The 144,179-nt window shown below is 27.3% G+C and overlaps 4 protein-coding genes across 6 annotated transcripts in view; 3 read left to right on the top strand and 1 right to left on the bottom strand.

Moving 5' to 3' along the window:
• Positions 1-46,961, top strand: part of LOC112598838 (LIM/homeobox protein Awh) — a 52,885-nt gene extending 5,924 nt beyond the window's left edge. The window contains exons 2-7 of the mRNA XM_025345471.1: positions 8,925-9,026; positions 24,244-24,425; positions 40,277-40,494; positions 44,739-44,993; positions 45,764-45,901; positions 46,010-46,961. Of these exons, the coding sequence (XP_025201256.1) occupies positions 8,925-9,026; positions 24,244-24,425; positions 40,277-40,494; positions 44,739-44,993; positions 45,764-45,901; positions 46,010-46,092 (978 nt within the window). The 3' untranslated portion in view covers positions 46,093-46,961. The remainder of the gene's footprint in view (positions 1-8,924; positions 9,027-24,243; positions 24,426-40,276; positions 40,495-44,738; positions 44,994-45,763; positions 45,902-46,009) is intronic.
• An 11,391-nt stretch (positions 46,962-58,352) lies between these two features.
• On the top strand, positions 58,353-67,336 carry LOC112598850 (protein zer-1 homolog). Its single transcript, XM_025345490.1, has 10 exons — positions 58,353-59,703; positions 59,783-59,922; positions 59,983-60,134; positions 60,214-60,416; positions 60,487-60,664; positions 65,884-66,045; positions 66,099-66,260; positions 66,328-66,477; positions 66,537-66,789; positions 67,023-67,336. Exons 1-10 carry the CDS (start codon positions 58,931-58,933, stop codon positions 67,202-67,204), a joined length of 2,355 nt encoding a protein of 784 aa, XP_025201275.1. The 5' UTR covers positions 58,353-58,930; the 3' UTR covers positions 67,205-67,336.
• Positions 67,337-73,801: 6,465 nt separating this feature from the next.
• Positions 73,802-96,100, top strand: LOC112598813 (protein artichoke-like). 3 transcript variants are annotated; one of them, XM_025345441.1, is made up of 10 exons: positions 73,802-74,093; positions 74,357-74,484; positions 88,380-88,917; positions 91,544-91,712; positions 93,106-93,239; positions 93,720-93,981; positions 94,336-94,566; positions 94,679-94,897; positions 95,016-95,214; positions 95,837-96,100. In XM_025345441.1, the coding sequence occupies exons 3-10, from the start codon at positions 88,568-88,570 to the stop codon at positions 96,004-96,006; spliced, it is 1,734 nt and encodes a 577-aa protein (XP_025201226.1). In that variant the 5' UTR covers positions 73,802-74,093; positions 74,357-74,484; positions 88,380-88,567; the 3' UTR covers positions 96,007-96,100. The 3 variants fall into 3 exon arrangements, with proteins under 3 accessions (XP_025201226.1, XP_025201224.1, XP_025201225.1); XM_025345439.1 differs by having other exon boundaries at positions 73,802-74,484; XM_025345440.1 differs by having other exon boundaries at positions 73,802-74,484; positions 88,354-88,917.
• Positions 96,101-115,462: 19,362 nt separating this feature from the next.
• On the bottom strand, positions 115,463-137,448 carry LOC112598851 (LIM/homeobox protein Lhx9). Its single transcript, XM_025345491.1, has 5 exons — positions 136,836-137,448; positions 129,532-129,784; positions 125,981-126,369; positions 116,172-116,446; positions 115,463-116,062 (listed from the first exon to the last, which is right to left on the bottom strand). Exons 2-5 carry the CDS (start codon positions 129,762-129,764, stop codon positions 115,889-115,891), a joined length of 1,071 nt encoding a protein of 356 aa, XP_025201276.1. The 5' UTR covers positions 129,765-129,784; positions 136,836-137,448; the 3' UTR covers positions 115,463-115,888.
• Positions 137,449-144,179: the final 6,731 nt, after the last annotated feature.

The following is a 144,179-nucleotide window of genomic DNA, read 5'->3' as shown; positions in this document are numbered from 1 at the left end:
AAATTATAAATTTATAGTAGTGTACCTGAATATTTTTATTTTTTTTTTATCATATACTATAAACTACATGAACATTTAGTGTGTTATAAGTCATATAAATTTATAAAACATATTTAAAATGTAGGCTTATTTGGACATATTTGATATTATATAATATAGTAAATAAGTAACTAATACCAGTATGCCTGTATTAAATAATAATATACATATCGATATAGTTCTAAAATTGCAGTTTCATATTGACGAAACCGTATCGGTTATACAAATATAATGTACATTGCGTTAAAGTATCAATTTATATTAGACGCGAGTCTTAGTGAAAGTTTGAAACATACTATTATAATGTCCATGTATTCGGGCAGCGTAGTGTATTTTGAAAATCTAATATATATTACAACAACGCGATACGCGCCATTACGTCTGCGCAGCGGTCTACATGCGTGATTTTAATACACGAGCTCGATGTACTGGCTATTACCTGACATTATAAAATATATACTATTGTCTATTATACTATATATATATATATATATATAAAGCTATACTTGAAGGCGCCTTGGGATTATATGCATTATTATGTTGTGTGCATATATATACGTTTGTACGGGTTATTATTTTTTATTACGGTACCTGTAAGAGCATAATGTGTATTGCATCCGACGAAACGCGTATATTTGATATATTATCATTATTATTATTATTATTATTATTATTATTCGGATTTTCATACTTCACCGGACTTCGTCGTTATGTTACTCGTCCGTACTACTACATTATATATAGATATATGTATAAACGTGTAAGCGGTAACAGTTATAAGTATACATATTATATCGTACACACAACGCGATGTATACACACACCAGTGTACGTACTCGTATGTACAATTGGGTATTGTACAGGACGCGCGCACTTGTTTGGGCGTGTGTGGTCGGCGTCTGTCCTTTTGTCCTGTACTATATTATTTATATTATAGATGTATACACCTATATAGTCCTCCAGCACAATCCGAAAAAAAAAGAAATTTCCAGCTTATAAAATATATTATTTAGTTCGGGTTATCATACAGGTAGTGTTCATTAATTTTCCATTTGCGGCATCGTCGTCTTTGGAGTGATGCCGATGTAAAAATACACTATATATATATATTATACATTTCTATCACTACTGATACTACTAAACTATTAGTTATTACTATACAACTATACTACTACTAAACTATTAGTTATTACTATACAACTATACTACTACTATAACTATTATTACTACTACGCTACTACTACTACTACTACTACTACTACTACTACTACTACTACTACTACTACTACTACTACTACTACTACTACTACTATTACTAATATTACTACTACTATTATTATTATTATTACTACTATAATACTACATACAGCATATATATATATATATATAATATGTATATAATATAGAATTATGCTGTGTAATTTGTGTTGCACAGATGGATGTTACTTATTAAATATAATAAAATATATTGAATATACTTATATACAATGTTTTTTTTTTAACATCGAACGTATACAGTACTCGTATTATAATCTTTTCAAAGGTATTGACAATTTTAAGTTTTTTAATTTTAAAAATATATATAATTTTTATAATGTCTAGTTATCGTTATTTTTGGTAATTTTGATGATGAAATAACTAATTCTACTTCAGTTTTTTAAATAGCAGATTATAATATATTTTATGATTTGATAATCTGAAATACGAAAATAACAATATTAAATTTCGAATATTAACGAATATTGTTTTCGTGATTATTAAAATAATATCCATTGGAAGTTTGAACGAGTGGAATAGTATTAAGTTCACCAAAATATTTTTTTGAAGTACTTACCCCTCATCACACTTTAGCAACTTTACATAATACCTAATTTGAATTTTAAACTAAAAGCACACTGCGTTCTAATATTCAATAATCTATATTTATTTATTAATATGTACAAAGTATAATATGCATTTTCGACTCAATTTTTCATCATTATTCATTTCGTAACTATTGCGGTACTGTAATGAAATAAGTGGTGTCGAAACTTGCAGTTAAAAGTACCTATATTATATTTGTCAGCGTGTTTGGTGTGCACATACATCGAGATAGAAAATATTTAGTTGGATAAATTATATTATTGATTATACTGAAAGTAACGTAGAAAATTTGATTTTATGTACAAATATACCTATATAAATTATATGTCATATAATAATGATTCAGACGAAATATGCGTTTATCAAATACACACATATGTTATATACTTACGCTGCGACAAAGGGCCGTCGCATTGGCGTCGACCCAGAGGGGGAAGAAATTGTGTTTTATTTCGCGGGGTGAGATTTTACGGGGCGTTTTTCGATTCCTCCCATTTTTTTTTAAACGGTCGAGTCTGTTTTATAAGTTTCTAAATATATAGAGATACATATTTAGTGGAAAATGTTGTACACGCAGCAAAAGCACAACGTTATTGCGTAGATATATATCATATAACAGTGTCATACTCGTATATACTATATAAATACATTTTTTACGAATTTTCATTTTGCAAAGTATTTTAACTTGATCACATAAAAACACGAGGTGTTAAAAATTACATACAACATAAGTTTTGTAAATAGTGCAATTTTCGCAGATGATTGATTATTGATTTTTAAACTGTAAAAAATATACATTATAGGTATATTGCAGCAGTCCTATATTTTTTATGTATATGTAATATGTGGTCAACGTTCATAACATTTGAATATTATTGTTTTTGTAGGTATTACTAATATAAAAACGCGTATCCATACTAATATTTTCTAATTATTTGCATTCCTCATATCACACAAACACATATCGACAGCGACTATCGAATGCAAATCATTATATAATAGGTAGTTATATAAATGTTTCAATGTTTAGTAATTAATTATCTTTATTTGATTATTATACTGTATTTATATTCTCACACACTGTGGCAGTAAAGATGTGATTTGTAATCGTCACACAAACTTTATACGCATAGGTACATAATATTATAATATATTGTATAATATAATATTATTAAATATAACATACACACATCAATAATTTTAAGTTATTATTGTATTTTATTTACATAATATTAATATGTGATTTTGTATGTATACGAGTATAATATTATACATTTATTTTTTAACCTCTTTTATATATTTTATATAAACATAGAATAGATATATTTTACTAGGGTGGCGTATTGTGCGAAACAGTTCCCACTCGTTCTCGGTTTCTAAAGATTTTTTTTTCTCTATGTGTATTTTACTATTTTAATCTATTTATCGTATGATTCTTACGTTGTATTATTCCATTAAATCTCACTTTGGTGGCTTGATATATATTTGATATGGACAAATAACGTGTTTAATATTCTTTTCTTGTTTTGTTTTGAGTAAATTAAAATTTAAAACCTATAATTTATAAAGCTATAAATGAACAATTCTAAAAATTAATAAACTATAATAAAATAGTAACAAAAAATACTTGTACCTACTAATAAAAAATAAATAAATAAATGATCACGTTTTACAGACAAACTATGTTATAATAATTTAATAGATTATTAATCTTATTTAATAAAATATGTTTCCAGACATTTTTCAACAGTTATTAGTAAATTTAATAGGTACCTAGGTATTTGAAATATATTAAATTTTTTCTTCAAATTATTGAAATTTCAATCATGTTTTATTTTAACATACTTAAATATGTATGTATAAGTATAAAAAAGGGCATTTATTCGTATATTTACATATTGATGGTAGGTATAATAAAGGCATCTTTAAATTAAATTTCTATGTTTTATTTTACGCAATTCTAATAAAATGCACTTCAAAGCTGGATAGATAATACAATACGTAAATAATATAAAATACGCTCTAAGCTTATAGATTAGTCATAGATAGACATAATTTGAATTCCAATAAAAATGATATAATTTGATTAATTTATATTATATTTTAAAGGTTTCTGGCTTAGGTATTTTTGATGGGCATACGTGAATATTACATGATAGTAATGGTTGTGTCAAACGATTAATTCTATTTGGGGTGGTATAGGTGATTATAGGCACACACAGTCTAATACAGTCTAATCATCCGTTTCGGTTGAATCAATACTAAAGCAGACACACGTGATGTAGCTAAACTGAAAACACGAGCGTTTAACAGTCGTCTGAAACCTAGCAGCAGTATATCATAATATCATTATATACCTTTATGCGAATCATTAACGAAAGACTGATTTGCCGATTTTAAAGTACCTACGCGTAGGGCAGTTTTTAGCGTTTATACAACAATTTTAGTTATTTGTTGAGAGAGAACACGCTATATTAAAAAAGTATAGAAGTATTAATACATAGGCAATACTAATTTAGTACAAAAATATTTCCTTCGTATCGCGTATTCGCTCGGGCGTATCGTGTACGGATTTGTCAACCTCCCCGCGAAACCAACGCGTCCGCGTGTACCCATTTATATTACGGCGTTTCGTTGACTTCGTTTTACAAGCTGTATATTAGATATATTGTACACACACACACACACATATATATATATATTCAATATTATCATAAGCATTTTGTGCGCGCATCATTATTATTCCGGTTGATAAGCCCCCGGGATGCGTGCGATTACAATAAAACATACACAGTACACGCTCACACTCACATCTAACCTATGTGTTTGTGTATACAGGATGACATGGTTGTTCAACGGACCGTGGAGTGTGTGCAATAGTCGCGTGTGTGTTGTGTGCGTTGAAGGGCAGATGTTTAATCCTCTCGCTCTGTCGGCGGTGGTTACAATATCACGTGTGCCATCGGCGGTGGTGTCCTCGTCGTGAAATCGGTATATACTCATACACACACACACACACACACATATATATATATGTTTATTGTATGTGTGTTTGTGTGTGTGTGTGTATAATAATGAATGGATCCCGCGATCCACGACGGTGGCAGCAGAAGCGATACTTTGCGGCTGCTGCGGACGCCGCCGTAGCGTCTATACACACGGAGGAGAACTGAGAAAAAAAAAAAAAAAAAGAAAAAAGAAAAAAAAAAACGAAAACGAAAAAAATTTATTATTATCGTGTTTTACAAACGGTCCAACAACGCTCATATCATTATACACATAATAGCATTTTATAAACGTACAAAATGTTTAAAATGTATGTATGCGAGTACGAGTGTGTGTGTGTGTGTGTGTGTGTGTGTGTGTGTGTGTGTGTGTGTGTGTGTGTGTGTGTGTGTGTGTGTGTATGTGTGTGTGAGTCGGGTAGGCGTTATAGCTCGAAGATGTGCTGCAGCGTACGCGATATACATATATATCGTATGTATGTGTTCGTGTGACACTGCGCGTGTGATGTGTGTGCGTGTATGATATATATGCATACGTATTACACAGTTACATACTTATAAATACCTGTGGCCGGTGCGCATGTTATTATACATATTATAACCGCGTGACTCCTGTTCTACACGTCTTTAATGTGTTTGTAAGTATATGTGTGAGCGTGTTTGTGTACGCCGCTATACGTACATACGCCTGCACCGACCCGAGTGCACGATACGACGTGTATTATATACAGGATGTTCGCGCGTCGCTTTTCCGATATTTTGAGTCTTTGAACACGCGGCCGTGAAAAACGCCATAGCCATTACTCTGGATCTCCGGACGTTTGCCGTTTTATCATTCAATATACATATAAAACGCGTGGAATAGAATTTCAGTAATAAACTTTTTTTTTTCCATATATCTATTCCCACGCGTGTTTATAGATATTTCATTGTTTTTACAGCATCGTGACTACGATCCTCGTATAAAGAGATTTTAATGACCGTTCATGTCTTAACTATATCGGTCGATTATAATTTATACCTACACAAGATGGCCAGAGCGTGCGTAAAAAACTGACAATGCCACTGTGAAAAAATTTTCTTTCGACATTAGTATTAGGTATACTATTTATTAATGCGTACTACAATTATTAGTTGATTCTATTCATCAACTGTTTTGTATATCGAGTGTACTTGTTTTTTCCCCCTTTTTAGTAATTTTTTTTTTTAAATTTAATTTTATTGTCTGAAAGAATTTCCGTTACATAAGGATATTTTTAACGTCACCGATGTGTTTTTTTATAAAGCAAGTATATTTTAAAGATTAATTCTTTATAATTTTATTTATATTCTTTCGTATCAAATGAAACCGAAAATTTTTCTTTAACATATTGAAGTATTATAATATAATATTTTTGGTTGCAAAGTAGCTAACTGAAAATTTAAGTAATACAATATACAAACATTTGTTTGGATATTTTTCATAGGATAGATTGGTCGCAGGCATGTGGCATTTTTTGATGTTTTTTTTTAATAAATCGTTTTAGTGTCAACGGCGTGCGAACCAATCTCGTTTGAACACCCTGTATAATATATGTATAATATTTATAATATGTATAATATGGCCGGTCCAATTCACCCAGGCGTCCGCGACGTTATTAATATTATTTACTGGGCGAACCGGTGTAGATTTTATTTATCGATGTCACCTTCTCGCCCGCGGCCGCCGTTTCTTTGCGGCTTTTAAACTGCGTCTGTAATGCGCCCGGCCCGGCCCGTGTGTTCGGAAGGAGGGAAAAAATAAGTGTAATAAAAATTGTATATTTAAAAATATTCAAAGTACGCTAATAAGTCATGCTGCGTTTGGAATATATGGTACCGGTTGTCCACTGCAAGTCCCCGACGAAATATTGCCCACATCCTCTGCTTTTGTGCTATCACACGTTGCCGACGACGATTTTATTTATTATTATTTTTTTCTACTTAATTTTTTTTTTTTTTTTTGAATTTCCTGTTTATGCGAAATAAGCATTTTAGTTAGTCCCCAGCTCTTCACTAACCTCCCCTCTCCTATCACCCCGTTCACTCAGCTCTACCACTCGAAACTCAAGTCGTTCTATCGCGTTATTTTTATAATTGAATTTAATCCCAAATAGTGTTACTACCGTATTCCGGTATTCGACCAGGTTAAACGCGTAATAACTAATAATAATATAAATATATCTCATGTTATGTACTAAATACACGCTTACTCATCCAAAACCCATATAAAACTATATTATAATAGGTACGTCTACACCACCAGTATCTCGTAACATAATATAGGACAAATCACGTGTGAAAATCCGTAAATATTGTCGTGACTGGTTGCTACGTCTGGTTGTGTTGCAGTGTTTATAGGTATATTATAATATTATATTTTATACGTTTGCGTCGAAAACGATTACGTAGACTTTCAAGGCTCCACCTATGCTGTAGCTCGGCAAATCTGAAAATATATGAGAAAATAAAAACACACATTCACAGTAGACATGTATACGAATGTGCGTGCTGTATAACAGATAAAGTAAAACAGTAGTAGTACTAGTAGCTGCAGTAAAATATTTAATAGACATCATTTTAACAGCTATAAAAAAAAAAATATATCTTTAACACATTAAATTTAAATGTTTCGATTATATTGAAGTGTTTATGTACATGAATAGTGTTTTGCACCTAGTTTATGATTTTTCGCCTCATTAATTTTAATATTGAAGACATTTTTTTACCTATCTAAATATTATATACACCTAACATCTCTTAATTAAATGAGACGTTTAGTAAATATATTTTTGCATAATCGTAAATATCTCTATGATTATAATATATGCAGGCAGTGTATCTATGTTTTGTTTTGAAATGCATAAATTCATTGTATCTATACGACTATATATTATCATTTCATTTTTATAATGCGTATATAAGAAGAAATACCTACTACCTACTTTTTTTAATATCGAGCTATTAATAATTATATGTAATAGTAGACTGCACGTATACAACTGAGTGAGTTTTTAATATTTGTCTATTCTAAAAATATATATAATATATACAGTCAGTTATAAGCTAATGGTTCTAAAAAAAAATAAAAAAAATATATACAGTCGTACAGACGTATAGTGTTCAGTTTACATACTATTATTTGTGTAATAAAAATAAAAATATTTGATAACTGATCATATAGAATTGAAAAATACTATTAAAAACATAACTAGGATAAAAACACTTATATATGTATATTTTGAATTTTGTTTTATTGCATTTAAGTATTATAAACATTTTCAATGTTAACAGTTAACAATATTAACATTATCACGTGTAACTATAGACGGGTAGGTACTATACAATTCACGTGGGATATTGAACATCGCATATGAGATTAAGAAAATGCATACATATATAGCCGTATAAAAAATATTTTACTAAATTTGTAAACAGTAATGGAAAGTTTTGATAAATTGATTTAGCTGGTGAAAGGCGTGAAAAATCACTGACGTTAATGTGTGTTAAGTCGATCTGTATTTGGTATCGACAGATCTAAAGATGTCAATCGTTTGTTAGTCTAATATGAATGGTCTATATTTAATGTTTACTTTGTTCAGGCAAAACACATAACGTACAATATATTATTATAATTTTTATAGGTTTAGAAGAGTTTTGGGTCTCGCTAAAAACTAGCAGTCGTTAAAAATTTACGGCCACGCAACTTAAAATGTATAACATTTATGTATGCGCGTGGAGATTTCGACTATGATTTTATTATAATAATACTTAAGTATGATATAGTTGCGCGTATTATGTAACAATAAAATAAGTATCACATATTAAGTGATATATAAATATATAATATCCACGAGAATGTAATACGCGTGCATTTGCTGTATATTTGTGTCCAATATTGATATACTTATAATTATATGTTCCCTAAAGTCCGTATATATATACATATATATATATATATATATATATATATTGTCAATAACTTAATTATGATTGCAGGAGAAAACTGCAGACAAGTCAAGACATTTAGCGGAAGATGCTTTATGCGAGAACAAAAGCTTACACTTTCGTGAAAAGTACGAATTCGTCCAATATGTCAAGGTACGCGTAATTTGAACCGGTATATTTTACCGTTACATGAACGAATAATACTGTCCTCGATGTAAAAATAAATTATAATGTACACACACATACATATAAATATACGAGGCGAGGATGTATATAAAATAGGCTTATAAGGCCTATATTTTATGTGATGTAGTATGTTTATTGTTTATACATTTCTCAAATTTATATATTTCAATATACATATATTAATATATGTGAGTAGGTACACTACAATTTTTTAAAGTGTTTAAAATAATGCATAGTTGTGTATTTTTAATGCAAACGTAAATTAAAACTAATAAGTAATAAATGATTTAATTTTAATTATTGTTTAGAATAATTAATTAACTGTAATTTGAAATTGAATTACAAATAATTAAAGGTGAAATAATTGCAATTATTCGAAGGATCGAGGATGGTTAAATAGTGATGTTTTTGTATTTAAAAAAATCTAGTTAATGGGGAAAAATAATATTTGCGCTTCGATAGTAGACTATTAAAATACCTACTTGAAAATATAGGAGAATTTATTGGCCCATTCTTAAATTACAGCATTATCAATAATTTTATTGTAGATTAAAAATTTATATCTAAGTGAAGTAACCATAATAGGCAAGGAATTTTTTCAGTTTTAAACGAGTATTAATTGGTGACGAAATATGTAGGTATTTTAAAAATGTATTTGTCGTCCCTGATATCATAACAGCGTGCTTCTGCACTGAATGGGTATATTAAATAATTTATTCATAAAATATATATTTATGTGACTGATAATCAAAATTGTCGATATAGTGAGCTAAGTATACAATACAAATCACCGTTATCATGCTGTTGTGATCTGTACTCTGTTGACTATATATACAATGTACGCGTGTCATGCTGTAAATATAATAATTACGGTACATTACTGTTATTATTTTTTCAATTTAATCGATTGCTATACAGCGTGTTTACGTGTAATAATTCGTCAATATTCTACAATATAACTTGAAAAATAAAACGAATCCCACGATCGTATAATATTTAAGTTTATATAAAGTAGGCACACACACAATATATGTACGACATATCGTAAATGTAGATCGTAAGTACACGATAATATACATTATATTATTTATATATATATATAAACATATGGATGTATAGAAATCTCGGGATGTCTATAATAATTCATTCGGATATGTCATCGCCGCCCTCCCCCAGAGAGACCGCCGCCGCCGCCGCCACTGCCACTGCCGCCGTCGTATTAAAGCGGTTAGCTAGTAATTATTCCGCGTCTTTGACTTTGATCGTATATACTCATATATTATATTAATATATTATTACATATCGAAAGACGTATGTGTGCAGCCGCGACATTATATTGTACTCGTTACATATATACGCATGTGTGTGTTTGTAATAATATATAATAGAATATAATATAGTAATATATACAATACTTGCGTGAATATATACATAAACTGCAGCAATATATTTAAGTATAAACGCCGGAACAACGTCGCCCCGCCGCCATCTGCTCGTCCGCATTATTGGAGGTGTATTATATTAAAATATGGGTTATATATACATGTATGTGTAGTGTGTAAAATTTGTATGCCAAAAAAAATATAATAATCGAATAAACACAAAAACGACGACGGCGACGAGTCGAGTCAAGTCAGCAGCAGTCCTTATGCGCCTATATTATATTATACATGTTTTCGGGTCTTAACTGATCGCTGCGGTCCATTGTCACGTGTATTTGTAACGTCCTTTGTAGTATATATATATATATATATATATGTATACATAATAATGGGAATCGTATACACAGAAGTACGCTCGCGAATTCTCGGGATGCTGTACAATAATATAATGTATACTATTATGTATATACATTTTTTTTCTCAAAAAAAAAAAGTCAAAAAGCCACTCGTCCCGGCGCCCTCCCGGGCCGCAGCTGATGTCCGAATCGTATTTTTATTTGGTATTATACGTTTTTAATGCACTCGCCACCGCGAAGTACGCGCGCGCGAACGCGTGTGTGTATATAGCGGTGCAAGACACAATACGCACGCCCCCTATTCCGCCCATATGAATTGTATAATATAATATATGTACACGATAATAGTAATACGTGCACAATGATGATGCAATGGTAATAGTCTGCGGTCTATACATGTATATATGTACACACGTGTATATATTATTATAAGAGTTGGAGCGAGAGAGAGTGAGAGAGAGAAAAAAAAACTTACATATTATTATTATATTATACGCACAACAATCGTTTGCCAAAACACACACCCTCTTGACTGCGAGCGCGTCGCGCCCGCGTGTTTAATATTATTATCGGGGTGGGCTTATATTATATACATATACGCATACGTATGTATATTTTGTCCGACACAGTTTGTAATTTAATAAAATCCGTAACGTACGTTACCTAAACCGAACCGTTGAACGAATGACTCGTAGAATAAATGTATACTCGATACATGTCCCGTATATATATATATATATATATATATATTTGCGGTTTTGGCGTGTCTACACAACGACTACACGAGGTCAACGCATATATTATTATTCTATTATGAAATATCACTATATATATGCGTGTGCAATGACGCGAGGGGTGTCCCGATGTATGCACTTGGGGGTAGTTTCACACATTTCGAGTGTACCCACACGATGTTAATAGTCACTGTTTAACCAAATACTATTAAATATTATTATTATATATTACATTTACCCGTATGGCCTTAAATCTACTATACACATGCATTACTATAATATTGTGTATATTATCAATACCTTCCTGATATATGCTTGCTGTTTATATAATAATATGTTAGTATCGACTATCTGTGTTTGGGAAATTATTTAAAAAAAATAATAAATTAATAAGATCACGTTATATGCCATACAGTCTAATCGTAATATTATTCTTTTGGTTTATCTGTAGCGCGAGTGTTATATATGAAATTTTACTAGCTCCTTAACATCGAACTATATATATTACGTATTTAAATATAGTAACTCAACTATTATCGGATAAACTTTATAGAGAAATTAGCTTAATAGACTATATCTTCAATTTCTCGTATCGTACTTTATTTCTTCAATAATTACACAACTTACTATACTCAGGTACTAAATATTATATTATTTTGATATTGATAATTTAACTACATATTATTACATGTATATTTAACTATCTATATGTCTTAAGAATTAAATTAAATTAAATTTTATTTGTCCAACACGAATATTTACAGCTCTTGGTACAAAATCTAGACTATTACGATTTACTGAAGTTGTTGTTTTTTCTATTTTATTATCCAATTATAATTTAATAACTTATTGTATTATAAATAAAATATTATTATTTATAAGTATTAAATTAATTATATCAGTATTTATGAAAAATATATTTTATATATATATATATATATATATAAATAAACAAGTTTATAAATTGAATTATTGGTTTAGTGGTAGCTATACTGTCCCCGGTGGGTGTTCTCTAATTTCAGAATTTTTTTATTAATTAGTTATAGAAAACGTTATATCTTATATGAACTACTTATTTACTATTTTTATAGATGGTTTTCGGGTGAACGGTATAACTTGCTTATAGACTTATTTACAAATGCTACTGTACACGCTGACGCTGAAGTTTTAACAGCAGCAATCACAGTAGCACATAAAATACACCGTAACAGCTAGACACTGACGTTCAACATACTTAGCACATATATGTACACATACGTTTACTTATTTATATATTTCATGACTTAATTAATTATTAAAAAATTATTAATACCTTTAATTTATATATTTATTCATAAAATAGTTTTAAACATTTTGATTTTTAACTTAATCATCATATTCAGAGTTCAAAACACATTAAAGTCATTCAAATTCTAGTGGAACGACGTTTCATTATAATAAGTCATAGAAAAATATAATATGTTCTCTGTACTCTGTCCACTGTACAACAAGATAGCATACCATAGATAGATAAAAATTGGTTCTTCTTCTATTTTATTTTGGCGTTTATTGGCATGTTCTTTTATTAAACAGAGTATAGATAAAAGAGCGATATAGCTTATCGTTAAAAATTTTAAAATTAGGTTAAATAGGAACTAATCAATCATAAAATTTTCTCATAAATCTTCAAATCTAAAACCCACTTACTTTATATTAATTTTAAAACGTAAATTTTTTTTTTTAATGTAAAATAAATTATTTATACATTTATTTAAATAAAAAAACTGCAAAAAAAATTATCGTTAGCTAATAGTACTCATTACAATAATTACATAACAATTTAATATATTTTTTTACATGTACTTAATAATAATAATTTATTTAATTTTCTTTGTGATTATAAGTAATTTTTTCATTTTGAGTGGTAAGAATATCACAATAAATTTAAAATAAAGTTTAATACTCGAATTAAACTCTTTTATAAACCTGCTAAAATTTTCAATGTTTATAAATAATAATACATCTGTTTAGTAAATTAAAAATAGTGTTTAATTTAATTTTATACTAAATGTGTGACTTTTGGATGTAATTTAATAAGCTTAATGGTTGTTTTAATTTATTGTTTATTTGTTTTACTCTTAATCCCTATAGAGAACTTTCCGATGGGTATATATATAATATAATCGTACTATATAATATATGAACATATTATTATATTCCACGAATAATGTACATTATTTTACTATAGGTATAAATTGTATTCTGGTGCTATGTACTCGTATTACTTATTACATATTAATAATCTGTAATATATTTCGTCGATCCAGATACAAAGATACGCCTATTGTATCATACATACTGCTATTTTTTATTTAAACGTATAATATACTGAATGTGTAGTCTGGAAGATATGAACAAAACAACTCATTTACTTTGTAACTTAAATCATTAAATCTTCTAGGTAGGAACATGATAGGAAACTGTGCATAAAAAAACGACCGATAATATATGTTAAGTACACACGCGGTTCCGGTTTGGCGTATTTTAATAATATATGTTTAAGTAATAATAAACTAATACCTATGATATTATATATTTATAAAGTGTGACGAGCATGTGATGGGCGTCGTCCTTGGGTAACGACGAAGACAATGACGGCCATATTGTTTAAATGGTGGGATAAATTGAGCGTATGTGTGCGTATGTAGAGAAAAAAGAAATGAAAAGGAGGGTAGAGACAAAAAGCGGAAAAAAGTACGGTTGAAGAGGACCGGTGTGAAAACAACGATAATTTGTTGCCGGTGAAAAGGCAACTGTTTGGTCGTCAGTGGCGGTGGCGCGACGATTGGACGGGGAGGAAGGACGTGGCGGCGGCGACCTGTCACCCGGACCAACGTACCGTGACACTGCTGCGGCTGCAACCTAGAGGACAGGACGCGAGAGCTAGATAAAGAGAGAAAGAGAAAGAATGAGTAAGAGAGGAGTGGACCCGTGAAAGGGGAAAAATGCTTCTCACATGTGTGGTAGTCGCTTTCCCCCCTCAGAGAAGTATATATTATTATATTATTGTGTTATTATTTTATCATCGTCGAAACGCGACAGTGGCGACTGCACGTATTTCTCACATACAGGAAAAAACGTATTTTTGTTAGACTCTCGACTATAGTAAATTTTACCATTGTACTCAGAAATTTTTTATCGTGAACCAAAGAATATCTTAGGAAATATAAGAAGTTTAAAGAAAAAATACTAATAAATTATAATTTTAGGAAGATACTAAAAATATATAGAATAGTATATTATCCAAAAACTAAAATAAAAAAAACAATTTTAAATTATTAGTGTTTTTTAAGATATTGAAGTATTTTGCTTGATTTTAATAAAAGGAAATCACTATTTTTCTTTGAACTTATCGCAAAAAATACCGATAGTATAGATAGGAAGTAAAGCACCAATAATAGCTAATAATAGTGAATTCATAAATCATTCAGTTAATATTGAGTTTAAATTAACTTATACAATATCATGTGGTTTAAACTCCTAAAAACATGTGTGCTGATACGATATGATTTAAAATTTAATTAGTTATTAGATATATACATATTAGAATATATATATTATATGTATATAATATGTGTATTTCATAGTGTATTTTTTTCTAATAAGTAATAACCCAAATTTCTATATCTAAGGTCATTTGGCTGAGAAATTTTATGTTTCATATATATTCATCAAAACCTCGTTTAACTATATAATAGGTACCTATAAACATTATATACAATTATATATACATAATTCATATATTAATATACTTAGTACTTAAAATATATTATATATATATACATAATAGTAACGATAACTAGTCATGTATACGCTTTATTTCTTTTGTTTTAATTTATGTAAAGTATACTGCACAGTCAATTGCATATATTCAATTTTTTTTATAGTATTTTTTTTTTCAAATGAATAAATAGTTGTATGTAAATCTCAAAACTATTAAAATGAATTTACCTCGCTTATTTAATAAACGAGTTCTTGTGTGAGTAACTTGTATAATTTTGTAGTTTAACTTAAATACTATTATATGCATTCAACGTACTGAATTGTCAAAAAGGAACTTAGGATTTTTAACTATGATTATGTTATATTATAAATAAGTACTTACTTTTATTTTTTTATATATTACATAAAACTAACTTAATTTTCAGTTATTGATGTAGCAATTAATTTTTTGTTGGAATGCATTATGTATTACTTACCTATATTAGTGTTGCGTTTTATTAAATATTTTAATTTTAATTTTTCAAACTATTTGAATTATACACTGTAGGTATTGTTTTGTTATTCATAGATTATAAGTCATATTTATCTTTTAATTATTCTACGCATTAATTTCAAAAATTAAATATACACTAAGTTAAAATTAATGTAGGTAATATTGCAGTACCTATATAGTATAAAAAATCTTATGGATTTTGTAAGTCAATTAAATATAAACAACGCGAACTTATTAACTAATTAGGTACCTACAAATAAAATGTTTTATGTACCTATTTTATTATGTTACGATATCTTAAAATATATTATTAATATCAATATAAACATTACTAACAGTAACTCGATTTGCGTATCGATCATAAATCAAAAATTGATGTGGTCGATGTACTATGATCATCTAAAATCTAAATGATTTCAAATATTGAGTAAGAGAATACATTTTAGGCACCTAACTATAGAAAAACGTATTATACCTGTATTGGGACGTTAGGTATAACTATAGCTATCATCGTGTATTATTATTATTATTGTGTTTGCGGAAGAAAATATATAGTATTTTACGTATTATACGAGACGAACGAAGTGATATCTGTCGGCAATAAACGATAACGTATTGTAAAGACGCATATATTATTATGATTTCCACTGTGGCTTATAAACAATTTCACAGTTAAATTCGATTTTACGACCCGCGTCATCGCGGCCGGTCACCACTGCCCAATTATGAATCAAAAACGGGCTCGCGCGCATACGCATACACTCACACACGCGCATATATATGTATAGTGCAGACCATATTATTGTCATCCTCCTCACATAACATAAATGTTCACATATTTATAATACGCATAATATACATGTGTTTATCTCTTCGCGTTAAGTGTAATAACTTTTAATGTACGACGAAAACATAAAGAATGAATGAACGCACATTTCGACGACGGTTGGATCAACAGATAACCGGTTCGACCACCTTTTTCTCGTTCAAAATATGTTTTATATATTACAATAAACGATCTTCTAAACCGTCTTCGGCAGCCGTTTAAATTCGATATCGAATGTCGCGCAATGCCATGAATTAAATGATATTTACTTTGTCTCGTGCAAAATGTGATTAACCACGAATTTATGGCGTGATTTAGCGTTAAAAAATGTGTCTCAGAAGGGGAGGATGCTCGAGCAAAGATTTAGTTTCACCAAAAGTTTTTATTTACCCGCTAAAAATATAATTTCATTATATCTACAATTACGGCACAGATGAATTCTTATAACAGCTGTATTGGAGCTTACGAAAATGCAAATAACTATACCATCATTGACTGGATTAATGCCATTCCTCTTCTCCTACTTATTTTGGTCCACTTCGAAAACTGCCCACTTAAAACTAAAAAATAATAGAACATTTTATTTTATTCGAATGTTAAGACATACTTCTATACCTCAAGTCCCGCACACAGATTAGTATCTTATATTAAAGGTATTGGTACCTAATGAATGGAACGAAACACGTTAATGCGGTGGATTACGAGCTACTGTTTTACTGTATTCGTTTCCGAATAAAACATATATTGTGATGTGGATTTTTATTTTCTATTTTTATAGTAGTCGATATTAACGAAATTAAAAAAAACTGTTTTAGATCGATGAATAGATATTGACATTATTATTTACTTTACCTTGATGTCTGCGCCTGCACGAAAACCGCATATATTATTATATAGGTTTTTTATATGGATCTATTAAACCATTTTAATGTCGACGCGTCAAAGTACATAGAATAAATATTAAAACTATCTATATATATAGCGAAAGTATATGTTTTAAAGATAAAAAAAATATAAGCTTATTAGTTATTATTTATCTGTTCATTCTAGAATTTGTTAATATTGAAAACTATAGTACATTCATATAAATTTAGGTACCTATAGATATGTTTGTTTTAAATAAATGATAAGTATTAAATAATTAAGTTATTTTTTCACTATATCTTTATAATATATATATATATACGTTATTATTATTATTTCCATTATGTTACATTTTATGCGATTTTGGTGGTCTGTGGTGGAATCCATACACCAGGGGTCACCAACTAATTTCTATGGGGGTCCGTTTTGAAACTTACCAAACTTTACGCGGTCCAAACAGTTTTAATGACTTTTGCACACGTTAATAATCAAATTGTATTATATACACGTTAATAAATAGTAGGTAAATACATTTTTTAAATTTGTATTTATATATATTTATTTATTCATATTAAATTCATTTATTAATATAAAATGAAAACGCGCTCGCGGTCCGTAAAAAAAGTACTCAAGGTCCGTATCCGGACCGTGGTCCGCCAGTTGGTGACCCCTGCCATACACTATAATTATTACATACCTAAATTTAAAAATAAAATTGCCATATAAAAATAATTATAACCAACAACAAAAATCTTTTATTATAAAATCATAAGAATATACGATAAATCTACAAATGACACACACGTGGTACGTCGAATAAGCTTTGAAGTATAAAACTTCCTTATATAGATAGGTATATAATATTTAAAATAAAAATCAATGTTTTTATTTTTTATTTGCAAAATTATTATCCATATTATTTAGTAGGCATAATAATTCATACATTTATATGAATTGTTATATTTAAAGAAATTTTATTATCTCTAAGTTTAACCTAGATTTAGGGGTCTGATGGTATTTCAAATTCAAAGCGCAATTGGCATTTTTACTTCTACTTTTGCTTAACTTTTTGTTTGGGTAAGGTAGATTTCTATCAGTATAGAAAATTAGCTAGGTGACATAAATTTATTAATCAGGGGACTCGAGGTCTATGTTAAATTATCGTCCATTTACTAGTTTAATTCTGATTGGTAAATTATTTGAAAAAATGCAGTAATAAGCGCAGATTTGAATTACACCTAATCAACATAAGTGATTACACTCACCACTTTTTTTTAAATATTTTAATCAAAATCTTGTTTTAATCAACCGACTTAAATTTACTTTTATTTTCTGATAACGTAAAATTATTTTATTTTGTCAAATTTGAAAATTATACTATTTCGCTTATTACAATAACCGTTAAATAAGCCATTATAGTTTGGGCATTCTATAGTTGGTATTAAATTGACTATCTAAAACTGTAAAGTTATATCATTTCTCAGAAACTGCTTCATTTTCCTATATGATTATTTTATTAATAACGTAGTAATTCATAAAATAAATCATTATTCAGATATTATTCTTAGTACCTCACATTGACTGTATAGTAGGTTTAACATTCCGACTTTTAAGGTTTATTTTTATAAGATTCAACATCCAGGGTCAGTATTATGACCAAACAATATCTGTCGATATTATACTCATCTTTAGTGCGCTCAGAGGTAGATAAGTGGTATAGTCCTCATGCACTGCTTATGTATAACAAAATTCAAATTGAATGTGTTCAAAATTGATTTTTGATAATAGTTTTCTGATCTATAGGTATTGAACAAACACCATAAATAATAGTGTATTTCAATGGCAATTATTTTATTTACGCTTATTAAAAGAAGAGTTATGATTAATATCATACTTTTAAATGGTTTAATTTTGGGGCTCGGTTGATTTATAATTCAGTATATAAGATTTCGAATTCTTAAAATAACCTGATTATTAAAACCATATTACTTTGTTTATTATTTAGATAACATAACCCACTATAAGAAGAGCTATATGTACTTAATTAAATAGTCTAAACATAATTAATAAGCCTTGGTTATACATTTTTTCATATTAATTATAGTAGCATTAGGTACATTAAATAATATTTTTTTAGTTTATTTTATATTTTTTTTAAACGTGAGGGAGAGAGAGTTTAAATACAAATCGTTATGCGTTTCTTCTATAGCGACCGCACAACATACATTGCGCTACATACCTGCCTCGATATAATGTGACGTGTTAATATTGTTTTATACACAGAATCCGCGGGGGTCCAATACGTACCTAATGGTTTTATATATATTATATATTATATTATCATGTTTATTTTTTCCGTTTGTTTTACATATCGAAGTCACTAAACAGAATGCTAATATACTTATTAATGTAATTATGTAACCTACCTGTACAATGACGGTGTCTGAGTGAAAAAATAATACAACAGTAAGTCGTACCTATATTATCTATATACATATATATGTATATTATTATTATTACCTTTAAATAATTATTTAAATATACACGTGCGGACTTTGCGGTAATTTGTTTTCGTTTTTATGGATAGGCGCGCGTTATCTCGAGCCCGATCAAAATGTAGCGCCTGCACTCGTGATATGTAGGTATATGACAGACGTGAATATATACTTAATATAATAATATGCCACGCGTGTAAATAATTGAAACACCGCAGCTGGATCATCGAAAAAACTTGAACGGATAAAATAGTGTTATAAGTCTCGGCGAATATACGTATATTGTATATAATACACACGTCTCGTGACTACGGGACGTCGTCGTGCCACCCCCTTTCCCCAAATTTATGGATTTTATGCCCCTCGTTCTATCATCGTTTATTATATATTATTAGGTTTTTTTTATTTTCGTTTATATACTTTGTATCAAAAATCTGTCTGTCTAATATTCAATATGCTAACCATAACAGTCTAATAGCACATTCGTATACGCGATAAACGTCGACCGCATATGCATATTGATCATACGTCATATATAATACAGGTAAAACAAAGTTGTTCTAAACCGTATTGCATAGTGATTATTGTATAATATATGACGTTGATATAGCCGTACACGTATATTATACTAATACAAGTTTGGATTTTAAATCTCCGATAAAATTCAATATTTATTTGTGCGCGCTGAACGTTTGAATTATTGTTAACATTTGTTTGACATGATAATGTTTTGATGCGAGCAAACAAATTGAATATTTTTCCTAGAGTTTTTTTTTTTTTTTTTTATTAAACAAACTCTAAAACAAATGTCTTATTTTCAAGTTTGATGTTTTAATTATAATGCAGTAGGTATATACATTATACATATTTAATGTATACCACTTAAATCAGATTTTTATAACAAAACATTTGTTTTTTTATCAAGCACTAACAAATATAATATAACATTATGATTTATATGTTTAATTATAAAAAGTAAATACACGCGTTAATTGCAGTTAATTCGATCATTTTATTTTGATTACCTATATCAACGTATTCGGTAATGACTTCAAAATTATGGCCATTAAATGTTTGTGTTTATTTAGGTTTCATACATTCATCCTTTGTGGGTCGTAAAAAATATGATAGCAGCAGCAGTGATCTATCAACACAATCGTCAATAATAATCGATGTTTATATAAATATGGATATTTGATATTTTAATGATGGTTAATAGATGAGAAAAGGAGTCAATAATCAATAATTGAAAAAAAAATGTTTTTTAAAAATGTTTAAAATTTTAATAAAAATCAGTTAATTATGTAAATAAATTCATAGGTACATTAGGTACTTCTCAAAGAAGCAAACTCTACAGATTCTTTTTAATATTGTAAGCTGATAAAATAATAATATTTTATTTATTAGTGTGTATACACTATCAAGGGCGCCCATATGGGAGGGCAAGGGAGGGACATTTCCCCCCTGGAAAATGTTGAAAAATTGTTTACACAAGATCTACAATGAGTGAAGACTGAAAATAGATTTGATGGATTATGTATGATAAGCGTACATAGGAAAAAATTGATGATAAAATGAATGAATATATAGAATAAGTAATAAATATATTTGGTGTTAAAAAAAGAAATTTACAATTTTTATTTGTAAATTAATATTTTAATAAATTTATGTTATTAATTAAATGAAAATTCAATAAATAATTTTTATGGGTAATTGGTTAAATAATTATTATTTCATAATTTTCCAGTTTGATATATAAAATATAATAGTATAATGTTTAATTGTAAACCCCTTCCTATCTCGTGGACATAATTAAAATTTTTCTCCCCCCCCCCTTGAGAATTTTTCTATGGGCGCCCTTGTATACTATACGTATTACACAAATCAACATGCAAAATTTTTAAATCAGTTCTTGCGACTTATTAGAAAAAATATCAAGTATTTAATATGTAATTTAATTGAAAATTATATCATTTTAAACAAAGTTCCAAAGTAAGATAAAAAAAGTGATAAATTACATGAAATAAAATTCGAGCATTTTTCTTGTGAAAAAGTGTTCTCTAGTTAAATTTATTTTTTATATTTCACCGAGTGTATAGAGATAATATTTTCGATTCATAAAAAACTTTAAAATTTTCATGAAAAAGTCGATTTACTAAAGTGCGTTACGACACACAAAATTGCAAGTTTCCCTATACAGCTTTTAAATAAATAGATGCGTGATAGTAGGTATGCGTCATACCGTATTATAATACTCTATTTATGGGAACACCACTGAATTGTATGGGCCTTATTATTATAATCGACGTGCGTCTGTCGATTTATTATCGGACAAACGCGAAATCGTAAATAATAACCTGTGTGACTATATCCATTTATACACACGATTATAGGTAGGTACGCTCACCGATGAGATGCATTGCTCGGTAGTTACGAATAGTTTAACCACCCGCCGATTTATATATTAATATATACATAATATGCATAATAATATAATAAAATTACGCGCGTATCATATATATATGCGTATTAAAAAAAAAAGCTATTTATATTATTATTATACGAACGTCCAATACCAATAACTATACCGTGACATCACAGTTTGTACTAAAAAACACCAGGGGGGGGGAGCATATATAATAATTATTATATTATTCAGCGTACATATAATATAAATATATATATACTCTATATCGGTAATCTGAGTATCCTACACCAACTTAACACCATAAATGCGCATAGTATATTATAATCTTTTTCTCATTATATTATAATTATATTATGGTCTACCGTTTTTCTCGATTATCATAATTATATTGCGTACTATTACTATATTTGTATAAGATTTTTTAATCGATTATATGACGACGTCACAGCAATACAATAATTTTATTAAATTCTGTCAATTCAAGATATCCTATTGTAAATTGTAATACTACCAAGCTTTATAAGTATACATATAATTACGCGAGTGTAACATGATATCGATACGAAAGTTTGTTTTCTTTTTAATCTTCAATAGCAGTTTATGGATATAAATTGATTACTGTTTGGATGAAATATCTATATTTCGATAAAAATTTGTGTTAGAAATTGATTTGTATAAGTAATATGCAATAGTCTCTGTCGGGCTTATTTTGAGACCAAATTATTTTAAGTTCATTAACTGAATCAGTTCTCAAGGCGGAAGATCCAAGAACAAACTGATATACACAAATTAAAGTCAGTTATTTATTAATAAATATTCATAATTAAATATTTATTTATTTGTGTATTTAAAATATATATATATATTTCTATTTATTATCATATATAAAAAAAGACACGAAAATTGATAATTACAAATAAAGAACACAAATAGGTATTTATTTTTCAAAAATGTTGTTTTGTAATGACTTCGCAATTATATGAAAAAAAAAAATATTTTTAAAAACCATTAATTTTTGAAGTTGAAAGTTGAAAAACAATTAGAATCGTAAAAATTCAAAAATTTAAAAATGTGGAAATACGCCTTCAAAAATACTTGTTGACGTCATTAACTAATAAAGTGAATCTATATTATAATAAACGTATTTTTTCCTATGTATTTGTATACATGTAAATCGGGATCATACAAAAATCTTGTTTAAATTAAATAGGCAAATGATTTAATAATTAGTACCAATAGATTAAACAGTGATAGCTTTACTTATAATTTATTATATATTAATGATAAGCTTATAAGCAATAAGAATATTATCGAATAAAAACACAGTTCGAAAATATATTAGGTATTTTATAACAGGAGTAAGAAACTGGGGGCTGGAGAGCCTTTTTTATTTGGCCCGTGCCACATTTTCAAATTACATCATATTACAATTTTAAAGTTAAAATTTCACATTATAAACAAAATAAATACAATTAAAATGTATAATTTAAATGACCCATTTTTTTTTCTGCTTATTATATTCTGGCCTGCTAGATTTTAATTTTTTGAAAATTGGCTCTCTAGTAATTCTAGTAATTTTGAGTTGTGCGTAGGCGCATGGCCCATCCTTACTTTATAATGATTAAAATATTTTGTCTGGAAAAAAATATATTAATAAATATTAATGGATTGTTTAATTATGAATTAGATAATAATAATGCAGTTGTAGTATTAATATTTTTAAAAGAGTAATAATAAAATACTTGTTATTTAAACGGTTCATTGTATTATTATTTTATCACAATATTGCAATTTAATTAAATATTCTATACAAATAAGTCATATGTTATGTTTGTTTGTTTTAGACTGAATCGTTGCAGTGTCGAGGATGCTCAGATCCAATTACGGATAGATTTTTATTGAAGGTTTCTGACAAAATTTGGCATGTGTCTTGTTTAAGATGCTGTGTGTGCAATTTGGTATTAGAAGATGAACCGTCGTGTTTTATTAAAGATGATTCAATTTATTGCCGACAGGACTATGCCAGGTAAATTATTTTGTAGAATTTTACACAGTTTAATAAGTTTATAAAACAAAACACTATGCAATATAACGTGTAAATAGTATAGGTATATATTATAATAATATTATAGGTACTGTGTTTGATCGTTATTAAGATTATATAATAGAATAATAAATCATATTATTTGATAAATATCGTATATTATTATACACATGTTCTATAGATACTCTTCATATTAAACTTAAGTTAAAAACAGTCAAAATGATTTAACGTTTGAATAAATTCTTTTTAAACTTTAAATATGCAGTTGAAAATATAAGAAATTTTAATAAATACTATACCTACGTAAATGCTATATCGAGTAGCCCAACTGGTTAAGTTAGGTAAAGTACAGTGAAAATAATTTATAGATTATAATTAAAATATGATAATCGGGGTGTTATATTATTTTAAGAATAATAAATTAAAATATTAAAACTCATAAAAGTATCATTTACTATAGTTTTAATTATATTAGCACGTGAATTGTATACTTTTTTTTACAATCATCTAAGCTATACGTAAAAATTAACATTTATAACTTCATTTGAAAAACTGTACTTGCACACGGTAAATACTGAACACACATATTTTACCGTATATGAGCGAAATTATATGTTATTATTATTTTCCTATGCTCATTTACTGTTCATATTTAACAAAGAGTGTAACTCCTCTTCTGTCGAGAACCGAATGTATAATTTCCCTAATGCAATGTAAACCCAACCATAATTCATTAATGAGCACAATTAGAGGTCTGAAACTGGTGAACAATTCAAATAATAACAATAATATATATATATAAAAAAAAGAACACTTCTGCAATTATTTATTTATTGAAATCAACACCGGTGTGGCCAAACGATCGGTTACACTACGCCTTATTGTCACTCGGAGACATGACGAAAAAAAAAGGTAGAAAAATATATTATATTAAATAAAAGTGTTTATTGGTGTGTTTTGATGTACCTATTGTAAAGCGATTTCGAGAGGTCGCGGCGCGAGAATATTATATTATGGGAGCCGCGTGTTTATCATTAACGCCTCTTTACAAACAATTATTATTGGCCAAAGTGTGAAGAAGGTGTCCATATACATCTCGTATACACGCTGTTGACATTATTGTTTATTTAAAAATTTATGACCCCCGCAGAAGTGGCCGAATTTTCAACCTGACTCGGGTAAATATACCTGTATGCACACTGTGCATACAGGTTTAAAAAAAAAAGATTGTTTTTATTTTATTTTCTCTGTCGCTCAGTGATTTATAGAAGGCCTCGCGAGAAGACAGAAGCGGCCGGTCGTATAAATCATAAAATTAGACGTGTTTCGAAGATACCCGTTGAAGACACCGTGGCACAATGCCTCGCACCTGTTAATGTGACACTGTGACTTCTGTAGGCCAAGACGATTTTTTTTTTTATATTCCGCCGCCACCCCCGCGTGTAGCGTTGTGTAGCATGTATATAATCTTGTATATTATTTAACCGAAACTAATATCGCAAGGGCTTTATATATGGTGTCGCTTATTTGTCTCTAGATTTTGTATGGTGTTTTATTATTATTTTATATTTTCTTTTTTGTGAGGTAGAGGAAGATAAATATTTGTCAGTAAAAAGAAAAAAATAATAATACACAAAAAATAACCTTATGGTACAAAATTCCGGCTCAAAACTCGTGTAGTAAAATATTATTTAAAGATTTTCAATGATTATTAATACTAAAAAAATGATTAAGCTTATAATTAATTATATATTATTTTAGATGTGCGCGTGTGTTAATATACAAACGAATTTATGCTTAATACGAATGAATATTAGAAGATAACTTTTATAGTTTTAAAACGCTGCATTGACAATATTAAAATTTAAAATTATGTTTAAATCTCGTGAGTATATTATATTTTTGTGTATTATATTATTTTGTTCTCTCGTAATATGATATTATGTCTCATAAAATATCGTTAAAGAATGGTTGGAAAAGTTTCGTTCGATCCATTAAAACGGCTTACGATGATTTTCTGTAGTCTATAATACCACATTACCATTGTATAATATAATATAACGATATGTAGTTTGAGTTATTAACAAATTTACTATTAACAACGTTTTCCGCTACCTACATGAAACTTAAGCTGACTGCCAATATTGTCACAATATCGGCGTCTACCCACGCGCTTGGATTTTAAAACTGATATTTAAAAAAAAAAACAAACAAATAAAACAAAAACATTAAACAAAAAACCCAGAAGAACTTGAAAACTCGCTCGTTATATGCGCGTATATAAAAAAAAAACTACACGGGGCCCAATTAAACGGCACGTACCGTCCAATAAATCTGCCAGTCGATATGGCGTACGACAACGGAATTAATTTCTACCTACGCCAGTGGTGGTCTTCTGCAGTAGGTTTGTCTTTTACTTTATTATTATTACACGGTTGTTAGTGTTTAAACGAAAAACTCGAGAATAATATAATCTACTATATAATATAATAAAGCGTTAGTGTATCGTCAAATGTTATCTACACAAAAAATTGGGCATAACTTATAAATTATAATATATTACACATAATATTCATATCTGTTAAAAACGCTATAAGTTGTTATACTTCAAATCGGTATTTAAATACTATTATTTTTTATTTGTTTACAAGAACTCTTCAGAATCGAGATTTGTTAGGGTATTTTGTGTACGTACAAATTTTTATACATATATTTTTTTAATTTAGTCTTTTAGTCTTATTGTTAACAAATCTAGAATATAATAAGTTAGTTGGCTTATGTAAAAATAGTTGTACTATAGTTTTTAAATTTAATTTATATATATATATTTAAATAATAAAACAAGAAGATAAGAATCTCAGGTATGTTTTGAATAATTTTACTCAACGTAATTGAAACGTAAAAATAAATTTAAATACTTAACAGTTCATAAGTATGGATATTGGATAGTATAGGTTTTGTTGGGAAATTTTAGTTCAAATTTTCATTAACATAATATACTCGATGAAAATCATGTAATTTGTTTTATTATAATATATGTATTTGAGTTTATTTTATATCGACTGGTTAGCCAAGATAAAAACATATTTAAACATAATTATTTTTCATTATTTTAACCAATATTTTTTATTTAAAAAATATAGTTCATTTAGGTGTTTTGATAATATTTAAAATCTTGAATCTGTTTTAGAATTATTTTTAAAATAATAATGACATTGGTATATATGACTTGTACACACAGTGTATTATAATGAAGATTGTTAATTTATATATAGAATAAAATAAGAAACATTTGTGAGTTCCTATTACTAATATGTTTTAATAATTATTCAATAATTTTAATACCACTTTTCATATCACTAGTCATTGTTGACATTAAGACGATACAATAATATGTAACTATTTACGTAAAATGTGCGTGTAATTGTATGATTTGTAAGCATGATATTATAAACGTATTAGTAATAGTGCAGTATTGCTTTGGATATGGGATTAGTTTCGATTGGTTTACAAGGTGCTAGTTAGACAACACGATATGGGACTTTCATAGCGAAAAAAGTCATTTTTCTGGGAATATATAGGTAGTCTTGTTGCAGATAAAAAATCGGTTTCGATAATTCTTCGGTGTTGATGACCTCAAACATGTAACGCTTCGGGGTCAAACCTCCGCGTGTTTCGATCAATACGAATTATTACATTAATAATAATAATGATGGTGAAAAAAAAAATAAAAAATAAAAAAAAATTGATCGTAATATTGGTCGATGGCCGCAAGGTCGAGTAGTTCACACTTGTATGGAACGTAGAAAACACATCGCGGTCGGTGTCCCTGGAGAGGAGAGGAGATGACAAATGATTCCTCAAACGTCCGATCGTACAATAAAGAAAACAAAATAGAAAAAAAAAAACAAAATAAAATAAAATAAAAATATACCGAGAACATGCCTACTCATCCGGAGTGTTTATATTATTTGTACAAAGGTTACACACACGTGAGGTATATATATTTTATTGTAATACGCGCGAGAGAAATCAAAACCCACTACACACGCACACACACATACCACCACTACTACATAAGATATATATTATTATATAGAAGGGTTATATTATTATTATATGTATATAGGTATAGCGTAATGTGTTGGTAGTTGGTGATATATACTGCGCGCGCGACTAATAAGATTGATTTATCCGGACCATTTTTTTACTGTCAATATTATACATATAGTTACCTGCCTGCTGCAAATACGTAAACGTTTCTTTTTATATATTATAATATTATATGTATTGTTAATACGTTTTTTATATTTATTATCGACCCGATAAAGTCTCTGAACTCAAACTCGCCCGTGTCGATGACATTACCACTATTATACCACTATATAAAGATATTCCTTTAAGGTACCTAACACGATTATCTAAGATACTATCGATAAGATAACTGTGGTACTTACTAACTTCATGGTCTCATCAAACAAAATATGTCAACATATCCTATTTGCTAGGTTAGGAAAAAAATTAATCACATTTCTATGCCTAATATATAATATGTATTATTATTATAATGTCAAATACTCCTGTAATATAAGTGTGTCTTATCGATTTAAACCATCAACAAAGAATTTTTATTGAAAATATACAAAAAAATTAATAATTATTGGTGCAATAAAACATTTTGCTTGAAAACGTAAATACACAAAATTGTTTTCATTGATAGTATGTTGTAATAACCACGTTTGATAGAGTAAACCTTATCAAATTCTTAAACCATACATATTATACATAGTATATTACTCTAAAACATATTCAATAAATTATGGTACAATTTATCAATTAAAAAGATATTTATCATACAATCAATAAAGTTTATCTACTCACTGCTATTAGGAATTCATTTTGTAAATAAAGTTCTGTAACGCTTACCCGGAATAAGGCTATTTAATCATTAATTTTTTAATTATTCATTTTATTTTAAATAAGTTTTGGGTGTTGTATTGTAATTATATTAGGTATTGTCTTCATATAGTGAACATAATAATCAAGTTTAAAACCGGTTTAACAGCTATATTATGGTAAATTGGCATTCCAATTTTTATTTGAAAATGTTTATCTATGTATATATTATTTAAACTTTGTTTGTGCTATGCATAAGTTATGCACAGTGGCTGTAATGTACCTAATATACTTATTTTTAGATACACTTTATCATTTATTACAGTTTTATAAGCACTCTGCAATGATTTACAATATATTTCTAACATTAACAAACAAACGATTTTTATTTAAAATTTTCCATTTTATTTTGTCGACTTTTTATTCAATTTTCAAGTTGTATTCACCTATATTTAAATTAATTTGTAATAAAAAATTATTTTTATGTATATAAGTAGGTTTATTTAATAACATAATAAGTACTTGCACAGATTTTTTTTTTTTTTTTTTGATTAATTGACGGAGAACATAGAATCGGGAAAATTTCACATAATAAGAATTCCTATATGCATTTAATATTATTATTAAAAAACTAAAGTTAAAAATAATTAATTACATAAAATCATTTTTAACAAGATTTTTATGATACAAGTGATATAGTGCATCAATAATACATCAATTTCATTTTTTTTTTTTTCATTATTGATTTTTACAAACAGGTATGTAGATAAATATATTGCATACAATTAATAACAATCAAAAATAACTTAAAATGGATTCTATATTATATTTTAAACTAAAGTAATATGCTAATTGTTTTCATTTATTTTTAAACTTTTTTCATAATTGAAATATTGACTATTTTTCCAACTAGAAAATTAACTAAAATGGATCAGTGTCAGTTATTTCGATTATTTGTAATTATTAATTTATTTGTTTTTTGTAAAGATTGTTTTATATAAAATAATCGATTATTATTGAATCATAATTTATTATGTCCAATGTCCATTGATCTTTTGATATGATGTCACTATTTAATTTATTGATTTACTTTACATTTATATTCTTAATGGCTATTAATTATTATAATTGTCTTATGATATATTTTAAAGCTAAAAGATATATAATGGCTTAATCACACATCACTACATATTTTTCTCCAGTTTTTTAATCACGTTGATGTTGTGGTATATATCATTATCGGACGGTTGTTTTATTATTTCTGTAAAACCCGAAACAATCATGAACGAGTGTTAAGTGTAACTTTTATAATATCCATTGTAGCGTAGTGCACTCAATTACGATCCCGGTACACATATACCTATAATACATATTACCAATGTTTATCGGTGAAAAATCGGGAATTCTTTGATCTTAATAATATAATAATAGTATATATGTACTGCTCTAAATTTTAGTACGTATAACGCATTTAGTAATCGTTATATTATATTCAGTCAAGTAACTACCGAACCATTGGAATACTCAATTCGTACGTCGTTGTTTATGACGAATACAAACATAATATATACATTTTATACACACACATATAAATATATGCATAGAAGCAGCCCTGAGCGAGCAGCGAACTTTGAATACATTCGTTCCGGGCAAAACGTCGCGAGCCGACGATAGACGGACGGACGGTGAACGTGTGACAAATCATTATGTTAAGTCCGGTTGTATTTTTTTTTTTTTTTGAATTTTTCATAAGTCTCCGGAGCACGCGTGTTGTATAGACTTGACCTTCTTACGCGTTGTTTTTTCTTCGTATTTTTAATATTCCTTTAAAATAATAATAATGATAATAATAATAGTAATAGTAATAATAATAATCGTATGTATGACGGTGTGCGTGATTTTTTACAAAATGTACATTACCATGCGCCGACCGGCAAACACACAAAACAAAACTTCTCATTTATTCCACTGGTCCCCGTTACTAATGGGCCTAAAACTATAATCTGTCCACAACAAAACAAAAAAAATAAAATAAAAAAATGTATGTTCTTTATATTTTGTCTTGAATAATGTATATACGCGTGTCTTTTGAAAAACGTTTATATTATGCCGCTCGCCCGTACTGCTGCACGCTTGCAGGTAAATGCCGGATACCGCACGTTGGCGTTCGTGTGATTAAACAATAATATATAATATAATAACGCGTAGGTTATAGGTACTTACATACCTAATAACATTAACGTTTTAATATTTAATGTTTGATGTTTACATCGGGTGAACAGTAACCACGTTTGAGTGTATATTTATATTTTGAAAAAGTAGTAGGTATACCGCTTATACTTATGAATATAATTTTGAAAAACGTGTAACTTTTTTAACGTGTTCAAAAAACTGTGCAATTTATTTTAGATAGCAAAAATCGCGTCTTGAAGGTGATGTCTGTTTTCGCAATGGTGTTTTATAATCGGCCGTCAAATAAGTCGCTACAGTAAACTCTGATCTATAGATGCACTTTCATACAAATGTCCTCTTTTACCTTGATCAATATATCGTACACCGAATTTTCGATGATATCTAAGATTAATTACATAGTATATGGACGTATTAAAAATTTAACTCCACCAAAATAGTTTTAAAAATTACCTCCATGACTCATGGTCATGAGTCCTACTTTTTTTAAATGTAAATAATGTAAATACTCAACAATTTAACTTTTATGTTGACCAACACTAAAATATTCGAAATGTATTATTTTTCATAAACAACGCCCCAGACTTTTGTTGTAAATAATTACTTGGAAACTTATGAGTAATCGACATATAAATTAATCATGGATTTATATTTAAAACTAAAAAAAATATATAAAACAAAAATAATAACAGCTACTTATAATACAAATACCATAAGTATTAAAAACACTATTCATTAATTTTTTTATGGACGACAACATCAATAACGTTTTAATTTCATAATATTATATAGTTGCTGATAAAGGTTATGGTGATAGCAATAATTATTAAATTAATAATATATTATATTATATACACATTATTGTATTTGGATAAAATAACGCAGTCTTATAGATTATTAGTGTAATATAATGATGATTATTTCATACTTAAAGTTTACCATAAACATTTCTTTTAAATATTCTGACATTTTTATAATATATCGTTTATGTTTTTTTTTATATTCAGTGAAAGTATTTAACCCTTAAAAATATATTAAACTTTTTGTATATTCCTGTGTAGTTAGAATAAAAAAAATTATTAATTCTGTTTATAGAATATTATCGTTCATAATAAATCATAAAATATCCAAATGTGTGGTATCGAAAAATAAACAAACTTAAGATGCGATCAATTATGGTGAATACATAATATAAGTTCTAATTATAAATTAACACGAAAATTGATCTACAAAAAATAATTACAACAGCTGCAGATTATGTTTTTAAATACAATGACCTATATGCATATTTTATTAAATATTCCATTGTCATTTATATTCTAGCACGTACTGCGGGTTTCTAAGTCTTGTTTGTAATCACTTGAATGATGTTTTGATTTTTCCGGCCAGTTCACCAAATCCGTTAACAGTTTCATAAAGGTGAATTTATTACAAATATATATAAATTATACGAACATCTACTGTTCAACCTTAATTATTAATATTTGTATTCACCATGATTTTTATCCGATGTTAAGAACTTGATGTAGAATCAATGATAAATATTCTAACTTGTACTCTTGAAACGTTTTACATGAAATACAGGTAAGACGATAAGCCGATAAAGGTGTCGTGTATTAAAAAAATAATTACATTTATGAAAAGACAAAAAATAATAATTATCATTAGTGAATTATTTACCACTATTGATAAACCGTATTTTATATTGTAAAAATGTAATTTATTTTGAATAGACGCAAATTTTATTTGATCTAAATTGTAATTATATAATAAAAAAAATATTTTCAAAATGTTTAGATGATACTTATTGTATAATAAGATGAAGATAATTAATAAAACGTAAAATAAATCATTTTAATAGATCTGATAGCGAGTTAATAATAGAGTCTAACCTATCTATACCTACGTATTAGAATCAATAATGAAATTATTATTCTTCAAGTTCGTGTGAATGTATATTATAATATGATCATTGATCATAATAATATTTTGTTATTGTATTAAGATAGAATAATAACTTTATTTTTCAGTGACATGTGTATGTCGTTTACACTCTACACATGGAGTTTGTAAACACAAATATAATAATGACGTTATTATAATAAGCACGGCGTGATTCATGATCGAACTATGTTTGGCGTTTGCATTGAATTAATGGAGAAAGATTTAAATGTCTATAGTACGCATTTAAGTACCCCTGACGAGCATACTCGTATATGTTCAGCACCAGCTGACACGCTCGCATAAAGATGGCCGTTTATTTTTTTCTCTTTCGTATTTTTATTAGGTATCTAAACAAACAGGGTTTTATTTTGATAAAATTTTCCCACAACCATTTTGTTATGATTATTATTATCACCGTCAAACTTTTTTGAATAAATAATAAAACGCGTCTCTTGAAAATATCAATCCTGCCGAGAGCGTTTCTTAACAACTCATTCAGTTATTTTATTAGATCACAAATATATGTATATATTTATAGATTATAATATGCAAGTACATATTGTGCACAATCATAAATTTTGTTATCATACGTGCGTCGTTATCAAAATATTTGAACTGAACTGAATAATAATAATAATAATAATAAGTAATAACTATAAAATACAGATAAACTGAGAAATCGTATAAAATTGACATTTAGTGGATTATAATTAGAAATATATATATAATGAAAAGTGGTCTCATATCTAAAAAACGCTAATTATTATACACGTTGTATACGTTTATATATACGTTAATACTACATACAATTTTTAACATTTATTTTTTTAGGTCTTCGAAGGAGAGCATTTTTTAAATAAAATGAAAACAACCCCTGCATTTTGGTTTATTAAATTAACTTCCTATATAGTGACGAAGTATACAAAGATTACATTTTATTTTTTTATGTATACACGACTTGTTTATTATAACGTAATATATATTTATATTATACATATTTAATGATGTTATTACTATGGCAATAAGGGGTGACGAAGCTTACTCGTTTTTAACACTATATTATAATCGAGTTGTCATTATAAATAAATGTATTTTTATGTAGGTACTATGTATTAATTTAATTTTTTTTAATAGTATACGTTTAAATTTAAAACATAAGAGAGTTTGAATTGCGTTGTGCAAGGGAATAAGGAATTTGAATGCCTCTTTCTTTTTTTTTTTTTTAATTCATGTGATTTTGTACACCCTTTTAATATGACTCTTACATAATATATACCTATATAATATTATCATCTTTAACCTTATTTTAAATTTTGTGTACAAATAGTTAACGAATGGTAGTGTGTATTATTTAACTATTCATTCAATATTATATATTGATAAAACGAAATGTTTTTACAAAAGTATTCTGTTTCAGATCGTGTAATTAAAAGTAGATAAAATATTTATATAGCAATGATTATAACTAATGAAAAATCAAAATTTTATTTAGTGCGGTTTCGCCGTCAAGTAATATCATTAACTAAATGTATCAACGTAAAGGGTAAAAACAACAACGTCATCGATATTAAATGTTAGGATCGTGTGCAGCACGTTAAACCGTCTAAGAAGATAATAATGAAGAATGTTTGCGAAATCCCTTTCAATACATACGCATTTATAATATATATATACATATATTTGTGATTGAATTTGCAGACTCGTCTTAGAATACGATTCTGGTACACCCCCGTCGTCTCGCAGTGTACGGTCGTGAAATTTCAATAAAACAATAATAATCCTAACAATAATAGCAAGTATAGACTGTCAATCAATACACAGGCCACGTCCCGCCGAGGTATGGAATAATATTACACTATAATATGTGTCTCGTCCGCGCGCGCGTCATGTACACAAAAGCTCTCGTCAACGGAAAAGTTTCGATATTATTATTTATGTTTTGTTGTTGTTTTAAAGAACGGACTCGTTCGAGACGACGAGATGAAAAGAATAATTCCGGTCACGATTCTAGTTCTCTCTCACTCTCTCTCTCTCTTTCGTTCGGCGTTTGTCATTTATAATATATATATATGTATATATTTGTTATTCGCACGTCGTAATGCCATTATATACGCAGATCGGCGGTAGACGAGCGACGGCCTCGGAGCGTGGATCGCGTAATATAATAATCTCGAAAACTGTAGATGTTGCAATATATACGTGGGTAAACCCGACGACGACTTTTTCGTTTGTCGTCGATACGAATATTATATTAAGTTTTAAAGGAGGACGGCGGCGGGGTCGAGATATACATGCGTAATAATAATAATAATATATTTTATATAGTTTGGGTATTATTCAGCCGGTATATCGTGTGTTATACCAATGTGTGCGCGTCGTCGGTATAAAGTAATAATAATAATAATAATAATAATAATAATATACAGAGAACTCGCGTAGGTAATGAGATTATCTACCACCGCCGTAGCATTGTATACGCACACTTGCACACGTGTGTAATATTATATTAAGTATGATCAACCACGGCCTGGTGAAATATAATACGTGCGAGCGTCTACAGTAAAATTTGGTTAACTTAAACTCATAGGCACAATATTTCAATTTTTTCATTGGGCGGGATTGAAAAAACCTATGTCAATCAGACACTATATAATATAAATGTGTTAAATTTAAACTAATGATTAATAATTTTATACAAAAAACTATGTCAAGCTTCAAATTTTTTACTGGTCCCTGCGTGATAATTGCTCAATAAAAATAATTGAAAAAAATCACTTTTAACTTGAACGTTTTCATACAAACGACTAAGATTTAAAACTTAGCGATAACACGTAAATAGTAGGTATATTAAAAAAAATAGTATTATTCGCTAATAAATGTATTCATGTATGGCAAGATTCTGTAAAAGATTTCATATATTTTTATTTGACTTTCAAAGAGAATAAGTTGATAGCTTTTTATAAATTTAATAAAATATGATTCAGAAACAAATATATGGTTTTAATTTTTAATGTGAAAACAACCTTACCTGTTATTTGTATTTTAATATTATATTTTAAAATTTCTCTGTACTACTGAGTTATATACAAACTATTGAGATAAATTAATGTTTTTTGGTTAATCTGATTATTTAACATAATTAAAACAGTGGCTTCAGATGCTTCAGTATTACGTCATGTAATATACTGTGTTCGATTTTAAACTTTATTTTCAGCAATTCGAGTTTTACATAGAAAGATTTAAAATCGAAATCAGGATTTGATACGGTGTGTTACTTATGCTTAACTTGAAAATAATGAAAATAATACATTTGATGCGAATAGATTACGTGAAGGTTATGCAGAAAATGGATGGTGAAATCTTATAAGTGATAATTTTACGGTTTTATGAAAAAGGAACTTTTCCCATAATAATTTATTTGGCCTAACGAGTTAAGCGAGTTCAATAGTAATCAGCGAATATGTTATAACTTGAATAATTTTAAATCATACATTCTTTGGAAAATCTCGACTGAATTATGTATAAGAACATATTATTATGTATTATTTGAACCGTAACGTATATATTAAGTATCCCGAAAAATATGATCTATGATGTTTTCTTATACATTCACACATAGATGTGTGTACATGCAAACGGGCTTCGTGCGTTTTTACATCGAGTCTTATATTATTTATTCCTTGTAGCTCGGGTGGTTTTTGATGAGGTGGTTGAAGAGGCGAACGAAGAACGACTAGTTGGGGGAGGGGGGTAGTCTTTGCCAGAGCTGATTGGATGGCCAATTGGATTAACCGCCTTTGCACGCCCGCACACGCGCTCAACCGGATGAAACTTTCCTACCACGGTTCTATACCCTCATATACGCGCCAGGTCTTTTTTCATCCGTACCAAATTCTCACTCTCCTTCTCTTTTTCCACCGATCTCTCTCATTTTTTTTTTTTTTGCAATTGCAAGGTTTGTTTCCTTCCGTTATTTGCATAATACAAGGACAATATAAACATTCCCAGTACGCAAAACAATAAAACTCTTATTCTTTTTCTCTAAAAAACTTTACACAAGAAGATTTCTTCTTTATCTATATAACATAGAGACGCCTTACTACTACTTTATTATTTCTGTTTATTTTTATCGAGACTATACATTGTACTTGCTGCATAAAATAAGTAATATTCATTACAATATGTTTGGTATAAAATATAATATTTTAATTTTCCGTAGTGAAAGGGATAAAAATGAAGTAGATATTGATTTCTGAGATAAAATATAATAACACAATAGATTAAAAATCAAAAAACTGTAGAATATATAAAATGATAATTTTCTATAATATTATGATATAATATATATATATTATATTATTGTATTAAAAAAAAAAAAAAAAAAACTAAAACTAGATAAGTTATATTTTAGTAGCTATTTGGTGTAAGAAAAATATTTATAGATTTTAAACACCGTACATAATTAACGAATACCGATCCTTAATTTACTATTTTTATTAATTTATGTATTAAATTAATACATTAAGAAACCATTATTTATGATTTAATTCATTTTTAATTATCCTAATATATAACCAGGAGCCATGACAATCTCAATAATATGTAATATGATATACAACTTTTACTTTTTCTGTTGTATATATTTATGTAATAAAGCTATTTTTATAATAATGTATACTCTTAATAGGAATAATATTTGAAAAACGATGACAAAATATACAACTTGTTTTCAGCTGTATAAACTTGTTTTTTGTTTTCAATTCTAATATAATATAACGTTTATTGTCACTCACCTCTTCCGGTCACGCCTAATACTTAACTCCAAGGATGACATTTTTTGTCAAATATGATTCGGAATAGTTTAAAAAAATATATTTTATACGAGGTGTAATAATATTATGACATGAAAAATATTTGATCGATTGATAATAATTCGGTATATTTAATGCTCTAGTAATTACTATTTATGACACACGATACTTAGAATAAATTCACTGTTTTAAATTATATTTTTTATCTTTGACTATCCTTGAATGTGATACATCACAAATACAATATTATATTGGGCTCTTATAAAATTCGAGCTATTATGACTGGGATTTCAAATTTCAATACATTTTGAAACACTATTTTCTGGAGGTTGGGTTAGATTATGAGATACTCGTATTAAACGTATGTTTTGTATAGTTTTTAATATATCCGATTTTTTAAAATTTTATTTTTAGATTTTTACTTGAAAAAATGACTTTGTAGCGTGCTAACAAGAGTTTTATTAGATTAAATATAATCTTTTTTTAGATTTAATAAAATATATTTCTTGGTTCAAAACCTGTTTAAAATAAAAAAAAACTTGAATAGCGTTTTATTGGTGAATTAATTTGAGTTTTCGGGGCATAAAAGCAATTTTTTGGACATAACATTCATACCTCTAATCATTAATATACGCCTCATTCGATGCATTCACACCCCGGCCGTAGCTATAGCCTTTATGACATTTGCGAAATGTTTGTTCGGTTAAATAGGTAAATTCGACGTTGAATAATATATACCTGTACACTGTATATATATATTTATATATAACGGGCGGATTATGGACTTTGTGCAATTAACTACATCGTGGTAGTTGACGCGGAAAAATCAAATTATATATATATATACATGTATTGGCACGTATTGTATGTATATAATATTAGGTATGTATGCGGTTCAAAGCACGGCACGTCGACGTTAGTCAATCTGGATGACGATTTATGCGATTAATGATTACGCGTATATTATATTATGTGTTCTGCGGGAAACTACAACACAATTGTGCGTGCTGGGGTGAAAATTTTGAAAGGCTGCGATGAAAATGCAGCATGGCCGCAATGAGTTAGTTAGATTATAAGTTTAGTTTATAAATATATAATGCAAATATAATAATTGCAATGTCGTTTTGGTATCGATTTTTACTCAGTTTTGATATATTATATTACATATGTATTACAATATTCAATATTAAACACCGGCGAGCATGTACTTCTGCAAATCAATACAAGGTTTCAAACTCGAATTACTTCTATTGCCTAACTTGCACATTTTGCACAGTGTTGGGAACTTAGCCTAGGTTAAAATTTATTTTTAAGTAATTTAAGTTGCAAATTAAGTAATATCATTTTATTGTAAGTATATACGTATAGTTAATTTATATGTTATTTAATAGTTACTTTTTTAAAGTAAAATTATTAAATAACTGGTTACTTTTTTTTTTCAATGTACGATTTTTTGACAATAAAATTATTGTAATAGCTATTTGACAAAACATTTTTACTGCAATAATAGTATAGTAATTTGGAAAATGCATTATTATTTAAAACCAATTTTTTCAAAAATACAGAATAAATTGTGTTAAGCAATTATTGTTCTTGAATAAAAATTTTATAAATTATTTTTAATTATCATTACTTAGTCAATGTATTGACATCATAATAATTGAACTCCAGTGATAATTTCAAATCAAAAATTAAAAAATAACTTAAATTGTATAACTGAGCTAATGTATTAACTCAAAATGAGTGTATCTTGAACAAATAAAAAAAAAAATAACCTATTTATAATTTTTTTAAGTAATTCGTAATGTAATTTAACTACCAAAACACTTGTGTACTATATGCTTGTGATGTAGGAGCGGCGAATACTGCCGCAAAATTCAGTACTGTAACTAATTCAAATAGCAGTAAGCAATAAAATTACATTATATTTAAACAAAAACCATGTTTTTGTGTTGCACAACTAGTTATAATTTTTCCATGCTTATGTTTCAGGAGTTTCGGTACTGTGTGTTCAAAGTGTTCGAAAGGCATTTCCGCTTCGCATTGGGTGCGAAAGGCCAGGGATCACGTTTACCATTTGGCATGTTTCCGGTGCGACGCCTGTGACCGTCAATTGAACACAGGAGAAGAGTTTGCTTTGCACGAAGGTCGTGTTTTATGCAAACCTCATTATTTGGATATCGTGGACGGTGGCACTACAAGCTCGTCAGGTATGCATCTATTATATTATCAATAAATTATTGTTAAAACGAAAATAAAAAATATGCTTTCAGTTATATTTTTCACCATATTGCTTCTATTAATCTCATAATATTATAAATTATAGTATACATTCGTATATTATATTACTTGTATGATTAAATTACCATAGTAATAGGTAAAATCGAATTTGTATTGATGCTTTCGGAATCCAAATCGATTCCCATATAATATTACGCTGAATTTATGATACAAATATCAGACTTTATATGTATAATATTTTTGTAAAATATATTTATACATAATTAAAGGCAATTTGGTCAAAGGTTATAATATTCACCCGCAAGCACTAATTTTAGGTACTATATAACATAAAAGCATCCTATTTACAAAATTGAATCTAAATAACTATTTAATTGAGTATTTGAGTCAATTTTAGTGTATAGTATAGAAAATTATGGTTGGTAATTCGGTATACTGTATTTAATTTTGATGGGTGAGTAACTATACCACCCTCGTCAGATTTTCAAAGCGTTTTTCGTATAATTGAAACTTTGTGGTTTAGTTTTAAGTATGTAAATTTAAGAAAAAAAATGCATTTTAAAATTTCATAATTATATTTTATAACAATATATTTGTATGATAATATTATTATTACTAAGTTGACAAAAAAATATAAATCATAAATTTATTTTTGTTGTATTATTTTTAGCGTACTTTTTTTCCTACTTTTATTGAAATTAACAAACAAACATGCACCATAATATTAGTTTATTTGCTAGAATATTTACATTCGTAAACATTCATGATAATGACTAGATAATAATAATATGTATATAGATATTGGATATGTCAACATTGCCTGAATCAGTTAGTATTTTAAATTACTAGAAAATATCCTTATTAACTAAGAAAAATAATCATTGTCATTATTGATTGTAATTCACTAAAATTACGTAGTATCAAAATTTCCACTAACATATATATATTAAATATGTTATATGTATGAATTCGCCTATTTGCCTTTTGATTTCGATTCGATTTGGTTTAGTTAAAGATGCCCTGATGATGGCTGTGTTCTCTCGAGATGCAACCGACCCTTCAGTGACCCCGAATGTGCGTTTAATTAGGTCAATCTCATAGTCTTATATGTATGTGTGTGTGTATCTGTATATACGAGTTAAGGGTTAGTGTGAGCATAGGGTGGTCCCATTGTTTATCCGTCAACCGTGAAATCGCCGTGCCAAATCGAATTTACCCGCGATAATCAAATATTATACAGTTCCGACGATAAAAAAAATATATATATATATACTTATAGAGCCATACGGGAGGAAAAACACCACCTCGTGCGTTTACTCACCCCTCGACCGCCCACAATGATGTCATCGCCGCCTTTGCAAAAGAAGTCTATATACGGCATTTTTCTGATTCAATTCGCACCGAACACCGCTTCCGCCTTTATAAATATAGTACTGAAATCACTAAAAGATCTGTATAGAAATATAGAGCACGTACAATGTTTAATATATATACCATGCTACTATCCCAAAGTTACGATAATATTATAGTAAACGTGTCTACATTCACGAATGCCGATCGGCTGCACAGTATATAATTCTTGCTGTGCTGCAATTCCATGTTATTGTTATATAAATTTTGGAATATACCTAGTTCTAGACGATTATTTTTGAGGTGAGAACTAATTTTTTTGTATGTTTTTTGAAATAATCTGAAGTCATTACAAAAAGAAAAAAATAATTTTTTCCATCACGTTATCTTTTAGGCTTTTTTTTTTTAATGAAAACATTAATTTTTATTTCATACTCTTAAGTTGAATATTACTTTTTTTCAGAACTTTAATATTGTGTAAAATCAAATTTTAAAACTAATAATTTATTTGTTTATATCAGTATTTAAAGTTTTTATGAGAAGATCAGTGTTGGTCAACACAATACAATTAGTATCCGTCAATATTTTAAACTACACTCTGCTCTTCAAAACATAAAATACTCATTTTAAATTTAATGTTAAAATTCTTAAAAATATATTCTGCTTTGGAATATGAAATTAAAAATATATACTGTCATTAAAAATAAAAATACAATTTAAACGATAAAAATAGCAAAAAATATATTTTTTTTATTTGGTACTTGAAATTATATAGAAAAAAAATTATATTCATACATTTTAATACTTTTTGATAGAATTAGCTTACATTTAAAAAGCCACTTAGGTATTTGCGTGTCATTTGAGAGTAATTTCTGCATATTAGGGAAAGGACTAGGTATGTGACTTATAATATTTTTATGATGTATATTATATATATATTATAGTATTAATTTTTGATTTTGTTATCTCTATTGTATCTATATTGTAATTTGTAATCTCTATTCTCGAAATTTTTGCTTTAAATTTTTCAAAAATTTAACATTTTTCGTGCACATATTTTACAAGTCTGATGTATGTTAATACTTTTTTTTAGTTGTAAAGCTATGGTTTAATACAATTTCGAACTACCAAATTATGTATTCTCTGTCTTTATATATTTTATAATATTATAATATATATTAATATTAACGAATATCTATTGCCGATGATTATTCGACGCATCCCTGTCACTCGATGTTTTCGACCAGTAATCAGTGTAAAATACCATTAGGTACTCACATTATTTCGTTTCAAAACCCAAAATAACTATTAACGTTTCGATTACCTTTAGATCTATCTCATTTATATAAATATATAATAGTCTCTTTATTGTAAATATAGCTGTTTTTTTCTTGTTTTATTATTTTTAATACGCACATTTTTATACGGTACTTAAATATGAATATAACTCACTATGAAAACCTGCAATTATTATTATTCCTCAAGTTTAATCTAAATGTTTTAATCGCAAACAGTTGTATAATTTTACAATTTAAAATTTATTACATTTTTAATACCTATGTTAAAAATAAATAATAAAATATATTAGAATTTAGAAACAATTATTCTATTTTTTTTTTTTTTTTTTTTTATGTGCGTCTATATAATGTATTATCCATATTTATGGTTTCAGAATACATAGAGAAATGTTTAGTTGACATTTCAATATCTACAATTCATGATCAAGTGCGTGTCTGTTTTATTAAATAAATTGTATAGACATATAATTTTGTGCGTGGTTGGCTATTCAAATCACAGTCACAAAGGTTGAATATAATGATTGTATAAAGCACCCCGAATATCCGGCTGAATCGCGCTCATAAGGGTCAAATCCTCCTCTGTAATTATGATACATATATCCTTCAATCACAGGGGCAAATACTGGCAATGGTTGAAATGATCATCTTCTGCCTTTGGTCTCGAACATCCGAAACTCGAGCATTACATTAAATATATTATTATAAACGCGGTGTAATATTGTCACAAAATTAATTATATATATATCAATACAATTTTTAAACATAGTGCAACATATACTTAATGTATGTAACTAAATTATAATTATAATAGTTTATGAACGAGTTGTAATAAGTGATGTGAGTACATTAAATTTACCTGATGCATTTTACGGGTAAATGTAAATTTACGTAAATTGAATAGATTATTTTTACCATTGATAGAATCAATAGTGACTCTTCATTTATAAATGTTCTTACAAGATTTAATTAGTATAGCTTAAATATATTCTGACAGTCTTTAAATTTGAATAATAGACACACATACATACCTACTGCATCTAATCTCTATTAACTCTTTATTATATTTTGAAAACATAAATATCACTGTATTAAAAAATGAAAACCATATGATCATAAATATCGTTATTTATTTACAAGGTTTGAATTTTAGAATATATTTTATTATACACATTTATATTCCTTCCCTACATTTAATTTATTTTTTTATATTGTTATCACTAATGGCGTGAATTATAAATGATAATTATTTATAATTTAATGACAAAATGAATAATTTTTGAAATAAATTGAATAAATAAAATTACACAACAAAAAATTATTAATTTACCACCAAATTTCATGCTAATTTACCGACAATTTTTTTCTTGGTAAATTCCATGTATCTTAACTGGTAAATACATTTCTTTGGGGATAGTTTCTACGATGGAACTGCAGTATCTATTAGTTTTCTGATGTTATTTTATTAAATAATTGATTACAATTTAAATGAGAATATGACTGATGGTCTATTTACTTTATAATATGCATAATACTTCAAAAATAATATTATTTATATTTTTTTCCAGAGGGTGGAGATTCTGAAAGTTATCACAGCAAGAATAAAGCAAAACGAGTACGGACCACATTTACCGAAGAACAATTGCAGGTGTTACAAGCTAATTTTCAATTGGATTCTAATCCCGATGGGCAAGATCTCGAAAGGATAGCGCAAATTACTGGATTGAGCAAAAGAGTTACTCAAGTATGGTTTCAAAATTCTAGGGCGAGACAAAAAAAGCATTTGCACACCGGAAAAGTGAAAAGCGCTCCATCCGGATTACGTATGTATTTTACAATAAGCAATTTAAAATTCAAACTTTACTATACTTAACAGTGTTTGATGACTATTTATTTATTTTATGGGGATCGTATTTTTATTAAAATCGTTTATTTGTTGCATAATATGTCACGACCGTATTAACATGAGCATAACTAAGTTCGTAGTTATTGAGATTTTATTATAGGGCCATAGAAAATCAAAGTTCAAAATAATTCATTGAGTCAAAAGGGGGGCCTTTTACATAAAATAATAATTTAAAAAAATCAAATGTTAACAATTACTAAATATGGCATATATTATTTATTCAGTAATAATCACATTTAATTCTTATAATCGTATACGTTCGTATTTAGTAGTTTAGTAGTAACTTTTGTGACAGCGTCGTATGTTTTAACTATCTTCTTATAAGTAAAGGAATCAATTTTATTTTATATTTTCGTATAATTGATTCATTGAAAACCAGAACAACCGATAAATATTATTCTCCTTCGACATTTTTAAGTATTTATAATATTTTTATGCTTATTAGTTATTACATACATAATTTATGTTATTATTAACCATTATAAACATTAAACGCATGACAACCTTGATTTCTTTGCTACTACTTTAGGTAAATTTCATGAGGGCTAAAAACGTATGCTGTAGGGCTAATCCCCTAGCCATCCTCTTTCACAGTTACGCCAATGCGATATTAGGCTATTTAATTAAGATATATTATATAGCATGTTCAGACCACCATGATAAAACAATGTTGTTTTTGTTTTACAGTTCACCATCAACAAAACGGTTCCGAAAATCATTTCAACCGTCACATAAATCTACACCTCACGTATTCGTTTCAACAGCCTCCGTCGTCGAATCATTCTCACCAGAGGGGATCTCCTATTTATATACCTCAAAATCCAGGTAAATAGAAACAGTCAGTTTTCAATCGAAGCATAGTTATAAAAATATAATATTGAAACGTTCAATATTTTTTGTGATTTTTACTAATTGTTGTCGTATTCATTTCAGCTTCAGAAACATCGTCCCTGGATGATCTGTCTCAAGATTCTATAATGATGTGTTCGGTGGGCAGGAATAGTGATCCGGTATGAGACGAAGACCGTGGTGGGACCAACAACCATCCACCACGTTGACGGCGTCCGAAATAATAAATATTATTATGAGAAAAAAAAATTAATTGTCTTAAATTATTTTTACTGTGATATAAACATAATTAATTAGTTAATGTTTAATTATTAGATGGAAGCCCGTTGCGTTTTTATCCGTTTGCGTTTTATATTAAAATCTCTAGACGGACAACTCACTCTTCTCGTCGCATGTACAAAAATTTAATTATCATATATTAGTATAAAGCAAAATTTAGTGTTTCGTGTCTATCGGCCCACAACTTATGTTAATTATTCCCATAGTTACCATTAGTTAAGTTCGTCAATTTAGGGAATAACGCAATTAGTGTCTTTTGCACTGTACTACACATCCACATTCGCATTTCTTCACTGATTCATAATTAAGTTTTTATTTGGAAATATTTTTCAAACTTCATTAAATTATATTATTATAATTAATAATAAGCTAAAATTTTTCTTACCGCGGTCTATCGCTCTAGCGTAAAGTAAACAGATATTATAATGTTTATAAAAAACTATAAATCCCGATGTTTATACAAAATGTGTTTGTCGTTTATTAAAATATAGCTTGAAAACAAAACGTGTACACTTCAGATGTTATCTACCCGGCGTTATTTATTACAAAATATGACTACTTATTGCTTTTGATAGTTTTTTTTTAATAAATTTAAAACAAATGCAGATAGGGGACATATTATATGATTGTATGTTCCAACAAATACTTTGTCGAAAAAATATTGTTTCTTTTTCCGTCCGTTACAGTTATAATGCGTTCCTATTAAAAGCAAATTTTACTTTTTTTCAACCACCGAAAATATTTTATTGTTATCTAAATGAACTTACATAATTTTATTAGTTTTAAATATCTTTTTTATTATATCACAATAATAGTATCTCACATATTATTATAGTTTTTTTGCTTTATCGCATATCACGTAATTATGTTATCATAATAATAGTAACATTAAAACCTTGTATTGTAATCTTTCATGATAAACAATAGTGTTTGTATATTACCTATATTAAATGTATCTTATTTGATCGTGTATAATCAGATGATGCTTGCAATTTGTTATTATTATTATCTATATTACTATTATTATTTTTATTATTATTATCGTCACTATAATTGTGAAAATTTGATTTTGTATGGAATGTACATTTGTAAATCGCAATTTTTATATCATATTGTAAATACGAATCTTGGGCTGGCCCAAAGTATTTTACCACCATAGGCGAATATATCTGATCTGTAACCATCCCCTTCCACTCACATTATAAAGTACTACCTACAAATTTCGTTTATAAAAATGTGTGTACAATGTACATATATAAATATATATTCAATTATATATGATGTATATCTGTGTGTAAGTAAGAATTATTTAGAAATAATATTTAAATAAAGTTTATTAAAATATATATATATTTCTATACTGTTTTTCTCACCTGTGTACCTGTACCAATATAATAATCAATAATATTTATGAAAATCATTGAAATGAAAATAGGTATCATAAATAATTTGAATTGTAAACATCACTACTTATAATTATATTTAATAAGTTTTTATGCACTGCTGAGTGCAGACTGCAGTTTTGCCATAATTTATATCAGAGGACAGAGATATCCAAACTCTGGGTTATAATTATATTTTTGGTGAGTCACGTAAAGGTTTGAAATATATATACTTGATATAGATTATATATAATATAATAATACATGTTTTCAATATTTGATAGATAACTATAAAATATGTATTCAGTAAAAAAAGAAAAAATATTTTTTACAAGTGAATACGTTTATAAATAGTATAATATACCTATTGGGTATACTGTATTTTTCATGTAACTATATTGTATATTTATTAATTTCCATTATTGTTTGAATTTAGTTTAATAATCGACATACGAAATTTACGAGTGTAACACTAAAGCACTGGTGGACTAAAAATTATCATAAACATAATGATTTACCAAAAAACAAAAAAAGGAATTTCAAATATGTTATGCTGGGTCACCGATTTTGTGAACGATTTATACGTATAATGTAATTATATCAATTGTGTGAGTGAGATTTAGTGGGCATACGCCATCTTACTACCTTATACAAAACAAACCTTCCCAGTGACGCCGAACTCAGACTTTTTTGTAAAGTGAAATCTAAAACTTTTGTTCCACCTTTTATGTCACTCCGAGGAACCATCAAATGGCAACGACGGAGAGGCCAACAATGCTGTTCATTTTGGCATTTGAAATTAGAGAACCACAATTTAACATAGTAAGTAATACCGCTCCAGGATTTCACATTTTTAAAATTCGACGGAAACGTGTGATAGTAAACATTATTGGCATTTTACAGGTTTTACTTTTTAGTTTCATTTATAATCTCACTGCACTCTATCGGATAATTATAGAAACTCGCGCTATGCAATAATATGTTCACAATAGATAATATATTATGTATAAACGTATAATATATCGAATATTTATCAACAACCGTGGTTTTTAACTAAAATTTAGTTAAGACAATGTAGGTTTTAATTTGTTTAATTAAGAAAAAAAATGATGTTCTGAACCTATACTTCAATATTCAAACTTTACCAAGATTTTAATATTAAACGCGGACGCCAGTAATAAAGCCCGGTCCTGCAGTGGCAGCATGATGGGGTGTTTCGTGAGACCATTGTCTCATGATTGATTGGGTGGTGGATATCCCTCGAGAAAGGTTATAAAAATCATTTATCGTTAACTAATAATAATTTTCTAATAATTACAGAATAATTTGTACCTACCTTACAGTAATTGGTAACACGCACTAAGACCACAGATTCTGTATGATAATGTGGTACTAATAAGTAGACAGGGGTGGATTCAATGGTGAGGAAGGGAGCGCCCCCCCCCCTATCAAATAAAAAATAAGATATTATTGGACCAAGTTTTTTTATCTGATGACTTTTTTTTGCTTTCTATGCGCTCTTCTTGGAAAATTTCTGGATCTGCCCCTGGAAGTAAGTACCCACTACTTCCTTTTTTAGAATCGTTATATAATTCAAATTAGTGTTTTCAAAATCATGTTTAACATGTTATAATTCTAGGATGTTTTTTTTTTTTTTGTGTAAAAGTATTCCTATGATTTTCTTGACATAATTTTTTTAAAGCACAAAAAACGTGCACCTAATTTAAATAATAACGATAGAAAAAAAAACAAGTATTTAGGAAAAAAGCTTTTTTTTATTTTATGATAAATTTTAACCATTATCACTTACGTTTATTTGTTTTTAAATAAATACCTCCCTACCAGAGTCGTAGAGGTGGAGGGATAATGGAAATAGATCCCCCAAAACCTTTCTTTTTTAATGTTTATAATGTATTGACTTAAACTCGATATAAAATTATAAAATTACCCATATTATGTTTTAATCACAAATATAATATGCAATTTAGGGCTATAAGAGCATGATTATAAGCAATCCACTTTATATTTATCCAATAAATTATAGGTAGGTATATCCCCTTCCAGAACAAAATCCACTGCTCCCTATGTTTAATACCTAGTATGTGTGTGCTATAGTCTCATATGTTAAAGTTAAGTGTAGTTGATTATAATTTTTTTTTATACTGTCATATATTGTTTTTTTGTATACATATCCTAGAAACAATTCTCGTTGAAAAAACAACATATATTTAGTTGCATTTATAATATTTAATTATTTGCAGTTACATAATTTGATAATTATACATTAGTAAATTTTTGATTTAATTTTTTATATTTTATAATAAATATGGATTCTAATAGTTCCAGTAATGCAGATTACGTTGACTTAATAACAATTTGGATGGATGAGTATAATATACTAGGTACTTACAACTCACTATACGCTAAATAATGTAAATTTATTAGAGATGTCAAAAATCCGGATTTTCCAAAATCCAAAATTTAATAACTAAATAATCTGAATGATTCAAATAATTCAAATTTTTTAGTGATAGGCTTTTAACCATCAAAAAAAAATATATATAGTAACATTCGTAGAAAATGTAAAAATCAATTTACAGGCTTACAAAAAAAACACAATCGTGTCTAAAAGGAAGGATTGTGCGTTACCTAATGCATTACACTCTTTAGTATATTATTTATCAATATTTTACCTGTATATAATAATATATGTTTTTTTTTTGTAATTTTAGAAAAATATTGCACAAATACCAGGAAATAAATTAAAAATCGTAGAATTTAAAAAGATCATTTTTTTAGACATTTTTAGAAATTAAGATGGAAAATGGAACTAGAAATGAATATGACCAATTATATGTCGAAACATAAAAGAGTTAAATTATGATCTAATAGATTAATTTTATTTCAAAACACATTAAATTAATGTTAATGTAAAAATAATAATTTTTTCAGTTACATATCATTAAATTAACAAAAAAATTTAAAGATTGTGAAGATAAACAAGTTAAATATGTCAAAAATAGAGAAATGTCCAAATCAAAAATGAGAAGTCAAAAGCTACAATTAACAATCTTAACGTAATTAATTTCAACATTAAAAATAATAATACGTTATATATATGTCGCATCTACATAGTGAAATTCGTCTAGATCGTGAATTTTGACGAAAATACATTATATGGACACCCATTTCATGAAATGGACAATATCTATATCGTGTATTTTTTGTAATTATTATTTTATTATATAATGGTTCATAAAATATCATTATACATTTACATGTATATTATATTTTATTATATAAATAATTATATTTTAACAAAAATATTTTAATTTTATTTTTCACGATTGATTATGACATTGACTGTTACCTATTTATTATGAAATAATAAATAGGTACACGTATAAACTGCAAACACAATAGTAACTGTGTTATACACAAACACTCACTAAATGTTATTTTTTGAACAACTTAGGAGTTACATAGGTATCCGTCAACTGTCATCCAAATATCCGATAAAGAAAGATTCATATGATATTGGATGTGAAATTACCGAAATTAAATTTGATATCTCTCTAATAGCCTCATATAATATAGATCACAGATAAAGTATTATTATCTTTATTGATATTGAAAAGTATGCTTTGTAACAGTCAATGGCATAATCAATCTTGAAAAATAATAGCTAGATGACTCGGTAAACATTGTTTTGCCAAATAAATAAATAATTTCTAATGAATATTTTGGTAGTCAATTAAAAAATAACTAAGTTATTGTAAGTGTGTGGGGATGTGGTATACTGATATATGACTGAAAGATGAATGGAGTAATGAGAATAATGACGACCTATAAAAGCAAAACAATATACAAAATATTCATTTTTTGAATTTGAAAATGCGTTTGGCATTGGTAGCAATGAACTCACTTTGTCATAAACTTGTCCTTTGATTTTGGAAGTTGAATTAAATTATTGACCAATTGCAACATTATTTTTAACCATTTCTGTTGTTACAAAGTATTTCATTTAAAAATATGAATTGAATGTTCAAATCGAATTCAGGAACAGGTTAGAATCTGTAGGATCCATACCGATAAGTAAACCGTTCAATGGTTCAGATGGTGTTTTAATTTCCGTTAGTTGCACTTTTCCTGACGCGCAACACATACCGGCCAGCTCATTTTTGAATTTAAGCGCATTACAATGCGGATATTCCCCGTCCATAACACCTATCTCCACTTTCGAATGACCTTAATAATTAATATTAGGACTCGAGTGCTTAGACGAAGGAATGAAATTGATGTAAATGCTCAATGTCATAGGTGCCGACTACATGGGGACTCGGGGGCCGCACTTCCCATTGAAAAGACGGAGTCAGGGCTCAGCCTCCATTGAAAAGATTGAGATTTGAATTTCCCAGGTTAAAAGGCAAAAGTTAAGGCTAATATGTAGCAAATTCGGCCCTCATTGGCATTTACAAAACCTGGCGCCTATGCTCAATGTATTTGTTGGCTTAGTCGGTCATTTGCTATGCGTGTGTCAACTACGAATTAATGCGTTTCTAAACGTTTTTTGATAATTTTATTCAGCTTGTGCATCACGCAATCGCGCCATGTTAACACGCATTTCTTCATTATCCTGTTGGATTTGTTTGTCTGTTCGTTGTGCTCTTCTATCTCTATTGGTTGTAGTTTTAGTCGTAGTCGTTTGACGGGCCAAATCAGACCATATGTGTCTTTATGGCATTATTTATTGTATAAAACACACAAATCAATCAAATTGACGTAGATACTTATAATGCTGTACTCTGTACTAAATCGATTTATATACATAGAAAAAATTAAATTATTCTGGTATTCTAGGTTACGCATTATTAATTATTTTCGGAAAAAAAAATAGTTATGATTTTCCACGTTAAATAATAAAAATATTTGTAGAAAGCCACCCTTTACAACTAAGGGTATGAAAAATAGTTAACATCACTCTGTCAGATCTACTGAATATACACACAAAATTTCGTGAAAATCGGTCAAGCCATTTTGGAGGAGTTTGATGAAACGATGACTAACATTTTTCGTTGTGACACGAGAATTTTATATATTAGAGATACCTATAATTTTTTAACGTTAAATTACATTAAGTTTTTAGCAATTTTTTTTTTTAAATACGGAATCTAGAAAATTTTGTTTGAAAATTTCCAACTGTTCTTCGTTTGATAGCGTTAGTGAAAGATTATTAAAAACTTCTTTGAAATCTTTGTTTAAAAGTGCATTAATTGCTGTAAATTATTTTATTTTTAAATAATAATTATAATGTACCTATATCTATGTATTACTTTTGACAAATTTGCGAACTTTCTAGCAATTAAATATGATTCTCTAGCTAGACAATCACAAATATTGAATAACATTAGTACGTTGTTATCCTCATTATCATTAGCATCATACTTAAATAGTTCACAATTAAAATCATTTTTTGAATTTTTAAATCTCAACTAAAGAATATTTGGATAAATAGTTTTTAAAACTTGACTAAAAATTGAACTAATAACTAATTTAAAATTATCAAGAATTATAGTTTAGGTACATAAATGAAAACATTTTATTTATTATTTATAATACATTATGAAATTGTGTAAATTTCCACACCACCTTAGATATTATATCAAATAACAATCTCTAGTAATTATATTATCGGATATGTTATTTATAAAATCATGAGGTATTACACATTACGGCGCGTTTTTTTTATTGTGGTTTCCCAAAGTAGGCCTAATCCACATTTCTTAAGTAAATACAATAATATTTACAAAGAAATATATAGTACTAAACTATAACTATATATATAAAAAAAAAAAAAAAAAAAAAATACAAATAAACTTAATACTACCTATAATATAACAATTATGTCTACCTTTTCTTCACTTCTATTCCACGTAACGAACATAAATCTATGTTGAATATTGATAATATATCTATATTGATTATCTAAAAAAATATATTTAAAATTTTAAAGCATATTATCTATCATTCATTTTTTCAATATAATATATACGCAGATATTCAAAACCGTGTTACAAGAAATGAGTCAGAACATCTCCACGTTTTTTGGCACACTATTGAACAATTCAAATTGTAATATATTTACATTAAAATTAAATATAAATAACATGTAGTTGTTAAACTAACTATTAAATAAATTTAAAAATTATAAAAAAATTAAAAAGAAAAAATAATAGAACTTCTACGTTAGTACATAATAGTAAATTGAATATACCTATACAAATCAAATTAATCTAAAAGTTACAGTTTATTAATAAAATACAAATACGTTGCTAAGGAAACTTAGTAGATACTTCTTATTATTTTAAAAAGTATTATATAAATAGTTTTGCCATCGATATTTTGAATATTATCACAAGGTTCCTAATTTATTGGTTAAAGTATTTGTAAATGCTCTCAATTTGTATTACTATTTATAAATATACGATATATATATATATAGGTTATATGTATGTCCATGTGCATGAATTTGTCTTGTAGTAAAAAAAATATTTGACATTAGCATTAATACATATAATATTAACGATGTAACTTTGAAGACCAATATCGATGAATTAAAATAAAAATTATATTAAATATATAAAGATAAATATTTATGAAGTTAGTTTTTACAAATAACAGTGTATAATAAAATAAACTGAAACTGATTCGATCGATTTTATAACGGAGAGACAGCCGAATTAAAAATCAGCAGAGATCTTAAACGGGCAGTAAAAACTAAAAACAATAATAATAATGATAAGATCAACTGTTGAGAATTACGTAGATAGTATGAATAAACGCCAAGTCTGCGATGTAGAAAAATGTCATTTCTACGAAGAAAATTTGTTTGAAAACGTTGTGTTACCGCCCCTAAAATATTCCCACTTTAAGCATGTGTTTACTTCAAGGGCGCCCGTGTTGGGCCAATGCGGTCGTTTCCCCCTTGGGATTTATATAATTATTGTAATTTAATATTATATTAATAATTGATAATTGTTATTATAATTTAAACATATATTAGGCTTTTGTATAATGACATAATGATGATTATTTTTTAGTCAGGTATATTATAATGGATGTCCTAGAGTTATATTCGTATATTAAAATAACTTAATAAAATACTATTTTAGTCTTTGAATTTTAATCTTGCCTCGAGTGGGATTTCATTCTGTGAGCGTGCTTGGCTTTCTTCGTTTATTGGAAAATACGCTACTAGTGAATAGTATGTGTACAACTGTTACTGTTACTGTTTAAGTATGTAAAATGTAAGCATTTCGACCAAAAGTAAGTACGATTGCTTCATATCATTATTAAAAAAAACTTTAAACTTACCGTACACAACCTGACATTAGGTTTATAGGTAAATGCATTATATTATTTTTATTGTATTTTAGAGTTGATATTTATTCGCATCAATTAATACAATTGTGATAATTTTTATTCGTACCTACATAATATTTTGAATATAACAATTGGTGCCCAGTAATTTTATTATATCGCGTTAAAATGTTGATTAAAAATTAGTTTACGATAATCATATTTATTACATCCTAATAAAAATGTTTATCATAAACTACGACAGCAGGTAATTGAATAAGATATGTATAATTAAAGAAAAATAAAATAGTATTTGTATAGAATTTTTATACGTAGTACAATTATAAAATGTAAATATAGCCAATTTAGGTATATTAATATACATTAAATTGCAGTTGAATAAATTCCTTTTATGGTTTTTTTTTTATATTTATTATAATGCTATTAAAGTTTTTACTTAAATCATCATCAAAACTAAAACAAGTGCTGGAACAACTTAATACATATAGACATACAGTACCTACCGTTTTGTGTTATATTGTAAAATAGTTGGAATTAAAACTGATAAATAAAATACAAATATTAAAACAAATAATATGCTACCATCTAGCGGATAATTTGAGACTCCTGGCCCAACTTTTTTATTTTAGGGTTATTGATTACACCAGCGGTTCCCAAACTGTGCTCCGCGGAGCCCTTGGGGCTCCGCAATGGTTTCTCAAGGGCTCCGTTCATTATTACACAAAAATGTAATAATTTTAAAATTGTTTAAATTATTTAAAACGAATATATATATGAACGTTAAATATTTCTTGGGGCTCCACGAGAAATTTCTCCATAAAAAAAAGGCTCCGAGGTTGAAAAAGTTTGGGAACCGCTGGATTACACAATCAGTTATTAACATATCGTTACAATTTATCATGATTTATTATAAACATTGTCTACATAGAAATTATGTAAATTGTTTAAACTGTTTTCGCATCTCCCACAATGCTGTTAGATTTTTTGAGCGCTTTTAATGTTTAATTTTTACATTATACCTATATCGTGATAGTTTAAGTCGAATATATTATTTAAGTCTCATTCACCTATGTTGCACTATTCGGAAAACAACATACTCAATTGTACCTTTTTAATTAATAATTAATACTGGCTAAAAGGGATTTAAAAAATATAATTGAAAAATGGAATATTAATTGGTCTGTCTGTCGTGCTAATAATAAAATATGTAGATATTGCTATGTGAAAATTAATTTGATTGTCAATTAATATTTATTCTTTTTTGTTATAAAATATTTTTATCATACTATCTATAAACAATGTTTACAATAAACATAAGTGATGTATTTATTTATTTTTTTTTTTGATTAATTAATTTATTAATACAAAATAATTAATGTAGTATGATAAAATATTAAAAAAATCGACATTTATTTTTATATTCACACTGCTTAAAATTAAAGAGCATCTTTTAGCCATTGATCATATTAATAAGTCAATTTTATTTTTAGAAATTGTTTTATTATTTTTTACAAAGTCAAAAATGAATAGAAAATTCAAAATACTACAAATTCCTGGATATGGTGTATAACAAGCTATTTTATTAGAGGAATATTACTATTTATTTATCTATATCCTAAAAAGTATTATATACATATATATACAGTGGTCGCCGCTTATTATAATCACGGTTAATGTTATCAATCGTTTATTGTTATCGAAAAGTGTAAGTACGGGCCGGATTTATACTTATATGTGTAAATTATGTCGGTTTTTGTAATCAATACGCCGCATAATATTATTAGTTTGAGTTCATAAAATTATAATTTTGTAACATACAATCAAATTTTTCGTCGAATGTCTTATAATAAAGATAAAAATTGTAATAAAGATATAAATGTCTATACAGTATACACATTGATATCACATTTATATCTACCTTTCATTCGTATAGCAATAAGACAGTACAAATACGAACATTTTATCAATGAAATTTTAACGGTAAAAAAAAACATACATCGATAAAAAAATATTGTTCAAGTTAGTGGTGTACATACATATTATACATATTTATTTATTTACATTTAATTTTTTTTTTTTAATTTTAAATTTTCAATTAATACCTACATATGTACTTTATTTATAAATAAATAATAATAAATAAAAAAATTATATTTTTATTAACTATGTATTTAACGTAAATTTTATTATTTTTTATCATTTTTTTAACTTTCGTTTAATGTTATCAATCGGATTATGTTATCAATTATGTCCCGTACCAAAGTGATTACATTAAGCGGCGACCACTATATATATATACAGCAATATATAATATATTCATGTTGTTATTTTTTACAGTATTATTATAATTTCTTGTAATATAAGTATACGATTTTTAGTATAAAGGTGAGTCATATAAGTATACGTAACGAGACTGAACTTTATAATAACATTCATAGCACTTAAGTATATTAAATAAATATAAAATATTTTATTAAATAATTTAGTATTGTTAATTTTTATTTTTGGATTGTTCTATAGTAAAATTATAATTTTTAACTTAAAAATGAAGTAGGTATGAAATAAAACATTTTTATATTAATGTATTATTTTAAAAACTATAAGCCAATATTAAAAATTAAGTATTTTTAATCGTGTTATAAATACCAAGTGTCATAGGACGACAGATATTCTTATTCGAACTTAATATTTTTATTTTTTATGTAATTGAGTAATTTACATATATCAATATCTATTCTCTCAAATATGCTAGTCTGTAGCTTTACGATTTTCTATAATTATTTTATTGAATCTATTCGGTCATATTTTATCATCTTGTTTGACTTTGACTGTCAATAAATCGAAACAACAAAAAATAAGCAAATGCATTAGTATTACATATATACTTGTGTTTTATTTATCAGCTTAGTGTCTAGATATCTTTCTATTTTTATCGTATCCGCTGAAATCCACAAATTCCCATGACACTTAAAAGCATGATCTATGATTTCGTGGTAGTTTCAAAGTATAATATTATTTATTGTGGTTTAATGATGATAATAATTTTGATATTGAGATCTTTTGTTAAATCTTAAGCCAATGGCGTACCGCAGGCGAGTAAATTACCCGTCGGACGTTTAAATTAAGCATTATTTCCGCTCTTACAAGCGAAGGTGAAAGGGTTTTTCGACAAGTTATTATTAAACGGTCGACCTTTGGGAATGTACTGTAAACAGTAAACACGATGTGGGCCAAGGACCGTGACCTGTGAATAGTGTATTGTGTATACACTTTGTCACTTTCCGATACCTTCAGACCAAGACTTCCAACGGTTTTTAAGCGTAGAATTCAAACTTATCATTTCACACGTTGAAGATTAACGCGACAAAGGACTACTACTCTCTCTCTTAGTCGCTTTGCATGCACGAACTGTGTCTCTCTCAAGCCACGGTGTACCGATCGAGATTCCCAGATATTTTTCATTGCTTTATCGGCATCACTGACGGGCGCTGTGATAACCGGGACAGCTGATAAATTGTTATTGTTCGAGAACGTTCGCATTTTATTAATAAGAAAAAAAGAAAAAATAGAGTAAGATATTCCAATTCTCGTTACTTAGTGTTAGTATTGTTTTGCAATATTTCCTTTCTACCCTATTGAAGTAGTCATGTCAATCAAACAGATGCGTTTTTAAGCAGTTGATAATTAGTTATTTAGTTATGTTCAGTTATTGTTTTGTAAGCCACCAGTAAGACTACATTCGAATTTCGTCGTCTGCTGCATTGTTTCACGGTTTCAAATCTACTCGTAAGGTTTGATAGATTCAATACATTCCATTAATAATTATCAGACGATAGTAAAGAATTTTTATTTCCGCTCTAAATTTAATTGTATTTTAACCATGCCCTACGACTTCTCGTTTTTTTTCTACAATGTTGGTGATCAACTTGCATAGGTTGTGAACAATTTGATCGTTCTCAATATTATGAACCAAACCGAGCGTAATCTAATTCCGATCAAGTTCAAGCACAAAGAGGAACGGGTCCCAGAATCTCTGTTCTGCCTGTGTCTGAAGTATGTGGCACGGAACTTGGACACACTGTGTAAGGAAATGCCTGATGGTTATATACTGCATGATGGATTAGCTCTTCCGAGTGAGATATGTGAACCGTTCATCGAGACTTATCAGAACAATGGTGGGGAGATTTTTGACAGATTTGCTCATCTTTTCAAAGATGTTACTAGGACGAACCTGAGATCAGTGCACATAAGTAATTCGAGTATTACAGATAATGGCCTTGAGTACCTGTTGTGTCACGAACTAAATGAACTATCACTCATTAATTGTCAGAATCTCACGATCAAGTCATACGTGAATATATTTCAACATGCTGCTAACCTTCGTTCGTTGACCATTGGTCCAAATGTACAAATAACTCCTTTTAACAAGCCGTCAGACATTGAACTAATTCCGGAAAAACTCCTTCCCTCAACAATCTACAAGGAGGCGCCTAATCTTAAACATTTTGTATTGCGAGCAATCTCAGAAACGCCGTTTTCCGTTGATAATGTATACCTGGAAGCCATGGTTAACAAGTTTATACATCTGAGAGTCTTAGACCTATCATACTGCTTAGGTATTGGCAATCTGCAGTGTGTGTGTAGGCTCACTAGCTTGCATACTTTGATATTGTTCGATGTGCCTCATTTGCAAAATAATGACGCAATACTTAGTGTTTGTGCATTACGTACATTGGTGTAAGTAACATCTATATTATAATTTAAAAAAAAAGTAAATTTCATTATATTTTTTATAAGTGTAAAATGGTGTTTCCAGTGTTTTAGATGTTTCACAAACTGAGACTTTCCCAGATCAAGGTGTTTACAATGATGAAAACAGAGTTTTATCATTACTTATGCATTGTCTACCAAATCTTATGTCTTTAGATATATCTGGCACAAATTTGGCTGGAAAAGGTAAGTTAAGTATTTATTCTTTTTTTATGTAATATATTTATTATATATGTGTCATTATAGGTACTGCAGAACATTCTATGTGCGAGTCATTGAGTGGCAAGAAGTCAGATATTCCTGGTTTAGAGAGTCGAGTAGACAATCCTTTAGAATTTTTAGGTTTATATCATACTCAGCACAATGCTTGCAGGCGGCATGATATTCCTGCAAAAATTGTAATATATTTATAATAAATACATTTGTTAAATTTTTATCAAATAAATGTGTTAATGTTTTTTAAAAATTTTTATATAGATCAGTGGTGATGCTAGCGAAGAACAGATCTTTAATGCTGCTGCTTCATGTATGGACAAACCAAAACTACTTCAAAACATTTTAAATGATCTTTACCACTTGTTGAGGTATGACCAGTGTACACAAATTGATCGAGCTCTTGACATAGTATTAGAAGCTCTTACCAGATACGTCAAAGAAAAACTAATCCAAATTTCTGGGAGGTTAATATTCAATATTCATTCATTTAAATTTTATAAAGAGTATATTTTTAATTATCTAATCATTTTTTAGTGCAACTCTATTTTATATTGTGAAAAATAAAGATCGACCATTACTATTAAACGATATAACAGTTAAACGACGAATTATTACAACACTATTAACTGGAATGGATTACCATAACTATGATGAAACAATGATGCGGAATGGATGTTTGACTTTATGTCAATTGAGAATACCTCAAGATGTGGTAAATTCAATTTGTTTATTATAAAATTATTATAAACCAAAGAAGTCGATCTGTTATATAATAGGTTTCTTAAAATTATAAATTATAAATCATTATATTCAAAAATGGTTCTGTGCAGAAATTAGTGTCAGAAAATATTTTCAAGAATAGTTTTATCATTATTAATGATTCATTTTTTATTTTTTATACCAATAGTATATTGAACTAAAAAACTTTAATCCCATAAAAAAAAAATGTTTGCCTTCAATTTGATGTTTATTAATTGCTGTAATAGCCCCTAAAATATCCAAACATTTGTGCTACACATCTAATCATGAACTAGCTAAATCTAAATAAAAAATCAATGCTCTAAAAACTTGCATAAAGTATTGTGGTTTTCTTCAACTAAAAACGTATAGTATAAAATATAAATTAAATAACTATATGTATTAATATATTATTTTATGACTGCGAATTAAATTAATTCATTATTAATTTACTAAAAAAAAAAAAATTGATTTAATTTACTCTAATTTATTATTAACATATTATACTATATATTTTTTATTTATTTATACAAAAAAAAATCAATGATTTTGAAATACTGCAGTAATATTTTATCAAAATAAATATTGTTTAAAGTACAATTATAAATTTCGTGCTACACCCTTCACTTTTTGTTGTTCATAAAGTGTGTTGTGATGCATATAATTTTAGAGGTTGTGTTGTAGATATGAATAATTTGGAGGAATTTTGTAATAAATATTTGAGTTTTAAAAAAAATTTTCAATAAGAATTAAAAAAAAAAAAAGACAAGATAAAACTGAAAATTACAAATGTCTTTAAACAGCTCAATTAAACTAAATTATTTTAAAAATTATAAAATCTAGAAAAATTCAAAAGTAATATTATTGTAAGTTGGAAAATTCAAGTATTGAAGATTCATATTTTAAATTACAGCAAATTTGGTATAGCATAAAAATTCCTGTTTTCATATATTTTTTTTCAATTTTCCTTATTTAAAAATGTAGATTATTTCTGCTCTCCCTCTCCCACACCATTTAAAGAATTTATAACTTGATTCAAATTGCTTAATTTTGTTTTAATTAAAATAAATGTTTCATTAAAGTAAATAAGTAACAACCTTAATGTATAAAATTAAATTATTATGAAATATTTAAACATTGCAAATAATTTGAGATAAATTAAATGTGTACATTATAATATTCAAACCAGGAAGTTATTTGAATTTTTTTGGATTGTTTTATGCAATATGCGTGTATTACCAAATAATTTTAACACTGGAAAAAAAAAAAAATTACTTATTTTTATAAATTTTTGGTTGAAATGTGAAATAAACTGGCTTTTCTTTTATACTTGATAAATATTTTGTGAAATGTATTTTATACATAAATTTCAATAATTATAATATCATGTATAGATTTTATTAAAATTAAATACAATTTAATTTAAATAAACAAACTTGAGTTAACTTTAAATAAAATTTTTTGAATTTTAATATACCTTATGTAAGTTTAATAATAAATAAACATAATAATATTAATGGTTCTGTACTATTAATATTTTGTGTTTATCATTTTTAATTGAATACAAATATAATTTTTTAGGTCTATAAAGTATGAACATTTTGACTATAATTATAATTCATACTTAAAGATAACTTAACCTTGAATTTTGATTTTGATTTGGAAATTAAAAGAAATATATGAGATGACTCATATTGGCATCTATTCAAATTTATAACCCTTTCATTATACAATTTTATATATGCAATACATGATTTATTATATCAATTCTAAACTATATTTTGAAATATTTAATTTTTTTAATAACCTTTTCATAAATTTGTTTATAAAGAACTATTTTTTTACTACTTTTTATTTTCTATGATAGAAAATGTTTCATGACTGATAATCGAAAATATGTAATGGTTTTGAAGTAAATATAATTAATTTATATTTGAATAAAAAGTGACCTTAAATCTATATTTACTAAAGATAATTTACATTTTAAGTTGAAACATGGTACATAATATGATTAAATTTGAAACCATGTCTCATATGCAAGAGACTATTTGTTTTTTTTGTAGTTATGTTTAATTTACGATTTAGTAATATAAAGAGTAAATGTGTTGATTTGGTTTAATAAGTATGACTATAAAATTTGTCACATATTTAAGGGGAAAATGCTTACTCAAAAATAATACTCGTTTTAGGATTTAATTTCAAGTTCAAAGCAGCAGTTAAATGGATTGTTTTTTATTTTATTAGGTAATATTATATGAATATAATGAAGACACTTTCTAGTGTTCTATAAACCTGCAATAGTTGTGATTTAATGTTTTTCAAAATATTTTTTTGGCTCTAGTATATCATTTGTACTATTCAAAACAAATTAAATGCTATAGATTTTTAACATCCCTCATATTTTTCATCTCATATATGTGAAAAAAATTATTTAAAAAAAAATTAAAATTAAAAATACTTATTTTTTATTACTTTTTAAAAATTAAATAAAATAGTAAAACTTTTTTTTACTTAAAAAAAATGTATTTAACAAATTTTAAATTATTCAGTTTTTATTTTCCTTGATATTTTATTAAAATATAAAACAATTAAAATAATAATGTTATGTATGAATAAATGTGTTATATGTGTATATATATATAGTGGTCCACGTACAAGCAACCATAGATGGTAATGTACAGTAGCTTAAAGTTTAATTAATTAGTCAAAAAATCCTTCTGAGTGTTTTTATTTGAAAATTTCTAAGTCAAAATAAAATCTTAGATTAGCATGAAGGTGCTCACTTCTATTTCTTATAAATTATGTCTGAAAAAGATTTATCTCAGGTTCCCCTTTATAGATCTTTTCTCCATTTTTGTTGGTTGTATCCCTTTTGGTCAAATAAATTGTATCGTCATGTTTCCATGGTTTACACATCTTTGAATTCTAATGTACATGAATTGACCCTACTATCTTATGATGTACATTTCACTCCTAAATTCTTTAGATTATAATTGTGCACAATCTGCATTTATCTGGTTAAAACTATTGTGTAGTTATGTGCACCTATGAACCACATTATTTCTATATAAAATGTATTTTATACTTTATTAAAATAGAAGTCATTACATGTACAATTCTGTGATATATTGATGAGTATAGGACAACGTTTCTTAAACTGTGGGTCGCGAGAAATTTTTTAATTATACAGATTGTAAGAAATTTATGTTTTTATAAATTGTATAGACTATAGAACTATAATAATAGTATAAAGTAACATAAGAATTATTACAATTATTATCATTATAAAGTAGTAAATAAGTAATAAAACAATTTGTTTTTTGAAATTACTTTTTTGATTCTGTAAATGTAAAACTATGGGGGTCGCGATAGATTTTTGGAAAAAAATTTGGGTCGCAGTCCTAAAAAGATTGAGGATCACTGGTATAGGACATATTAGGTCTATCTATAATTAAATATATTTTTGTCTCATTTTTTATTAAGTATTTAAATATTTAAGTCTACATTACAGTATCTGTGTTACATTATAATATATAAGAGCACATATTATATAATTAAAAATTATTATTCATGTACTTTCTTTCATATAATACTATATACAATTACATATGCATTATCCTTACTAAAATATTTATTGCATAGTAGTTTTGAATGTTTGAATGAATATTGTTGTTTAATGTAGCATATTTTCACAAAATAGAATTTATAATCAACAAATACATTTAAACAATCTTGTTAAATGAATTAAGATTATAAAGTCTAAAAATGTATATAGTATTGATATATTAATGATTCTTACACATTGTTATTGATTATATACATTTAGGTATAGATTCTATTATTTCTTTGATTGAGCTTAAATGAAAGAATGCCTTACTGCTGGCTTTAGACAAATTATTTTATAGTATCAGGATTTAAAATCTTCTATATTAGCTTATTGAAATTAGGATTTGAACTTACAGCATTTATAATTGTCAAAATAAGCGCTTGAATACTACATTATAAGTACTCAAATGAACATTTAAAAATATTAAAATAAGAAAATAAAAGTTCAACAAAAACAATAATCACAATTGTTTTTGTGACATTGTTGAATTTTTAACATGAAAACATAAAAAAAAATGTCATTTTTAAAAACTTAAATTTATTTGCTCTCTTCAGTATTTCTAAAGATATCAATTTATGTTATACTTTTTATGAATTTTCTAAAAAATAAATTTTAACTTAAAAAAAACTGAAGAAAAATTAATTAATTAAAAAAAAAGATTTATTTTAAAATATTTCTTATCTTTTTAATTGTATTCAATAATTAAATATTTTCTTAAGTTAAATAGAATAAGTATTTTTAATCCTAATTTTACTATAAATACATAAAACCAAAATCAACAATTAACAATTCTAGATTTTTGTCAGTATGGCCCATATCATAATTAAGCAGAAGTATGCAAAAAAATCAAATTTAATATTATCAGAAAAATTATATAAAAAAAAAAGCAATTTGTCTGAAAAACTATTGAATTAAGCAAAAAAGAGCACTTTTAAATGTTTATTTTGAATCATTGTAACATGACATGTGTTTCCCTAGTACTTTACTAGATTTTATGTTAAGGCAAAAAAATAAACAAACGCTTAAAGCAGTGTTTCTCAAACTATGGGGTCGCGACTCACTGGTGGGTTGCAAAAATTTAATTATGTTTGTCATCTAATGTTTAGAAATATTTAAAACTTATGGCTCATTACCTAAGATTATGTGATAAAATAAATGTTCATTGTACATGTTTTTCTTTATTGTGAAATTCATAATATTTAAAACTTGATTCTCAATTCTAGATTTTCCCAACTTTCAGGGAGCACGTTAAATAATGCACACACTATTGGCCCCTGTCAATAGCAACTTTTCTTTCCGATTTATTGAAATCTGAAACAATAAAAACATGCAGTAATTTTAATTTTAATAGGTAAAAGTTAATAAAAACTAAAAGTAAAATCTAATGTATAACACCATGTATTGGAATTTAATAAAATATGTTATCCGTTTTTCAACTGTAATTTTTTTTAGTAAATATTTATATACTTAAATAAATTAAAATTAAAAAAATTAATTAATTTTAAATTTATTAATTCACAATATTTAACTATTGACAACTTTATATTTTAAATAACAAGTTAAAAAATTATAATCTTAATTTTCAGATGTTTGAGTTTAAACGTTTAGTTCAAATGTTACTACATATTGTATCCACTAGTGACCATGAAGGGTTTGTACAGAGAATCGGTATTTATTTACTAAACTCAGTTGCATGTCAAGTGAACAACAAGCAAAAAAATGAACTTGGAGATGCTGGTGCAATTAAGGTAATTAAAAATAAATTAATAATATGTTGATAATTTAAAGCCTTTTTTTATAGAAAATGATGGCAATAATCAAAGATAGACTTCATCGAAGAGTTTGCGATGATGTTCTTGAAGTTGCTTGGTCAACAATGTGGAATGTAACAGATGAAGCACCAAAGAATTGTAAAAGGTTTCTAGATGGAAATGGAATGAAATACTTCCTTGGATGTTTGACTGTAAGTATCATAATTATTATAAGAATAACCTACTGTAATTTTTTTATTAAATGTTATTTGCTTATAGACTTTCCCAGATAAAAATGAACTGATGCGAAACATGATGGGTTTACTGGGTAATGTTGCCGAAGTGAGTGAGTTACGATCTAGACTTATGCAAGGACATTTTATCAAAGTGTTTTCTGACCTTTTATTTTCAACACAAGACGGAATTGAGGTAACCGTACAATTAATTTTTTATACATAACAAAAAGCTTAAACTTCTTTTTCATACAGGTTAGTTATAATGCTGCGGGAGTAATTGCACATTTAGCATCAGATGGTCAAAAATCATGGGTTATAAAAACACCATCAAGATATAAAGTATTAGATCGTATGACTAAAGCCATACAAAATTGGAACTTGGATGCTGATCGAAATATTAACTATCGTTCCTTTGAGCCAATATTACAGCTTGCACAAGTTAGGCACACACCTCAGTGTGCTCATTGGGCAGCATGGGCTCTAGCAAACCTCACTAAAGTATACCGTAAGTAATAAGTATATTATAGTTTTATTACATTTTTTAAATATTAAAAAAAAAAAAAACAGTTATATTATAATATTATTGTTGATGTTTGTTAATTTAATGAAAATGGTTTAACTGTTTGTTTTTTTTTTTTTTCAATTGTTTTATATAGTTTTCCATCATTTTTAAATTACATATTACAATGTATTATGATGTGTAATAAATTAATAATTATAATAATTTTTGTTTCTTAGCTGAAAAATACTGTTCAATTGTGATAGCTGAAGGTGGTTTGAGAATCATGAGTGAACTACTTGAAGAAAATAGTCTACTTCAAGATAATCAGCCCCCCGGGGTTATACATAGTCTAGCTCAAACAGTCATTAACCAATGTCTGATGTATATGAAAAACACTGTAGAAGAATCATCTCCGTGAAAAATTTGTGAGATTATTATTTTTCTTTTCTGTGTACCGCCCAGTACCTATAAATTCTACCAAAATTGAATGTTTAATTTATACATTTAAACCTTAATATTTTTGAGAGATGTAATTTTAACTTTATTGTATTATTTCTCATGATAAAATGTTTAGAGTATACAATTAATTTAATTGATATTTCAATAAACAAAAAAAAAAAAAAAATAGAGCCAAAAACTAACTAAATTGGTAAAATTTAATTTTTTTTTAGTACTTACATTATTATTATTATTATTTAGAAATGGTAATAATAATATTAATATGTGTGAATGATGTTTAAAATAGATACTATGTTGAATGTTAAATGTTTATACATGTATATAATATATATCTATGTGTTATATTTATATACATATATACTATATAGATTATCATAACTATTAAGACGCACTGTCCTTTATATATTATACATCATATAATCTAACCAATCTTTGAAAATTGTTTTTATTATTATTATTATTATTATTATTATTATTACTTCTGTGTATTTAATTATTTTGTTTTTATATTATTTAAATGATTGTGATCACTACTAAAATATCATAATTTAATTGCATTTTATAATAAAAAGTTAACACGCTATACCATTGTAATATTTTCCAAAACGAATTTATACTTATAAAGTTATTAAAATTTAACTGAAAACTAGTTTCAATTTGTATTAACTTAAACAGCATTATGAATATGTTGGGTGCATTATCGTGTTTGTCTTTATACGTTCCTGTCTTCTACATGTTATGTATATATATATTATAATAACATCTATTAAAACCTTAAAAATCATATAACTATTGGCTATTGAAATTATTTATTCAACTCTAAAAATATTGATAAGAATAAAAATTTTTGACTTAGGACAAACACGGTATGGCGGCTCGCTATATCTATATATTCTTTCTTTGATTAAATTTAAAACATAATTGAATTAAATAGAATGTAAAAAAACACAAAATTGTAGCATTTTATTTTTGATTCATTATTATTTTAGATATTTTAATGTGGATGTAAAATTATGGATTACAAGTATCTCATTAGTAAAAAAAATATATATCTCAAAATTCGTTTTGGAATATAAAGAATTATTAATAGATGTTTTGCCAGATCATTTTGCATTTATAGTACAAAATTTAAATATAATCTATTTCTATTCTTTTAAATATTGTTTTTAAATGGCCGAGTTTCAGCTTACTAAAAATATTCCAATTATCATATTTTACTTTTGTTATATATATTATTATTAATTATTTATTCACGTGTAAAATAATTATTGAAGGATGTATTCATTAAGTATACATAAAATTATGTGTGGAAATTTTAAAATACGTTTAGCCTGGTTTCTGATCATACAAATTCACATCATATACCACTACTCTACATTCTAGTTATTTGGTAATCAATTTATTTTGTCTCTTATTATAAATGATTTTAAGTCTATATAGCTAATAAAATTTTTAACGAAATTGTTACATTCCAACTCTGGTTCATAATTATTTTTTGTGTTTCACCTTTAATGTATTTTGTGTCTGAAAATTCTTATTGGTATTTTTTTTTTTATATAGGTACTCCACTTAGACTGCTTAAATTATGAAAATGTAATACATAACTAGTAGTTATGTTTTTTTTAAGTTTGTTTTGTTTTTACTCTAAATGTCTTGTTGATTTGGTTCAAGCTTGATGCTTATATTGTAATATGCATTAATGGGTTTACTAGCCATTGACTGCCACTTAAATAAAAATTGTTTGTGACAGTTGTGTTTAAAAATGTTGTATAATACATCATGTATGCATTTCAAAATTAAATAATTGTTTTAAATTGAGATGTATAACTATATTTAAGAGGTCTCAATAATTACATTTGGATGTTGGTATCAGTATTGTATAATTTGACTATAAAGTAAATTATTTGAATCAATTGAAATCAATTGTTGTTTGAAGGTTGATATGTATTAAAATATTTGAACATCTGAGGTACCAGACAGAAATGTTACTATTATAATTAAAATTTAATGTTAAAATATCATAAATAAACTTCTGACTAGTCATTATGAATTTTTTAGATATCTATATTACTTTATTATTTTTGCTTACCAATTAAAAATAAATTGCAACTTATGTCTAAATTATATGTAAATATTTTATTTATTATTTATGATATATTATTAACATCTTCTAATTTAAGAAGATAGGTAGGTTTACTTTAGATTATCCATGCACAAGGAAAAATTATTAAGCAGTAAGTATTAATTTAATCACTCTTCTGTTCAATATGTTCCTTTTCTTTTTTTTAAATCTGTAAGATTGCACTATTTTATATTTATAAATACAAAATATATCTATACATACTCCATTATTTCAGTTTAACAAGAATTAAAGCTGTGTTTGTTAGTTGTTAAGAACTTAAAACTATAGACTAATATGATTTAAAATGTTTAAAAATGTATTTGGTCAATTATCATTATTTTTAAAATCAATAAATTCTGCAGAAACATTAAAAAAATAAATAGTATTTGTACAAATAAATTACTACTCATCTTTAAATTATTATTTATAATGTATACTTATAATTCTTACAATAACTGTATTCTTAAATTATATTATATATTATAATTTTTTAAATACTTAGATACCTATCTAATAATCAATATTACTAATATTATTAACATAATAGTAAATACCTATAATATACTTAGTTGTTTTGTACAAAAACATGTGACTGAATGTTTGCTAAAATAAGTACCACAGGCAACAACATTTACACTAAAATTTATAAGTATCTCATCATATACTTTTGTACTGCTTTTAACTACTTTAGGAAAGTACCCACTTATTTATGGTTTTAGCAGAGTTTATAAACATTGTATCTTATAAAAATTATTTTATTTTATTATGTCCGATATAATGGTACCTACATATTATATTATTATAGTATTTACTTTAGATTGTACAATTATTAGTCTCAATTTGTTCAGTTTAAACATAAAACTAAAATAGATTTTGTTTGATTATTGGTTACCTATTACTACCTAATTGAATTTATTATTACAGTGTAAAAAATATATAATATGAATGTAAAGCCTATAAAATAGTGATTTGTCTCGAAATAAATAATATGTACTTACGTCACACATATAATTTAAGTAAAAAAAATCGAAATATTTAGTTTTCTTAAATAGGTACTATAGGAAGTAGGTACCTAAGGTACCTACACAATTAAATCATTTGGCACATTCCAGATCATAGTTCAGTAAGTTTGTGCAATAGTTAAAGCCAATCATAAAAGTTAAAAACAATATCTATCTTTATTTCCGGTTTCGTCTAAAGTCCATAAACAATAATACCTATTTTACATAATTATAATTTTTTTATCTTTTATAAAAATAATTAACTGAACATTAAAATAAATTACTATAAAAACATATTTTTGAATATTATAAAATATGTTGGTTACTATTTATCTGGTTATCTTATTTATTAGAAAGTTTTATTCGTTATCGTTGTCCCTCCCTCTCCGGATTCTAAACTAGCCCACTTTAACAATAATTTTATGTACTAATTTAAATACTTTATGTATTTTTCCCGGTCTAATTTAAGGTTATATTATTATACTTATAGAATATTATTAAGGAACTGAAGTCACCACCCTCTCTGAAGATTCTGTTTATTTTCGCCAATGCAATGATTAGACAACTGGAAGGTCGTAAAAATAGATAGTACCTAGGTACTTATTCAAGGAAAAAATGTTTAGTAGAAGTATCAAGTCAGAAGGTTGAAGACTACTTTTAAACATAGAAATTGTAGTATGTATATATTGTTTCATCTAGTAATTGTTATGTCTCATTAAAAATAATTCATAGCATTGATATTTTGGTGCTTTTATATAAGTGTGACAAAAATCTATTGAAAAATAGAGGAATTTATAGCAATCATTGTATCAGTTCTTGAATACTTGAAACGTTCACTGTAGCTATCTATTAAGTCTTACATTTAAGACTGATCTGAAATATTTTTTAAATAAATTCTATAATTTTAAAGCTAAATATATACACATATGCCTACATATTTTTAGATTAATTAATAACTATCAAAAGATTTTCCGAAAATTCGTTTACAGATACAACTAGTGTCTGATAATTTTGGTCGTTGGATAAAAGATCAATTTAGAGATATAAATATCACTAATATATTACTATACTTTTATAAGGTAAATAAATTCAATTATTTGTTAGAAAGTTAAAAAAAATATTCAATTTAATAAATCATTTTCACGCTACCTTCATTAAAAAAAAACAGTGTGTTATAACCAAATTTTTTTTTAGAAAACTTTATATGCCCGAATAGATTATACCTACTGAATTAAATTTTAATTTTAATATTTAAAACGGTTAATTATTATACGAAGCTATAATTAAGGTGGCGATGGTTGGCATGTTCCTTGTAGACAAATCGCGCAATTGATAAACAAGATTATTTTCCAAAATGTAGGCTACTTTGGTTATTTAATTTTTAATAAAACTAGGACACCTATTATATATTTTTTTTCAGGATGTAGAATGCTGAAATTTGAAACTAAAAATGATTTTTGAAACATATGATTTTTTTTATGAAATGTAGATATAGGTATAACGTGTGTATCCAAATCTACACTACATAAGGTACCTACTTCATAACCTATTAGCCAACATGGGTAAATCTAGTTTCTCTCTTAGATAAAGTAATTATACTTGTTTATTATACTAGGTTTTTAAAAATTAATGTCGTCAAAGGCCAAAGTGACAAAGTGACGCAGTCTCGCGTAATAACTAACGAATAACGATCAACCATTTCGTTACTATAAGGACGTTATTTTTATATTCCGCTGCTTCACAACTAAGTCTCACTATGTTTCCTTTCACTCCAAGTTAATCCAACACAATAATCCATTAATAAAATGCCTATCTTCTCTTACAATCAAGGGTGGATTTAACAATTTGCCGCCCTTATGCCAAAAAAAAAAAATTACTGCTCTTATTTAAAAAAAAAATTACCTTTGTACAACAAAATTTCCTTACATGATAATATTTTCTATGTATTATGCAATTATTTTTTTCATTTAACTAAAGTTCAATAAAAACGTTTTGATTCGAATATAGTATTTTCTCTTTATTCTTATTATATAAGAAAAAAATAATAAATTTATTAAATAATTATTTGGTTATATAAAAGTAGTTTTAATGTTAATTATTTATTTTTAAATTGAAAAATTTAAGAAAAAAATTAAGTGTTTTTCTATAGATAGATACAAGAATAAAATTAATATTAAATACAATTTTACTGCGTATAAAAAGTCGCCCTCCATAAATTTGCCGCTCTATGCGGCTGCATAGTTCGCAGTGCCTTAAATTCGCCCCTGCTTACAATCCTCGATAACCTCCAGAGACGTCTTAAATACTCCTGGCCTAGAGATCTCCAAATTTAATCTGTCGGGTGGCACTACTGAGTGCCCTCTCCTATCATTATATTTTCGATAAAAAAAAAAAAAAAAGGATATTGTACACTCCACATTATACTGGAACAATAAAGAAAAAATTATCAATTTTAATTGATGTAAAACCAAAACAGAATATTTCGATTATAAATTATATTATTACCTACATTATTATAAATTCATAAACACATGGCGTGTAAATGCATGTAACACATAGTATAATATAATAAAATGAATATTATGAATTATGACGTATATTATACTATTTCAGGGCAGCAGCGTTGGTATTTAGTGGATGTATAATAATATGATATTGATTAATTATTTACAATATATAATACACGGAATGCGTGTATTATTATATTGTTATAGGTAGATCGTAGATATTATTACAGAAATATTATTATATGCACCTTTACATGACATGACGTATACCTACCTATATTGTTTGTGTGTTTGACGTTTGCATTTCGAAAACTTGGCCGTCTCCCGGCGGATTGCGAACACAATATTTTATACGTTTAGAATTATTATAATAAAATACGATTCACCACCGTCACTGATATCATGTTGTGAGATGTATTTTAGCTAATATAATATACTCTAACACGTCGTCCGTCAACTACACTGTGCGACGTCAATGATGTCATCATTATTATAATATAGTAATAAATCGTATAATAAATCGCTAATCGAGAACGAGAGTACACATAAGTAGGATAAAACGGAGACGGTGCCGGAGAGAGAAAGATAGATAGAGCGAGAGAGACACGCAGAGAAACGATTTGAATATAACAATAATATAATGTATTATTATATCAAATAATAAGTCGCTCGTAGCTGTACATTGAACGCACGCACACACAAATTCGTGTATAGGGTGTACTCGGAGGATTTTCGACAATTACGTACGCCGGAATCATGCCATAAATTACAGGACACACTCTGTATGCACACGTACGTTGTGTACTGTTAAATACGCACACACACAATGTAATATGTGCGGTATAAAGACGTATTTAATATTATATGTAGTATATACGTATAGGTACTTATCGCGAGCGTGTGCGCGCGCTCATATTGTAATTCGTGTTTATTGTTATTCCCGTCGGTCGGTCGGTCGGTCGGTCCATTTAAAAGTGTATTCTTGACGTGTGTCCCCTTTGCCGATCCGCGCGGGTCAGTTTGATAGCATTTGCCGCTCGCACGCCACGCATTTCACGCCACGACACGCACCCGGAACGGATTCGAGACGATATTCAATCAGCCACCACAGCACTGTAGTATAATATTGTGTTGAATTCACACAACATCATATTGTTAAACGATCGACACGTTTCGGCCGTCGGTCGCGGTTACCGGACACCTTTACTGTATAAAAAGGTGCAATAAATATATTAACATAAATATATTAAATAACTGTCCCGCGCGATTGATTTTCATTGCACGGTTCTTTTTTCGTCTTCTCGGAGAGGTGAGACTCGGCTCGTCTTCGGCGGGTGATTGGCATTTTCGTTTTTTTTTTTTTCCCAATACATATTTTTTTTGTTTTCACAATCCGCCACGCACCGTTCGCGGGGCCCGTCGTACGATTTAATATTATAATATCACATATTTACGATTTACGTTCAGTATTTGTGTAATAGTGCGCTTACCGAAAGTCGAAAAGTCGATCCACCCCATCGTCTTCCAATCGCTGCAGTGGACCGCGGACGAGGGCTGAACGCCGCCGCCGTCTCTTGGACGTAACGTGGTCGTCGTCGGATGATGTTAAGTAAGCACACTCGAATCATTTTACCGCTGTTATGCGCATAATATCATAGCTACATCATAATATTTTCAATGGCGCTTTGAACGAGAAATCGGTGACGGGGGAACAAATGCAAAAAAGTCCCTTTTCGCGGAGAACGCGTGTGCGTGACAGAACTCCTTACAGTACGTACTTATATGTATATTGTGTCGGACGAACGGACGCGGCAAAAATGTGCCCAAGGCCGCGGCGCGTCGTTTCCGTCGACTGGTTGGTTACCGTTAGCCGCTTTTGTTCGCGCGGGTTTGCAAAGACGCATGAAATAAAATATTATGCTCCCGTCGAGGAATTTGTACCTCCGCCGCCAGTGTAAAGTTTTCCCCTCGTATAACACAATATTGAAATATTTATTGTCCCGCGTGTTTACGTTAATTAAATCATAGTCGTCGGAATCGATAAATATCAAACAACGCTATAAACATTATGTTGCCTACACGAATAAAACCACACAGGACGCGCGCGACTATATTATGATATATTATATGGTAAATGTCATAAACTTCACCGGGTTAGTTGGATGTAATATGTAACATTTGAATATTATACAAAATAAATGCGCGAAACGCAAATCGACGAAAACTTTTTGCGATGAGAATTGCGGCATTTTTATCCTCATACATTGGTTTTTATCTCTTTGCACTCACTAAAAAGTTCGTAAGACTACTGATTTTTAAAGTAAAACGTCGATAATGGATATATACTGATTTGTGTTCATTTCAAAGAACTTAGTTGAAGTTTAGGTTAGCTTTCACCCACTGAAGTAAACCGATTTTTTCGAACGTACCTGTGTACGACTATTACGCATATTATTAATTGTACAATTACACAGTTAAAAGTGTTAAAACACTTATAAGTGTTATAACAATTATTAGGTTAATGAATACTTTTATTATTATTATTTTCTAAAACTACAACATTACACCTTTAATTATAAACTTAATATTTTGTGACTTCTCACTTTACAGGGATCTTTAAAAAAAAAATAAAAGAAGAATATGTTTTATCTGTATGTGCATATATATTTTTGTAGGAACATATTGTGACTATTGTCTATTCTTTATATTAACCTAAAATGTGCATACGTTAAATCAAAATATCCAATTTATAAAATCCAAAATATACATTACACTACTGTAGAATTTTAGATTTTGTCCTATTATAATAATAATAGTATTCATTTAATCAAAGCGTTTAATTTTCGGAATGAACTCAAAGAGTAAATGAATATATTAGGTATCAATTTTTTTTCATGCGTAATGACAAGTAATTTTATATTTGATAATATTCACTTTCTATTATTTAGTTGTTTATTTGTAAACAACTATACCAAACGTTGCCGATATAGATAGATATTACATTTTTATGTTAAATAATTTTAAAACCAATAAGATATGTCTAAAATTATCAAACTTTAACGAAGTTTTTCATCGCATTAGTGCAATGTACAATAATGTCTAATGTTTAATTGTGTTTTATCTAGAGAACATAACAATGACTAAATAATTGTAATATTCTGTGACTTCGATTTTTAACATACGTAATATATTCTGTATAAATTAACTATACTTCTATATTAAGTGGGTAGTCTTTAAAAAAAAGCCATGGGAAAATAATAGACTTCAACAAATAATCACATATTAAGTTAGGTATAGAAAAATATTATTCGTTTATGGGAGCTATGATGGTGATAACAAAAAAATCATGTTTTTTGTATATTAGAACTGTAAAAAAATTTAAATTAAACAATAATGTTATAAAAAAATTTTCCCAAACACTATTAAATTATCAAGAATTCCATAATATTTTAAGAAAAGTGTCTCTCATAAAAAACGTTAGTAAATGTTTGTAAATAAAAAGAAAAAAGTTATCTTTCTCTAAACGTTTTATTTATTTTAATATATTTTGTTTTAATAACAATCATATTCTATGTAATATTATAGCTAAATAGAATGGAAATATTTGTTATCAAAAAAGTTTGAATAGAAATTAAAAAAAAAAAAAATTGTTATGTTCTACTTATTAGTTATTATTCACTTCTTAATATAAATTAAATTAATTATAATATACCATACATAATATCTTAATTAATTAGAACAAAACAATTTATTTTATTTTTTTTATTAAAATATAATTTTTATTAGAATATTATTATTTTACCATGTGTAATAAGAAACGGATCAATTATTACCGTGGGTTTTTACTAATTATTGTATCTGAAAGTTGAAACTAAAATTATGAGAGAAATAAATGTATAATTTACATGTTTTATTAAAAGTAAAAAAAAAAACAGCTATTATAAATACACGACTCTACCATTAATAAAATATGTGAAAATATGAGTCGTTATTTAAAACATAAAAATACCCAAATTTGGAAAAGTAAATAATTTGGTGTCAATACACAATACATTTTTTTCCTGTCATATTATTTAGCCATAGTCTATCATAATGTTAGTCTTTTACATTAGCACAAACATTAATTAATTAATTTTTAACTAATTATTTATTTGGTTTACAGACATGCGTGTTACTGATTTGTCATATGTCATAAAACCATTTGCACTTGGTATTTTTATCACCATAACTCGTTTGAAACCCTTACATAATTATTTAATATGTACCACTATTTGAGGGTATATTTAAATCTTTAAATTTTTATTCGTATTATACAATAGACAAAATATATAACCATCATACAATCATTGTACTAACCTAACCATGCTTTAAATTCTACTGTGTCTGTATTTAAGTTTTAAAATTCAGTTTTTTATACAATATTATTAGTAAGTATAGTCGGCCATGAAGACAGCCAATTTTTCGAATAAAATGTTACGTACACGATACATGCTATTAAAATAATCAATATCCTTCTTTTAGTGGTTATAACTTTAAACCAACGTGTTTTTTTAATAAAATAGTTTGCGCGATTAAGCATATCTTCCCCACTATTGAAGTGTGTACGTTTGGCACTGTGACGTGTACCTAAAACATAATATTATATTACATTACAGTGATATTTGTTGATTTTAAAAACCGTCGATAAGTATAATCTTATCCTCGTCTCACTGCAATTTGGCTAGTTAAAGTATTATGGCTATTATAGTTTATAATTATTATTAATCTAACAATAATCATACAGCAATTATTTTTTTTATCGATTTCACAAACATTACCTATGTATTAGGTATTCTAATTTCTTAATTTTTAAATAATTATTTAAGGAAAATTTAATCACGATTATGCGGGTTAACGACAGAAAAAAAAGTTAGAAATGAAAATCTAACGCGTCCGAGTCTAATGTGGAGAGAACACAAATATTCTTAGAAATCGATATAGGTAGGTGTCGTGTAAAAATGTAATGCAAATTACTAGGTGTATAATCTGACCTAGAATTGCGTTTGAAGCATGGTTTATCAACAATAATATTTTTTTTAAACAATTATTTAACAATAATATTATTATTACTATTACTGAGTATCCACGCTACTACGCCGATAAATAAGGGATGCCTGTCGTGGAGTTAATTATTATTTTTTTCGTTTAACATTTAAAAGAATCATATCATACTATATGAAATAGCCATTATAGACCAACTATTTTTAACTAAAAAAGTTATGCGTATTATTAGATCTCATTATTTTAATTATGATAATAGTTATCGAATAATATATGTATACGATTTTATCATTTTAATTAATATCGTTTATTCTTCAAATGTATACATTATAATGAACAATAAAATATTACATTTTAGTAAATCATTAAATAAACATTTATAAAAATATGAGATTTTAAATCTTACTATATTTATACTTACTACTGTATACCATACTTACAGAATTCTTGGATTGACGTTTAAATGTACTTTATTTTAAGTATTAATTGTGCACACATTGAATTTCATTGATTAAGGATAATTAATTGAGTGTTAAGGTCCCTAGTTCCCTTTAAATTGCAGCAGTGGTAGTAGTGTTGAAATATGGCCAGACTGCACAGTTTAAGACTATCGAAGACTATTAATATATAAAATTGGAATGAGTTTATTTTATATTTTATTTTACAATTATTGTATTTGTTTTGATCAACTCGTTTTGACTAATTTAAAATGTTATAGTCTATACATTTCTTCTACCAACTTATGTTATTGTGTTTATTGTTTTTAATCGACGAAAAAAATAATTACTAACTTGACTAGAAAAAAATCTCAAATTATAATTTTTATGTATACTAAGTCCACTTATGACTTTACGAGATATACGACGATTCGTACTCTGTGGATTCCGACACACTTCTCTTTCTGACTGTTAATAGGTAAAAAAATATTCGGTCAGGTGCCGCAGATGGTCTTCATATTATTAATATATCGAATATTCTACGAGTAATTTTCCGATTGAATTAAATGAATGACGTTGTAATGTAAATAATAATAAAGTATTAAAATTTAGAATATTTTATATTTTTGTTATCTATATTTAATGGCTCGTGGATAAGAGAACATAGCGAAGAACAACGTTGTACAGCTCTTTCGCTGCGCGTTCCACGAATTGTAAACATTTAAATGTTCATTTTATTAAAATGATATTATACTAACGTCCTTTACACTAAACATCAGTTCTTAATATTCATGATGCTGAGTATATTGGGAATTTTGAGTTGATTTAAAGACGTATAATATAATATAAAATTTGTATTCGATTGAAAATAACAATTTTATTAATTGAAAAGCAATTGTAGTGTATTTTATTATGCGTATAGAAGTATGACGTGCGTTTAAGGCTATTTTTATGACCGCTACCTATCGCTATTGACTGCTGTTACATAGTGCACATGCAAGGGATGCAATTATTAGTATTTTACCGCCGAATATTTATAAATCTCATACGAGGATATATACCACCGCCTACACCCTCGATTATTACACCCATCATCATCGGGAGCCCGAGCACCTAATTGGTTATGTGAGACATCTGCATAGAGTCAGGAATAGCTTTGAAATACATCATTGCGTGGACATTAAATAATGGCGTGGATGTAACTACGTACAGTGGTTGACTGAATTTAAATTTTAAATGACGCAATTTCATATTTAATCATTTACCACTACCACCCCTAAATATCTACATTGTATTAGCCTGTAATATATATTATAACAATTAACAAGGTTGTAATGTAAATATAATGTGGTCGATAAGTCGGGCCTTAGCCTCGGTGATATTGCACAGACTGACACCATCTCCTTTTAAAAAATTGAGTACATTGGATCGCCACTGTCTATGTGTACCGTATAGTAATTTGCCGAGTGAATATTTTGTTTTACAGTGACCTAACTACAGCTGTCATCGCACGCGCGCTCTAAATCGGCACCACTAAAATTGATCGAGCTAAAGTTTTATTCGTTGCGATTAATATTGTAAATAATATTGTATGATTTCGGCGGGAACGACAGATTTCGTAGTTTTCGTCTTATCGAGGCGGTTAAAGTTGTGAAAGTTTTCACTGCACTCTGTTATAATAACATTAATGTGTTAAACGTATGCGTATCAGCCTACCTATATCTATACGTAAATCATATTATATAAATGTTATTTACGTTATCCATTTATTGTTGAATATTGATTGGTGATTACATAATAGTACTATTATAATACACAACTACTTATAAATGTATATATTATAATACAAATATTAATTATATAAATCAGCGATTCTCAGATCGATTGTCGAGACCTATCAGACGACCTATAAGTTCCGTCGACCCATAATATTTGTACACACACACATACACCACTACACGCAATATAATGTATCAGCTATCTATTATTATGTTCCTAAAGGTACTATTATACAAATGTATAGTCGAAAAACGTATGCTAAACACGTGTTCGACAAGTAAAAAAACAGCCGTCGCACACATCGCCATTGAATCGCGTTCTCAATAATGATTTTATGTATTTGTGCATAAATCATTTATTATAAATATTATATTATTCCGATCATAATATATAATTTCGCCATATTAGTATGTAATTAAATATACACAATTATTATTGTAGTGATAAATTTATATTGCAGTTTTAAATATTCTAGTACACGAATACTAGGCATACCGTTATATTAGTGAGTAGGCTGCAAATGCGTTAGGTCAGCGAGCGCGCAATGACGCGACGACCAATTTTCTATTATTATTATCATTATTATAAATTTATTGTTTAATTGTATCGTTACAAAGCTGACGTTGTATACATAAACGACAAGTGCTCTTTACGTTACAAATTAAAGTTAAATTGCATCCATTTAGGTGTATGCGTTATTTGCTAATATAAAGCAGTAGTAGTGTGCAGTATGTATACTCGTATACCTATGTATATTATTATAAACGACATATTTTATTCTTAAACAAAAAAAAAAAAATTGTATAGCAATCATCATTTTTTTTTTATATTCAAAATATTACAAAGATTTGATTGAAGCTAATCATTATTTTATTTTGTTTTTAACTGAATTATTAAACACGTAATGTAAATTTATTTTATTTGAAACTATATACATAAATATATATATATATAGTAATTTATCTTTATTTTATGTGAATAATGTTCATTAATTGGCAGTTTTTATCTAATGTCTTTTTAATATCTGTTCATGAATAATTTCCAATGTAAACTGTATATTTATTTAATGATTTTTAAAAATTAGCATACGTCAAAAGATTTTTTTTTGGAATTAAATAATTAGTATTTGAGATACGCTCTGTACAACTTACCTAATTGTTTATTGTAATATTTAAGTTGTTTGTGTTCAAATTCGAAACATTTATTAAAAAGATATATATTATGTATCTATACATAATGTATTATTAAGTTACTCATTTAAACAATTCAAAAGTGATATTTAATTATTTAAACTAATTACTAATAATTAATATCATACAATACAACTTTTTTAAAGAAAAACCATTAAACATTATTAATATATCATATATATAAATAAATAAATATATATATATATATATATATATATATATATATATAGGATATTATAACTTATTTCACTTAGATTTTTTAAGGGCATAACTAAACAACGACGCGTGTATTTACCTACATATTATATCTATACATATCACGATATTAGTATTAATATAATTATTAAATATATATTTATTAATATTTCTTATATACTATGCACGTTACACATTTTAATTGATAATAAATGATTTTAATAACAACGCATTTTACTATAAAATTATAATGTCGAACCTCAGGGAGAGGAATATTGTAATTTAAAATGTTCATTAATTTTTAGACTTAAGGGACTTACAAAATCAATTTAAATAATAACACTAGATAAATGTAAAAATACAACAAACTATATAGTACTTTAATGATTAAAAAATTTCATGTTATTGGCAATCTAGTTCTTGTGAACATAAGCAGGTATAGATTTTTAATAATATAATAAGTTATCACGGTCAACATGTACTATCTTGTTACAGGAGGACTTTGGTCTGAGAGAATCAGACAAACATCAAAAACATATACAAATGATAATGAATATAATGTGGATGAACATATTGTTACATATTGAAGCATAATTTGGTTAATTTCTAATTGAAAATTAAAACCAAAACATTTAACAAAACGAAAAAACTGTACGCCACGTGTATCACTTTTCTCATTTTTGCTTCATTTACGTCTTATACTACGATTTAAAATTAATTGTTCATTTTAACATTTAATAATATTTTACTACATACTGCTGACGATATATTGAGTAATTCGATTTTGCCGATACAATATAATATTGTATAGATAAAATATTTATTTTTTCATTCTATGTTTTTATATCATGTTTGGAATGGAAATATGATTTCATATTTTATTCAATGAAAAACAATAAATTACGTATACGCATGCGGTCTGCAATTTTTATCGGACGTACCACTTTATCGACATGATTGCACGCGTGTATACGTATACAGAGTGGTTTTTCTATAGTTAACAATCTTAATAACTATTATCACAAACAGTATGAATTTTTGAAAATATATTATTGTCTACAAAGATTATTTTTGAAAAAAAAATATTTTTTTTTTTTTTAAATTTCAAAACCAATTTTATAGAGTTTTCATTTTTTAAATTATATTATACACATTTCAAGACAGAATGATTTTATGATTATTTTAATGCATAAAAAAACAAATTTTAAACGAGTGGCTGTAAGTTGTAAGTTGCAACTACTTATAAATATTTAAAGTTTTGATTAATGAATTAGTGGGCTAAACATTTCGGATTATCTATTCACTTCGAACCTATAATTTTACCACCACATTCTATTTACTATATATAGTCCGCTAAAAAATATAACTTTAAAATATAAAATTAAAAATACATGTTGTTTTTAAAAATATAATAAAACAATATAAGAATATCAAAATATAATAGTTTTTTTTTATGTATTTAAAAATACGTATAAAAAAATAAATTAAATCATTTTAATAATTTTTAAAATAATAAGTGAATATTGGGATGTTATTATAATAAAACAAAATAACAATATCAATAAATAATATACCAATGTGGCGGTGTCATTTTAACTAGGATTTAAATTTAATACCTAACTGAATTTTTGTTAATTATTAATATCTAATAATATATAATTTATAAATATCATACTATTTTATAGTGGTACATGTAGTACGATATCATAATAATATTATCACATTCAAGCCATTTGGTTGACGTTGACAATTGACATTGTATATAATATTTTATTGCCGGTAAAATAAAATAGAATACTGTTATCCGGATACAATACATACAGTGTGATTCACCAAACATGATCACTCCATTTTTTTTTTTAACAATTAATTTATTAAAATTAGTTTTTGGAGCTTTAAAAATAATTCAATTTTTAAATTCTTAAAATATTGTGTACTACTTAAGGAGTGTTATATGTTCATTAAAACTTCGATGTTTCAAATGAAAAAGTCCCTTTTTTGCTGCAAATTATTTATTTTATTTTAAATTTTGATATACTTACCTATATACTTAATTGAAAATTCAAATGAGTAGTTTTTAAGTTATTAAAATGTTTATAACTTATAAGTATTAAAAATGATTGTGATGTGAGGAAATTGTACGTCAAAATTTTCAGAAAATTAATCTGTTAAATAATTTACTGTTTAAAAGGGGGATTGTTATTTGAAAAATAATATTTATTGTATCTCCATAGAACACTATTTATTTAACTAGTACAAAAAGCTTAAATATCTAAATATATGGTATTTAAGACGTATATTTAAAAATTCCAAAAATCATATTTCGAATAATTAGATCACTGAAGAACAATAGTAAACGAGCATGCATGACAAATTATTCTATATATTTGTATATTAAAAATGCTGCACGCGTTAATAATATAATTATTATTTCTATTAGTTGTGTCGATGATGTGCAGGTACTTATGTATAATATATTGTTTGAGATTTAAATTAATCACTGGTCACTCTTATCATTATTATTATTTTCTAAGCCATGTGATTAAAATATTTTTCAATTTTAAATCATAGTATAAGTTTTGTATATACGTATATATATATATATTATATATAAAAGGTACATAATACAGTCAGCTAAAGGTCATCTCATATAGCTCACGGGTAGTGCCATCTCATTATTATTCTGTTTCGTGACCCTGCCACAATAGATATCTACATACTGCAGCAACTATATAAATTATCAGAAAGTAAACATCAAACAAAGCATGTGTAAAATAATTGTTTCATTAATTCTATGTAATAAAATATTGTCTTTTTTTTAAAATATTAACAGTATAGTGAAATTATAATCTTTTACATTCATATTGTGATTATTTAAACAGCAAACACTGGTTATTTTGACAAGAATATCAACTAAGCGATCGAAAAAACATAACAAGTATATTTATAAGTAAATAAAAATCTTAGCAATTTATTTTTATCAACCAAAATATGTTTGTCAGTTATTGACTAATGTAAATCTATTATCGCAGTCTGAAACGGAATAATTATATACATTTTTTTTTATTATGTCAATTGACAGCTATGATAACTTTGTTTTTTTTTATTATTATTATTTAAAGGCGTTTAAAATTTAGATATTTAGATATGAGTAGTATGTATAGAGTGAAATGGCAAAAGTGATCGTTAGAGAAAAACGCCTCTATAGTTTATACTATTATTATCTTAATTTAAATTGTTTATGAAAAAAAAAAAAATACTATTCTTTCAGTAATGTTATTTATGGCGAGTACCTTTATCAACATTTTCAGAATATTTCTTCTTCAGGTTATGAAATTAAAATTATAGATTGCTGTTTAAAAATCAAAATCCGGTTATGTGTAGGTTGCTTTTACATCATAATCAATATTCAGTATTGTAATATAATATTATATTTAAATGTATACCTACTAAGAAGTAAGAAGAAATATTTATATATTTTAAGTGAGCTTAGCTTGACTGTATCATGTGAATCTTTATTGTTTTAAAATTAATCGACTAACGTAACATTGTCTTCTATTTATCAATGATAAAATATTCAATTTTTAATTAAATTGTTAAAATTATATGCTTGGTTTAATTTCATCAAAATACTCACCAGCGCATACTAATATGAGATTATATTAAGAAGGGTAAAGTACATATTTTAATTATTTCTTTAAGCTAATATATATTATTTAGTTCTTACTTCTTAGTATAATTTACGAACTAATTGTCTGAATGTTTATTATATTAATTAATAATTATTAACATCACATACGCAACACATGAAAATTATTTCAAAATACGAAAACCAAAAAATATATTTGTAAAATATAATATTAAATATAATGGATAAGAAAAGTTCAATTTCGCAAGTTTCCCGATTGTTTGTTATATTTTAAACACATCTTGTGTACAAAAACATCGATTAGGTGATTGACAGTCACCATCGATCACCCTTGATGCTAGATGGTGGATCGTAAGAGGTATTATCATAAGATAATGGTAAATTTATGGTCTTTACACGGAAATATATTAAATTATATTTGCTTAAGATATAACTACATAAATTATATTATAAACATGTATGTGATGATGGTCATGTAGTATTTGGTTATAGAACATTATTGGTGAAATAATTGGGGTCAATAAAATATTAACGTCATGAGGTTAGGTTAATTGTATCGGAACTATTTAAATTGTACATTGACATTTTTCGTTAACACAATAATAATTATTACTCATCAATAAATTAAATGATCATTCGAATCTCTATGGTGTAAAATAGCCGCGCATAAAACGGTCTACAATATTCTACATCACATACCATCAGAACATCATAAATTCATAAGTTTATAGTAATCAGCTTAAAGAACTGAGTCTTGAGATTATCGTGCTTAATTAATTCAATTGATGTTAAAATATATGCTAATTATACAAAATGTATATTTAAAATCCAATGTTAGAATTTTGGTTTTAATTTAGCATGATATTCTACAAAAATATGTGTGTTGTCAAAAATGTAACTTTTGTCGTAAATAATCGCATGTAATTTAAAATAGACAATTAAATTTTTAGTTTTTCTACTTTTAAAATATTTTGATTGTGTACAATATTATGATATTATAAATCGCGCGCATTTGCCAGTTGGTATCGATTTTCGTCTGTGCTCTTTCCATAATATTATAATAGATCATTTATCCGTCCATCAAAAATTCGCATGGTATAGGACATGCATAGGTATTTTAATTGATACAAATAATTTATTATATATAGTGAAAAGTACAATTGAATCTATTGTCTAAAATTGAAGTTATTTTGATTGTTTTTGTTTTTTATTATACTACAACTAAAGTATCGGAAAACTATATCTACGCATTATGTGCGTTATCAAAACTTTGACGTCTGGATCGAGAGAACGACGCAGCTGTGTATTATATTATTAATAAAATAACCATTGTTATAACAGTTGGCTGCTGATAGATCGATAACAATTTCTCAAATTTCTTTGGAACGACAAAAAAAAAAAAAAAAAATAAAATAAAATAATAATAAGATAATATTTTCTTATAATAATATGTCAAATGTGTGTACGTTATTGACGAGGTAAAAAAAAATATAGGTATATCTTTACAACAAAATTGCGTATAGTTATGGTCATTTTTATCAAAACGTTATATTTATATTAAATATATCAATGCGTTAACGTAATAAAAATGTAGTATAACATCTATGCAAACTAATATCGATCACAGTTTAGTTGATGATAACTGCGGATTGGCAGCTACGTTATGACTATAATTCCCATCTGATCATCTAAACACATAACGCCTGTAAAAAATGTGGATCATAGATATTTTATTGGTACAGGGTGTTTTACCAAGCATACTTACCCTGTTTTTCTTCAATAACACAGTTATTCAAAATCTGATTTTTGGAATATTTAAATACACCTAAAGACTATAATTTTAATTTTTTAGTTTTTTTGTACTATTTAAATAAAAAGTATTTTGTAATGATACAAAATTCTGTTTTTTAAAATAATCTTTTTTTTAAACAGTAAATTAATTAGCAAACCATTTCTTTAAACATTTTTAGTCATTAAAATCAAAATTCATATGAGTAGTTTTTGAGTAATTTAACTTAGTGTAATAAGGATCATAGGTCTAGAATGTCTAGACAAATAAAAATAAGGGGTTACATTGATATTAAATTAATATTATTCTATCAATATTTATACCACTCTGTATTTAAAGTAGGTATTTCTATAGAAATTTTAAAAACAGTAGAAAATGCGACGTCGGTGTTCCGTCAAAATAACCATACTTTGCACGTCATAATTACAGAATTATCGAATTATAATTTAAGAATCGTATGTACAGTATTGACTTACGTCATCATCATTTAGATGTAGACGCGATGGTGTAATTTCACGGGTTTTACGGATTACGAGTAGGGTTGGTGAGAATTAGATTATGGTATACATTTATCAAAATCTTTAGAAAAAAATATTGTAGTCGATCACGTCGGTCTTGTGACCATCGTCGTCTGTTGGAGATTTTAATTTACATAATATATAATACGCAATAATATATATTATATAATATATGTATGTAAATATTTTTACATAATATTATTATACGTTATCATTCTATACTATGTCAAAACGTATGTGACAATAGTTGTATTGTTTAAAATCTTAAACTTAATTTTCCGGATAAGTTTTACCACGGAATGATTTTTACTTTAAAAATCACGCGTCACTAAATTTTGGTTTTTGAATGTGTTTCTAATTTAACCTATAGAAAATAAACGAAAAAAATCGTTTAATAAAATGCCCACTTTCGGTGCCAAACGCCGCAAATCGAAGTTAATGCGTACGGAAAAAATTGATCGCGGAGGGGACCACTATATCCCCTCTCGCTCTTACACAAAAACACACACACACACACACACACACACACACATATACAGAGTAGTGTGTACTATACGAGCGCGCTGCATCGGACATGATGTTTGTTGATTATATTATTATATGCTGCACATGATCGTAGTACAGTTGCTTTGCGCGTAATGAGCTAGTTGCGACGACGGCGTCGCGTGTGTGCTGTACCTATATAACATATAATATATTATAGCGACGAATATATTGCATTATTTGACCCCCACCCTTCCGCCTCTCGACACGTCCGCCGAATGTCAAATCGATCAATAAAAATTTAAATCGTAAAAAAAATTCTAATCGATCGCCACTACCGTTTTCATATCGTTTTATATACGCGTATATTATACATGTTATTTTATTATTATTAACAGTTGCGCGGCCCCGGTCGTTGTTGCAGGGATGCAGGGAACGGTATAATCATTGTTGTAGCTACTTCAGCATCAATCCGCCGCCAGTCGTCACGCCAAGCGCCTAAGACGAGCGCAAACCGCACGGTAATAATAGCCGACAACAATTATTAATATTTACATCCGTAACCTGCACCGGAACCAGATTTAAGCCCACGAGTATTTCGACATCACGATCATGAACTGGTCGCGTCTGTGCTTCCTGACGGCCGTGGCCACGTTCGCCATGTCCGGCGTTTGCGGCTCTTACATACTGGAAGACACGCCGCTCCACTGTTCGGTGCGCCGGAGCATATCGCCTTGCACGTGCAGTTACTTCACCGGCATGGTTCGTCCCAAGATCATGGTCATCTGTCAGAAAATGGTGTCGTTCGAGAGCGTTATCGGCGCGCTCCAGAACAAGTTCGACGCGGTGTTCGATTACGTTCTCAACATCGAGTATTCGGAACTCCACGACCTGGACACGAGGCGGTTCAACGAGCTGGGCTTCCCGATAGTCGACCTCAAGCTCACCAAAAATAATCTCAGGTGGGCGCCTTTATAATACTATCAAAATTGTATTATAATAGTATATAATAGAATGGTATGGATACACGATGATAACATAAGGCCTTGTTATCGAACTGTATATGGTTTTACGCGAGACTGGTTTAAAGAGGAGCGGAAGGGACACTTGTCCTCTAGCGTAAGTTTTTGGAAGCGCGTAAAATTGTGTACAGTATGATTTATAATATTTCAAATCACTAGGATGAATTAAAAATATTTGTTTCGTACTAGAATGATGTACTGTATTGATAGCAGTATGGAAATCAACAATTTGAAAAATACTCGCCTTGTGGCGCAAAATTTCTTAATCTAGCATTGATTGTATTTGATACACTCTGCTACTGTTTTGTTTTCCGGAATAGAAGATTCGATTGAAATAATTTTAAAACACGAGAGATTGCGTTAAATCTTCCTGACACGCCCTATATTTACGTATTTGTGACGTAGTTATGTGTTAGTTATTTCCGATAGCATGGACTGCTAAATCGAGTCGTTTTCGAAAATGTTTAAGATAGTTTAGTAGTACATAATATTATACCTAAATATATATATATAATATAGGCACATAAAGCTATTTTCAATTTCAGTACCTACACAAACTTTTTCGAGATAATTATATTAACGTTTTTTTTGTTTTATAATATGAGTAAACTAATAGTGAATAGTAGATGAGTAATTAAAAATTTGTATTATGATCATCAAAACTTTGTACATCGATATTTCAAAACAAAAACAATTTTAATTACTCATTAGTAAATTTTACTTAATTACAGATAACTTGTAGATTTGTAATAATGTAAAATCAAATCATTTTAGATGACAAAAATTTATGCAAACACTATAGTGATATAACAGATGGGAAAATTAAAAAAAAACCCTTTTTTAAATCTAGTATTAGTGTAGTACAAGTGTTAACATCTTATAGTTATTGATATAATAAAAATTATACGTACATTTACTACCCATCTAAATTTATTTTTTTTCAAATTTAAACATTTTTTTTTTTTTGAAATCGTTCAATTTATTATGAAACTTTTTAAAAAGGAAAAACTAAAGGTAAAATCACGATCGTCGAAAATAATATACATTTTTAAAATGGCACGAAACCGTGTAAAGTATTTAGTCAGAGTTGATAGGCGGTAGCACACGGAGGCAGTGCTTAAGATTTAAATTCTAATGCTAATATGAGATATACAAATATAATTGGTGAATAAAAATTAGGATTTCTATAATCAAATTTGATTGTATAATTCCTTGAGCCGTGATAAAAATAGAATAAAAACATAAAATATTTTATGGAGATAGGTAATCTGATATTAAAGTATCCATTCAATAAACTAGACTACATATTTGTGCATAAAAATAAAAATATAGATTAAAGATAAATTAAAAATAATATAAATTATATAACAACTATTATGGCTTTCTTATTCACGTGCTAATAATAATTTTTCGAAATCATGTTAAAAATATTTCTGTAAAAAAATTAATGATAGGAATAATAACCATAGTAAAATGCTTTGAACTTTTTTATACTTATTATGTATTGTTTAATATTATTTCACAAGCTTTAGTATCGATTTGAATTTTTGCACTCAATATTAGCAGATATTACCAGCTAGCAGCTATGTATGTAAGATCATTAAGTAAATACAAATAATTAAATTCATAGATTTTTGTGAAAAATCTCTTGTTGAACAATCAATCATATTATCATATTCGTAGAATTCAAACCAATAAACATTTTTTTTATTTTGGTTTTCGTCACTGTTTGAATATTATTGACGAACAAGTTGCACTGTTATTGTTACATAATATTATATAATATAAGCTGATTGTCTATTTATTACATCCAATTTTTAATTAATGAACATTTTATTATAATATTGCTAATACTTCTATGTATATAGGTAAATGTACGACGTGTTAGGGTATTCACTATGACGATCGGATTATTCATTATCTGTTACTATTTCGTAAAAACAATAACATCTGCACTCCTTCAATACGGTCATACACGACATGTAACTTCGTATAATTATTACAATATTTACGATTACATTTTTTCGAGATAAATATTGTTCTGGCAAAACTAAATAGACGTGAATATTGCGTAAATTTAAAGGTTAGGCATAATAGGTAGGTATATAACATTGTTATCATGGTTATCATATAGACTGTATAGTAAGAATAATCGTGTTTATATTGTGTTCCGAGGTTGTATATTTTCTTAACAAAAATTAAGTTATGATATTTACAACAGCATTTATTTGACGGAATATCATGAACACGTCAAGTAGGTAGTTATGGTCTTGAAAGTATTGGTGACCTCTCATAAAGTTTCGAAAATATCATAGATTTTGTCCCATTAAATTGCGAACACCGAGTTTTGTCTGCACAAAAAGCTAAAGAGACACAACGATAAGAATTATATTATTTAAAACACTATCGCGTTAGTGTTAGACGATTTAAATTGACTCGTCACAATTATTATGAAATTGGTGTCGACGATAGAATAATAAATATATCACCTACTACATCATATTATTATTGTAAAATTACAAAGGTACCCAATAATTATTACGGATGACTTTGTTCCACTTTGTAGTACGCTACCGGATGAGGCTTTCATTGGTATGAACAGGATACGGATCCTGTACTTGTCGGACAACAGACTCTGTGCAGTTCCCACTCAGATATTCAAGCACATGCCCAGTATCGAGGTATTGGACTTGGCCAGGAATTCCATACACAGTGTTGCTTCTGGAGACTTTCAAGTACGTTACAGTCTATATATTTAATGTCGTGTATATGCAAATGCGTGTACTATTATATTTTATTATTGTAATAATATGGTTTAATAAAGTGTGTAGACATATTTTCCGGGCGGGTTTAGCTCTATTGCAGAAGAGCGCATGTATCGTACAGGAAGTAGCGCGAGCTGCAATCCTTCACCCTGCAGAGATTAAACGCAATCGCTTGTCTACAAACTCGCGATAAAAACATTGTGAATATGAAATCATATTTTTCGTTACTGTACTATTGCGTTAATAAAGTAAAGAAAAAAAAACAAATATTGTAATATTATTTGTTATAATAATTCGAAATAGTTATCATCATCAATCTTACGTAACTAATATTCTCAATGACATTCTCATGTATATGTTATATGCAATTTATGTACTTAACGCGGAAATTGAAAAGCATATTTATACAAGAAAAATGAGAGTATTTACGCGGAAATATGGCATTATTTTTGCAAAATCCATTTTGGTGTAATTCAAAAACAAATAGCTGGAGATACGTGAGATTTTTAATACATTTTTTAAAATTATTCTATAAATTTTATCATTTTTAAAACCAATTTGAGCTATAAAAAACGTTTTCAATTTTTTTCTTTATAATATGTTAATCAAACAATTTATGCAATGTCATATATCTGAAGAATGCAATACAAGATTCTGCTTAAGTTGTTCTTATAGTATTTAAAATTATAGAAATTACATTGACACAATTTTTTTTTAAAGGTTTAAAGTGCCCATTTTGACAAAAGTTGTTAATATTATCAAAATACACTAATTATTTTTAATTCAAAATAATTTGAATTTTAAAAACTAAAGCTTAAGTAATGAAAATTTATATAATTATATTTATAAAATAATTATATTGTATTATTTTATTTTATTTTCAAATGCTTTAAAAAAAAAGTAAATTGTGACATGCGTTTTAGATATTATTTAATTGGGGTATGAACAATTTATAAAGAGTTATATTATTGTATTAAATTTCTAAACATTTTTACTTAAAGACAATGATATTATCATACATAATTTGCAAATAAACTTAAACATCTATAAATTTACTTGACTGTTTTTGCTGTTACCAACTAGAATCAGTTTGCTGCCAGAAAATTTGAAAATAGAATTAATTTTAAAAGATAATGAATGATAACAGCAACTCATATTGTACAAACAATACATTATAATCTAGTATAATATAGTTTTGCATAAAACTTAACATGTACTATAAAAACTTTTTTTTTCAAAAGTTTGGCTTAGCAATCTAGATTAGAAAGTTAAATAAAAACCACATATTATTGCGTTACTATTAATAATTAATGAACAAAATAGAATTTTTTGTTGTGATCGGTTATTTTGAATTGATTTTTAGAGTCTGTCATTGATGAATACGTTCGTGATGGCCACGAACAATTTGACCGATATAACGAATGGATCGTTCCCCACGACGTTGAGGAAAGTCCAATTGGCTGCTAACAATCTGACGGAATTAAACGGAAATTTGAGGTAAATTACGTTGCAGAAGTGATTTGAAAGTTTGAATACACCGTGCGCTCTCAAAAGTTATATACGTTTATATATTGTATACTATAATACTGTTTGTGTGTAGCGTTGCTTGTATTGTTCATCTATTGCGTCAATAATAATAGTTTTCAACGGTACCACGGGCAAAGTCCGTTTGATACAACATAATATATTATAATACAGTAGTAAAATAGTTATGAATGATACATATATAAACCCATGTTCTAGTATATGATAAAACAAAATACTAAAAACTGTATTTTGTTAATTATTACCTATTATTATTCGTGAATACCTTTCATGTAAAGTGTAGGTACCCTATAAGATTCTTGTTTATAGAAAATAATTATCATTTATGCTCAAAAATTTCGAACTTACATGAAATATGTATACTACGTTTTTATTATACTTAATATTTTACGTAATTTTGTATAATGGCTATACCTCTTTATATTTTGTTAGAAATCAAAAAGAACTGGAATGGCTGTACTTATCTAATAACCGGATAAAAAATCTCGATGGAGAATTGCCAATTGACAACGACAGACTAATAGTCTTGGACCTGTCCAAGAACAGATTAACTCATTTGCCACCAGAGCTTAACTGTCTCAAGGCGCTAAGGTATTTTTACTGCGCATTTAATCAGTTGACCGGATTGAACAAAACATTGTCTAAGTCAAGAAAATTGGTTTGGCTTGAACTCACCGGTAACAAGATACAAGAGGTAAGTGTGAGCAATTTACGAAAAGTTATTGGTATAAATCACGGGGAGAAGAGAAATTTATATCCATAAAAAGATAATTGGAAATATAATTTCTTTATTTTATTTTATAAATATTACAGTATAAAATATCATATTATTAGGTATATAATATTATATTTAAATATAATGTTATCTATTATTAAATTGTTAATAGCTTTTCATATGAAGCGATACAATATTGATTGTATTTAAGTATTTTACAATATTTTTCTTATAGTTGTATTTGGTTTTCACCAATGTAAAAAACATATTCTGTAGGTTGGCAAACTTTGACAAGTATAATATATTGATATTTCTTTTATAATACTTTTTCAGTTGGCGTCCGATGAATTCGAAGAAGCATCGATGATCGAAGTGTTAGAACTCAGTAACAACTGCATAAAACACTTGAACAAATCGTTATTGCCACTCACTCAACTATCCGAAATAAATTTGTCCAACAATAAAATCACCGAATTTTCGTTGACTGAAATTAAGGGATTAAAAGAACTTAAGTTGGTCGATTTGTCACACAATATGATTTCCAAACTCAGTGGCCATTCTGACGTAATATATAAGATAATACGTACATAGTTGACGCAACTAAGCGCAATATGTGCAGTAAAATGTAGAAATATTAAATTATAATATAATCCTAAGTTTTTCTATTTTTCTCTAGATTATAAATGAACCAGTGACTGGAATTGAGCACTTGAAGTTGGACCACAATGAGTTGGAGTCACTCGGTGGGTCATTGATAGGTATCAAAACACTTGTCAAACTCAATATCAGTCATAACAAATTTACCGATATATCACCATATGATCTGACCGGATTAAATTTAAAAATCTTAGATGTATCCCACAATCTATTACATATACTCCCCGACTCGTCTCAGGTAATTATTCGATGGATAATATAAACCGCATATAACAATAATATAATAACAACAAATTACACGAGGTGTGCTACAATTTTCTTGTATACATAATATAATTTTTATTTTCATCCCGTAGATTCATTTACCGGCTCTTGAGATGTTAATAGCTTCAAACAACGTTTTGACTGGTTTGTCAAAAGACTTCCAAGGATACCCTGTACTTTGTCACGCCGATCTCGAGTTTAACAGTATATCGACCATTCAGGAAGAGCTGGTCGAAATGACCCAATGCAAATTGCATGGAGTGAATAGCACGTTGAGAATATACTTGGAAGGTAAGACGGGAATGATTTTCTATTGGTAAAATATTATTATCAATATTATATGCGAATTTGTTGATACATAACTTGGTGTCATGAATTGATTATGCTGGATAAACATACATTATCTCAAAAATGATTAAAATATTTAAAAAAATATATCTAAGTAAAAATGTTTATACGTATATTGAACATTTGAATATTGAACTTGTAGTTAATTATAAATATTTAAAGCTAGGATGAGTAAAGTGAAGTGGCACAGTAGGGTTCAATGATGGTACATTACTCCGCTCATCAAAGTTTTAATATTTTTGATACTAATTAGATTTCGGTTTAAAATTTATATTTTATATATATTGAAATCCAAGATAAAATATTATATAAAAGAATATGTAATTTAAAATGTAGGTATATCTATCGTCTTTTGAAAACGTAAACATTTAAAAAATATAACGATAAAAATTTATAGAGAGTAGCGAGAATACAAAAAACTTTTAGTATTTCATTACAATATATTTAAAAACAAAATTGTCTACTTTGTATTGTTTATACTTTTTTTCAAGACAATGTGTGTTTACACCGTAAAACTGATTGTTTTGCATTTAGTTTATAATATAATTGAAATTCACATCGACAGGTAATCCGGTGCTGTGTGACGATAACACAAAAACCATAACGAAGGCGATGGAGTTGAAATACAATGCTGAAGTTAGCGGTACCGCCAAGTGCATTCCCGTTACAAACGACATAAAAATATCTAACCTAACCGAGATCGACCAATCCCCAATTACTGTGATCGTGACATGACGATGACCATCATCAACTATACGCGTATTATATCTTTGAATTAATATTAATTATGTTTTCATGTTAATATTATAATTTTTATTTATATATATATATATATATCTATATATATACAATTTCTATATTAATTGTTTTTACTTCTCTGTTGATTATATTATTTTATTTTAATAATTTTTCTCGTCGTCCCTAGGACCTATAATACTATATAATATATAAAAAAATAATTTGTGCTCCGGACTGTCGTCACAAACCTTAAAATTCTATAGGTATATATACATGTTATGATTAATATAGTTACTTTTGTAAACGAAGCGTAACGTATATATTATATGCTCTGTTCACACTGCTATCTAGTCTAGCTTGTATCGTGGTTATATAATAATATTTTTATGATATATTATTATGACGATAATAGTTGTAATAATAGCAATATTGTATATTATAATAGTTTTATTATTATCATTTTTATCGTCGTCTAGATCGTAATTATTATATTGTTTACGAATATACATACAAATGTTATAACGTGGAAAGGGCTTGGATCGTATAAAGTAGGTATAAATAGTACGAATTTTGATTATTATTATTATTATTTTTTCACTTTTTCTTGTTGTAGGATTTTCGTATAATTGTGTCACTCCACTTGGATTTTAACAATAATAATAAAAAATGTTAGTGATCGTAAAAAAATCCACAGTGTTAATATTACATTCAATACGGCCAATTGTTGGTGCGAGATCAAAATTTGCTGATATAACCTTAAATTTTACATCTACCTATTGTTCTATATAAATATGTGAAATGGCTATTATTTTTCATTTAAATGTTTATAATTGTTTTTTTCAATATACAAAATTAATGAAATAAAGTTAAACTTTCACTGTTTAGTTTTATTATTTTTTCTTGTGTATTCGTTTATATACGTTTTCGAAACGAAAGTTTTTGTTTTGTATCTCTATTATAATAAAGTTGGTATTGAGGGGGAAAATGTATTTAGAGCGCGTCTCTTCTGTCAAAATAATTTTTCCACTTCGCTACTCAAACTTAACGAGGGACAAGGGTTTCGTTTCCGTCTTTACTTCGAAGAAAAATAAATTTTTTTTCTGCAGGACAATGGAAACTTATGGTAGCTCTTAAATAAAGAAAGAGGGTGACCAAAAAAAAAAAATCTACTTCCTATGTTCCTACGAGATTTACTAAGGGTACAACCCGCGGGCATTATATAGTCATTTGAAGGGTGAAAATAATGGTTGAACGTTTATTTCAGTTTTAATACTACATTCACGTTCAAGAATAACAAAAAAAATATTTTAAAATACCTTTACCTATATTGTTATTTATAACTTAAATTTAAAAAAACATGTTTAAATATTTTTATTTAAAAAAAATCATGCTTCCAATTATTTTTTTTAAGTAAAAATGTATTTATTTATGAAATAAACTTTTCTGGTTTATCATAAAGATAAAAGTATTCATTACTAAAAACTAAAGTATTAATTTTTATAGGTAGGTATGACCTAACTTTCAATTACAAAATAATATAAATTAGATTCTTTGTAAAATTGAAATTGATTTTTTTGGTTTATTTTTCAAATTTTTAGTATAAGCTTTTAAGCTACATTTAAACTGATAAGTGTAAGTAGAATTATGTAGAAAATTATTAATTGTAAAAATATATGTGTGTTTGAATTTGAAAAACCTGTAAAATGAGTAATTGTAACCTACTTAAAAAAATGTGATGAACTTAAATCCCTTAAAAAATATTATGATATAGATGTCATAATGAAAAAATAATTTACCAAAAATCCTAGAACTATTAAAAAGTTGAAATTATATCAAGTTTTTCAGTTTTTATTTCATTAGTTGATCTTCGTTACGATTTTTGAACGATTAACCCTGACCACTTTTAGGTTATATCAGTTGTATGTATATACTGATACTAATGTTATTAATGTAACAAATAAGAATAAATAATATTTTATACGTATTCCATTTAAAATAGTAGTGTTTATGATTTTTCAAGTTAAAAATAATTTATACTATGATTTAAGTAAATATACAAATCTTTGTTTGGTGAAATAAGTATAATCTAGCAATATTTTAGAATATTAATTAAATATAATAATATATTAATATGTATGTATTAACGTAAAGCAATACATTTAATGATCAAATTAAAAACTCAAATAAAAATAATTTTAATTATTTCAGATTTGAATACAAAATACTTTATTAATAAATAAGTAAAATGCAATTACATTTTTTAGGTAAATTAATAATTAATAATTGAACAGACCAGATAATTATATAAGATAAGTATTTTATCATTAAACTTAAAATTACCATAATATTCTCATAAGTTAATTGCTTTTTAAATTTGATTTATTATGTATTAAATTAGTTTATTCTGTAAAAAAAATATAAGCAGTAGGTATTATAGTTGTTATCTGTCAGATGTATTATACAAGGTGATTTTTTGTAAGTGAATAAATTTTCATTACTTAAGTAAATATGGAAATTTTTATTTATATACAGTTTTAACTTCTTGAAGCTATTATTAAATAGTTTTTAAAAAATATTTATATATTAATAAACACATTTAATTATATAGTTTTATGATAATAATAATTGGGATATAGGTACATTTTCTATATTTTTAGAATATATCTACTATATTATTCTTTCTCTGTTATTCTTATTTAAACATAAAATAATTATAAATATTGGACTTACCGTTGCTAGTTCAATTTATGTAATTCCATATGTAAAAGATAAATATTCTTATGGATCAATCAAAATTAAAACCCAGGATCGTAAATAATAGAAGAAAGTTAAAATATACCTATTATGTTTATAAAGTTAAATAAAAAATAATTATGAATATTTTCAAAACCATGTATGATATACAATTGAAAGCAACCCTGTATATTATGAACTGTTATTTTTTTTACATAATATTCCAATGTATTTTATGTACATTTGGCTGTAACTAAAATATACAGTACCTACAAATCTACATAATATATATATACACGTGTATATTAGATATGTGTAATAACCAAATGGATTAAACTTATTTTCACATTATAAACAATTATAAATATAATGTGGATTTAATTATTAAACTGTATAAATTAATCATTTTAATGATAAAATAGTACAGTATATACATGATGATATAACATATAATATATAATATATAGGCTTTAAAAATATTACTTTTAATGATAAACACATTGGGTTAACTTAAACATAAAATTATTTATGTATAAATCTATTCTACAATCATACAATCAATCTAAACCTATAGTTTCCAATTGAAATAAATTACTAAAACCTCGAAAAAAAAAAAAAAAAACACTTCAAAATATAATTCTAAGAAAATAACAAACTTTCTGTGATATTATGTAATTAATTACACTCTTCATATCTTGATTTGCATCTATAAGTTGTTCAGTAAGAGCTAACAATTTCAATAGGAGAAAAATTGTATTCATGTTTGACAGTCACACTCTTGCTTTTTCTCAATACATGACTTATAAATAAACTTAATTCTTGATAATCTTTAAAGAATCCTGAAACGAAAATGACCCAAGATTTATAAAATTAATTAGTAAATAATAGTTTTAAATAAAAATACTATTGAATCAAACAATAGAATAAATTGTCGTTTCCATTTGAAAACTATTGTCATTTACATACATTCATGAGCCACAACAGAAAAGTTAAGGTTGATCATATTATTGGTAAAAGTATCCAGATAATGACTAAGAAGATTGAATAATGACTAATGTCTTAGTTGTTATAAAGCCATGTAAAATCATATATAGACATATGCATGATAAAAGTTAAAATATGTTAATATCCACATAATATATACTTATAGTTATGTATAATACATAATCATAGTTATAAAGTCAATGTAGAATAAAATCCCTTTTAATTGAACCTTTCTTCAAGCATAAAAATAATAAATAAATAAACAATTTTGAAATACATTTTGAGTATAATAAATAGGAAGAATATTCGCTCTAATTTTTTTTTTTTTTTTTATATAAATTTTTTAAAATTATTGATATTTTGATTTTTTAAGTTTACCTATTGACTATAATTTAAATTAATGAGATTTTGTAAATCATTTGAGTAATGTCCTATAGAGCCTATAGAGATGCAAACTTTTTATTATATATTATTTTTTTGAACGTTTTGTTAGACCCATATCCAATTAAAAACTATTTGGTCATTGAAAACCAGCATTTTTTGAAAAAAAAATTTTGCTTAGGAATGGCCAGCATCAAAATAAATTTTTTTTTTTAAATATTCATACTTTAAAGTTTTTATCAATATTCTGATATTTTTTTATTTATCATATTATTCATTTTTATGATTAGATAATTTGTTTATGTATAAATTGTTTTGAGCAAATACGGAAGCAACAATAACATTTATCTCCGTGTATCTACTTTGTTTCGTATATTAAACCTAACTTTGTTCAAATTGTTATCTATACTCATCTTTTACAGACAATATGGTGTTATTTTTTATACCTTTATGTGCTTATTTGCCGATTATTTCAAAAATTAATAACTTGATTATTAAAACTAGCTTATAGAATCGGAAATGAGCTTATTACCTTTTTCTTCCTTATAAGTTCATTGGTAAATTGTTAATCTTTTTAATAGATTTTTAAAATCATTTTAAAATCAACTGAATAATTATTAAGGTGACACAATATTGAGAATTTTTCTATCTGTATTAATTTAAATTTAGTTGGAGAAAAAATTTTACCATTTTTTTTTGTATTAAATTAAAATTTTATTTTTATGGACAGATAGCGTTACTAATTTATTCATATTTTATCGCTTGATTTTTCATAGACTAGAGTCGGTCTATAAAACTATGCATGAAATTGGCTCCGTAGTGTACTCTTTAATATAAAAAAAAACTGTATGACGTTCAGATAAGTAGTTTCCGAAATCATTGTCATTTAAGATTGTTATTATGTAAGATATACTTACTCATATCTTTGTCAATATTTCTAAAACTCGATTCTAGCACTACCTAATGGGTCAAATTTTTAATCCAAACCATCCAGAGACTTAACTGAACACACAAAAATGTTTATTAAAATCAGACCATTTAGGAGGAGTTCAGTACACACATACAAAAGAACTAAAAGTTTAAAGATATAATAAGGGCAATATTTATAATTCTTATTTCTTAATACTGTAATAAAATATCATAAAATAGTAACAATATAAAAATTAGATATTATATTTATATGACCCTTGAAATTTTTTTATAAACCCTTAGACTTAAAGGAGCGATGAATATATTGGTTTTAAAATAACATGTGTTTTTTGAACAATAAAATGTAAAAACGCTTTAATTTTAAGCTCTGAGGGTGTTTTATGGTAGAAAATCGATCCAATTAGTTGAACATTTAGGGGGTCAGTCGAAAGTAAAAATTCTTAGAAGAACTTTTAGGTAATACCGCTTTTTTATAAAATCAGTTTTGTTTTTTATTATAAAAAATAAATAAATATTGATTTGAAATGTAAAAAAAATATATCAATATTAAAATTTATTAGATATGTTATTATTAAAATATATTTGTTTTTTTTTTTTGTAATATACATAGATAAGTCGTTGACATTTTTTATGAACGATATAATTTTTGTTAATGAATAAAAAAGCGTGAAACGTTTCTTAAAAATTGTTCACAGTCTAATTAAAAAATATTATAAATGCATATTCACAATTTTTTTTTTTAAATGCGTTAATATTAAGATAATATATTTTTGAAATTTATCAAAATTACTGACATTTTTTAATTATTTTATTCCTAAAAATGCATACAATGTTTAATTTTAACACATAATAAATTTGGAAATTGATATAACTTAAAAGTATTTTAAAAACTAAATAATATAAATATAAATTTTAATTTGATCGCTGAAATGTTCATTAATGTATTTTTTCACCTAAAAAGAGGGTTTTATCGATTCTGCTGGACATCGATTCCGCCTGATATTTTTTGTATACAATGATTCCGCCCGATATTCGTTTATATTGATTCTACCGACAAATTTTATTGTTTATGTTATTTATATAAAGTTTATTTTTTAATTAACAGTACAGATTACATTAAATAAAAACATTTCAAAAATTAATTTATTGTCGTTCACAATGAAAAATATAACACAAGTATAAAGTAGCAATGTACCTACATGTAATAAAATATTAATATAAATGTAAATGTAAGTATTTTATATTTTGCTATTATTAAAGTAAATAATTTACAAATATTTAGTGGATTGTTAGCCAGTGGAATCAATAAATAAAAAAGTTTGGTGGAGTTGATATGAAGCGCAATCGATAAATTTCTTATAGGTAAAAATTTCATTTTGGCGCGATCGATATACGTTCCGAAAAACATTCACCGTAATGATTTTCACTGAAATGTTCTAGCTTAAATCATTATTAATTACTATAATTTTTAAAAAACTATCACCCAAATCTTCTGAAATTATTATCGCGGACTTATTGTTTTTCGATAACAAAGTTTAATAACTTAAAAACTACTTCTTAAAATGTGTGTTGTTTACTGACAATTTTTACATGCAAAAACGTCTTGTGTACAAATATAGTTAAGCCAATTAATTTTTTACCTCAATTAAAGTAATTTGTCGTCATAATTTATTTTTATACATGTTGTGTCTTCGTAGCGAAAAGTTTTATTTTTTGAAATAAAATAGTTTATAGTTATATATCAGTATATAAGACTAATAATAAATTCAAAAACATATTGTTTTAAATTAAAAAAACTTTATGTTTTAATTGAGTGTTTAATATAATTTGTATAGTATTAAATGGGTTATTGTCAGCTATTATGATGGGAATATGAAATATTAAATAGAGGTTTACTGGAAAAAAAAAACAAACAGGAAAGAATATAGAATGTAAATAACGTACATCCGGAATAAAAATGTATTGCTGGTAATTAATTTTTAATAAGATAATAAGATTCGTGTTTTTAGTTTTTTGTTAAAAAGCTTCTGCGTTGGTTGGATATAGATATTGCGTGTGCAGGTAGATAATATGTACATCAAATATATAATTAATTAATTTACGTCTTGACTTGTTTCGAACAAATTTATTTTGAATCTTATGTCTTTGACCCAAACTCAGCTGCACGTATTTGTAAAGTGTCAGTAAAATTAGGTTGAATAAATTATTTTTTTAAATCTTTGTTAATGGTTCGTTTAGAATTTTTTAGATCATTAGATGTTATAACATATTGTTATCCTCTCCCAGTTACCAATAATATGATACAAAAATAAATTAATAAAATAATTGTAATAATATGTGTAAGCATATTTGTACTTTTTATATATATGTTATGTGTATAAAATACAAATGATTACATATTATATCAATTATTCATCCAGTAGAAAAAAATTTAACTTGAGCTATAACCATTAAGTATAGATCTTAATCTTAAGTTTTCTAACCTAAGTGATACGAAGGTAAGAAATCGTAGATATATGAAAATTAACTGGCTATATTCTTTGTTTAAAAAAATATGTTAATTGTATTGTTGCCTAGACTATTCACTTTTTCTTGTGAACTAATGTGGTTAATACCAAAGGAGACAAAAAAGCTGTAATTTGTATAAGTATAAAATAAGCAATATGGGTCCACAAGTAGAAGTAATATAAAATTTATTTTTACCCAGTTTCGTAATTCAAATTAAAAAAAAACTAAAAATTATATAAATTAATAATTTTAATTAAAAACAATAGGTGCATTATTTGTACTCGTTTTCAAAAACACCACAAAATTTAAAATACATATTTTTATAGATGTTCGTTGTACTTAAACATTTTTATAAAAATAGGTTAACTCAAAAGTTGGAGTTGTAGTAATTATGGTTAAGCGTTTACTTGTTTTTATTGCAACAGTAAAAAAGTATATTTTGAATGCATAAATTTAATAACATTTGTAAAATGATTTTAAATTTTCGTATAGCAACCGAACCAATACAGTGATATGTATGTAAATTCTGTTAAGTTGATTGTTTAGCCTTGCTATATATATATATGGAATAACATGGGTTTTGTCATGCATAATATAACTAGAGCAAGAACTTTGATGCACTAAAAAATCATCAAATATGCATTTAAAAATATGCACTTATGCATCAACAAATTTAAAATATGCAGTTAAATATGCCCTCCAAAAAATTAATGCACTAAAATTTATAGCTCTAAAAATTATATTTTTTCTTTAAATATTTAATTTTGATAATTTTATATTATCTCTCTATAAGTTTTAACTGAATTTGATATCACTTTATTGTAATCTAATTTACAACTATGATAAAATGAGTTTCTTTCGTATTAATGAGAATATAGAAACAGTTAAATTTAATAATTTTTGTCCTTAACCATGAAAAATATTCACTGAAAAACATAATTTTCGAAAAACCTTCAAAATATGCACTACAAACTAAAAATATGCTCTTATAATTAAAAAAATATGTCCTTTAAACCCAAAAATGTTAAAATATGCAAACATGTGCACTAAAAACTTTAAGATTTTAATCACAAACGTTGTGAAATGTATTGTGTTCTTACTTTGCATACGAAAAAGTAAACCAGAAAAAATATGCGAATGCATGAAAGTCCTTGCTCTAAATATGACATTTAATACAACACATTTTAACTGAATGCCATATCTGCAATTCTCGTCGTTAGGTAATTCGACTTAGGATACTTAAATGTATCACTTGAGCCAGATCCTTATTATATAATCAAAATGTTAATTTTTATGAAACAAATTAATCTGTTTGATAAAATTGTAAAAGAAACTAATAATTAGTGGTATTATATTTTATTACCTATACAATAAATACGGTTCAACGAAAATTCAGCTACAGGTTATAGAGTTATAATGTTTATAGAGAAATCAAAAAAAAAAAATAATAATAATAAATTAAATAATACTACCTTCCGTAAAATCTATTATATAAGAAGAGGAGACACGTGTGTAGTAGTCAAATAAAATACTTCGGGTTCCCACGGGAAATGGGTGTATATTACAATATTATTACATTATTATATTACTTAGGATGAATTAATGTGGTCGCAGACAAACAAACGAGATTGTTACCGTTTATTTTTCTTCTCGGCCGACGGAGCAACTGCGTCGATCGATAAAGTACGAAAATAAACAAATTTATAACCGTAGACGTTAGTCGATGATAAACTCTTTTGAACAGATAAAACATAATATATATATATATATATATATATATATATAATATAATATACATGCGTGGAACGATATTGGTAAAAAAAAGTAAATAAATAAATAACTCAAAAACGAAAACGAAGAGTATACAGGAAAAAACCACCGAAAACACGTGGTAATCGATACTGGTGATCTGTCCTCGTGACAATCGGAATTTCTTCCAATTAAACAACAGATTACAATGTATTGGAGGAGTAGACAAAAGCGCCATCGCATCCCGACAGCCGTTGCGGCGCTATCTAATGTCCTCATCTATCCGTATTTTATAATATACACACATACAATACACATATTATATTTATATATATATATATAATATATATATAAATGAGAAATCCATATACCTTCGGTATCGTTTTATTTTAATTATTTAATATTAGTATGTTTATTGTTCAATAACTATTATGACTATTTACTATAATGTAGATGACATTTTATTAGCAATAATAACTACCTAATCATAAGTTTCATTATTTATGATAACTTATTAATTGTTATTACTGTGATTTATTTTTATTACTTTATAATAATATAGATATTATTTTTACATAATTTGAAGTCACTATAAAATAACATTCACAAAAAAAAAAAAAAAGTTATATATTTTTATTAATTTTTATCGTTATTATTATATTAATTGATATACGTTTTTACTCATTTGATGGTAGCACATGTTTTTAATTTTATATTCCCAAGTAGATTATTTTGATAACTTTGATGTAGGTTTATTATTCAAATTATAAATGAGCAATTAATTGTTAATATGTGTATTTAAAATTTAGATGGGGCAAAATGGCACAGAGCTAAATATTTTGTTCTCAAAAAATGTTTTACAGTGACTTAAAATATTTTGTAATTTAATTATTCTCAAAAACGTTTTGAACTTAAACGTTTTTTTAGATTTTTTTTTTTAATGATGATTATCTTATAGTAATGTATAAGAACTAAATATATAGTATATTACTCTAGACTATAGTTATGTAGTACCTACACAATTAATTGGTATTTTGTTATTTTGAATCATGAATATTAACTATTATTTTGAAGAAAAGTAAAAATAATGTCAAAGATGAAAAGGTGTAACCATGTTGTTACAGTTAAAAATGCGATTTTTTAAAATAATATTTTAGTATGATTTATGTGCTTATATGGTTTAAATTGAAATTTAGTAAAAAAAAAGTCCTTGATAGTAGTTTAAAAGTTGTGGAAATACTCATCTATCACTTTGGCTAATTCCAAAGTTCAAAGAAAAAAAAAATAACAACCATAGAGATTTATTTTTTAGCTCCAGTATATGCAGAGAGCGTATACCACTCAACGATATAGAAATAACAAGACATTGAAGACACTTTTTACCTTCAAATCGCGACAGTTTGGAGGGTTCTTCGTTTGTTTTTTTTTCTTTTTTTTTGAGGGAGGAGGATGTGACAAACGTGTCCGGCAATATTGTGCGCACAAGTGACAAACAATTTTGATTTAGATGCATTTTTGTACGAATAATTTATAGCTTACGTTGTGTTATGGATTATGGTACATCAATTCATCATAGTACATACTATTGCGCACGTCAACCAGTATAAATATTGTTTTTGACAGTAATAAGGGACTTCTTGAAAATGATATAGGTATTATGTTTCTTACATTTATCAGAATTGATTGATGTAATAATGTAATAGGTATATATATTATATTTATCTGTAATTTTGGATTTTATTTTCTTATCTTGCAAAGTATAATTTTAATATTTTGGATGCCAAACAGTATATCTGATCAAGACGTAGATCACAGATCATACGATATATTATTTGCTAAATATATTTCATTTATATTTTATTTACAGTCTATATATACGACGTTTGTGGTATATAAATAAGAATAACTTACTGGTGGATCATATATACGGTTTTTGCGTAACAGAGGTTTTCATTTTATGTTTAATTTATTTATAACTTAAATATAATTTAAAATGAATTGATAGTTATATAATATTAATATTCATGATATGTACGCGTAATTTTATTTTTTATTTGTTTAGGTAATAATAAAAATAGTCTGATTGTTCATATATTATTTTTAATAATAAAAAAAATTACCATCTGCTTTTTAGTAAATAATTTTTTAAAATACGTAACATCCGCATATCATTTATCTCTTCACTTACATACAACAGAATTTATTTTATTATTTTTTGGTTTTTTAATTTATTATCAATCATTTGTGTTTGTAAGATGTCTAATGCTTAAGCAATTTATTATTGAGCATGTAAAATACTTATTGAAATTTTAAAATAATCATTATTCACTTAAAAAAATTAGATATTTTATACAAATATATAATACCTGCTTTAAATTAAATTTTAAAGTTACTCATGACTTTAACGAAATTTATTAAGATAAAGATGATGAAATTATAGAAGACATTGAATGGAGCCATTAATATACATTGTAATATTATAATGTAATAAGCGAATAGATAAATTCAAGAAAAATAACTGTAATTTATAACTATTATTAATTAGTACCTACACTTTATGCATGAGAACAATAATTTAATGTATACAAATGTTTTTTATGGTTTACTCGTGTATTTAAATATTTCAACATACATAATATTTTCATTTATAGAACTGGTTAGTTTTACTTTACTTTGACAAAAATCTAGACGAGATGTTGTTAATTATTATAAATTATGTAGACATAATTACGATTGTTATTAATTAAATATAGTTTTTATATTTAACACTCATATTTAATTGGTTGATTGGTTAGTATAGTATTATATTTTATAATTTAAGTTCTTAATTAATGTCGTATTCTCGTGAAAATCATGTTCGTAATTATAAATAGAGCTATGAGTATTATACATTTACACGATATATTTTTTGAAAAAAAAAAAAATTATGATTATGGAAATAGATAAAAAAAATAAAATTGAAAATGTATATTTATTGCTATTTACTATTAACACAACTTCAGTGTTAAATATTGTCTGTATATTATATCTACATATCAATTATCAATTATATTAATAATAATATAATGCTCTCAGCAGATACTGGTTTCATAAAAATAATTTGTTTTCAGATGTTTATCAATCTTCTCGACTCATACACATTACGATGCTTTATAACAAGCATGCTTATTAATAAAATTGTATCTAAGCGGGTTTTTAAGTCTTTGAAATACATTATAATTTATAATATTACTAAATATAAACTAAACTTCAACAATCTAATCATGGTTTTCAAGTTCGAGAAACGTATACACGACAAGGTGACTCGTCCGTAGATTTTTGAAACAGAAAAAAATGTTTTGAACAGGCGTGATTTTGATTCAAAGCTATAAAATATTGTATTATAATGTACAAGACGTACTGGACGACATTAAAATACGGCCGCGACGACGTAATTTATTATCATATCATAACATCGTGTTCGGTAATGCAGGTAAAACACAATCGCGAATATAATAACATAATATATGTAGGTACATAATATTATATAGTATCTACAAATCGTGTGCGTGTGGCGGTGGAATGAAAAGACGTCCTATATTATAATGACGTATAGCCTGTACGGGTACGAGCCGCCGGCGACAGCCGAACTTCCCCTTTTGCGGACTGACGATCGACGTTGGAGATACGATAATAAAAAAACGGTTCGTTGGGGCGTGGTGGGGCGTGGAGGAACTGTGGAGTATAGAAAAAAAAATCATCTAAATGCCGACTAAACGCGACGGCGTCGTGTAATTTTCGAAAACCGATCGCATCTGCATCAGCAGCAGCAGCAGCAGAATTAGTGACGTCGGCGGCGCCCCGTAATTCACACTCTAGTCACTCGTCGTCGAAAAAGAGGACGCGGCTCCCGGGCAACACGACCGATGGCGTTCGGCGAGATAACGATATATTATTATTATTATTATATTATTACACGTTACGCGCGCCGGTACAATAAAATAATAATAATAATAATAATAATAATAATAATAATAATAGTGGCCTAATGATGACGGGTCGCGTCTCGAGTCGTATTTTATAGGTAGGTCGCGGAGGTATACGTATATATAATGTATATTATTTATTTACGGTGCGCGGCGCGTACGAAATATATTACGCGTCCGAATACTGTCAAGTCATTTTACACAATGAAAATAACAACTACAATCGCACATTGTTGTCGACAATCGAGATACTGCGATATAATAATAATAATAATAATAATGATAATAATATGTAGGTACCTACTTCGGGTGTACTTGCGCGCCGCAGAAGACGAGACGCCGCCGCCGCCGCGAGGATTTAAATAATATACAATATAAAGGTTCAACGGCGGCGGCGTCGGTCGGCAGCAGTTCTCCGCGGTCCCTCATCTCCGGTCTCGGGCGAAAATTATAGAGGAATTATCTCGTTTCGTCGTTTGACAGCAGCGCTATATTATATATTCTTATTATTATATATTTCATATTTTACGCTCATTATTTCATTATAGTACAGTACCTATTCTGTGCACCTCTACGCACGGGCGGTGCTCCTCTCCTGTGCACATACATATAAATACATGTATAATAAAACGCTATATGCGTCGTATCTGCGAAAGATCTTTCTTTATCTGCGTTCTATAATTGATTAACGTGATAAGCACAATACCGAGGTGCGCCTACTTACTACGCATATAGGTATGTGTTTGTGTCCGGTGAAGAAACGCCCGCTGTTTTCACTGTTACCTTCACATAATATTATAAATATTTATAATCCGTGCACGGGACCAAATTGCATTCGTACATCCCGAGTATAGACGTATATTATGTGTTATGCATACTGTATACGATATAGTAAAGCACAGTGGACATAAATACGTTTTTAAGTTCGGAGAGTTTAAATATGAAATGTTAAGGTTTGAATCTAAAATACAATCTTTTGAATAATTTCTAATCTTTTGTTTAAAAAACTAAAATGTCGAACCATTATATATTTATGTATCAAAGCAGTTTTTAAGGAAGAGAGAACATTTTTTTTTCATTTATCATTTTTATTTAAAAAACAGCATTATTTTCACTTCAATAGGTGTTACAGACTATGGTGATTAATTCAAATGTGTACTATTTATTTATATGAAACATTAAAAAAATAATTTAAAATTTATTTATCTTAGAGAAGTAATGTTCTTATTTCTAGGTTTTTAGAAAATCTACGTGTACACAAATAAAATAACACATATACCTACTACACTGGTTTTATTAAATTAAATATTAAGACAGAAAATTAAAGAAAAGCTCTGCAAGGTGCTGAAATATAACTCCATCACTATACGCCCTCCAACCCTCCCTTCCAAAAAAAAAAAATTTCCAACCAGTATGTACGTGCGTAATGCTATTATTATTTATGTTCGATATCGATTTCAAGTACATTATTGTTATACTGCGTACATCAAACGAACTCAAAAGCGAGAAGAAAAAATGTGGTCACCTTTTAATAATGACGTAAACTACGATTTACACATATTACGTGCCACTATTTAATACACGCATATTCATTATATGGTGTAGTACGCAATCTAAGGTCGGTAGTATGCTGCAGGATTGAAATCATTATAATAATAATAATAATAATAATAATATTATACCGCCAGGACCGTGTGACACAAAATATTATTATTATTGTTATAATATTATGCTAAACGAATTACATATTATACACATGGAGATAAGAGTGTGAAGATAACAAATTATTGTGCAACGGTCGTCTGATAAAGATTATTTTTTTATAATATAATATATTATTCAATGGTAAAGGTGTTCACACGCAAAATCACGTATATACGGGGGCGCGACATGAATGCTTGGGCACGCCGTGGCACTCGAACTCTGTGCGTTTTTAACACAAAGAATAATAATATTACATTTACACGATACGCGTGTCATAATTCTATGTGTGTAATATATGGTGAATCACTAAGCTTGCTCATCCCTATATTTTTCTATGGCAATATATGTGATAAAATTGTAATTTTTAGAATTTTTTAATGCACCTAAAGACCATAATTATAAATATAAGATTATTTTTAAATTCTTGAGATTATTGTATTACCTACTTAATGAGTATTCTCAAACTGTGAGTACAAACTTCTGTTTTTGAAAGGAGTGCCACCATTTTTACTGAAAATTGTTTAGTTGAATATTTTTTTATGAACATTTTGTATCTACATAATGAAAATTGTAATGAGCAGTGTTGTAGTTATTCAAATATTTATATTAAGGAAGAAGCCTTTAAAAATGGTATTACAAAAATCTAAAATAAATGTTTTGTGTCTAGTATTTATTTATTACACAACATGGGTAATTTTAACAAGTTATAACTGTTGATAGGTTAATATTAATTAGATACTTTAAGTTAAATATTACCATAGCCCCTACATTGTTTAAACCTATTATTTGGACCGATTAATCCTTATAAATAAATAAAGTTAAAAACTCGAAAAACACTAGTTTAAATTTAGATTTTTGATACGTCAACATTTAAAGGAAATTTATCTGCTTAATAATTTACAGTAAAAAAGGGGAGTTCTCATTTACAGAACAGAAGTTTGTATCTCCAAAGAATATCTTTTAAAAAGTACAAAATCTCAAGAATTTGAATATATGGTCTTTAGTGAATAAAACATTAAAACATTCCAAAAATCAGAGTTTAATAAATGTATAATTAAAGAAGAAGAAAAAGATGAGCATGTTTTGTGAATTAGAGTATATAATAAGTACCTATATATGTTAGGGTGTAGTGATGTAGTACCTAAAAAGTGTATACTATGGTGCATAAAGTATGAATACAGTGGCGGTGGGTTGTATGCTAATGGAATATTGCGGTTGTTGAAAAAAAAAATATTTCATGGTTGTATTTATTATAAAATTGTCATAACATGGAGTTTATTGTATTATTCAAGGTATAAATTTTATCTGGAAATATTTTATGGAAAATGCAAGGAAAAGACTACGTGGTGAGTTTACAGTGATTGACAGAGTGTATTATAGTTATCATTAACTTGAATAGTTGGATGTGACTAATTTTGCATTCATTAATTTTTAATTAAATTTAAGATAGTGGATAGTGGTATTTAGATATGGAATATAGAGGGAGAAATGTATATAGTCCTATTAGATCTATCTATTATATCAAAATATTACTAAGAATGTTGAATATTAGTTTAATATCACATTATCACGTTAAGAAAATAAAATATATTGGCTTTCTATTTTATTCAAAAATTTGATTTTTCTCAAAAATTATTTGAAAAATTAAAAAAGTTATGAAGTATTATATTTAATAAAAATCAAAAAGTATTTACAACAAAAATTCATATATTCACAATAAAAAACCAAAATATGTAAACATCTACGTTTATAGTTGTAGATATTTGAAAACTAGACATTGTACAATAGAAACCCGTATCGAATGAAATTTCTGTAATAAAATTCACTTTAGCCAAAAGGAAATATTTATGCATATAAATTTATAATTTATACATAAAGTCCTAAGCAGTGATTATAAATTATAATATTGTATTAACAATAGTCAATAATATCTGAGAGAGATATTATTATTTGTATACCAATCTGAGTATGCTTTGCGATAGAATAGGAGTCTCACCGACGACGAACAGTGCCGTTATTTGTGTAGTTCAATACTATGTACGAGTATAGATTTATGAAGAAAATAAATATAATATTATACGGTTCTCACGCCTGTTTTCATTCAAAACAATACAACGATAATAATAATATCGATTGTCGTGTACGGACGTTTTGAGTAGTTCACAGAACGTCACAAGACTTAACTTAACCGTACACATGAATTATAAAACATATTATATTATGTATAAATAGTATTATATAGTCTCTTTTAAAGATAAATAAAATACGTTTCATCAATATTTTTAGGAATATTGTTTTTTTTTTTATATATGTATAATTTGGAGTCATTAATACGCAGAACAAAATTATTGAAAAAATTATAAATGTTTTGTTATAATTTTATGATTTTTTTTTTTACTTTTTGAAACACTATTAAAATCTTTTATTTTATGTTTCAAAGCAAAATATTTTTCAAATACATTTAATACACAAAAATCGAGTACCTAATAAATTAGTTACAAGCACCTGTTAAAGGTTTTGATGAGTGGAATGGAGTGGCTGTTATTTATTTATCAAAACCTTAAAATACTTATAAGTTATAAGTCATAACTAATAAACTACTCGATTTAAATTAGATCTACTCAGTAAGTTTTTCTTTTTAGAAATATTAATTTAAAAATGAATACTGTTAATTAAAAAAAAAACAAAGATAGTAAATAAACTTTTTTCAAAAATATTGTTGTGTAATGATTTAAAATTACTTAAAATAATCGTACACAAAACGTTAAATAATTTTGAGTTAATAAATATTTTAATTTAAAAAAGATATGTTTATAGATTCTAGACGAGGTACGTCAATAGTAAGCCAGGTAGGTATGTGAAAAGTAATGTAATAAATACGAAAAAGAACACGTTTTTGTTAAAGTTATTAAAATTATTTTTTTTAATTTTTTTAATATATATTTTTTCAACAAAAAAAAAAAGAACATAATTTTTATAGACATTATAATATAATTACACACACGTATATAATGTAATAATAATAATTATTATTATATTTATAATCTCCTAGAAGTTTATATCATAAAATTATATAATAATAACGATATTGTTATCGGATCTATCTACTATTAAACACTAAAATATTGACTAATAATATAATAATATTGTATTTTATTCAATTTTATATAATATAGTTAAAATACTTAATAATAATTTGACTAGAATTTAATAAGATCAATTGCTTTGGAATAGCTTATCTGTATGTGTTGTAAGTTGTAAGCAATAAAGATATTGGCCCGAAACAATAACAGGATTTATAACAAACCTCTTCCTCTTATAATATGATGCAATATATTATAGTTGATATTACGATACCTTTGGCTTTGAAGTTATATTTTTTACGTTATTAAGTATTTAATATTTTTATGGACTACACAATTACACAGAAAATTAAAATATCTAATTATTTTTCTATGTTTCATTATATTACATAGATACACCTACTACACTTGGTCAATGCACTTGCAAATAAAAATTCATGTAAACGAGATTAATAAAACGCACTTGCGGTTCTTGTAGACTGATTATGATAATATATTTTAGTCTTTATTTTAAACTGGATATAATAGTTTGATAATTGAACAAAATAATAATAACTGTTAAATTATCAATTAATTAAAAAAAAAAAATTGATTATTAATTTGTTAAAAAAATTGTTAAAATATTTTTAATAATTTTGTTACCTTTGTTTGAATGTATTAAATTTTATTCAGAGAATAATAAATAATCGTTTTCATATTGCCAAAATTATCTATCACAGATAAAGAACAACCATGTATTATACATACTCGTTAAATTGTCATATAAATTGACAGTATAAATATTAAATTTATTATGATACGGTAATTAGCTTGTTTTTGCAATAAAATGGTTTGAATTTGTTTGTACGCGATTAGTTAATGATTTTGGGGTGTAATACTATAATACATGACATAATGAATAAAAATATTATATGTTGAAAATTATTGGATTTGTAAAAAAAAAAAATGGATTATATGACAAAGTGATAAGGGTTTTTTTTTTTTTTTATAACTTCTCAGCCAAGGCGTGTCGTGTAAGCATTATTATTGTCAGTCTTTACCGTGCGGTGTATACTTAATTTTTTACGAGTCGTTTATACTAATTACTAATTAGGGCAACTATTCAATTAATATTATTTTTTTTATTCAAGCATAAAAGGAAACATAATATAATATTAATTGCGAGTGTTTAGCGACCTTTGAGTATACGCCGCACGCGAATAGGCAGCTCAAATAACATGCATGTTTAACATATAATAATAATATATACGTATTAAACTTAATTAATAATAATATGTTACAATGTACGGATTACAAATTATAAATACATATGTAATATGTATGCGTATACACACACACATATATTATATATATATATATATATTTATAACAAAGAGTGTAATAATAATACATCAAGTTAAGGAACAATTGTTTTCTCTTTCTGAAACTTATAATCACTTAAACATAATATTATATATTAATTATAATTTCCAGTTGGCCATAGTAACGTATTACTACATACAATGCGTACACAAATTATTTTGTAAGAATATTGTAATATAATTTAATATTGTATTGATTTATCATTTGTATATATACCCAAATTGATACGATCAATTATTGTAACACCACGCACCCGTTCATAATAGGATAGTTATGTATCATTATCAGAATTTTATTTATTAGATTTAAAAAAAAAAAAAACGATACCCTTAAGGAAGGGTCAAATGTTTTGATGTTGGACACGATTATATTTAACTTCAGATACGCCTAACGCGTGCTTGGACTGGTCGAAGATGATACAGAACACTGTGATGATGATGGTGATGCTTTAACAAATAGAACTACGACTTACGTGTGAAATTAAAAGAGATCTACAAAGTTCAAACCCTGCGAGGTCTGGGTGTGTCCCCTGATGAGGTCGGGGTCGGACGGCGTAGTTTGATTTTGATTCAACATGGAATTGGTTACCATTTGGTTGTTCTCTTGCCTCATAATGTTTCTTCTCCATTTTGCTCTAGCGTTTTGAAACCAAACCTATATAAGCGAGATGTAATGTTTACATTATATCATTATTGTTAACATTATTGTTGTTCCTACATATTATAAAATTAATAACATAATCTGACAAATCGTCTTATCTTACCTGTAACACTCGTTTGGACAGTCCAGTCTTTTGAGCCAGCTGTTTCAAGTCTTTGGCGTCTGGGTTTTGGTTGATGTTGAAGTACGACTTCATTGTACGCAGCTGGTGGTGTTTGAATGACGTTCGCATGCGTTTCGTTCGTGTTTGCTGATGTTGCTGTTGTGACATACCACCGGTAGTGCCCATCGTCGAAGAGTTTGTGGGCGACGATAAGCTGGATGTTTCGTAAGTTAATGATTCCATCGAAGAAGATAAGTCCGTGGCTTGCATGACTTCTATTAAAAAAATATATTTTAAAATCATGAATGTATTTTATTAAGTACATACAGTGTTCAATTACTAATAATATTATAAAAAATTTATATTCAAACTTTTTGAATTAGGAATTATGCATTAAAAATGTAATCTACGTAATATCTTTTGTTATAATAAATACAAATAGATAAGGTTATATTAGTTAAAAATAGTATTTTTGTTTTAAATAAAAAAACAATTTGCATTATTATAATAATATTATACTTAGTAAGTGATAATTGTTTAGAATTGTAAATCAGATTATAAAACTATATATTATTCCTGTATAAAAAAAAATGTAATTTTATAATTATTACTCAAGAACTTATATTTTTAATCATAAAATATATAATGCACCTTGTATTATGCTATATTATTTAGATGTTAGACTAATTAACTCTAGTCGAATTTATGTTAATGAGTCAAATATATATATACACAATCATCCGAGTATATTATAATTTGATCAAGTAACGCGTGTAAATCGAGATCTTACGTCTACCGTTAGAAAAAAAAAATGAATTGGCATGAATAGAGTACACAAAGCGCATGTCGTAGATAATATAATATATTATATTTTATGTCATGTAAAGGTATGTACTATGTACACATGTGTTCAATGTGTTTATATTATATCCGCTATCATATTATTTTAAAAAAGTAAGAAAAAAACTGACTTACGGTCAGTAATTTATTCCTTATTAGGTGGACTAGTGCACTATAAGAGCTGCAGGAAACGTCATTTAACCACTGCACATGGTCTTGCAGGACTTGCTGCAGGAACCTATATCCCCTTTCTCCACGAGTATCGACATCTGGATGGCACGGGGGCGTCCATTGTTTGCAGAACGTATACGTCATATATACTTTTCTCTCTCAACTCCCGTCTCTTTTTGTATACTTTGTATACTACCCCCCCTCGCTCTCAGTCAAACGCTCTCTCTGCACGCTTTTTCTCTTTTCGTTTTTTATGTATATTTATATATGGCATATCATACGTGTAGGTGTACAGTTTTTTTTTGAACTCGTACGGAAATAAAACGAATGTTGTATATATGTGTATACTGTATACTTTAGTGACGAATGACGGACAGGTGCCCCACATCGGCGAAATAATCCAAAATAAACAATGCGCATAAGAAGTGTGCTTGGGAAAGAAAACATTTGTTCGACACAAACACTGGCCTTAGGTTAATGGGCACAACTATTGACGACGCGTTCGGGTCGGGAAATGTATACAGAATAAAAAAAGTGCAAGAGAGAGAGAATGGAGAGCGAAAGAAAAGAAACAAGGGTAGTTGTGATGGTGAAAAGGAAGGAGGGGAGAAATGCTTAGAAATGGTTTTTTTTCAATGACATCTCGTTATATCTACCAACGACGAATGGAAATCGTTTGGAGGTGGTGTTTTTATGTCAACTCGCTTGTTGACAGTCCCACATCGTACTTTCGTTCATGTATATATAATTTATACACGTCGCCTCCATTGTTATTGCTATTGGACTTAGACAAAGTGTGTACATATATACACAAGTTTACACGGTCGAATTGGATCTATTTGGTTATTCAAAAGTTTTTTGATACAATTTGTATAGAAAAGTACATACGCCTGGTTTGTTGTAGTTATAGTTTGTACCTATGAATGTAGATACATTGAACACTCATTTAAAATACTACAAAGTTTATCATATTATGACACGCAGCAATATATGCAAGTACGGTATTACAGTTTGAACACTGTATAAAAATTGTTTTAACGAAGAGACCTTTAACGTTGTTAAAAATTATATAAACAATCTAAAAATTATCTTTATTTATCATTATTCACAATAAAGTTATTGATAAACCTAATCTAACTTGTCATGAGATAAAACTATATATTTTACAACACTAATTAGTAATAATTAACATTTAATATTTTGATCACTAAAAATTGTTAATATGGTAATAATTAATGCGAGAACTTTTATGTATTTGTTTTTTTTTTTTTTTTTTTTTTTTATAGTTAATCTTATTGTTTATTCAGAATTAAAGGGTTAAGTATAAAATACGATTGAAACCACTATCTATGAAATCATTAACATTTCTAGTGAATATATTTTGATAGTTATTTCAATTAATCAATAGTTAGTTTGATGTAAAAATATATTTTTATGATCAATACGTAATATTTAAAGTATGGTAGTTTATAAAACACTTGCAGAATACAACATAAATTTAAAATATTAACTATATATTTTTTTCGTTATATTTTTTTTTTTCTAGAATCTATAAAATAATCTGTAAAATAAGTACATTTATTAATACTGATAAGTATATATAACATGATAATGCGTGAAAAGGAGTTGGCAGCAGAGTTACGCGAAATTACATAATTTACTATTCAATTATATTATATTATATTTATTATATATTTAAATTTGTATTACTTACAGGTAATTTAATATAAATATTAGTATTATAAGTGGTATCACAAAAACTGCTTAGTAGATTCTACAATTGTTTTTATTTTTTTTTTTACATAATATTTTAAATTTGTTATGCATATAAGTGCATATTTTAACACTTAATAATATATTATTTATATTTAAAAAAAATAAATGATTAATAAGTATTATAGTTATATACAATAATCTAATTTATCAAATTTCAGGGGAATGTTTATCATAACAATCTAAAATAAATAATCAAATACAACTAGCTGTCTAGAATATATACATATATAAATTTAATTTACTAACGAAACATAATATTTTGAAGAACAGAATTATTGATTACATTCATTACAAAATAAAAATGTACTTGATTTCATAATGAATACCTAACCTTCAAACAACTATACGAGTACCAAAACACATTAGACGTGGCTTGTGACATCTCGGATCCCACACGATATCGTTCGATTAATGTATTATCATTTAGATGTTAACGTTACTAGTATAATAAAATAATATGTATGTATATATTATTTTGTGTATAATAGGTATTATACAGAGCCCAGGTCACCTTATTTCACAATTTAGTAAATATAGAATAACAGAAATACGTGTTGACCCACCCTGTATACCCTATATAAATCTGTGTATTTTATTCATAATAATTATTTTTATATACGTTTGTGTAGGTTAGTGTAGTATACAAGATGATTCGCCAAGCACGCTCACTACCTTTTTTTTTAAAACATGTTTTTTTTTTTAAATTATTAAGTATATTTAATAATCATTTTTAAATTAGGCTATGATTTTTTTGTATAACTTAAATAAGATATGTCCTATGAACTTTCTGTTTTTTTTTTCAGATGACCATCTCTTTTTTTATTTTTTATTATTTAGATGATTGTTGAGACAATTTATTTATGTAATAAGAATCATAGATTCATTAATATTGAATTTGATAGATAAATATAAGGGTCACAGTAATTAAAATTAATTTGTCTATGTATTTTAAAATTTGTTAATATGGTCAAACTATAATAAGTACTAAATTCAATATTACATTTAATTTATACTTTTGTAAAACCACTTTTAAGGATTATTATTCTTAGCTCCTATAAACATTTTAACTGTTAAAAAACTGCACATTTGAATTTTGAATTAGATACATTAAAATTAAAAAAAAAAAAATAATCTTTTAAAAAGTTTATAGTAAAAAGGAGTATTAGATTTTTATTTGAAAAAAAACCATAAGTACTTATGTATCACCCCTTACGACGTATAAAAAAAATCTCAAGAATTTAAAAACATAGTTATTCATTATATTAAAGAATTCAAAAAATCAGGATTTAAATAAATTCATTATTAAATTGGAACACGAGGAAGAGCATGTTTAGTGAATCACTCTGTATTATATGTAGATGATATATGAGTTGTTGTTTTTTCAGTAATAAAATTAACGTGAGTACCTTCTATATATATATCTACTTACGATATAATATTATACATTCCTGCGGAAGCCCCCGCAGTAGGACTATATTAAATTTTAATTGGGTTCCGTCGAAAGGGTTCGTTTTTCGTTGACACCGAACGGTTTCTATATATATATAACATGTTAATAAACCTTCCGAATAGGAAGAGGTGGCGGCAGCAGGGGATGAAATATATTATTATTATAACGAGGACGTGCCGATAAGACTGAATAATATTTTAATGTGTGTGTGTGTGTGTGTGTGTGTGTGTGTTAAGAATACTTGCACGCGGGGTAGCGCGTTGCTACCGGGTGCTCGCGGCGGCGATCGTCCTCTGGGTGGCCTCCGGCGGCGTCCAATTAGAGGTGCGACAACACACGCTCCGTGTAAAATCGTATATTATTATAATGTCGTCGTCTCGGGTCTCCAAGAGTGTAAATAAGTTTTTGCTGCTCCTACGCGCGACGACCGAGTAAAATAAAATAAAAACCAACGATCGCGCGAGAGTATGTGTGTGTAAGCACTTGCATATAAATCGTCTTGGGGACGACGACACGGTTTCTATCTTAAAGCCACCGGGTGTGTATGTGTATATATGTGTATATATATATATATATAATATATATATACATATAGAGAGAAAGATAGACGGAAAGAGACATGAAAAAGAAATAAAAAAATACAATCTTCGCTTCCAGTCTCTCGCCGATAATATATTATTATTATACGACACACCATCCCTCCGGTACACTATAATATATAATATACATCATGGTGGCACCATCTCCAATAAAAATAAAATATAATACATAGTATTTCAGTATGTGTGCGTTGCGGCTGTATATTATATAGTATTTCGTGTTCTGTTATTTACAATATATATTATACGTACTTATCGCCTCCGTTGATACTACACAAGCGGGCGCACACAATATTATAAATAAACAATATATAATAATATAAGTACACAAAAGTGATTTTTCGTTTACTGAAGAAACGTCACACATATATAATACATTAACAACCGTTCAATATCGTTTATTCCAATTTCAATTTTCGGAATTGTATAGTATACGTAGATTTTATAAAATTCTAATGATTACTTTAATCAAATAAGAACAACTTTTTTTGCCAGTAAACTATATTTCATAAATAATTTTATCACATTTTGAACGGTTTATTCATAAGTTCTAGCAAGGTTTGAAAAATGTATCATTTTTGTATTATGTAATTAATGTACTTGGAATAATCATTTTTTAATAGTTTGTGAACAATTTTTGAGTATTTAAATCGTATATTTGGCTAAATATTAGCTTCGTATTATGTTTTATTCGTTTTCAAAAACAATATCTATTTAAAAATATATATGATGAAAGGTGATTTTTTGTTTTGTGAAAAAGAAGTTTGTATTTGGGCATTTCTTAAATTATACCATAAAAATCTATTAATTTGAAATTATAGTATGGTTTTCAAGTATAGATTTTAAAATTAAAACAAATCAGAGTTATTTAAATAAACACATAATTGAAGGATAAAGTGAGGTTGAGAGTGCTCGATGAATTGCTCTGTATAAATAGGTATTGGTTGGAACGGACGAGCGCCAACTATAGTGAGTTCACATGCGTTCTTCGCAGAAGGCCAATACGTCTTTGCCACCGAACGCGAGTTAAATTTATTTCCGAACGTTACGTGATTTATATCGCTGTATGTACGTATTTGTTTATATATGTATATGCGCACACCGATGTAGGTAAAAAATAAAAGAAAAAATTCTTCTTCCCTTCCATACCTCTGTCAACATTTTGTTCGTCACCTCGTCTGCAGCGCGTTCTACGAACCCTAATATACCACGGTTAAGTGCATCGCATCGCGTTGATTTTCAATTAGCTACTAACAAATTATCGTTCCCCCTCCATATTAATTTATTGAAATTTAAATATTTTGTATATCATGTAAGATTTAATTTGCAATTTATGATTCACGCAGAGTTAATTATTTAACGTTATCCAATTTGAATATATAATAAAATAAATTATAATGTTGTAACCTAATGGTGATTTTGATTTATAGTACATTTTTCAATCACTGTGTTTTTCATCATGTTGAAAATTAATTTATTGAATATCAAAAATAAATACTGTAATAAATAATATGTTAAAGGCAAATGTTGAAACGCGCATACCTCAGAAATACACGATCAAAATTCAAAAGTCCTACAATGCTTGGACAGAAATTAAACATTGAAATAACTGGAAAAATTTAATGGTAGCCAATATCACTAAAAAAAAAAAAAAAACAGTAACAACTATACATTTGAATGTTTCACATCTTTATAAATTTATAATATACACTAGTACATAATAAAATAATTTTAATGTAAATAAACAAATAAAATATAAATATCTCAAAAATATAATTTTATTTTGAAATGTTCTATTATGCACCATTTTATACTTGTCTCATCAATTTATTCGATAATAATAAATTAGTGTATGATTTTTTTTTTTTTTTGTTTTATTTAAAAATTTTTAAAATAAAAATTATATTACTATGATTACTATAGTGTAGTAAAATTATATTAATTTTATCGTTGTTTATATGTACTTAATATTTAAAAAATGTAAGGCCTATTGTGAAATATTTTAAATAGATAAAGTTGCTTCGGCTATGATAAAATGATAAAATTACAACTAGCTTAGCACGAATAAAAGTTAGAATATGACGTTTTGCCTAAGTACTATGCGAGTATCTCACGTTTTATTTAAACATTTATGAAGTATACCCGTAATTTATACCTATTAAAAATATTGTGTGTGATTAATAACAATACGCTATATATTTTATACAGTGTTAAAAGTTCTCATTTGGAATTTTAAATAATAATTAAAATAACATTAATGACATACACGCAAATAATTATTGCTTGGACTTAAACGAGATATTTAAAAAAAAGTTAATAGAATTCAGTTTTTCAGGTACATGTCATTTTTTTATAGGTACTTGTCTAAACATGTTTTGTAATATTCTAAATTAATTTTATTCTTATTTTTTTAATTAAAAAATATTGTAAAACATCATAAACCATAATATTCATAACTATGCTAAAAATAAATTTAACAAAGATTTATATTTTAATTTTTTTTTTAACGTGTCATATATAAATAATAGAAAAAAGAATATTAATTGCACCAAAATTCGAAGAGTAACAAGAGATTCAATAGGTAATATTTAAACTATTTGTGCTACGACTGTTATTTCGAGCCAGACAAAGATTAGTGATATGGATGTGGTTTACAGTAAACATGATATAAAATCAGTGAATTCTATAAAAACTCGTTTGGCATTGAGAAATTGAACATTTATATATGTATAAAACCTCTATTAAAGTTATGTTTTTTGCCTAATGTATACTTCATTTGTTAGTCTGCCCACCAAAGTAGAATTATACAATGTGTTCAAAGTCGTATATAAATTAATACGTTTAACACGACCACATTTGATAATTTGTCTCATTTTATGTGATCAATATTCATAACGGTCGTATTTTAAATATTTATTATTCGTAATATATATTTTATAGTTGGCAAATTATGTGCTTGAGTTTGATAATTTATTTAATTGTATAATATTATTGTACGGTCTTATAAATGAGAATTAATAATTATAAATAATTTTCCTCACTGAATTAATACATATTGATGATAAGTTTAGTTAAGATAAATTAAGATATTTAAATAAGGTACGTACAATAATTTTAATACGACTGTCTCGGGAATTCAACATAGAAAACATTTAAAATTTAAATAATAATAGATAGATATTTTAATCTGTAACTTTAGATTTTTATTTAAGAGGATGCAATAGTTTAAAGTATTTGGTGTATAAATAGATCAATTTAGTTCAAATGTTGATCATGAACTTACATTATTGGAAGTACAAAAATTAATCTAATATTTAAATAATTATATAAAACATATTTTTAGAGAATATTAAAAAATATCTTACATGTACTTGAAGGACATAATAAAGCATAGCGGGCATAATTTTTTTTATATTACATATATTTTAGTAAATATAGCAAATAAATACATAAGAATATTTACTGTTTTTTATTTAAATAGAAATGATTTTATATATATATATATATATATATATGTTACCGCTACGCTGAATTTATGAAATTACCGATTTTATCAAATCAGCAACATTGTTGTCGAAAACACGAAATCGGTAACTTAATAGTACTTAATACTGCCAAATGCGTGAAATCGACAAGGTTCTTTTTAAAAAAATTATAGAAATAATTCAATATAAGTGAATGTGTTATATTCATGATCTTACATGAAACCATGAAACACTGAAATTATAATAAAATCTAATTGTAATAATAAATTATGTGCATGAAAAAAAAAAAAAAACAATAATAATAATAAAAAAATAAAACAATAAAAATCGAAAGTTATACAATTATATTTAGTGTGTTAGATTATAACGTATGTTTATATCAATACGTTTTGGCAACTACGGACAGGGCGGCGCGTCGAATTACACATCGTGTCATTTTTGCTACACGTGCATTTTTTTGATGTGCAATTCGTACGGCAGGTACAACGTCATTATCCTTGTTCGATCGTCCCAACTGCAGACCCTAATCAAACGAGTTTTGGTGAAGGATATTCATTTGGTTGAACGTCTGCAGTCGTCAGGGAACAGTAATCAGTAGCAGCCGAACCGTTCCGCTCCAGCCACGTGTTCAGAATCCCTTCTTTCGACGAGGAACAGTGACATAGATGAAAATTAAAACGCGATCGAAATGACCGCGGTGCGACTGACGCCCGGTTAAAGGTAATGGTGTGGTAATGCCAATGAGCATTACGCGCACAATAAGATTATTGGTTATTTCTACAGGCTGTAATTATTATATGTCATAATAATGTGTTACCGACTACATGCAATCTGCAAGAAAGAGTCTGCCTACCTAATTCATGAAATCAGTAATAAAAATGTTCCGATTTCCCGTTTTCGGAAGCAGCGTTGTTGATTTCATGAAATCGGCAATTTCATAGATTCGGCGTGACATATTACCATAATATATTTGTATACGATGTCTTAATCTATTTTAGTGTGCGCGTAGCTTTGTTTACATTTTTAAACTATAAGCACATACGATATACCTACATAGGTATTATTTGTTAAAAATGATCGGATATTGAGTTTTTCACTACGAGTTAAAATGACCGATAACGATAAATTTACCATTGTCACAGTCGTCGTAAAAAAACACCACAGTTTATCAAAATACTATTTTATTTTATCAGATTAAAAGATGGAAAAATGTAAGTAGTTCTTTATTAATTAATAACCAGTCGTAAAATGGCGTTATTATAAAGACACAAATATTGGTCAACTCAAAGGTTTATAATTTCATACATTGATACATACAACCATAATTTATTACAACCCTCCAAAATGAATTTTATTTAAAAACACACAAATTGACAATAAAGCATAATATTGTTTATGGTTTTAAGAGAACATAATTATTTAGAAGGTATAGCTACGTAATAATTTCGACCTATATCACTGATTCGATAACGTATTGACAATACTCACCCAATGTCGACTGCGGTATACTGAGCACATTGAGTTCGGTAAGCTCGTTGCAATCGGTCGTTGCCATAGGTGACGACAACATTTGGACGTTTCTCTTCTTCCGAGGTCTGCCCTTGTGTACCGATGGCCAGTGATGGCCTGCCGCCCTGGGCGGGCTGCACATCGGCTCCAGATCACACGACATGTCCCTGTGCTTGAGACGCTCATAGTCAGGCCTGCAGAAAACGGCACCGTCCCGTACTCCATAATAGTCACCTTTGCACAGGATCGCACCGCATGCGTAACACGCGAAACATTCCACGTGGTACACGAGATCTTTGGCTCTCATCACTAGGTCGCAAGCGCCGATACCACCCTGACACCGAGCGCAGCGTTTTATCGAGAACAATCTGGCAAAAACACATGTATTTATAAAGTCGTTGCATGATTTATATTTAATTAATTTATAAGGTAAAAATATTTTTTTCTTCACATTATTACACACAAGTTTATTTGTATCGCGTATCTGAGTTGCAAATATAACTCACAATAACATTATTTCAAACATTTTTAGAACTATTGTATCTAATTTGTTTTTTCAACAAGTTGTAGTACCTTATTGATGAAAACTTTGCACTTAATATTATTTAACGATGTGGATAGCTAAGTTATATTTCAAAGCTATATAATGATTTTTAAGACTTGTGCAAAACAAACCAGTATGCTATGACTTCAATTTCGGTAAATAAATTATTTACTCCATAATATTTTTACCCTGCAGTTGTGCCACTAACTATGTCAATATTTTTATTGATATACGTTATATTATGTATTATTATATACTTATTTATACCTACGTAAGCAAGGCGATGGCGATAGTTAAGCATATCATAAGACATACTTATCGATTTCGAATATATTCGCATAGTTTTAGAATATTGCTTATACTGTATCTTATTCACAAGAAGTTGAACTGTTTTTAAAAAGTATATTTTGAAATTTACTCATTTTAAATATTTGATATTACATTTTCATACTTTTTGGAACAAACGCATACATTTAAGAAATAAAAAACTAAATTGAAAACTGATTGTTTCTCATATTTTAGCAATACATTTTGTTGGTAAAAAAACTTTTCACGTAATATTCAGGTAAGTAAACATGTAAAGAAAGCAAACATATTATTTTTGTACCGTAATTATAAGAAACATCACCACAGTCGGATACCACGGCCAGCTACGAGTAGTAAACGTTATTATTATATAATATAAATCTATACCTCAAATTCGATGAGTAGCACACTCTGCTAAACACATTGTGGCTCGGGCTGGACACGTGCAAAAAAAAATAAAAGAAAAAAGAATTTTACAATACATGTTCTGTGTTGCTGTATTACGAAGGGAGATTATCTAGCCAAAAATCAGCGATCGGATTTTGATTAGGAGACGCGTGGCCGACCAACGACGACGAGACGAGTTTATATAGGTACCTACCTATATACCTACTCGACACCACAACTATGGACATCTGGAAAACCGGCGGGAGACATGCGAAAACACTAGTTAATGCAGATAACGTTCGACCATTATATTAATTTAAAGCAGTAAATCATATTGTAATGTATTAAAATAAAATATAATATCAAGTCAGGATCGTCATCGCGGAAACAATGACTATACGACAAGAGGACTAACTGCACGTGCACGTCTCTCTCCGGGTGCCCCGTGGTATAATATAATGTAGGTTGGCGCGGCTTGTACCTACCCCATGAATGCGACTTTACAAAGGGATTAAGCACGCGGCAGGTAGACTCAATCCACCGTCGCCGACGCACACGTCCGCGGTATATACCGCAATATTATCGTCAGTGCAGATGTTTTGTGTCCGCTCAAACGGCGTGCGGTTTACGAATGAACAACCCTCAAGTCGGTCTCGTTATAACCGCGTGCACACATATATATTGTATTAAAGCCTGCCTGCCAGTCGATCGTTAGAGAAACGGAACGTGACTGACAGTCGGTAAATGGAACCGATCTCAAAAAACAGTCCAATCTCGACTTGCAGTGCTCCAGTACAGTATAATATTATTATTATCGTGACGTAGAGATGATTATTAATTAATTTGTCAAAAAATCTCAAAAACCTATTTTCGTCATCCTGGGATGGATACATTTTATTTGCTTATTATTATACATTTTATACATAATTTATTATTATAAATGAGTACAAAGCAGAAAAATATGAAATAAAATATTGAATATTTTATCACGAAGGCGCGACTCCTTCAATATTATAACACACTCGCACAATTCATTTCAATAGGCTTTGTAGTACCTATTCTCTCCCCTCATAATATTATTTAATCCTTGTACTTCATCAACTCAAACGTGATACGCACGTGCGTACAATTATTCACATCATATTGACAGAAAATCAGATTCCATATTATTGGCTTAAAATAAATCCATAAAATTAGTTTGTTCTGAAATAATACATTACACTTGTACGTACTAATACAATTATGAATTAATATAGATTTAAGTGCTTATTCAAAAAATCCATAAAAAAATGCATTTTTATTCTACTATTGTTGAGATTTTGAAATCGTATCTATATAGATATATTACACCGTTTGTATATCATGATGAAACGCAACAATTATTCTTTTGTCTTCTTAAATTAGATTTGTTTTGTTACTATCGTTTACCATATTTTTATAAACTAATAATTACTGGGGTATTTGTTCCCCCATGTCGTAGGTCAGAATTCAACCGGAACCTGCAGTCATCATGCGAGTAAATTAGGGCGTTCGCGTTGCTGTTGAACAATTCCCCCTACACTTAATTGAATTCAGAAATCGTGTAGTTACGACTGAAAATAGTTTTAAACATAATGACTTGACTTTAGGAATTTACATACAAATTCTTTGTTTATCTCACTGCGATGTTTAGTCTTAATCAAATTAATTTGTTTTAAACTAGTATTCTATTATATAATTATTTTATTTAGCCTGATCTTGACATTTAAGGTTAAAAAAAATAAATGATATAGGTATAACCTATACCAATGCAATGTTTTATTATACCTAATTATTATTTATTCGATAATTTTGTAAATTTAAAAAACAATTTTATGGTACTAGAATAGGTGGTAATACCTCAATTATTGTTCATCTATTCATTATTGTTTTGATGGTTAATATTATTAGTTTTTACCTATTTATTACTATTAAGTATAATAAATGTTATATAGAAAACTAAATTGGTATAAAATCATAAACTCAAAAATAATTTTCAAGGAAATTTACATAACGTTTTATTTAAAAAAAAAAAAAAATTAAGCCAATTATTATAAAATATGTCTCATATTTATAATATTTTAATTTAAAACAAGCAAAATGTGAAGGGGATACCTATGTAATACATGGTATGCTAATTTTCTCATAAGTACGCCAATGAATGATACGAAAAATTCCATTATATAAACTATCAAATAGATTATTATACAAATATTTAGGTTATTGAAAGAATCACAAAATGTATTAGATACTCTCCTCCATTCAGTAATATTACCTGTAATAATCTTGTTTGCAATAGATGTTGCCGTGTCTCGAGTAACACGTTAGTTCTGTGTCTAGTGGTAGTTTACATTCGGCACATTGTAAACACCCAATGTGCCAACACATGTCCACTGCAGACAGGTAGAAACGATCGTCTATGGATCTACCGCAACCGGCGCAACAAGCTCCGTTGCTGCCGTCCTCTGGATCGGCTGCCAATCCTGGACTGTGAATATCCTTCAGCATATCAACTTACAGAACATGACCTGTAAAAATAGGTTGTGTAAAGGGTTATATTGTAGTAGTTATGCGTTTTTAAATACATATTATTATTATTTAGTAAAATAAGTTATTTAAATATTATAATTTAAAATAATTTATTGTGATATGATTTTTAATATTTTTATCATCTTGGTGTCTGCTGAATTTAATGTTTTACTACTCTGGAAAGAAATCCAAACAGGCTGAGACCAGAAGTTTCTAACCTACGTCTCACATGTCCATTTCAATATCATTAATAACTATAATAGGTATAAATTATATTTATGAGAAAAATTGTTATACTAAGTAATAAATATACAGAAAAAATAGCACATTAAAAGTAAAATTTAGATACCTACTTCTTTTATATTATTATATTAGTATATTGTAATTATAAAATATAATATTGTATTTAAAAAGGATTATATATTTTTGCTTTTTGCATTAATTAAAAAATAAATGTAGCTCATGACAACTTTTACTTATTCTATGTGTCGTAAGAATTCTAAAAAGTTGAACACCCTTGGCTTCAACAATATAGTTCAACACATATTATAGTTATTTAGTATGTAAAATAGTTTGTTCGGAATGTTAGGTAAACTAGTAACTATTAAAAGAGACAATCTTGTTGTAATTGCCAATTTTCGTAATGAATACGAACACTTGTCACGACGTTGAAGTTGATTAAACATAAGTGTTTATATTTAAACCAGAAAAGTGCATTCTATAATACGCGATTTACTCATCAATTTGTTCGAGTTGTTAGTACATATTTAATCAAATAAAACAATTTAGTTGGAATGGCTTGATTCCAAAATTTGAATTATTTAGTATAAAAAAGCTATAATAAACACTCAAAATTATTTAACTTTATGGAAAACATTGAAAAAAATATCGCTATCGATTGAAATAGAAAAAAGGTGACCGTGTAAATTCATAATAATTATATTCAAACACAGTTAGTCATTTTTCTAAACTTGAGTAAAAACTAATAAAACAAAATATGTAATATTATAATAACATTATAAGTTAATATGTATAACATACGTACACTTATAACGAACAATATAATAATATTATCGTGTAAAAATAATTTTCGACGTTTAGTACTTCATAAAATATACATCATTGATTGACAGAATTTCACTAATATTTAACAATATTTTTTATTTTTCCCGGTTTAATAAAATTATTTTATTTTAAAGCATACACACATCACTTAAGTAGTAAAAGTTATGAATGTATAACAAACATGTTTTTTTTACATCTCTTTTAATTAGAGCTCTGACAGTGACGGGTTATTTAATCTAGATCTTCAAATGTTTTTTGTCCCTTCCCCACTCCCACAACATCTACCTATTCGTGCTCTTTTCTGGCCACGATTCAAAAAAACTGTAACACCAATTGCTAGACCTTCCTCTAATTACACGTATCATTTCGTAGAAAGTGTTTAAAAAAATTATAACTGCGACTTATAAAAAAAATTAATTATCATCCTTCCGTCGTGTGGCGGGGCGTTATAGTAATTTGACATTATGGTATAGTGTTTCTTACCACCCCCCCTCCCACCATAAACAAGAACCTGTTAGCTTTAAAAACTACTGAAGCCGGCTATAAATAACACCGTTAATGATCCCGCAAAAACGCTATGAATGGAAAAGATGATTTTTTTTTTACTCCTATGAGACCATATTTTCTATTTGATGATTCAAGTTTGCAGGGTTTGAAATCAATTTCAAAATCAATAAAAATCGTTAAAATCTTTTTAGAAATCAAAATTAATATTAAATCTATATTAAGAACAATAATTTTTATACTAAAACAATAATAATTTTAGATAACTTATACACAAATCGATTTAAAATAAAAATATAGTTTTCTAAAGGCCGTTTCACAGTAGTGCTTAATATTGCATATAAAACACTCAGACACGTTTGTCTGGGTATAAATTGAACTTGAAATTGTTAAAATGTAAAAATAATATTTTAAATTAAAAAAATAAATAAATTATGTTTAAAATCTAATTATTAAACTTCACATTAATTTAAAACTTACATCAATACAATATTTTACATTGTTTTAAATTATTGCTTCTATTGTGATATGTTTATATATTATAAATTCGGCATTGATGTGAAGTTATAGTTGTAACCGGTAAGTATATAATATACATTTAAAATCACTATTATGTTTTTGTCAACTTTTTTTTTTTCAAATCATGTTTGGTATGCATAGAAAGGCCATAAACAAGCTTTAATTTAACTGTACCGACTGATCATAGGTGATTTCTTAACAAGTGACGAAATATATTTTTTATATATTGTGATCACAATTTGTAACTGTAAATATTTTAAAAAAGAAGACATTTTCAATTTTGTGCCTATGCATACAATATTATTATACTTTTCTAAGACGTGTGTGTGTGTGTGTGTGTGTGTGTGGGCACTCTTATTTGTATAGGTCCGTTTGTTATCTTGTATATCAAGTACCGTTGTCGTCGTTGCGGTCTAATCGTACACGCATAATAATAATACTTTTGCTGTGGTAAATTGCCACAATTTATAACCGATTGCTGCTGTAGTTGTTTATTGTTTTCTCGACAAGCTCTACTTTTTTTTATGATCCCATTTAAACATATAAAATATATATTCGAGTGGCGGCGCGGCGCGTTTTGTTATAGCAGGGTATTATAAAAAAATAAAACGCGCGCGCGCGCACACTCGCGCTCACACACATGTCCAATGTTCATATACACACACATAATATAATAAAAATACTTTGCAGGTGAAATGACCGCTCGGTTTATATACCGAGCACAGAAAGAACCTGTCTTAGCCAATAAAAGCCATTGTTGCAATACGGTTGAAATTCCTGTGGGACGACCGGTTTCGACTTATTTGGAAAATTCGTCGCAAAGTAAAAATCTATCTGTAGCATGTACGTTTTATGTGGAAAAAATTCTTTAAGGATGGTCAGAGGAGGTGAACGGGTAAAAAAAAGTGAAGTAAATTCGATGACGCACGCTGCCTTCTCCTCTTTACCTACCATAACCGGATTTTTGGGTCACAAAATGTCAAAGTCACCTGAAAAGCGGTGGCCATATTATTGTTATTCAGACCACTGGGCTAGGTCCTCCCAATAAAAATGTCAAACGGAAGTCTGCAAAACATTTTGCATAAGAATTGTTCACTGTTTAAATCATTAAAGTCGTAGTCCTCCGTATTCGTACATTCCAATAATGCCTAACCTAATCCAATCATCTTGAATAATAATAACCAAATATACTTATAATCGTTCTGAAAATTGGAATCAAAACTATACATATAATAACATCAATCTTTTTAATTATTGCAATCACTTGATATGGTTTAGAAAAAAATTATCATGATCTAGAAATATATTATATTATTTTTAACAATTTTTTAATACCAAAATAATAAACAGTTTGTGGATCATGAATTGTTATGTATTAAGTATACAATTTATGTTTGTTTTTGTCAATTTAATTTGATTAGAAAATAAAAGTATATACTTTATTTCATAATCAATAAAATTTATTAATCTATGTTTTACCTAATGTCATCAATAATGCTCATTTCTCATTAATTTTACATATTTTATAATAGTTATTAAAATTTATAGTATCATCAAAGGTCCATATGAAGACAATTTATACAACTAATATATTTTAAATCATGCCCATAAAACAATCATAATAATAATAATTTATAATTTGAATATTCCGTCAAAAATAAAACATGTTTCATTTAATATTTTAACGTAGAAATTTGAATTATTTTATTTATATAAATTACAATGATAATATAGTTATGTATCGACATATTTTTTTATTATACTAGTTAATTTAAAATGTTTTAACTACATAGAGATAATTGTTATCCACTATCCGCATAGTAAGTGCATTCATTTTTTTTTATGCTATCTTAAACGGTTGGCCACACAGTAACTTGTATAATTTGTACATACTTTTTTTATATGATATTCCATAATACGATGGCTAATTTACCAATAATTTAAATCCTATAATGGGTTATTTGAACTAAGTATAGTAATCATGTATCACTGATCACGATGTACGTGATCTACCATGATCACATCGCAACACGTCGTCTTATCTATAAGGAAAAGAAAACAAATACTAAATTCTTGCAATTTTACAGTAATTTTTTAAATACCCTATATCATCAAATTGTTATGTAATCAAAGTTTTCCATAATATTTAAGTATGCGCTTATGTTAATTTTTTAATGTTGGATTACATACACAATTACTAAACATATAATAAATTAACAGCGAAACAAATGATCTTTTATTTATTATTTAATGACTCATTATTGGTCCATTAAATTTTAGTGAACTATTAAAATAATTAATTTCTTATGCAACTTAGCAATAGAATTTAAATTATTATAAAAACAAATAAGTAATTTTAAAAAGTTTTGATTAAGAAGGGTCAAAGGAGGGAGGCGATCAGATCTGTATGATATATCCTTATACTATAATTCTGTACCTAACACTGTATCACTGGTAATAATTATTATTGTGATCAACATATTCATGAAATATGTGTAATGAATGTACAATAAACAAAATTATAAAACAAGAAACTTCTTTAATAGTCTAACAGACATAATATCTATCATTTAATAACAATTGATTCATAATTTATTATTACTAAAAGAGCATAATTATTTTAAAATTATGTTTATGTTTAAATAAAATAATAATATAGGTGAGTGTGTATTATAATTTTTTGAAATTTATTTATTTTTCATTAAACATATATTTAATTTTATGTTTAAAAAAAATAGACCTTAATAAAAACAAACATCTGAAGATATTCTTCATGTGACTAAAAAGTCACATTTTCTTCATGAAATTATATAAAAAAAAAATTTGGTTATATTCATTTTCAATTTATTATATTAATAATTATAATTTTTAAAACTTAAATGTTACCTAAAGCCAATACAATTTAAGTAATTAATAAGAATTTAACGATAGAGTGTATAAAAAGTTAACTTTGAAAATCAAATTTAATGAGTATAATAAATTTCATAGGTTTACATGATATATATTAAATTTCATAAAATTCATAAATTTAAAGTTTTTATATTTATTTATTATTTGTTAAAGCCATCTATATACTGCATGGTTATTTGGCTATGATATACATTATATATTATGTATTTACTATTTAATAATATACATATATTATAATAATATATTAAACATAGATGTACAAAACTACCGGCATAATCATTGTACTAAATCGTTACTTTATTATTTTATTAATTTTATAATTTTTATAATCAACTACAATAAAAATAAATTATAATTTATAGATAAATTTGGTGAATATCTACAAATTAACCATCACTAAATATATTATTTTTAATTATATTTAAATAAAAATTGTTTATGTATATTTACATAGGTTTAAAAAAAATTACTTTTCTAAACATTTTCCTTTTCTTATTAAAGTTAGAACAAATAAATTTGATCAAGCGAACAATGATTATAATATATTGTAAAAAGGGCGTGGAAAAACCGCCCTGTTAAAATTACGTCAATTATATAGTATGGTAGTTTAATAAAATAAAATAAATATATTTATAAGTTTATATAATCTGGCTAGGGCGAGGGAGACTTTTATTTATAATGGATTTACTAGTGTAAGTGTAGCCATATACTATTCGTGATTTAGATTTGTTTTTCGTATGAAGCGTAAAGATTGATCCGTGATTAATATAATATGTGCAGTGGGGATGAAAAATTCAATATGTTTCATTTCATCGTATTCAAAATAAAACATAAATTAAAAAGTAATTTATTAATTTTTATTAACTGAAGAGTATGTATACTATAAACAATAACTACAAAAATATGTACTGAAATATTTACAATCGCTATTGAATACATCTTTCAATCACCTGCAGTATACTTACTCGTATAATATCTATTATATTCTTAATAGTTTAAAATGAACAATGAATCTAATTGAATATGTTATAAATAGCATATAATATAATACGTGTATATATACTATATAACCTAATTTAAATAATAAAAAATTAAGTTAAAATAAAATCGTAATTTAATACAACAATATAACTTTATGGCTTAATTATAAAAAGGAAATTATAAACACTTTAAATAATTTTGTGTATACGCACATATAATACATGATATATTTATGACATGGTCGTGTGGATATGATAATAATTTTATGCATTTAATATTTTGGATAGTCTGCTAGAATAAAATCATGAATATTTAAATTTAACTAACATAATTTAATTCTTAATAACTCACTTTCATTTACTAAAACGCATACACGACACGACAACAAAGACCCAAATAAAAAATGCACAAAGGCTTACAGAGACTCACCACAAAGCTGTCTTGATCCATACACTTGCAAAACTAGGAGTAGCGATAACACATAATATAGTTATAGTGAATAGCGATGGGAAAAAATCAAAATTTTAAACACAATAATGAAATGTTCCATACAATCGATCATAATGTTATCTATATTCACATAATACAATTATAAAGTCTGATTGTTTAAAATAATTTAATATTATCGCGAGAGTATCCTTATAGTGTTACGAATACATTTATATATTATTAAAAGCCTAGGTAGCGTAGATCTATAATACTACTTTAAAACATTAAATTTAAAAGAAGACCACTGGCGCATTATATAACGCATAACACGACACGGCACACCGAACCATCGAAAACCCAAATAACTAATAAGACATTATAACATATACTGTAACGCTCGAGGATACTCGGATATCCTGTCGTACCCGTAGATCTCTTGCCGTACATTTCGATAACACGTCCTTATTATTAAGCAGCGATGGGCGAAACAAGTAATTTTAAACATAAAAACGCGACTTTTCAGTACGTCACCTAACCGGAACGTTTAAAACATTACACCCAAGCATATATTCGAATATATTTACTAACAGCGATACAACTCTATGAGTTAGATTAAAATATAATAATAATATATAACATTACCACATTATCCTTGTGTGTTTGTCAATACGGCGGCGGCAGCGGCGGCGGCGGCGATAGTACGCGCCGTCCGTGCGCGCTCATCCACCTACGACAACGGACTGTGCGCGCGCGCGATTCGCACTGTACCGACGACGCGACGGCTGCTGAGGTGGCGGCGGCGGCGGCCGCGGCTGCGACAACGACGTCGAAGACGACTATCGCGGACGTCGACTTCGGAGCGTAATAATAGTGTGTAACCGATTTCGTGGTCGGCCAACACACACACGGACGGCCCGCGAATGCAATACTGCGATTACGGTAATATCATTAGATATTTACTGTCGCTGTAATATTTTAAGGCATACGCGCGACGGCCGGCGGAGAGAACGATTGCCGAGGCGGCTTCGGAGACCGTCACTGCAGCGAAGCAGAAAAAGCGAATACCGAAGTTGGCGGCGGCACCCACACCACGAGGATATATCGGCGGCGGCGGCGGCGGTGGCGGTTCACTGAGAAAAACGCGAATCATCAGATGACGCTCGCGCGCGTACGCCGTTTAATACGGGTATGAAGCGGACGGAAACCCGGCGGCGGCGTCGCCCCAGAGGCGCAGGCCGCGACGGCGCGGTCGCGATCGCCGTCGTCGTGCGTACAGCAGGGCGAGCGGGTACAAGAGCGAAAATAACGCGGTCGGTGACGGATTATAATATAATATATGCAATAACAATAATAATATCGTGTTAGTGGGTGGACGCGTTCGCCGGGGGTGAGACGTGGGTGGGAGTGCCGTGGACGGCGTGTAACGCGCGCGCGCGCGCGCCGGGAATACTCGCGCGCACCGCACGCGCGTACTCTCGTGCGAGCGATGCGCGTATAGAGTGGAGGAGTGTACGGGAGAAATGGACCACGCCCCTCCGCGTCCCCTAGTAAGCCGGAGACCCCACCGCTGCCGCCCACACTTCTGCCCGGAGACGACGTCGCCGCCGCGCGCCGTCCGCCGCGTCGCTCGCTCGTACGCGTATCCGGTCGCTCTGAGCTCGGGCGAGCGCGCGCGCGGCGGACTCGGTGTGTATATCGATTGCGCGAGTAGCGCGCTTCCGCGAACAGCACCGCGCGCGAACCCGGCGGCGTCGGTGACAGTAATAATAATAATAATAATATACTTGTCAATGTTTACGTACTGAAAATACGGTGTTCGCCGCCGAAACGTTGTTTGATGTCGTGACTTCTCTGTTGGAAAACCGCTACGAAGAAGTTGTTCGAAACCGATTTAAATGTTGCGGAAAACGTCGTAAGCGAACCGCGCAATGTCGTTCACCAACCCCGAAGACGACGATAACTGCAGTCTGCAATGTATGATGACGAACGACCGTGCATAATATGATTTTTATCTGTTACGTGTTGTAAACGTCCACGAGTATGTTTGCTTAAGTAAAAACCTCAAGTCATAAATCGCGAAATCGCGATCGATTCGTGAAAACTTAAAGAAGTCAGAATTATTTATCATTGTTGCAAGATAACCATAAAACATCAACAGCCACCTACCTGATGTATTATGTACTTACATAATTATTGTGACCTGGGAATTATGTTTTGTAAATTGATAAGTCTTACAAATAGATAAAGAGAAATCGATTTGCTTTGATTCAAATTTACATTGAAATTAAAATTTAATACTTGTAAATACTACAAATAATATATTATCAACTTACGAGCAAACAACACGCATGCACATACATATATTTAGCTTATAAAGAATCAAATAATATTATTATATTATTGCTATATGCATAATAATATCATAATAATTATTATTTATTACCATAATTAACATGGACCTAATATAATATATTTATTCATTATTGTTTGATTGCTTCAATTTATAGATTGAATATTAGAATATTAATGATAGTTTGCTATACGAGTAAATCGTTGCCAGAGGCATTGTTAAATGTCTACCTACTGGGTAGCTATCAAGAATCAGACAAACTTAGCTTATAAATTTAAATTTCTTTAACTCGTACGCCTAGTACAAAATAATATTATTGAAATGGAACTAGAGACTATCAGTTGATTTATATGTGAAACACGACACTGTATAATAGTATACAAATAATTACATATTATAATTATATAGGTACATATATTCCACATAATACTAGTTATTATACAATTAATTCTTACGCGTGCTAACTGTAATATTATGTCAAATGTATGGTATTTTCACACAATTTATTAAACTTATATACCTTGTACAACTTACATAATGTAATAGATTATTTATATGATCAAAATATATTATGTTTATTATTTAATATTTCACATAAAATATATAATTTAGTAGAATAATTGATGTATATTTTAATTATATGAACGAAAGTATCAAGAGTGTTTCACTAAAAAACAATCATCATGAATATGGAATACCTGACCTACCTAATCTGACGTCAAAAAAGATTGTCAGGAATAAAAATTAGACTACTAAAATAAATTAATAGAAAAATGCATCTCTTAAATTAAAAAATATAAGTAAATACAAATTACAGCAGTGTCTACTTAATATAAAAACGTGAATTACAAAATACAAGGAATTAAACAAAATTGAAAAAAAATATCGTATAGATTTATTTAAATATAAAAAAATCATATAGCAATAATACCTTCTTGCTAACAACATCTCATAGTAAGAACTATCCATATAAAGATATTTAATAAATAACAACATCAAATAAAATAAATCTGGTCGTTGGATTTTTGAATTTTTAATCAAATATTGAAAGAATCGAATATATCTTTATAATTTTATTCAATCGACTGAACTTGACTTGTCATTAATAAAATACTTTTGTACAAACATGGAATTCAATTTGTCTATTGTCCATATGACCATATCAATTTCACCACTTTTAATCAGAAGTATTAAATGCAAATCTAGTTAACCTTCACTCTTCAGTAATACTATTCCAATTCCATTCCTATACAAATGTAAAAAGTGTCGTTATCGAATACGACGAAATTTGATAATTTTTGATATTTTATAAATTTGAATAATAAATTAAGAAATATAATCAAGATAACAACTTGTAATATATGAATAGGTATAAAATAAATTTGAACCATTATATACAATCAAATCTGTACATCATGTGTACTGTGTATATTATTATGATATAATATATTTATATTTTTTATTCGTTTATATTATGATTGTACATTTTTGTACTTCTAAAAGCTTAATTTAAATTATTCGACACTCAACTATAAAATAATAACTTAAAAAAAATGGGTCTAAATTTAAAAAAATAATTTCGTAGAGCATATTATAACCTTTTATATGCGCATATGATGAGCCGTAGTAAATGTGTTTCAAGTTCATTTCGATTCGTCACCCTCTCCCGAAACCGGCAGTGTTTATTATTAATCGTCTGTTTATTTTTATTTTTTAGAACTTTGACAAATTGCAGTCACCGTCGACCGTGTCTCTATTTTATTTATTTTTTCTCTCTCCCCCCAATTTGACTCAGCAACGACGGCAGCAAGCGTTTAAGCTGATTAGTTGTTTGGAAAAGCGTAAAACCCGTTTATACCTCTTTAAACAAACACAGAAAATATCCAGTAATTCGCATTTATTACATTAAAAACAAACATGTATTTTATTTAACATAATGATTGGCGAACCGTTCGACGGCGAGGGTATACATAAATATAACTGGCCAAATCCCTCGGGTTCGACATTATGTATGATGTTGTAACGTTATATTGTTTTGCCGTTGTAGTCGCGTTACTTTTTTGAACGCACGGTATAATACAACCCTCTTGGTTACTCACTACAAACCCTGAAATCGGAATAGGATTTATTTATTTTATTTTTTCTATTTGTTTTACCTCTCTATACATATTAATATCGATACTCTCTTAATTACGCACGGTGCTGTTGTGTACAGTATTTATTTGCCCCTAAAATATCTGCACATTTTTACTCTCTTAAAGTATATGGGTAATCACATTCCACATATTATTGTTTAAACAATAATATAATAATAATAATACGTATGCGCCGTAGTATTGCGTGTATTACATTATGTAGGTACACTATAATAGATAAATGTAAATTAAGTTCGTCAGATTTATAGTTATAAAAGATAGTAGATACATATACTTACTGTACAGTATTTGCTATATATTATTATAGAGTTGGGTAGTGAAAATTCCTGAATTGAAACTAATATTAAATACCTACAGATTATTGAAGAATTAGAACAATCAATTCTGTAATGCTTTGTAGTGCAGTAGAAACAGTAGGTATTTAATATTATTACATGGGAGAAGTACTTACTTACTGTATGAGCGTTAGGGTTTTTAAGCTATAAATACGATTATCGTTAATACCTAACCCTTTGTCCTAATTATTATAAACATTATAAATAGCAGGTGTTAATTATTCATTTTTTATTTTTTATCAAACATTAAAAACACGCTCGCGCCCGCTGTATACCTACATAGTACATATTAATATATTATATTATATTTAGGCTCGTGCCGTCTTTATGATACCGTTTAGTGGTGGTCTGCTTGTCTCGAAGGCCTGCTGGATCATGCTATATGTAACGTACGGACGAATATAATGTAATGAATTACTTATGTTGCATTATAATGTATAGTGTAGAAATAATAAAAATATACACCTGTCCGCATAAACTCCTCCACCCTACACTGTGAACGCTCACGTCGTAAACGTCGTTCATGAATATTAATAATAACCGACACGAGCGCGCACCATCGACACGTAAACGAAATTAAATATTATGATAATTTCAACATTCCCAACGACAACCGTCTTTCACATTTAGAAGCGTGTACGACCTATACACGTAGACCATGCAGACGTGTTGTTTTGAAATGACACTGTCTTGTGTCTAATTTTTATTACATTTATTAGGTTATATTATTACGTGAAAACGTTACCTATTTAGTGGTCAGCGGGTGGTTTACACGATGGCGGATAGTATAATATCATGAGCGTATACTATAAAAGCACAGTAAATTTAATTAATACCATACGTTATGATTTATAACACCTGCATTTAAATATCGTTTAATTTTAACGTAAAAAAAAAAACAATAATTATACTGATTAATCGCTTAAATAAATCGAAATGTATTATTTAAAAAAAATATTACTCTTTTAAGAAAACGTCGTATTCACATGTGTTGTCTCCGGCTTACTAACGTAGAATATGGCAAATTTTCGTTCAGCAGAATTTATTTTATGTTGTTAACTTTAATATCAGCAGTCAATTGATCTATTATCAAACATAAAGGTAAGAATATTATCTAGAACATTACGTAGGATTTTATTGATATTTTAATTTTAAAGTAAGTTATAGCTATGTAATATATTAAAACATTAAAATCCTCATAACCCATTTTAAAATTAAAATATCAATAAAAACCTACGTAATATCCTAGATTATGTTTTTATCTTTAAGTCCAATAATAAGTTAGTTTACTCTAATATTAAATTAATCATTACTAAATACATTCTGCTGAATTCAAATTTGCTACAGTGTACGTTAGTTAATCGAGACAGTACATGTGGTCACAGCGTCCCTTTAAAACTACATATTGTGTATTTAAAATGATTTTACTATTTATCTATTTATATTAATGTTAATTTAGATACTTTGAGAGATAATTTCGTCTTTTGTACTATTTATTTGTATAATATTATATATTAATAACATTATAATCTTGAATTTGATAACATAAGGATAATATTAGACATGTATTAATGTAGTAATATACAATATGTATACGAGACAGATATTTGTTTACCACAAAAAAAAAAAAACTGGTTTTAAAATCTCACATACTTGAATTTATTTGCAAAACCAGTTAAATTCAAAATCAAAGGACCAATAAATCATTGAACAATAACGAAATCTAATTCACTTCGGTGAGTATAGTTAAAAGTGTATAAATAAGCAACGTAAAATGCTTACTTAAATTATTATTAAATATTTTTACTTACTGGCCTCGACGGTTGCCTAACTTAACACCTAAAACGATTTGTTGTTATACTTACATAATTTATATCATACAGAATTTTTATGATATAAAGTAATTATAATTAATAAACATTTAAAATTATAAAAATAAATATAAAATTAAGTTATATACATAAATGTATGTAAATAATAAAAAGTTTAATCAACTTTACCAATTAAGTATACATATCGAGTTTTACCCGTACTAAAAAAAAAAAAAAAAATACAGATTGTTGATTATTTAATAGGCATGACAAAAGTTTCATTGTTTTTAAATTATAGTCAAACAACTATTATAAAGTTAAACGTTTATAAAAAGTTTAAAATTTATAACAGTAATTATATTTATTATTAAAAATATACATTATTAGAGATGGATATTACATAAACAAGATTATTACTAAATGGAATATTTTAAGTGGTTAAAATTACCATTAAGTATATTAAACCCTCCGTATATATTCTTAATTTAAAATTGAAAACAAATATGAAATGTTTATAAGTGTACCAATAATACAAACATTTTACTATTGACTTAGAATTGATAAATTTGTTTATTTAAATAATTTAAGTATAATGGTGTTACTTTTTTATTTAAAGATAATCAAGTTGTATTGCCAATTACTGATAAGTATAATAACATTAAATTTAACATTTTATGTAATCATTAATCACATTCAAATAAATAAAACTAAATGTTTACTTCGTAATTTAAACGCTAGCAGGTAGATCAAATATATAAATTTACATATAGGAATACACCTACAACAACATTGGACCTAATATTTTTATTTCAGTTGATTCGTTTAGTCATAATAAAATTCAGAACATTCCATGTTATATATTTTTATTATAGATTTACTATACGGTATATTTCAGCTTAATACAATATCATATATATTATTATTTATGCGAAATATTACTACCCAAAGGTAAATCAAGTCATACAGTTGTATGTAATTTATACGGTACTCACGCACTGATGCATAGGTACATTGATACATGCATATAAAGTCACGGAATGAAATAAATCGGAACGGATATTTTGTGATGCAGAGATAGAAAACCGGTAGAAGTGACAGTTGAATTCTACCTACTGTTGTATCGAACATAAAAAAATAAAGTCGGCGCGCAGTTAAGATACTTCAGTATTTCATCGTGTTATCAATAAATTTATTGGATTTCTACATAAACACAAATGCGCATGTTCAAATGGCATATCAATTATAAACAAATACAAACCTTAACTACATATATTATTGTGTATTATTATATTAATACATTATTATACAATCCGATTGCAATTAGATACCCAATA

The sequence above is a fragment of the Melanaphis sacchari genome, unplaced genomic scaffold (genome assembly GCF_002803265.2).
Source record: "Melanaphis sacchari strain LSU unplaced genomic scaffold, SCAv2.0 Contig4_pilon_pilon, whole genome shotgun sequence".
NCBI classification, from domain to species: Eukaryota; Metazoa; Arthropoda; class Insecta; order Hemiptera; family Aphididae; genus Melanaphis; species Melanaphis sacchari.
The sequence above is the reverse complement of the archived record's forward strand: the minus strand, read 5'-3'. Positions and strand labels throughout refer to the sequence as shown.

Excerpts from the sequence above, each read along its gene's own strand:
- LOC112598813 (XM_025345441.1), top strand. The coding sequence starts at position 88,568 with ATGAACTGGTCGCGTCTGTGCTTCCTGACGGCCGTGGCCACGTTCGCC. Across the intron at positions 91,713-93,105 it reads TTGCTTCTGGAGACTTTCAA|AGTCTGTCATTGATGAATAC; the intron begins GTACGTTACAGT and ends ATTGATTTTTAG. Across the intron at positions 93,982-94,335 it reads CCGGTAACAAGATACAAGAG|TTGGCGTCCGATGAATTCGA; the intron begins GTAAGTGTGAGC and ends ATACTTTTTCAG.
- LOC112598851 (XM_025345491.1), bottom strand. The coding sequence starts at position 129,764 with ATGCTGAAGGATATTCACAGTCCAGGATTGGCAGCCGATCCAGAGGAC. Across the intron at positions 126,370-129,531 it reads TGCAAACAAGATTATTACAG|ATTGTTCTCGATAAAACGCT; the intron begins GTAATATTACTG and ends TGTTTTTGCCAG. Across the intron at positions 116,063-116,171 it reads TGTCCAAACGAGTGTTACAG|GTTTGGTTTCAAAACGCTAG; the intron begins GTAAGATAAGAC and ends TCGCTTATATAG.
- LOC112598850 (XM_025345490.1), top strand. The coding sequence starts at position 58,931 with ATGAACCAAACCGAGCGTAATCTAATTCCGATCAAGTTCAAGCACAAA. Across the intron at positions 59,704-59,782 it reads TGTGCATTACGTACATTGGT|TGTTTTAGATGTTTCACAAA; the intron begins GTAAGTAACATC and ends TGGTGTTTCCAG. Across the intron at positions 60,665-65,883 it reads TGAGAATACCTCAAGATGTG|ATGTTTGAGTTTAAACGTTT; the intron begins GTAAATTCAATT and ends CTTAATTTTCAG.